This window comes from Tubulanus polymorphus, chromosome 8 (genome assembly GCF_964204645.1).
Source record: "Tubulanus polymorphus chromosome 8, tnTubPoly1.2, whole genome shotgun sequence".
NCBI classification, from domain to species: domain Eukaryota; kingdom Metazoa; phylum Nemertea; class Palaeonemertea; order Tubulaniformes; family Tubulanidae; genus Tubulanus; species Tubulanus polymorphus.
The window spans coordinates 10,387,745-10,497,342 of NC_134032.1; the positions used below are offsets into that span (position 1 = coordinate 10,387,745).

The following is a 109,598-nucleotide window of genomic DNA, read 5'->3' on the forward strand; positions in this document are numbered from 1 at the left end:
TGGGTATTTCTGAATTCTCAACATTGCTTTAATGTTCTTAAATAGTCTTAAGTTTTGAAATTCGAAGCTTGGTGAGGGCCGTCTTGTGGACCTTTTAACGCGAAATATTTACGAAATTTGTGGAAAAACTCAATTTGGAACTAAAGAATGCGGAACTTGGATTTAGAAAGGGGTGTCGAACCCGAACTCCGAAAAGATCTTAATTCACGACTGCAAAGATCGTGAAGTACAAAAAATTCTATCAATCTACAAGACTCGAAAACACCTAAAAATCATAATTGCATAGATTGGTTCCGAAATATATATGCATTTAAAACTAACAGCAAATATTTACTGTAAAAATGTTTTTTTTTCGCTTACCGTAAGAATATTTTGAGTATGCCACATCCAGGGTTAAAACTAGCAGACCAACGATAAATCCATAAAACATTTTGTCACCGCGACGCGTAATGGACGATTAATAAGGGACAGGGATGACTGGTGGGTCGGGTAGTAGAGTATCCGCGCCACTGTGGGACTTGAAGCTAAAACGCGCAGCAGCAGTGCGCTGAAGATTCCTCCTGCAGTATAAACCACGACCACGCGAGCGCCAACGAACGAAAACGACCGACGCACTGGCGATAGCGCGCACTGACGAGTCGAGCGCGGCGAGGCAACAGTGTTGCACCGACTCGGCGCGCTAGCGGCAGCTTTCTCGAACGAGAAGAGTGGGGACGGGGGGCAGGGCAGGCGCGTATTCAGACGTTAGCACCGTAGGCACGTGCTAACGTCGCAAAAGTTATGTGGCCACTTTTACATTCGATATCAACCCCGAACGTAGAAAAGGGCATATTTTTAGAAGACGAGGCAGATGATGATTTTAAAGAAAAAAGGCACATTCACTTGTCCATCAATTCCTAATAAAAACAAGAAAGGGCACTTTTAGTCGCCTCTATATCAATCCCAAAAGCAGAGAAGGGCACATCTTAACGAGACGAGGCAGTTTATTCTAAACATAAAGTTGCACCATTCTTCGGGATTTCATCTTTACCTCGAAACAACATCTTAACGTATGTCGAGCACTTCGCATCAGCGGACGAACTCCCTAAAATTTCCCTTTCAAAAAGTCAGTGTGAAGAAATTAAGGTCACGTATTTTTTTCGAAATTTGGATACAAATAACTGAATTTATTATAAATCACTGTGTGATTTGATGTATAGACCAATAATAACTTTTAAATTTTGGAAAATGGTCAAACCGTAAACTGTATAGTTAAATCATTCCGTAAAAGTGTTCAATTACTTGTTGAATATCGGAGATAAATATCAACGTAATAAAAATCATGAGACGTTTAAGTTTATATCTTCGAAAAAAATCATATATAAGATCCGTCCATTTTCAATAGGTGTCAGTTAGTGTCCCTTTTTTAACGGCGAGGAAGTACCCTTAAACTGCCTCTCTAAAAAGCCGGGCACGAATCTGGGACGAGAATCATCCTAATGAAGCAATGGTATTCGTAGAAATTTCTCATTCCGAAATTCCCTGACTTCAAAGGAAAAAGCCCAGATTCCCTGTTTAACCTAGCAGGGAAAATTAATTCTGAAATTCCCTGATTTCCCTGATAGGAGCTATCGTCCGACAGCCGTTTCTTCGATCAAACATCGCTGCGACCCAGGCAAAATATCGAAGAAATTGACGAACACCAGATTACTCAAAAAGCTGTACAGATGTTGTTTTATTTGTTCTAAATATTTATACACACAAAAACAGAAAAGTCCATGTACATTTTTACGCCATGTACAAAAAGCGTATATAATGACCTGTACAATGTAGTGACCAAGTTCCACAGTTACTTTCGGGTTTTAAGCTACGTAGAGTTAAATTACAATAATATTGATACATTTATTGTTTAGCATATACGTGTCATTGATAGCACCGGGACTGCGCCCACGGGCACGGACAGGACCGCGCCATTGCGGGCACTGGACCGGACCAGTTCGTGACCGCGCCGTTGCGGAGACAGTACCGAATACTCGCGTTTTTTCTTTTTTGATAATTCGTAAGTAGATAAAAATACACTTTATTTTCCAATAAATTAATACATCGGCTAAGTTATACTGATTCGCGTAGCGTCATAGTGTTCGGGAATTACCCCTCTCGGTCGAAACAAGTATCCCCGCGTCCCTAATCGCGAGAAGATTCGTAGAGGAGCCGTGTGTTAACCGAGTTTAGAATAAATAACGATACTAGTAGTACTATAAAGGTTAACTAGTTTCTTTGACGCACGAGTTTTGCATAATCGACAGTTTAGTTAGAATTTCTGTTTTAAATTCTCAAAAGCTCATTCTCAAGAGGGGAGGATAGGGAGTATAGGGAGTATAGGGAGTATAGGGAGAGGTAGAGGCATCTTCACCCTTCAAGGAATTCGAACCCGCTACGCTAAAGCTGTTCCCCTAAAGCTGGTGGAAGCGAGTTCGGGGAGCGATACCGGACCCCTGGCAAGCGAGGATGAGGTAGTGGGATGAGTAGCAGCTTCATCGGGCGAATGAGTGATGGTAGCGAAAGCTCGTGCGTCAAATAAAACAGTTAGTGACCTATACTCGTTTCGTCGAATTCATTCCCTAATCGTTTATTTCATTGTGCACTAACTACAAATGAAAACCTTTGAAGTTTACATTGGAAAAAAAAGAATAAACTCGGAAAAACATCCGAGAACAAAATATCAAAGATTTATTTGGCTTCAGCTGAGGTCGATGTGTTTTTCTAATACTTCTTTAGAAAGTGACTAAATTCTGAAAATGTTTTTAAAGCAAATATTTTTAAAGAAAGTATAAAGTCTTCATACTATGCTGGCTGATTCGGGCCATGTAAAAAATATCACAAATGGTGCAAATTTTTTTTTTACAGACACCTAAAAGTCGTTTTATCGCGCAATAAAACGAAAATTACCACGTTAAAACGAGAAATTACCTCGATAAAACAAGAAAAAGTCGTTTTATTGCGCAATAAAACGACTTTTTCTCGTTTTATCGCGGTAATTTTCGTTTTATCGCGCTATTTTTTGTTTTAACGTGGCAATAAAATGAAAAAGTTCGTTTTATCGCACGATAAAACGACTTTTTTTCGTTCTATTGCGCAATAAAACCACTTTTTCTCGTTTTATCGCGGTAATTTCTCGTTTTAACGCGGTAATTTTCGTTTTATTGCGCGATAAAACGACTTTCTAGCGTCTGCAAAAAAAATTTGCAACGTTTGTGATATTTTTATTACATGACCCGAATCAGCCACCATATCATACCGGTAGTTTGGTTGTTTTATTTGATCTATACAACTGTAGAGGCCGAGTCCACTTGAAATTCGGTGACGTCATTAAGAAATTCACAGGCGGCCATCTTAACGATGAAAATATTTGTTACTTAGCGTAAAAAAGATTCTGTAATTTCGTCGAGACGAAAATCAACTAAAAAATTTTCGAATCAAATTTGTGACGTCATAAGGAGAGACACAGAGGCGGCCATGTTTCTAAATTCAAGATTACGTTCTAACGGCTATTTATCGACGATTGTTCTCGAGACCCCTGAGAATTAAGATCGAAGATTTTTCTGATAAATGAAATTTCGCCGAGAGTTTTCGTTTTTTCTTCTATCTCTAACGAACACCGTTTTGTTCCGCCGCCGCCAGTTTCACTTGTTTTCGCGGTCGCAGATTTTTCGCCGAAACGGTCGTCTGCCGCGCGGCGTCGCGGCTCGCGTCGCCGACGTGATTTTTGTCGGTGGTTTTCGTCGCCGATTTCGCGGGTGATTTCGTTTTCGCGGGTGACGCATTCGATTCGTCGCCGTGTTGCTGTTGCTGGAGGTAACTAGGTCGCGCCCATTTTTTAAACCAGCCGAAGAAGCTGTTGTCCTTCTGTTGGAAAACAGATAAAAAGCGTTTTTTAATGGGTCCTCCACAGGGTTGATTCAGGGAGGGGTGCACCCTCAAAAGTAGGGCATATCATAAAGGGCACCGACCATCGGAAATCATTGACTCATTTTGGAAATACAGAGGGCAGGCTTATGAATTTAAACTCTTTAGGTACCAGTTTAATATTTTTCATTTTCCCGGTTTTCTTTAAACAAAATTCCCGACTTTTCCCTTTCCAGTAAGTTGGCCACCCTGACAACGCACACATGCACGCACGCACGCACGCACGCACGCACGCACGCACGCACGCACGCACGCACACACACACACACGCACAAGTTATTGCGGAAAATCCTTCCATGGGGCGTTGAACGATATCAGCAAGTCTAGTATATTGAAATGCAATAAACCCACCTCAAATATCTAGGGGGCGTTAAACAGCACCAACAACCTCCATATACTTATAAATTCTATAACAAATCCACTTCAAACACCCCACCAGGGGTAGTAAATCCCAAAGCACCCTTTACAATTCACTTCTTAAACAACACCTCTCCTGAAAATTGAATCTCAAACCGAATCACCAGAGACGTTATGGTTTTGAAAGTTATTAAAATAAACTATCTAGACCAAACACGACGACACCTCGGTTCATCTAGTAAAGCGCATGCATCGTAATACTTATAACCACGGCATAAAGTGATAAATGCTCATTTTTAATCATATATTCAGCCGAGTTATATGCATCGAGTTTAATTTGATGAAGTCACTGTCGGGTACTTACTGCGTTATTTCGGTTGAATACGTCAGAGCAGTTCTAATATATAGAACGAGAACAATCACGTTCAGAAGAATTTTTCAAACAGCCCTCCCCCAGGAAGATTCCCGGCAAGTTGCTCATAAGTCCGTTAAAGCCAACCAGAGCCCAGTTTCACAAAAAAGTTGAACTCAAATTTTTGGGGTTATGCCATTGGTTACTTCATGTTTTCAAATGAGGACAACAATTCAAACTTAACTAAATAAATGAAGAAATCCCGCACTTAGAATTAGCCCAGTTTCACAAAAAAGTTGAACTCAAATTTTTGGTGTTATTGCCATTGGTTACTCCATGTTTTCAAATGAGGACAACAATTCAAACTTACCTAAATAAATAATCATCAGGTGGATGGCTGTTAGTCAACAGCCGAAACGTTGTGGTTTCATAATAATAAATTTGATCGTATAATTTTAAATTCTAAGTGTGGGATTTCTTCATTTATCTACAGTATACACGGATTATTTTGTTACTTACCTGTTTTAGGGTTAAACTTTTTTTGCGAAACCGAGCCCCCCCCGGTACATAGTTGCCATAGTGGCAATTGTTACTACGGTATTAATCCAGAAAGTTACCACGAACATTTGTGGAAATATCTTTTAGAGAAAGTAACCCGAGAATATTGGGCAATACGGTTAAACTTGCTTCAGTGGTTGCAGTTGGAACGATCATTATGTCGAAAACTTATCCAAACAATGACTTTACAAAATTGGATATACAAATTGAGACTAAAATCAGGAATAATTAAAAGACTTCTGTAATGTGGCGACTTACACTGAGTAAATCGAACACGAAATACAAATTGGGACTCAAAAATAGAGACTTCAGAAATGTGACTTTAGTAAATCGAAATACTAATTGGGATTCTTCAGTAATCAGGGGCCAGTTGCTCAAAGGTTGGTTTGAGTTAACAAGTTGATAGTTGACATAGTGACAATTAAAAGTTCATTGTTACTATGGTATCTATCCACTGGTTATCTTCAATCAACTTTTGAACAACTGACCCCTGGTGACTTATCCAAATGATGACTTACACTTAGTGAAGCGACCGAGAAATACAAATTGGGACTCAAAAATAGAGAAGACTTCAGTAATGTGACGACTTACACTTTGTAAAATATTGAACTAGAAATTGGGACTTTAAAATAGAGATGTGTGACAGCTTATCGCTCCAAACAACAACTTATCCTTTGTAAATTGAAAAGGGAATACGAATTGGGACTTGAAAATACAGTCAACCCCCGATATACTGCCCACATCGGTGCAGAAAGATTTTGGCAGTATAAAAGATGGTAGTATATCGGGGGGTGTTTTACTATGTATTTGTAAAGAGATGTACATTGACATGGTTCCCACAGTTACATGAATTAAAAATTCCAAGTATTTCATGGGTGATTTTTCAATTTTCCCAAATGGAAATGAACACATATTGTCATGCCACAGTCAACATTTTAGCGGTGACTTGTTGATAAAGGTGATTTTCAAGGGAAATCGCTGAAGAAAGTTGCCCTTGGCAAATGCAATATGTGAAATGTAATGAATTTCCCAAGTATTTCCCTGATTTGAGGAAAATTTTTCAAATTGCCAAATATTTCCAAACCGGGAATTATTATTTCAAAATTCCCAAGTTTTTCCCAATTTCCCTGTTCCGCGGGAACCATGCATCGAGAAAACGCTGGCGAGAGATTTCAGAGAGGGCATATGAAGAGGGACACGATCGGTTCAAGAATTACCAATTTCCGAACTTACCTCGCTATGCGAAATCGACGCCAGGTGGGCGCAGCCGTAGACGAACACGAAACTGAGGAACAGTTGAAACACGATCCACGCGACTAGATTCATGATCTCCGTCTGCAAGAACAACTCCTGCCCGAACTTACAGCAAATGATCGCTTCGGTGAACGTTATCGCGCTGAAATACATAATAATAATAATTATGACAAATGTTATGAACTAGTTTAATCATACATTAACTTCAGGGGCCAGGTGCACAGTCTTGACTTAAGTCCAAAATTGGTCTTAAAACTTAAGACTGGTCTTAAGTTGTTAGATTGGCTATAGAACTAAGTTGGTCTTAGACTGGTCTTAAGTCTAAGCCATGACTATGCAACTGGCCCCAGAGGCTCATGTCATAAAATGACTGCACTGCTGACGACTTTTTTAACAGAGAGTCATGGGACTGGCTAATACATTGCCGCCATGTTGAATTACATCTATCATAAAGCATAACAACAAACATATAAAATACTAAACTTCAGACCGGGCAGGGTCCATACGGATCGGTCATTCCTGGATGTAAAGTGTTTTCAAGACGTTTCAAAGGAAAATATCGTAAATTTCAAGGCAGTGTCCGCATCACTTTCTTATCCTGATTACTGTAGACTCCTTCTAAATCGGGTTAGATACGGTTTATCTCGCTCGGTGGTTTTGTAAGCTTATTTCTATCTGTTACACACGTGGTGTAGTGACTACCTGAACTCGCTTTCTAATTTGGTAACAACCTAATCCGGGAAATAAAATCCCAGTACCCTTGTAGGCGTACTGTACAACTACAAGCTAGACAAAATGTCTAAAACAATCTCGAAATTGAAGGAGTTTAGGCATTTTGCTCAAATCAACGGAGTTTCAAGCACCTTTAAAAGCATTTTCTGCTTTGAAGGAGTTTTTAAGGATTCTAGGAGTCGTAGCAACCCTGCCCGGTTTACATTAATTAATGAACGGACTCTGACCCATCATAGATGTGGGCTTTGATCTGCAGCTTGAGCGGGGCTCGGGTCTTGAGTAGGTATATTACTTACCAGAAAAGCCAACATTGCGTTCCAACTCGATTGCATTGTGTATCGGTCACATAACTGTAATACTGCCTACAAGTCAGAGAAAACTAATTCTAGTTCCGGTTTCAATTTCAAAGTCTTTGTGACTGATTTTTAGAAGTCTGAAATATTAAGATCCAAGTCTTTGTCACTGGTGTTAACCTATATCAGTGTGTCTACACGCCAGTGCGGTGTATAAACCAGTGATGGACTTAGTACTGCTAGTACTGAGAGAACTGAGTATCGAAAACGTTAGTTATTAGTTCTTTGACTATTCAAATATTGTGAAACAATACACCGCACTGCAGTGTAGACGCACTAGTGGTACGCACTAATGTGATATTTTCCAAAATTAGCAAATTATTTTCTATGCTAGTTATTTCTTGTTAGTTATTAGTTCTTTATCTATTCAAATATTGTAAAACAATACACCGCACTGCAGTGTAGACGCACTAGTGGTATGCACTAACGTGATATTTTCCAAAATTTGCTAATTATTTTCCGGCACATTAGGATAGTATTTAGTCAGTAGTGAAAGGGTTCAATGTTAGCGCCAGTAGTCTCTCTTACCGTATACTGGGAGCAGATACAGCACCGATCAGTAGGATACGACAGAACAATATGATATGACCGGTCGGCAGGTAGAATATCGCTTTCAAGAAGAAGAAATTCAACTCGCAAAGCTGTAAATAGATAGACACGTTAAATCATAGGAAATCGCATAGATTCCGAATGAGGACCCCCGCTATCCCACCAGCCATCCCCAGTGGCAGATCCATAGGGAGGTTGGGGATTTGAACCCCTTTTCTCGCCAAGTGCCTTTTCAAAATTCCATGTGATATAGGCTTCTTGGTATCAGGAAAATTGTCCCCCGGACAATTGCCCCCCAAATCAAATCTTTTTAATCTTAAAGTACCACAGATATTTACTTCAAATTAATCAGACAAAGTGAACTAATTCTAGCTAATTACTCTAGGACTGCTTTAAAGTTTTTGATTGGCTAAAGTAACACTAAAACTAATTCCAATAAATCAGCCAAAGTTAACTAATGCACTAATAAGTGGATTTATTAAGTTTCCTTTAATTTAATAAAAGTGAATTATAATTACACAAGGACTGATTTAAAGTTATTGATCTGCACACAACATCAGTAATTCTATATCTATATTCAATAATATACAAATGAATTTCTAAGTAAAGTATTTAGGTGGTGCTAATCTAAACCAAAAAGGATTTTATTCAGGGGGCAATTGTCCGGGGGCAATTGTCCTAGAATCAGGCTTCTTATCTGTCCCGATTTGGTTTTATGTGATTCCACATAGGGTTTTCATTTTTTCCTCCAGATCCCCCTGCAAGCACTTTGCGTCTGTGGCGCCCACAAAGAAAGCCCTTTTTTGTGAGGGGAAGATCCCTTTCATCTCCGCTAGATGACCTACGTATCAATAGGACAACACAATCAAATTAATAGTCCATTTTTAATTAACTTTCATCTAGATTTTAAGCCTCCCACAATTCCTTAAATATAAGATAAATTGTGTCTCTCGATGAACTTAAATTGATCTAATGGGTTCGCAATTAAATCGCGAGATTTTCAGTTCTAGAATTTATAGAATCCGAGAAGAGGGAGGGATTACTAGATACCTGAAATACTATAATCAGTTTACAGACCGCGATGATTCTCATGTAACTACTGTTCGGGTCTAACCAGCGCATGTGAGTCCAACTAGAAAACGAAAACAACCGAGAATATTATTTACTCGTTTCCTCCCAGATTCCAAATCAGATTCATCGATCTGAGTGGTACGGCACATACCTGGCTGGCGTGAACTGCAAAACAGCACGTTTGATTTTACCGGGCGTCGAATGAATATCTCTGAAAAATAGACGGGAAAATGTTGCTTTTTCGAGAAACACCGGCGAAGCTATGGAGAGAGGTGAGCAAGACTGACAGAGAGAGAGAGGGAGGGGAGGGAGGGAGGGAGGGAGGGAGGGAGAGAGGCAGTGAAAGGGAAGGTAGACCGAGATAAGTGGAGATAAAGAGGATAGAAGATAATGGGCATGATTAAGAGAGATTGTGAACTGAAACGCATTGAAATGAAAGGAGAGAGGAAGAGATAGAGAAATGTATGGAGAGGGAGAAGGAAGACTGAGATAGAGGAAAAGATTAAGAGAGGTAGAAGTAGAAGAGAGGTTAAAGCGGCTAGGTTTATCTTAGTTACTTTTCAGGGCAACCGAGGAATTCTTTCTACTTTATGGCAAAAAGAGAATTTTAGGGGTGGGGGTGCACAGCCCTGTTGATCCGCCCCCGTTTAATTACTGCATAGCTAGGGGTCATACGTACTTGATACTCTCCCAGTGCAGATTACGCAGCTCCATCTTGTGGCAGATGTACATACCAAACCAGATGCCGAGCCCGTTAAATATGAGTACGTCCAGGATTAGTTGATCCCACCAACATTCGGCGAAATTCGGCAGTAGGTGCATAAACGCGAGCTACAATAAGAGAAACTGCTGGAAACTACAGGGAATATAAGGGTGATTAGGGCTGAATGGATATTTCTGCGGCAAGTTTCCGGAAATTTTAGGAATTGGGGGTTGGTTGAAAGGTTGACAATATCATAGGGCTTCGTATCACGACAGCTTTTCACGAATTACAGGGATCAAGATACACACAGTAGAACCAGCTTAATTCGGATCATTTGGGACGGACCAACAAAATTCATCCGGTTTACAGAAGAACAACTTCTTGCAAGGTGACATTTTCTTGTATATTCATGAACAAATGGACCGCAAATAATGTCTGGATTAGACCAAATTCCGGATCAAGCCGATCCAGATTAAAAGTGGGTTTGACTGAATTTGAGTCAATCTTTCTTTATACCTCAAGTACTGCCCAGGTTCACATACATGTATTTGTTTTATTTTACATCTCTTCCTAGTATTTCTAGGCGTTGAGTGCCAAAGAGTTTTTGCATGGGCAATGGCTAGTTGTTGTAGTAGGGATCGGGGGTGAGCACGTATAATTACATTACCTCGGTGACCTCCCACGTAATACTGATAGTCCAGCAGATGCCGTAGTGACGAATCAAAATCGCTTTCAACGCCCAGCCGAAAAAATGCGCGACGATGAAAATATCCAAACACGGCCAGACGTTTTCGAACGTCAACGCGCATTGACCCGCATGACCCTGGAAAATGGATAGAAAATGGATAGATAACAAGAAAAGAATATTTTCAACATTTCGATAAAAAGATGAATGAATTTTCATATGAAACCAGGTAGATGGTGGATTCTCACTTGCAACAAGGGAAATCCTCTATTGCAACGGTGTAGTTGATATCCTACTGCACACTAGCATACCTGGTGGATCCTCACTTGCCAAAACAGGAATCCTCAGGCCTATGACAACAGTAGTTGATAATCCTACTGCACACTAGCACACCTGGTGGATCCTCACTTGCCGCAAGTGAAAGCCAGCTTGCCTCGTGTCAACTGTCGGAGTCTACATTAGGTTGCTTAGTTTCAAGAACCTTCCAGCAAAAATGCCCAGGCATAAACCGGTTATAGTGATTCGATTTTTTTTTCCTGATTACCTCGAATTCTTTCGGCCCGTGAACGAGTTCAGGAAACAACCAGTGTAACATCGCGAATACATCACTTTTATGTTGAAACAAAATGAAAACCAGCAACAAGAAATACAACACGCTTAAACCTGAAATGAAAATATATCCAGACTATTCATACTATGTATCATATTCTTATCACATATCTTTGTATAAATCTATTCTGCAAAATAAACTATAACTTTAACCAAGTACCCCCCAGGACCTAGTAGGCTAATATAGAAACTTTATTGTAGATAATAGGCAGGGGCATAGCCAGGATTTTTAATGTCGCAGGTGCAAAATTGTAATATAGATTTAAACACAGCGAAAAATAATTCATCAATTTATATGCAATTAATTTAGACTCGAATTGAATTAAATTAAAAGACTGAGAATTGAATTAAAGGTGTTTTAAAATTGACAACTTGCCCAGAAAAGTGTAGGCCTAGAGGCTAGTCAAGCCTAAGATACTGGCCAAGCATTCCGGTACTATGTGACAGCCTAGGACCTTTTTTCATATCAGTAACTACATGGCTAACCTAAGATTTCATTCATAGAGCAACTAGGCAAACCTAGGGACGGGACCTGTGGCAGTAATTTCTAAAGAAACCGTAGGCCACCAACCCTAATAAAACCTGGATTTGATGCGTACCGAATACAACTAGCGTGTTTTTGAATGGCCATGAAAGTGGACTGAACCGAAACAAGAAATATACAAGGATTGTACCATTATCTGCGTTTATTGTTATCTAACTGACCAGCTGCCATTTGAGACATTGATTCAAAATGAGACATCGAGCTTGACTGTGGATCGGTACCTGAACGAGTTACTAATCAGCTTAAGTAGAGAGGATCGATTTTAAAAGAATTTTTTTTCAACCGATTTGATTCAATAATCGTCATGTCTCTAACAACAGCTGGCCATTTATCAATAAACTTACACATTAAAAAATTAATGCGTACGTTTGTTCCATTAACAATGGGACAATCATTATTTCTCGTTGTTTTTTGTTTGATTTCATTTTCACTGCCATTCAAATAAACGCTTAGCGCTCAGCCTTGCATGAATTATGATCGCATTTCAACATTCCATCCTCGAGCAAACATCCAGGTCTACCAACACTACCCCCGGAAAAAATTATTATAGAATTATAGGTGATAAATAATCCATCATAAAGTTTTGCTTAGGTAACCCATTTTCAGAAACTAGGATGGCCGAGGACCTTTTTCATACCAGTAGCTGTTTGGCTAACCTAAGACCTTGAACTTATATTTATTGTGCCGTTTATAACATTTATACATAGGATAAGACATGCAATAAATTTACAGGACAAAACATAAAAGAATGTCATTTAATATAGAGTACATATTACATGTAGCATAAAAACAAAAGCTGGACTGAAGACCGCATTCATACAAGCAAACCTAGGGTAGTAGGCCTAATTACTATATCGAGCCATATGCCATCAATCCTACTATTAAAACCTAAGGTGGCTGATTTAATACGTAGTACTAAAACCTTTCACCAAGAACCTTAGTGTCTGATGTACCACAGACACTAAGACACGAACGACATTTTCTCGATACTTTTAGATCACTGCAGCTTTAAACCACCAGAAATCCAGTTTCACCAAATCGATTGTGAAAAATAAACTATCATTACAAACCTCACATATTCAGTTTTCTTATTATTATGTTCAGTCGGAGGTTCCTTCATCATACTCCGTGCTTGATGCGATATAAATACAGAAATAGCAAAAATGACACCATTTTTTTCACTTTGAAACTAGGCATTGTAACACTGTAGTTCGTTAGCAACAAGACGCTTGAGCGATGCGTGTCTCATCGCTAAACAGTGCATCATTTTTGTATCTTAAATTTAATCGTACTAAAATCAGATTTATCGTCAAAATGATATAATGAACGAACACAAAACTTCATAAGGTTAGTGTAGATAGTTTATTTATCAAAATCGGTTGTTTATTTGCTGAGATATCGCAGTTTGAACACAGGCAAAAATGCTGACAGTAGTTGTGTCGGCAAAAGTCACGCGACTTTGAATGAACGTGTCTGGGTGGGTGGTTACACAGGATCGTAGAGCAACGTAGATACACTGTGGAGACCGGTCATCCTTATTACCGAGATGATGTATTTTACCGAGATGAACCGAGATCAACCGAGATGAAATTAAATATAACATATTTATTTATTCCATATCGATTTTAACCATTGAAATCATATCATATCAGTAATAAATGCCTGCTGGGTTCATATTTTACATATTTTGTCGGATATTTTTGGAAAAATAACTTTTAACTTTACCGAGATGAGATCGTTGATCAATCAAATTCAATGAAATTTTATTGCTAACCGAGTTTACGTTTTTGAAGTCAAAATTTTTTTAAATAAAAAAATATGTAAAATATGACTCTAGGAGGTATTTATTATTGATATAACATGATTTCAAGTGTTAAAATCGATAAGGAATAAATAAATATGTTATATTTAATTTCATCTCGGTTGATCTCGGTTCATCTTGGTAAAATACATCATCTCGGTAATAAGGATGACCCGTGGAGACAGCCACACTGCCAGGACTGGGTGAATAAAACCTAAGATGGATTTGATACGTACCGAATACGATTCTCCATAAAGCAGGATGAGGTCGCGTGAATGGTCCTGAAAAACGGAATAAAACATACAGTAAGCTCTTTCTTTCCAGTTTGTAATACAATTTGACGCGAATATAAAAGAAAAAATCACCGTTTGGAAATGCTAAGACGCTGATGATCAAGAAGAAGAACGTCAGACAACACAAACCGCTGAGATAGTTCGATTCCTTCGATGCGGCGTCATCTCTGAGGAGGGTAAAAAGTAGAATTATAAACACACCTCTGGGGTCGGGACCCACACAGACACATGGCGACTACTTATTAAATCCAGCCTAAAAAAATCCATCCCATTCCCTACTGTAGTGGTACTAACTACCGACCGGTCCTCCTTACCGAGTCCGAGATGACGCAATTTACCGAGATGAACCGAGATGAAATGAAAATAATATGTCAAAGTCGAAACTTGGTGAAGCGCACAGCCAGTCTTAAGTTTTAATGAATAAATAGAGGCGAGTGCCCTTTCGGCAACTTATATAGAATTCTACATTGTAAAAAAATAGGTTTTGCGGGGGCACCTGTGTTCGACGAGGTCCGTGGCCAAAGAAAATCACCCAAAATGTCGAAGATCTATTCGAGCGAAGATTCGCCGTGATCAAATACATGTATAGAAAAGGAATTCATTTTTGCGAAAAAAACATGCTTTGGGAGTGTTGATTACAAATTGAAAGCCTTGTTTGTTTTACGACAATAAATCTTCCTGTATCGTCAGATATGTTCTACGAACGGCTTTAACAGTTTTATATGTTTTACACAAGAAATTTGAAGATTAAAAAAGAAAAAAATCATTTTTTGCGAAAAACAACGTGGGAGTTTGGGAATGTTGATTACGTATTGAGAGCCTATGGTTTTATCGATTATACGAAAATAAATTTTTCTGTAGTTTAAAAATGTCAGATTTCTACATTAAATCTCATGGCTTCAATAGTTTTATATGTTTTACACTAAAGATTTGTTCCTAAGTATTACAACGGGTTGCATGGGTACGGAATTAATGGAACAACGGTATTTTGAATACGGTACGGATTATAGCGAATTTTACTTGAAACGGAAAAGGGGAATAACGTTTGAAAAACGGGAGTAAAAAACACATAAAGATACGATATGTTAAAAAACGCACGGCATTTTACTCCCAGGGATTGGCAAAATTCTGAGTTAATTATTCAGTACTTGTGTGGAGCGGGACGGTCAATTTGTAGCACGCGGACCGCGCGCGCGTTATTCTCCGGGACTCGACCCTTAGTGATGCTGTGAAACCGGCGCTCTTGTTATTCTAAAAAAATTCGACCCGTTGCTAAGGGACTGTGCTTTTTGTGGGATTTGAATCCAGTCTTCCAATCGGTTTCTACGGAGAAATACGAACTAAAAATGACATTTCTTTGACAATATTTCGTGAATATTCTTTGTAAATATTCTGAAAATTACACAAAATCGTTTTGTTATCCTTCATTCACGTATTTAAACTACCCGCACGACGCGGCCCGCAAGTTTCGACGAAAGTCCGTCCATGACCGTCATTTTCGTCGCCGCGATTTAGCCAATGCCCATGTGTCCCGGATGTAAACTACACTTTTTGAGAAGGACGGTATTAGCGGAGCTGGCATCAGACCACAATTAGGTTAGTAGCTCGAAGATGCGTAGGGCCGGACCCCAAAAATAGTACCTAGAGTGAAGAAGAGGTCCCCTATAAATGTTGCCATAATTTCTGCAAATGGGATAGGTAACGAATTTCGGTTATATGTATGAAATCCATTGATCCTGAGAGACAGCTTGATGATGAAATAAGGGATTCCCTGGACTTTTTTTGCTTGGAGTAAGGGTACCAAACACGGTGGGGGATTCCCTTAGATATTTGGCTCGGATGTACTGGCATACCTGTACTGGGATACCCCTCCTTTCTAAAGGTTTGATTATTTCAAAAGTTAGGTTGGGTATGTGGGGCGAAAACCACTTCAATGCGTAGCTAAGATGCTGGCCTATGAGCCATAAGCAGGATTTCCCCTGAATTTACGCGCTTATATATGAACTAAACTCTCGAATTTCTTGTTTTTACTATAGGATATAGAAGATTTTGGAATAGTGGTCTGAGCTGAGCTCAGATGGTTTTCACCCCACATACCCAACCTAACTTTTGAAATAATCAAACCTTTAGAAAGGAGGGGTATCCCAGTACAGGTATGCCAGTACATCCGAGCCAAATATCTAAGGGAATCCCCCACCGTGTTTGGTACCCTTACTCCAAGCAAAAAAAGTCCAGGGAATCCCTTATTTCATCATCAAGCTGTCTCTCAGGATCAATGGATTTCATACATATAACCGAAATTCGTTACCTATCCCATTTGCAGAAATTATGGCAACATTTATAGGGGACCTCTTCTTCACTCTAGGTACTATTTTTGGGGTCCGGCCCTACGCATCTTCGAGCTACTAACCTAATTGTGGTCTGGACGGTATGGAGAAATATAGAAAATTTTAATTTGCCTCATACGCGCGATTAACTTAAGGAGCTTCCAGCTCGCGCCTTCGGCGCTGGCTGTGCGCTTATAACTTATTTATTTACTCCTTATCGATGTAAACACTTGAAATCAAATTATATCAGTAATAGATACCTGCTGGAGTGGAGTCGGATATTTTTGGGCCAAAAAATGAGCGCAGTTTTCTCACCTGACAAACGCGGTATAAACTAATCCCAGCACAGATACAGTGAGTAGAGTTAAAGTGTGAGGTTTGTAGAAGAATTCCAGAGAGATGTCATCAACTGGCGACTCGTTAATCTCAGAGAAATGCAATTTATCCTCGGAAATACTGTTAGAATTGCGAACCCGGCGAGTGGACGCCATTTTGCATTAAAACTGCGAATTTGGACGTCAACGCTAAAATACGGAAAATGAATAAAATAGATAATATACGGAAATGGACTGATACTAGCTAATATATGGAACTGGATTGGATTATTACGGACTGAGGGATTTTAGCTTTTTTCCAGTATGTCTTAAATCGTTTTTAGGTCTTAATCTTTTTTGTGAAACTGGGCCAAGGGCAGAGACATTTAAGCTATCGTGGGTGGGCACCCTGGGGTCCGAGTCCGCCACGAGTACGGATACCGTACTAGGAATCCGCCCGACGCACAGGCACGCCGAGGTTAGGAAACAAAACAGGATACACTAGGAACAAAACGCAGCCCAGGAGACAGGAACATGTTTCCGGGCGTTACCCTGTGCCGTGTGGTCTTCGAGAAATATTTCCGGAAACAACGTTTCCGAGGTCGGCGTGCTGCTCAGCACGGTGCGCCATGTGTGCGTTGGGCTTCGGTCAATTCGAGCACCTGATCAAGGGGTCGCTCATTGACAGTAATGATCTCCAAGGCTTGCATGAAAGCAGATAAAAGTAGGACTATTAGAAAAAAACTACACGTTTTAAATCTACCATTGAATATATTAATCGTAAACATTTTTTTTATTCAGTAACATAACCTGAGTATAAAATAAGACAGCAGATTTTGAACTTAAGAATATGAAAATAGTATCGTTTTTTTTTACAGGGAACACGATTACAAAAATGCTTCTACTCTGTATTACACTAAAACTAATTTACATATAAATAAAGATTTATAGTTGAGAACATTTTTCATTAAATTGATGAATTTGGCCACGTCGATACAAGAGTTGTAGCGATGATATCGTAACAGATGTTGTATTCAAACAAGCCTATGCACGTATAAAGAATTGTGCAAGAATGACACTAAATGTAATGATAAAAAAGATGATAATCATAACAAATTGAAATTATACAAATGATAAAATATAACAACGGATATAACAAACTATTTCAGTGGCGTTGATACAATTAAAAGAGTTAATTACACTTTAACAAAATGGACCCAGTTCGATCCAGTTATGAGATATCACTTGACCTTAGGGTTAACCTAAATTAACCCCGCTAGTATTTAGTTGTACAAATATAATAAAATGGTTTCAATTTCAATTAATTTCGGCCAATTGGCCTTTTTGGAGGGTCTAGATTCTGGTGTAACCGCAACTTCACCCCGCGATTCGTTGCTTATGTGGAGACACCCGCATTCCCGGTTGACGATGTATCCAGGAAATGTAAATTCACCTGAAGTAACATTATAGCCTAACCTAACCCTAACCATATCGTATTCAAGTCATTGAGGTATTTTTCATCACTGGATATATCAAAATGCCCCATTACCGAAGGGCAATAATTCGAATAGAGTCAACGCCCAGGTTCGCTAAGTTGTAAGGAAAGTCATAAAGCGTAAAATGTAAAATTGATTAAGACACAGGAGCGTTTTAAGCACTTTTTTCATTATAAAAAATCATCATCCCTTTTTTGTTTGTTTTTTCAAAACCTGAGAATTTTTACCCCGCCATTAAAGTTAAGTCATTCGATTGAAAAACTCTGAAATTATGTCTACAACTTTACCGGCCCAGAATGTCTGGTGTTCTGTGCACCCATCATCCCCTAACCCTTGTGAATTTTTGTCTACGTCATTGTTCTGGGCCCAGTTGCACAGTCATTGCTTACAGCTAAGAAAAGTCTAAGACCAACTAAGTTCTTTTCATCTAACAACTTAAGACTTTTCTTAAGATTTTAAAACCACATCTGAACTTAAGTCAGAACTGTGAAACTGAGGCCTGTGATTTAGGGGCATTTAGCATTTCCGCCTGAGCATGTCAGCCCCTTTCCAACCACGATCAAAATCGAGCCCAAACAAATCTGTGCCAAACTGGCCACGACCCCGACCCCTAGAAGCGGGTCGACGACGTGATGGGTGGCTGCGCTAGACCTGTTGTTCTGTATGAAGAAGCCGGTACTTATGAGCACGTGTCCGAGTATCAGGCTAACGAGATAACATACGAACAAGATACAATTATAGACAGTAAGAGCAATTGCATAGCCATAAATGCTCCTCATATACTTGTTATTGTTTGATTTGACCGCGTAGGCGATCAAAGCTGCAAACGCGATAGTTCCACACGGGGCGTACGTCTGGTAGGCGAAGTTGAACGACTTGACGTAGAGGCCGATCTCGACTCCGAGATTGATCGTGGCCAGCACGACTATGATTATGGCGACCGAGCTGGCGATTTTGGCTGCTGTTTCGTCCAGTTTCGGGCCGCCGCCTTCGGCATCATCAACCTTAGATCCATTACAGTTACCCATCTTTCAACTAGAAATACAATTATGAATTCAATTTAAACATCATCATTATTATCAGTAATTATTCCTTAATTTGCGAATGATTATGAATCATAAACGATGAATTAAATGAAATGTTGAATATTGAAATTTATATGTATTACAGGGTGAACCTGTTTAAAAAGTATTCACCACTTTTGGCAGCAACCAGACACTTTACTCTTTCACCCACACATTCACACATCCGGTCTTGCTAAATTTCATGATCGTAAGGACAAAATCAGAGGCGGACCCAGTGGGCGAATTGTTAAAGAACTTGCCATTTCTGATATTAGGTCACTTCCACACTCAGGGACATTCAGCTGTTCTATTTTGTCATAACAGAACCTCTAATCGTGACAAAATTGTAGCAGGACGGAACTTGTCACTTCCCAAAAGCCACTTTCATGTCCATAAAGCAATATTAAGCGTACACTCGCGCTGAAATCCGCCAACTTTTTGTTCGTTGACAATGTAAAAAGAGCACTTAAAATTGGATGGATTTTTTCAGGTCACACAAGCCCCCCTGGATCCGCCCTTGGAAATAGGTATACATTGCATGGTTGAGGTATATTGATCCGCAATGTTTCTAATACTTAAAAAAATCAAATTTTCTTGGAAAAATCAGATATTTGAAATAATTAAAAGTTTCGAGGGTTGATGATTCAAAACCTCTGGTAAATTTGTCATAAACGTAATACGGTTTTAGTCAGTAACTGGACCGTGGACTAATTCATATTCATTGGCCAGTATTATCGCTATACAATTACCCGAATATAAAACAGTCCCGGCTATCATTTATCTAAACCGGTTATGGGTTTGAAAAGTGGACCGCCAATCCAGTTTTTGGTTGAAAAGTGGGCCAACGATTCAAAGTCGTTACAATTGCAGTACAGAGATTCGAAGTGGTGCTAAAATCATACGCGACCCTTTATTTCGAAACAAAGATCTATTCGCGTAATTCACCGAAATAGAATTGAAATATATCTATACATATGTGTGTATTCATACTATATACATATACATAGGCCATTACCATACAACTCAATATTCAATCACTCAATAATTAATACGTTACATCACAGCTGTGGTCAATGTTCCTTGAATCCTGGTTATAACCATAGAACTCAAATCAAATTTGATTCGAATTCTAAGTTATAACGTAACTCCCTGCTACATTTCTCTGCGATTGCAGGGAACGTGTCAGAATGTTCAATATTTTCTAACTTAGCGTGTTCCCCGAGTCAGTGTGGGCCAAGTCTTTAAAACTGTGACCCTTATTTTGAAACCGATAGTACTTACTTTTCTATTCCTTCGAATCCGGGTGTTCAAATATAGTGTCAACGCTGTTTCTACGCTATAATTACGTGTGGTTGTATAATTACGCTTTATAACGTTCTCGCCTCACGACAGAAGAGAGTCAATAACGTCCTGTACTACGTCGCGCTTGTGGCAAGTGCGCGAGGACGTGCTCTGTATAATAAGCTGGTGTTGCTAAGGAGTAACCAAAGCGTATGAATAACTTTTTTTTTACTCGAAGGCGGGGCCACCTTGACTGAGTTTCGAGCGTTAATATCAAAGGTATCAATCGAAAATGCCAGAAGTTATCGGTGGTGTTTTGTTATTACGTCTATATGGAGGCCTGCGTTTCTTTGAATAAAGCAAATGTTCGTGAGAATGCCCCCGGAAAATACCACAGGGGCCTCGCAAAAGTTTTTGTCCCCAGTATCCTAGGTATGGGATTCTGGGGTCAAAAACTTTGTGTCAGGTCCCGTGGAAAATATGTAAACATAAAAAGCAGAGTTTTTGTCATGGGTTTTTTGGGGATATTAAATATATTCTAGCCGCAAGGGGAGTTGAATTGAATTATATACAATTTGGCTATTAATATTGTTGGTCGGTACCTAAGGATATATATATACATATTTTGTAACGCAATTATACAATTGTTAAGTTGTAGCTTACGATATGTTCTATGATGATAGTGGTGAGTTTCAAGGTCATTAGGTTTTGAAGATGGTCACCAGGCAAGGCCGTTTTTGCAGGGGGCAATGTGGGCATTTGCCCCCTAGAAATTTTGGAAAGGAGCCCCTTTTTGCAAATATCATTGTTATATCCTATAGAACTGCCCGTTTTGGGTTTCTCTTCCCCCTAAGATTCAAATGCTAGGGCGCTGTCAGGGGCGTAGCATCCTTAGCCGCCGACCGCGATGTTCACCTCGGTCATTATTAAGTTAGTACAATGGGACCTTCTACAAACGACCTTTCCATGCTACGCGTGATTTTCGTGGTTTGTGAGAATTGAGATTTTTCATCGAAACAGTCTTTTGAGATTCTGTCTGAATTTTAAATTTATAGAAAGGTAGACGACGAAATTCAACGCCGAATCGAGAACCACCAGAAACAGACCGGCCTTTCTGGCGTACTGTTTGAAATCGTCTGATTTGAACGCGAAACCCGCCGCACTCGCGACTCGATCCACGCAAGCTGGCGTTTCGCATATTGTAAAAATCAGTAGTATTGCCATCACCATTTTATCGGCTTGTCGGTCGCTACGGCTGGACTTCGGCGAGGACACGGCCGCCAAAACTACCGAACGCCGCGAACGAGCGATATGGATAGAATTGAGCAGGCCTAGGTTCGTAGCGTAAAGAACGACCATCGGAAAACCGACCAAGAATCCGAAATAGACGATCATATCAAAGCGAGCGTAAGATGCTGGTTTAGGTTTTACAATATACGGCGCCACTAAATCGAAGGAGCAGCGGTGAACGCTTTTATATTCAAGACCGGACAGCCAGTATCGTGGAACGTGACAAACGATGGAAATTAAACACGTGGAAACGACGTTGATTTTGCAACATTTCCACGTCAGCACTCGCCTGGACCAGAGAGGGAATCTTATATTCAGGAAGCGATTCACGGAAATATAGGCGGTTATCCAGTTTCTGATTTGTTGCGTGATGAAATACAGAACGACAGTAGAGTAGGCCAGTTTGGCGTCGATATCGTTGTCTTTGTACCTGAAAACCAGATTCCCGAATCGTATCCTGTACCGGACGTGTCTGACGAAAAAGTACACAAGACAAACAGCCAGAAACGACATGTCGCAACACGCCAAAACCTTCAAGATTCTAATCGATACCACCGCTTGTCGTTCGAGGCCGAACGCGAATAAACTGAGCACGTTACCAACTATGCCGAAAACGCAAATGGCCCCAATTCCGTATACGTACAAGTTATGAACGAACACGTATTTCAATCTCACGGGTGGACAGTCCATATACCCAGATACGTTCACCATCGCTTTCTATAGCACAGGGAAGTCGCATAGATTTATGGTTACACTACACATGTATATACGTTCAGTCCCTTCGGGTCTTAAGACGTTACTGACATATCTTGGTGTCGTATTTAACGCCAAACATCAATTTAACGCATCGTTTGTATGAAGCAGCACCTTTTAAAATCTCTTAAAATGTATTGCATTTATTGCTCTGTCGGGCGTTTAATGTTTCCTAATGGAAAATTGTAGATCAATGCCGCAATTTGATTCAGCTAAACTTATCCGTCATGATGTGAAATACCGGTACCTGGTACTGTATATGTTATCGTGTCTACGCTGAGATTACCTGATAAAATATATCATTTAAAAGTAGATTCAGAACTTGCAACTGAAACTGGCCGATGGGGGATGAAAATACGGAGAGATGATAGGATTTGTCCTCATTGCAACACGGCTCTAGAGGACGAATTTCATTATTTCTCATGTTTTCCAGTCTAAGTTTTAAGGGCCAAATATATTGACAAAAGATTTTATGTGTATCCAAAACCAGTATAAATTCTCCTCGCTCTTGCATGCAGAAGAGAAACGTGTATTATTTTTTCTATTTTTGTCACTCATATTGTCAAAGACCTTCAGTTTTTCTTGTTGCTATGTACGGGTGGTGCGACATCCGGGGATATGAAAATTTGAATTTATTCAGAAAGTCTTTGTTCTTTATTCTGTAAAATTGTGATGAAAGTGACCAAAATATTCACATGATTTACAAGTATTGGCGGATTTAGGACGGTATCTCTTGGTGTGAAACGTAGGATGAATAACTGTTGGGGGAAAACGGAATCTTGCAAACTAACTAAGCTTAAGACTCTAGTAGTATAAATGATGCGTGTGTTTATGTACATCACTAAAATCTTTGTCGTTTTCTAAAAGTTTAATTTTCTACTAATATTTGTAAATACTTCATATAGTTTTTCTTCATGTACGATAGAAATGGTTGGAGTGTAAATAGATAATTCGTACTATTTCGCAAAGGAAAACTGACAGGATTATTAATAGTTTTATGTATTCTGATGCAAGTAGTCCATCATTTCGTTAACGACAGCCATCCACGACATTATGCCCTCATATATATCTATGGATTGAAGGCCTAATAGATGGGAGTAAAATGAACTCCACCGTGACGGATCGCGCGAACCGATTTGGCGGTTTAGCCTATGCTCGTCCGGCTCGCGAGTTTTTCTACACATATCTGTTTACGCCGATTCTTTTCGGCGGAACTTTCGGGAACTTTTTCGTAGTCGCGGTGTTCATTAAGCAAAACGAGTGGAACAAACCCGGTGTCATCTATATGTTCTGTTTAGCTATAACAGACGGCTTATATTTGATGGCGTCCGGTCTTCCAGTTTGGCTTATATACGGTCTTCTGTCGATGTCTGGAGGCAGATATAGTATCGATGTTACTATCCTCAGCCAAGCAAGTTGCAAAACATTAGGCATCGTACTTTTTTGGAGTTTAGGCGCGTCAGCGTTCATCACGATAACCATGACATTCGAACGCTTTTGCGCTATTCAATACCCGCTGCAAACATTGCGTGTAACGCAGAAGATGCGGGTCGTGTTTTTGTCGTGCGCCGGTTTGCTTTTCGCCTTACTCGAAGTCAGGCAAGCTTTCATATTTGAAGTAGCTCCCGCAACCAGCGGGAACCCTCATAAACTCCTCTGCACTGAAAACCGCTCGATTGATGATGAAATCTTGTTCTCAATTCGCTATCTCTTATTAATTATAGGTTACTACGTTTTACCGTCGGTCCTACTTTTAGTGATAAACGCTCTGATATGTTTAGCTTTATTCCGAGCGCGTTGGTCGTCGCCATCTGACAACCGCGCATCTCTGAGCACCGGCGGCAAGCGACACGAAATATCTATCAGTATAACGCTGATGACTGTGGCTACGATGTTTATCCTGTGCAATTTACCCATGATTTCTGGACTTTTCTACGGTTATTACGTGGTAAAAAACCCGCATTTGACAAGTCGTCGGGACAAAGCGAATCTTGGTGAATTGTATTGGCTTTGTTCTAGCATACCATTCGTAAACAACGCCACAAACTTCCCTCTTTACGTCATCAGATTGTCCTATTTTCGCAGGCATTTGTGTGAAATGTTCTGTTGTTTATGCCGCCGTTCAAAAAGAAAATGACAACTTGAATAAGAAAATCAAACTTTTCAAGATTTTCGTTAATTCATAAATTTCTGTTAAATGCAGTCATCAATTTGATGTATGTAACTGCCGACTTCTGCCGTCTAAACCGTTAGATATCTAGACGATCGTGATTATTTAGCGAAATCTTGATGCCCGTTTTCCACGCATGGTGCATGTCCGCGGGTCAGGTGAAATTTTGTTTGTTCATTATCAAACATACATTTTCTTAATCTTGCGAGGAGAATAGGTGAAGTGTAGGCGATCAGTTATTTTAAGGATAATCTATCGATTATCCGATGATGGCTCAGATAGAATATTGACAGCTGAATTAAACCTTGGAGTAAAATAGCTCCAAACCAATAGCTTTGTAAAATTGAAAAAGAAACTTGTAGAAAATAACGAATTCATTTGCCAGATCGTGGGTTTCGGCCAGCAGTGAGCGAGAAAATTTTATCAAAGTTTGCGGAAATTTGAGAAACTTGAGAAAGTTAAATTCTATAATCAACAGCCTTCCAGCAACACCATATCGTAATCATTTCGCTTTGCATTACGGTGATGCCCATGGCTCACAAGAAATAACGGGTCTTCTTTTCCAACACCGCGGTTACACCTCTGCGGTTAGAGTAATGCCCACATGCAATCTTGTACGAGCAAGAAACCGTAAAAACGATGTTACGAGAAACACGTTTGTTCCAGTGTTCCCTGCGTCTGGGTTGCGCATAATGGGTCGATTCAAGCACTGGATAAAAGCATCGCGCCTTGACTGTTGTAATCATCTCCAAACGTTGGATGAAAATCAGATAGAACGATTATGGATATAACTGTTTATAAATCTACATAAATTTTATATTATCGTTAGTGCATTTCTTCACAGTTAACAAGTAAAAATAAGACAGCAGATTGAACTTTGAGATATGAAAATAATACGTGGGTTTTTTTATGGAGAACACAATACAGAAATGCTTCTACTCTGTAGTACACTAATTTATGTATAGAAAAGATCATACTTGAGAAACTTGTTCATTTAAATTAATGAATCTAGTCAACGCAGATACAGGAATTGTAGTTGTAATACCATTAAAACAAGCATATATAGAAAATTAATATACGAAATGTAATGATACTAAATATAACAATAATACAGATAATGGTCCTAACAAATTGCAATCATATAAATAATAATACAATGATGGATATCACAAGCTATTACGGTGTTATTGATACAAGTAGCTTTCTTTATCGGGGTAAAATTTGTAAAAGTTGTAAAGTCCGAATCAGTTAGACAAAATCGATTCGGCCCAGTGATGAACTACGGTTTGAACTTAGGGTCTACATAAATTTACTGTGTGATCAGTTTCAGAAAACTCTCAAAATCAATTCAATTTTTTCATTAATTCAGTTACATCTATTTGAAATCAAGCCATTTTCTGGAAGTGAGTCCAGATACATATTTAGTTTTAACCGCAACTTCACAGCCGAGAATTCGCTGTTTGTGTGGAGACACCCATCCCCGGTGGGCAGTACTTCGAAATATGGCTTGGCTGCGAATATTGACAAGAGTCGTTTCATTGGAATATAAAACTCTGAAAAAGATCAATTTTGCCGGCCCAGGATAGCTAGTGATAACGGATTATCGATTCAGAGCACCCCGCGCATCATCCATGGCAAAACACAAGTTCTTGTTCATTTATGACCCTAAAACGGCGCATTTCGTATTTCCTCCCGAGCATCTCAACTTCTTTCCAACCACGATCAAAATTGAGCCCAAAAAAATCTGGGCCAAACAAGCCATGACCCCGACCCCTAGAAGCGGGTCGACGACGTGATGGGTAGCTGCGCTAGACCTGTCTTTCTGCGTGAGGAAGTCCGTATGAAGCACGTGTCCGAGAATCAGACTAAATAGATAGCATACGAAGAGCATACAGTTATAGACGGTAAGAGCAATTGCAGCGCCATAAATACTTCTCGTAGACTTGCAGCATTTGTTCGACTTGACCGCGCAGGCGATCATTAGTGCAAACCCGATAGTTCCACACGGGATGTACGTCTGGTAGGCGAAGTTATACGACTTGACGTAGAGACCGATCTCGACTCCGAGATTGATCATGGCCAGCGCGATTATGATCTTGGCGACCATGCCAGTGATCTTGGCTGCGGTTTCGTCCAGTTTCGGTCCGCCGCCCTCGGCATCATCAACCTTAAAGCTGCTACAGTTCATGTTACCCATCTTTCAACTAGAAATACAATCATAAATCCAACTTAAACATTATCATAATTAGTGATTGTTCCTTATTTTTCTAATAATTATAAATCATATACGATTAATTCAATTAAACTTTGAATAGAAGTGTCCAGGTGAACATGTTTTAAAGTTTTCTTCCCTTGTGGCAACAGGCATCCAAATAAAATTTCATTTTCACCCACACACACGGTTTTCTACTACAATGTTTCATGATAAATAATGTAAAATCAGGGGCAGAACCAGTGGGATAATTGTGAAGAAGTTGTCACATCCCAAAAGGGAACTTTAATGTCCGAAAAGGCGGTCACTTCCAAACCGAGGGGATAATCAAACCGTACACCTCTAGCTGTTCCTCGGAGACAAATTTTCTTACAGGTCCTGAACTTGTCACATCCCAAAAGACACGTTGATGTCCAAAAAGCAATATTAAGCGTACACTCGCACTGAAATGCACCAGCATTTTGCTTGTTGACAAATTGAAAAAGGACGCTAAAAACTTTGTTGGAATTTTACAAGTTTGAATATCCGTAGTCTAGCAAAAAAGTACAAATCTCATTTACTAATCATTGCGAACATTTTCGGGGGTTACATTTTCCCTCTTCGGGCATAGTGCATAGACTTTGACATCACACTGGTATTTTATGTGAAAATAAGACAAAAGCTAATTACAAAGAATTTTGAAATACATAGTAATGAGAAACAATGAGAATAAAAGGTATGATTGACGAAAGGTGTTACTTACTCAGCGACGAACCTTAACTTTATCGTTTTACAAGTCTCACAAGTCCCCTGGATTCGCTCCCGAAAATAGATATACAGTAGTTGAGGTTTATCGATAAACTAATTCATAGGGTTTCTTCACCAGCAATTTATAGAATATTCTAGGGAAGGTGATGATTCAATACCTCCGGTAAATTGGTCATAAACTAATGCTGTTAGGTCAGTAACCGGACCGTGGTTAATTTTTGTCAGTCATATTATTCATGTCGTCATCTACTCGTGTTAATTGGCTATATATCATAGGTACACAACAACGCAAAAATTAAACACTCCCGGCTTTTATTTGCCTAAACCGGTTATGGGTTTGAAAAGTAGACCGCCAATCTATTAATCAATTTCAGTGAGTCATCGATTTACGAACAAAGAATTGAAATTTAACTATAAATACACGCATGCCATACAATCCAACTCAATATTCAATCACTCAATAATCAATATGGTACACCCAACACCACTGCGGGGGTCTTGGTTCCATGAATCCTAGTTATTGGCTTAACCCAGGAGTAATTGGTCTGATTACACTCCAAGGCTTAACGTAACTCCCTGCTACAGTTCTCTGTGATTTTAAGCCTAGCTTTAGGGAACGAGACAGGTTTATTTTCTCACCACTACCTCAGAACGTTCGCGAATACGAGCCAAGTCTTAAAAACTGCGAGTCCCCCTATTCCAAACCGATAGTACATGTACTTACTTTTCAATCCCTCTGAATCCGGGTTTAAAAAAAAATGTCAACGCTGTATTCCACGGTGTTAAAGTACTATATAATAATAATGTGTGGTTCGGTTTTACAACGTTTTCGCGTGGTCGTATCGAACAGAGCTGTGTGTATGTGAGTACTTAGTCACGCAGGCCACAGGCGCGTACACGGAAGCTCCGTATACGATCCGTTGTTGCCAGAGTAACAACAGCTTATGGTGAAAACCTGTTTACTCGACAGCGGTCACCTTGAGTTTCATAGAAGTGGCGGCAAAATAAGCCATGGGAGCACTTTAGAAATTGTTAATTTTTAAAATAGTTTCTCACGGTGGCTGTTCTCTAGGTTGCCAATCCTTGGGATAACTTTGATACCCATGGAACCGGGCTATCAGCAAAATCAAAAATATTAAACAATGATTCCTATTTTGGTATCTGTTTATGTTCATGGAATGTCATATGGTAGTCTTAATAAAAGAAGAGAAATAATTGAAAACACGCCTATTCAATAAGAAATACAAATGATTTAACAAATGATTCGAACAACGTTACAAATTGAATTCTATTTCATTTGGTAATATTTCATATGTCTGTCTACTGTCTATGTTTTATGCCATCATCTTATTATGGGTCCAATGTTTTAATTTGTATAGATATTTTATGTAAAGGGCTGTAAATAAATGTTATCATAATTAACATCACTATAGTTTTTTGTTTTGAGAATAAGTATGCTAAAATTTATATAATATAGCTAATCATTTTTTAATTGCTAGAATATAACGCGAATTGAAAACATTGAAATCATTTAAGAAATCGCACTTTTTGGATACATTTTGCATCTTTTTTCGCAGAGTAAAATGCGGAATGTGGTGGGAATGTGGAAGCCACCAAAAATTAATTTCAAAGGTATCAAACGGAAAAATATGGTAGCATCGGTGGTGTTTTATTGTTACGAGTAGATACCTGAGTTTTTATGAATTTCTACGAAGTTCCGAGGAAACACAGATCAGTGTTATGTCATAAGGTGCATTTACTTTTCAGTTTGCATTGAAATGATTTGCTTGAGTAACTATACACTGTTTTTATTCCAAAGAGTCGACTTTATTGTGTCCGTGGCCGTTTAGGCGGCTTTGTTTTGTTGAGATCAGTCGTCCTGAATTTCTTCTCAATTTCTTCCCAACCACGACTACTATCGCGCCCAAGAAAATCTGCGCCAGGCTGGAAACAACACCAGCTCCGAGTAGCGGGTCGACTACCTGATGAACGGACGGGTTGCTCCGTTCCGGATCCATAAACCAGCCTTTAGTGTTGATCAAAGCGTGGCCCAGAATCACCATCACGAGATAAACGATAAACAGAATAACATTCTGAAAAATGATAATGATTCCATACGTGTATATCGATTTGAAAAAATCGTCGCGCATGTATTTCTTCAATCGATAGATGATCGCAAATCCGTAACCGATACATCCACAGGGGATGTAAGTCTGATAGCAAAGGTTATACGACATAACGTAGAGACCGATCTCGACTCCGAGATTGATTGTTGCCAGCACGACTATGATCACAGAAACCATGCAAGCTATCTGGGTAGCTGTTTCGTCTAATTTCACCCGTTCGGCATCAGCTTCATCGAATCTAGAAAAATTGCGGTTCATTTGGTTTCCCATCTTCCGTCTAGAATTAAACATGATAAGCCAAAGTTCCATCGAGAACTATCTGTAACACAGGGACCGCAGGTTTACACATAAGCACTTGCTACTCTATTCAAAAGGATGGCGTGGTGAGCGAGGTAAACCAGTAAGCATTCACATGAAAAAATATGACCCGTGCTAATAGTTGGCACGGTCCAAATCTAGCCCACATCAAACAGGTACGGGCCCATTTAGCGCCAGTGTGAAAATAGGTGCAGCCCTCAGCCACGGACCAATTATCGACTGTAGTTTCTTTTCACCCAACGTAAACTTTACTTACCCTATACTCGTTTCTCTGCACTCTCTAATTATGTTGGGCTTCCGAAATTATGATTAGGTATATATTCGAGAGGTATATATCAGTATCAAACGAATGTAAACTGCGTAGATATTGAAATCAATAATCCTTGTATGCCTGATGTAAAACGTATATATCTGAAATAGCTTGATAAGGTCACCTTGAAGTAACCTATGGTACACGGAAATAATGTCATGTTCGATATCTAATCAGTCGAGTCGTGTGGGGTAGTGTGATCCAAGTTCCCAACAAATATATCTTCCGCGTCTTGACCTGTGTCAGCATATGCGCATTTTACCCTGGCTAGCTTTAGGTCGATTTGCACATCTAGAAATAGGATTCCGTGAATTCCCAAAGATTCCACCATTCCGTTTTTAACAATACAGACAGTGTTGTGAGGCATCTCGGGATTTACATTCGGGCGATGACTAAGAACACAGTGATTTTATCGACGAGAAATCGTATTTCAAATGGTATTAGTTTATGAACTTTTAAGTTGAGAAGAATGTCAAAAATACTTTCAAATAGGCTAGATGCACGTGATTTGCTATGAACATATTTAGATTTACAATCCATTGGAAGTAGAATTAATGTACTATCGTCACAAGGGACGTTCATTGAGGAAGTAATTTAAGGGTTTCGACTGGGTATATTCAAACCCCCAGAAAACAACTGGCTTATTAAATGATTATATCTTAATCAAGCTGTTATCATAGTTTACTTTGATTGCATTTTGTGTGTTAAGGGTTGACTGTGAGCATATTATTTTCTTTATTGCATTTCTCTTTTTTTCTTTTCTCTTTTGAGGGGCCTGTTTTATACAAACTATTCCTTAGTTTCTACAGGCCCCTCCAGGTCTAATTTACTGTATTTTGTATTATGCTTTGTACACTATGCTGTAAATTATATTTGAAAAATAAAGTGTTCAAATCAAAATCAAATCAAAAAATCAAATAGTCTTTGGATTGCTTATAGATGACGCTGTTACCGACAGGATTTACAATAAATCTGTGTATTCTGATGTACGTAGTCCATCAGATCGGTAACGACATCCATCAACGACCCTACCCTCATATATCTTTGGATTGAAAGGAGGATGATGAACTCGACAGTGATTCGTGCGAACCGATTTGGCGGTTTAGCCTATGCTCGTCCGGCCCGCAAATTTGTCTTCACCTATTAGTTTACGCCGATTCTGTTAAGAGGAACTGTCGGTAAAATCTTTCCTAGTCGCGGTGTTCATTAGACGCAACGAGTGGAACAAATCCGGCGTCATCTTCATGTTCTGTCTAGCTATAACAGATGGATTGTAAATGATGACTATGGGTGTTCATACCCGGCTTATATACATCTGCCGGGGACAGAGATATAGTATCGACATAACTGTTCGAAGCCAAGCAGGATGCAAACTATAAGCCGTCATACTTTTTTTGAGTTAAGGCGCGTCAGCGTTCCTCGCGATAGCCATGGCAGCTTTGTCAGCTTTCACGGTCATGTGACGCGAACTTGAAAAATCGTTGGATCTTATAATCAACAGCCTTCCAGCAACACTATATCTTAATCATTTCGCTTTGCATTACGGTAATGCCCATGGCTACACAAGGAATCACGGGTATTCTTTTCCAACATTGTGGTAACCACCTCTTCGATTAGAGTGATGACCACATGCAATCACATACGAGCTGGACCGGGGCGTCTAACCTTGACCGTAAAAACCTCCTACCCTTTGTTGCAGAAGAAGATTGAATAACTTTTAGAATAACCTCTTTTAAAATTCTATATATGTTTAGAATAATTTATTTCGTTTATTAACCCATTTCTTCTCAATAACACGTAAAAACAACATAAGCAGATAACTTTTGAAATCCTAAATCAATACACATGTAATGGGATTCATTCACTGAACACGATTACAAAAATGCCTCGTTTTGTACACAAAATATATAAATGATTGTTTTAGAACATGTTATTTCTATGAATGAAATTTTAAAACAACGCAGATATCATAGTTATACTAACATGAATAAATGAACGTATGTACCTAAATGATAATGACAAAAATAAAATAATAGATATAGCAGGAAAGCAGCAATAGTTGATTTTCTGCATTAATAATGACCTTGCTCTGATTGCGAATTTTTTGTCCACAAGTGTGATTCCGCTATTTTGTTCGCACTGCGCATTCTTTTTGCAGTGATTTACAAAACTGGACGTACAGGAAAGTCAAAGCCACGTCAAAATGATGAATCGATGACATCTATAAATTTGCGAACCGTTTATCTAATACTTGAACCTGAGAATATTGGACCGGGAGTGAGTTTAGTCATTCGACTGAAAAACGTTAAAACCATTACCGGCCCAGAATACTTGATGAACAAATGCCATCATTATTTTCTACGCGTTACTTCATCATCACCATCATCAAACCAACGCTGCCGAAATATAAGTATTTTTAAAAAGGTTTCTTAATTTCGAGGCATTTCGTATTTCCTCCTGAGCATCTCAACTTCTTTCCAACCACGATCAAAATCGAGCCCAAACAAATCTGGGCCAAACAAGCCACGACCCCGACTCCTAGAAGCGGGTCGACGACGTGATGGGTAGCTGCGCTAGACCTATCTTTCTGCGTGAGGAAGTCCGTATGAAGCACGTGTCCGAGAATCAGACTAAAAAGATAGCATACGAAGAGCATACAGTTATAGACGGTAAGAGCAATTGCAGCGCCATAAATACTTCTCGTAGACTTGCAGCAATTGCTCGACTTGACAGCGCAGGCGATCGTTAGTGCAAACCCGATAGTTCCACACGGGATGTACGTCTGGTAGGCGAAGTTATACGACTTGACGTAGAGACCGATCTCGACTCCGAGATTGATCATGGCCAGCGCGATTATGACCTTGGCGACCATGCCAGTGATCTTGGCTGCGGTTTCGTCCAGTTTAGGCCCGCCATCTTCGACATCATCAACCTTACATCCATTACAGTTTCTGTTACCCATATTCCAGGCCTAAACAAATATGATTATCATCCAAGCATTAGTATCATAATCGTTATTATTACTATTACTGTGAGCCAATGATTTTTGTATGTTTTTGTTTTTTATTTGTAGTAACCAGATTACTAAATTTAGATAATGCTGCAATTTAAAGTTTGATTTTAGGTAGTTAGCCGATCTAGATATCAGATGATTCCTGCTTCTGGTCAGTGTATAATATATCAAAAATACCAGGCTACACTGTATAGTATTACCTGGATGAAACTGAAAAGAATATGTTCATTTTCCCGAAATGTTCCCCGATTGACCCGATCTAAGATTGCAACCCTACTTTCAAATCAAACGTTTATATTATCGCTACTCACTTTTTCCGTCCTCCTTTTGAATCTGTATTGTTTATTATGGAATTTCAACACAATATTCAGTGCTTAGTATTAATCTTTAGGTGTGGCTATATTTCTGTTTCTGAAACAACGTTCTCGCGTCACGACATAGAGGAATCAATATACGACAACGTACGTATATGGAACTACGCAGTAACGTACTTGAAAATAGCATAGCTTCGTCACGCGAACAGGCTTGGTTGTTGAACTGTAGATGCTAGAGTAACCAGACAGTTTACTCGATAGGGGTCACCTTGATAATAAATCCTCATTCGTCAGGTGTACGTCCGTTGGCAAGGTGAGAATGTTGTTCATTGTCAAACATAAATCTCCTGGCCCGGTTTCAAAGAGTATAAATCCTCCATTTGGGTGACAGCCATCAGTAATAATCAGCAACACCATGGTGACAAATTTCAAAACGTGTCCAGGGCCCAGTTTCACAAAAAGGTTTAACTCTTAAATCGATTTAATTTCTTCATTTATTCAATTTATCTTAAATCGATTTAGGCCTTAATCCTTTTTGTGAAACTGGGCCCTGGGATCATTTTGCATCTGCATTTATGAAACCCAGCCCTGAATCTAGAAAAGAGAAATGGTGAAATTTGGGCGATCTGAAGGATGGGCGGATTGTCCGAGGATGGATGACACAGAGAGCCGATTGAAAGCTGTATTAGACCAATGAGCTTTGTAAAATAAGAATAATAAACTTATATAGAAAGTTACGAATTTATTGGACCGTGACTTATTAAGAAGAGCAAAAAAACATTCATCCGCAACGTATTGTTATTGTCGACCGTGTGACACCAAGGTTCAATGTTATGATTCATAAGATAATTGTGTTCGGATTCTTAACACGGATATCGTCACAACAAATTCATGTCTCTGTGTATAAGATAGATATCTTTTTATTTTCATCTGAACACGTAATCGGAAATAACGAAGGCATATGAATAAATATACAATAAAAGTTATCGTGATCCCGATGATAAGGTTATAATAGGAATTGATATCATAAAACATAAGAAAAAGTCCCGCTTCCCAAGAATGGCTTTGTGTCATGATAAATGATCTAAAAAATGAATTTCTTTAAAAAACGCCATAGATTTAAAGGAAATATGCATCTTAGTCGGATTTATTTCGTTTATCAAACTCATAGTGGGTATTCGACAACAACTCTTGGTGGAATTTTACACACACGTTTCAGCTTAACCGAGTTCGGAGACAGAGTCTGAAACATTTTCTTTCTAAATGGGTTCGTTATTTGTAACGATAAGCTGTCCTCGATATCTGATCTTTTTCCCAATTACGATCAGTATCGCACCCAAACAAATTTGGGCCACGCTGGATACGACACCGACCCCGAGAATTGGATCGACTATGTGATGGACGGCCGGGGTGTTTCGTTTGATTTCCGTGAACCAGCCGGGAGTTTCCATCAAAACGTGGCTCAAAATCAAGGTCATAAGATAGCAGAAAAACAATATACAGTTATAGACGGTGATGACGATGCCGTAAATAAAGATCGATTTAATGATCCCCGATTTGTTTTTCTTGATTCCGCTAGAGGTCACTGCGGCGAAAGCGATAGTTCCACACGGGGCGTACGTCTGACAGCAAAGGTTAAATGTCATGACGTAAAGACCGATCTCGACTCCGAGACTGATTGTTGCTAGCAGTATCAGGAAACCAGTGACCATGGAAAGGACCTGTTTCGCAGTTTCGCCTATTTCAATCCTTTCTCCGTCGACATCGTCGTTATACGACATTCGCCTGGTAATTTGGTTTCCCATCTGTAAGAAAGGGATAAAGAGTGTACAAGGCTACATCGAATAACAGCTAGTCGTGCGGTCATGCGCTCTTATCACGTGCAATGCCATATCGACGGTCAAACACGATGGTCGATTTACATGACGAATCCCTGGAACCATATTTCATATCTTTTGTTTTATGTATGGCAAGTCTCCTACACTGAAGGATAAAATGATCTACACCACGGGACATTCATAGGGGTTTTCACCAAGAACACAGTTCTATATATATAGTCACTAAATGCGACCAGGACTCGTAAACGAAATCCACCATAGCTGGAACGTTGTAATTAAGTCCCCCGCACCACTTTAGGGACAAGGGTTTTCCAAAAATCCGTGTTATCTTCACGGCGTCTGCGCGTGAGAGATCTGTTCTATACAGTCACTCCATACACACAGCTGTGAGGGGAGAGTTCACCACGAACCCAGGCGAGAGGAGTCCATATATTTATTCATCATCCACACCAGTCCATACGGTTCTTGGTGTACTCTCGGTCACCTCACATAAATATCCGTGGGAGTTACTACAGTTAAAGCGGAGTATCTGTGTGTGAAGTAGGAGCGATCTGCAAATATTTACTAAACTGTCGGTACATGTACTTACGTTTAGTTTTTCGACTCCAAATAGAGCGAGAGCAGGAAAATCGATATTTCTGATGTAACAGTCACGTGACGAAAGTCATGCGCGGTTCTTTTCGATAGTAGCCATGAACTTACATAGACGATTAACCCGACAAATATCGCGATTGCAAATATCGGACAGATTTATTTTTAAGTCTTCGTAATAAATTTTCTTACGCGCTGATTTCATAAATCATATTAACCTTAATTGATAAAATTTCATACAAGCGTCGTGTAACATATACCGGTATTTATGCCCGGCGAGAAGAAAAGCATTTTACAAAAAAAGTTACATGCATCTTACAGTCGTCATGCAGCCATTATAGCGATCGATTGCCCTCTGAAAGGATTTAAACTTGTTTTAGACGTGTTGAAAAAAGGTGTAGGAACTTCTCCCAGAAAAAAACCTGAATCCTAACCATTTTACAATCGACTGACGATTTTTGAGATGTCTTTCTGATATGCTACTGGCGGTGGCGACTTGCAGTCGTATCCTTGGGCGTTACGGCAGCAATTCGTGCAGGTATCAATTTGCTGTCTGTACCTACCCTTAGGTAATCTACCGCCTGAACCGACGATCACCTTTTGCGAAGTCTTGATGCTCGTAGTCCGCGCATGGTGTAATTTAGAGGTGATGGGGGACGAATATCACTTTTTTCACGTCTGCCCGCATTTCCAGGAATTCAGAGCTAGATACATCCCGGAGCGCTATTGGAGATTCCCCAATAGCGTCAAGTTGTACAATTTATTCAATTAAAATTGCCAAACCCTTAAAAAACTGGCGTTGTATATTACGCAAATGTTTAATACATTTCTAATGACGATAAATGTTGTAATGTATATTATAAAATACTTTTGTGCTCTGTGCAGTTGTATAGTTGTGGAGTAAATTAATTAATTGTAATTGTAATTTTGCCTGGGTCAGGTGACAAATGTTGTTCAATTTCAAAAGGAATTCCTTGAGTCTTGAAAGGAGAATTAATGAAGATAGGACGGTACGTTTTTTCAAGGATGGCTTTTGTCCGAGGATGGTGATACAGACAGCGCATGGGCAGGCATTAGACCAAGCTAGAAAAAAATAGAATGATAAACTTGTAGCAATTTACGAAATTATTTGAACTGTAAATTTCTACGAGTAAAAAAGCTACATGCGTACCAATTATTGCCTGAATTCAGGGCAGTGACGCCAATCTTAGCAACGGTTGGATATTATCATTTACAGGCTTCTATCGACAAAAATTGTATTCATTTCAAATACCGACATTATCACATCAAATTCAGGTCTCTCAGAAATGTTTTTTCTTTATTTTCATTTAGCACAAAATCGGAAATAACAAGTACGTATGAATAATATGTACAACCAATTTAATTGTATTGTCAATAACATCATAATGATGGCTTTTAAGGATGAAATCAGATAAATCCATTTAAAAATAAACGCGATTGATAAAGGATAATATACAAAAGCTAGTTGGATTCATCGGGCTCCGAATCAATATTCGACACCAACTCGGAGTATGTACAGTTTTTCCAGGGTCCGTCGTATATTACTTGAATTCGTTGGACTGCAGTCCTCGGCGAACTATTATCGTTTCTAAATGGGTACATTATAAGTAACAATACGTTTCCCTAGGTATCTGAATTTTTTGCCAATTACGATGAGTATCACGCCGAAGAAGATCTGGGCCGCGCTGGACGCGACACCGACCGCGAGAAGTGGATCGACAACGTGATGGACGGCTTGGGAGTTTCGGTTCTTTTCCGTGAACCAGCCAGGAGTTTCCAACAATGCGTGACTCAAAATCAGGGTCATAAAATAGCAGAAAAACAATATACAGTTGAAGACGGTGATCAAGATGCCGTAGGTAAAGATCGATTTGATAGTTCTCAAATTGTTGTTCTTTATTCCGCTAGAGGTCACTGCAGCGAAAGCGATAGTTGCATACGGGGCGTACGTCTGATAGCAAAGGTTAAACATCATGACGTAGAGACCGACCTCGACTCCGGTGTTGATTGCAGCTAGCGGTACTATGGCAAGAGCGACCGCGGAAAGGATCTGGCTCGTAATTTCATCTATTTCGATCTCCTCCTCTCCTCCGTCGACATGATCGTTTTCAGAAGATCGATCGATTATCTGGTTTTCCATCTTAAAGACAAGAATAAATATGAAAACCAAGAACCCACAGCTTCTTCCGTGTCTGTTGTAAGTCTACTTTGGAGGCACGGGAATTTTTCCTAATCATATATAGTTCGTTCTAGCAATGAGCATGGACGTATAAACTAGTTCTCCTGTAATCTAGTCCATGCATCGAGCAGCATTGCTCATAGTCATTCCACATCTTAAGGCTGAGCGATTATGGTTGAACGTGCAAAGATACCTATATCAGATAAGAAGGTTTTTGCACAAACGCGTAGGCCTAGTGCCCTGGGTACTTACGTTTCGTTTTTCGACTTCGAGCGTGTCAATTCCCACCAGTAGATCGATGTTTCTAATGTATCAGTCACATGAAAGTCATGCTCAGTGTTTATAGACTTTTTCAAGTTATCGAAAACCTTGAAGATTTTTATCATGCGATTTTTGACATGTCCTAGAAAAATCGTTCCACAGACAATTTTTCATGCGCTTATTTAAAAAATCATATTCGTTGAAGTTGTGTGGATCGTTTGACCACGTTTTGGGTTTAAATCAACTTTGGACCCAGTTCCACAGTAAAAGTGGATTTAATCTAACTCTAATTTGACCAGTTACATAAATGAGGCCTTCATTTTGACGCTGACCCAGTTACTAAGTTGCCCGGTCTTTACCTATGAGACTATAACTACTATCAATAATACAAACTTTATTTTAAAACACTCAGTCATGTCTAATATCGTACCACTAGACATCTTTAACTATCATTTCGAAATAACAAGGTCGATAACACAGAAGTCACACTAAAATTAGGTCACCTCGTATCGCAAATACTGCTACGAAAAACATTATACGTAGTACTTCTAAATTCTCTATGTACTTATACCTATTTTTTCTATGGGCCAGTAGCGTGCAATTTTTAATAAACCCACGTTGTTAACCTTGTTGACTAAACCTCAAAACCTGGATCCAACCGCTGCAAAAATAGTATAGACTTTCCCATGAATTAATTGACTTCATTGTTTTTAATGGATCTGAAATGGTTCACGGCCATATATTTGCGCGTCCTTATGGGACGGACAGGGGTCGGGAAACGCCACGAAAAAAAATTACAAGACAGTTGATTACGAACAAACAGCTTGACGCATTGGAAGAAATGTAAAATGTTCAGGGTAAGGTGCTTAGATCGAGCAAAGCGTCCGCTGTTTAGAGAAATTTGCGAAAGTTTCAATTGCTGAAATTGTGGGATTCTGAAAAATAGAAATTCATAATTTCGGTTTATGCATTTACAACAATCTGTTCAGGGACTAGGTGGTACTTAAAAGAAAAAGGCTCGGTCCCAGAATCCAACGTCAAAAGATAAATCCTTCGAGGCCTACGTCGTCCTAAGCCTACGTCGAGGTAAAAGAACGCTATTATCTATGGGGGCTGTTCGTTAGATCTTGCCCTAGGGTTCGACACGGTGAAATTATGATCGGTGGTCTTCTAACATCACTATAACATTGGGGTAAGGCGAAGAGTACGCAAGAACAGATTGGGTATGGTACGCAGTTCATTCCAAGGGCTTTCTCAAAAACACTTTCCTGCCAGGCAAGGTCGCAGGCAACTGTCTAAGAGAGCACCTACCACGGCGATGGACCGATGATATCCGTTCGCGGACAGACTTCGTGATGAAGTAGAGGCTGCTGATATCGGATGTTTGTGCTGCCCCCGCGCAGCCGATATGATGGTCAAAAGAAAAAAACTATGACGACCTTCTTGTTCTCTATGATTTCAACGAATCAATGAAATACATTCGGCTACAGTGACGACAAGGCCTGTTCATTAGAACTAAGAATACTTCTATTTTCGATTGATAGAATTACGGGATGGTTTGCCAACTACAAAAAGGAGTGTCAGGGCGCAGGCGTAGTATCGGCAGTCAAAACCATCGTAAGCGAAAATTTCCAATCGATAATGACTCATAATGTATGGTTCACAAACCACTACCAACAATTATCGGAAGATACCGATATCTAATCTGATAAAACGTGAATCGCTAAATTCATTAATTCGCTGCCGTTGTCATCGATATAGATATGCAGTTTACTCAGATGTTCGATCAGCGTCATTGAAATTATTACTAATTGAGTTTTTCGAATAATTTTCGAACAACGTCTGTACAAACAGTCAGATCTTGCGGTTGTAGCGAAATAACGGCTTTTGAATTTTCAAATATAACGCTCGTCGTCTGGTGGTCAAAATGACAGTTAAATTTCGAATTTTCAAATACAACGCTCGTCGTCTGATGGTGCAGTGGTAAAACGACGGTTATTTTGTAATCTTTTAACAAATCGTTCATCATCTGGTTAATCTATCACCACGCCATGGTTAAATGGCGGTTTATTCAAATTTTCAAAATAACGTTCATTTCGGTTAAACGCCAGTATACGGAGCGTCGCGAACTTTCGGGACTGGCTGAAGTCGTCTGGTCGAAATTAGGAAATGGTCGTTATTTTTTCGAATTTTCAAATACAACGCTGGTCGTCAGGGCCTATTTCCATAGTCATGGCTTAGACTTAAGACCACAGCCTAAGACCATGTTAGTTATATAGCCAATCTAACAACTTAAGGCCAACCTTAAGACTTAAGCCAATATTTGAACTTAAGTCTCGACTGTGGAACTGGCCCCTGGCAGGGGTGGATTTTGGGGTTTGGTCGCAGGAGTCCGGGCCCCTACCTTCGCACTGAGGTTGCCCCTTTTCGTCAAGACTGAGATCATCTAAACGTACAAGTTTGACATTCATCCTCACTGCATTTGCATCTTTTAGGATGTATATCTTCAAATATATATACACCGATGGGTGTACCATAGTGGCCCTTGACCTGACTGCCTTATACCCAAAGGATGCTGTTTCTTTTCTTTTGGACACTGGCTTCCCCAGCTCCACCCCTAAACTCCGCCATTTCTTTTCAAAACAACGCAACTGAATTTCTGAATTTGCAAACCGAGTCATCCCACCATAACCCTAGCCTTCAACTCCGACGAAAATTCGCGTAGGCAATAGTTTTTCGTACCGTACAAATTCTCCTCACGGCAGAAATCAGAAAACAAACATTACATCGGTACCACGTGACTCGATACTTTGCCATAGGTTTGCTTTTTTTCTCTTAATTGTTTGCGCAGAATTTAATTAACGCGATCGCGAACAGCCGTAATGTAAATATTACCAATTATATGTGAACCCCCTATTTATAACAATATGTATAAATATCGCGTACAGTTTGAGTTTGAGGCAACTTCAACAGTCGCAGTTTGGAGTCTCTCCTCTCAACAGGTAAGAAATTTCATCTGTCACATTATTTTTTTCATTCAATATAGATATTAAAGAATTTAGAATCAAGTTTTTAAATTCGGTTACCGTAAGTAATGAAACCATTTTACAGTTGCTATAGCAACCGTTTTGTAGGGTACTTATGTCCTGCATTGTTGGGTCAGTTTTTCTCTTCTCTATAAACTTTTTGTGATGCGTGATTTCATCACCGATCCCGAGACAGATTTTGAAAACTTCGGCAACATTTAAACCGCTTGAATCTCTAGTTTTTAGTTGCGTAAAATTAATTTCTCAATTCCGCAACAATGCGACATGTGAGCGATACAAAAAAGTGGTCAAGTTTGCCACACGCGTTCATATTTGGGGTACTCAACTTTAAAGCTGGTCATTTTCACTGAAAGATTTTGAAAAAAACTCCCCCTTGAAAATGAAATTTAAGATTTTAAGATATTTAGCCAAGTTTCCATTTCAAGGCTATTTCATGGCAGGTTACTCAACTTAATAAATCTCGTTATTTTTTTTGGAAAGATATTCGAAAAATTCAAACATTTCTAGGCCCCTTTTTAATGGAATTCAAAATTTTAAGATATCTTGCTGACTTTTTATAGCGGCGTGTCTTTTGTCATTCCGAGATTCAGCGCTATTTTCGACGTGCCTGTTTCACCTCTCGGGTGTAGTTTGTTTTCATTTTCACTACGATGGTCTCTTCTGAAAAATGGTTTTTTATTCAAATGAAAGTACGTTGAACGGTAACTGCCACTCGTCTCTATATTCTACGCTGCGAGTTAGATAGGAAATCAAAATGGCTTAACCTCGTACATCAAATGATTCGAGGTCTTTACTTACCAATAAGTGAAATCCAACAAGTTCTACCGCCTAATATGTCACAAGAAGCAAATCCAAGTGATGACTACAATCTTCACATCCCTAATACGATGTATTTTTGAATTTCTTTAAAAAGTACTCAGTTAAATTGAGTCCACACTGCAACTGATATACTGGATAAAGAATTGAACCGAATAGTTGTCTTAGATTAATTAAACATTACAGAATGCTGCACGTTTCGGTTATTGTGGTGACGATTTTCGTTCAAGCGATTGATGTGGTATCGGGTCACGGTGGAGCTATTAACCTCTACCCAGGACAGCCCGCTCCAGGTAAGAACATTTTGAAATAGTTTTCACAGATTTTACAAACAATGTTGGTGATGTCATAGGGGGATTTACGAAGGAGGCAATCTTGGGGTCATTTTGATGTTTTCCTTGAGGGTTAGACTTCTTAGGAGGAGGTAAACTTCTTTCCAGGGGACGGAGCCTTAAGGGGATAATTTGAGACTAGAAAGGCATCCATCTTTTGACGAAAATGGGTTATGACGTCATGGAGGATTTTTCGAAGCGACAGTGAAGTGAAGTTTTTTCGAAGCCACATTTCAAAGGGATGAATAGTTCAATGATATTCTCACAGAGTTTTAATGAAACGAAAACGATTAATTTTTTAATCAAAAATTGAATAAATAGATTAGGTCACTGAATTAGCTGCTTTATTTCTTTATTTTCAGCTGCACCTAATTTGATTCGTGAGTAATGAAAAACGTGTTTTCGCATGGGTTATCGGTTGCATGTAGTAGTGCTAGGCAATGTGTTACACACTATGCATATTGTTGAATTAGTAGTTTATTTTACCTTATTTTTATAGCATTTTATTCTTAACACAGTCTAAATGCATATGTCTGATGTATTTCCAATCTAATAACATAATGTACATGATATAAAGATCTGAAATGTATCCAACTAGCACACCTAGCGGGTACTCAATTGCCAGAAGAGGAACCTCTACTGCGGCATCTGATATATTGCTAGAAAAGTGAACTAATTATGCGCACCACTCGGGGGTCCTCGACTGCCAAACGAGGAATCCTAGGCGTATTTACCTTGATATTTTCTTTTGAGTACATAATTTAGAATTAAAACTAGGATATCAGTGCCGCGCACATGTGGATCCTATAAACGCCACATTTGATCTCTAATAACAGATATCTTGTAAAATCTAAGATAATTACTTATCGGACTATCCGACTAGGGATCAGGCGGATCCCCGTTTGCTAGTGGCAATTATCTTTAAAAGTAACTTAAGTCTTTTGCTGTCACCACTCGGTAAAATATCATAATTGATATATTATGTAAACCTACTGCAAAGTATAAAACTCCTAAATGCTAACTTAATAGGCTTACTCGTAACCCAGGCCATGGTAAACTCGATCGCATATATAAAATAAATGAAATGAAAATAGATATGAATATAAATTGGTTGAAATGAAAATCTATCGTGACAGAGACCTATTCGGGGAAGCCGTGTGTTAGCCAGTACACGTATAATGGAGTTACATACAAAAACGAATGCACGAAAGCCAGTTACACGAAATACTGGTGCGCAACATCAACCGACTTCCCGGTTAACTCCAACGCCTGGAGCGTATGCGGTGAGTATAGTTGAAAATAGGAAACTTCAAGTCACATCGAATGAAATAGTAGATGAAAAAAAGAAATGTTCAATTTTTCTCTATATTCCCGTTTTTGTAGACCACGATGTCGGCGTTAAAAGTTACACTCGTAAGTTTTAATTTGTAAAATTATCCAAGAACAAGAAGGCAAAAATCGGAATTCTCCTCACAAAACTCTGAAGCCGAGTTCAGTTTATTTCATAATGTTTAATGGAATTGCGTTGTTGATTTATTTGCGGCGGTACAGTTACGAAAAAAGGCCGAAACTGTTATTTCCCGTTTCTCTACAACGGTAAACAGCACTACTCGTGCGTCGAATGGGAAAAGACCGGTAAAAAATGGTGCCCGACGTCGAGCATTTATTCCAGTTATGCGTTCACATGGAAAAATAAATGGGAATATTGCAGTAAGATTTAAATTTGAAGTTTAAACTGAGGATCTATCTGAAACGTCTTTCTAACCGTCTCGGGATATGGATTTATACTTCTGTAAAACAAAATCTTTAAGCAACTCTGGTACTAAATTGAGTAACGCCTAGCTTAAACTGAACTTATCTTTTGACCATCAAACTTAAACTATTCTAAATTTCACCTCGAAGTTACTCTATAGTCTTTAGCGTAACTGAACGTAACCTGTTAATCAACTTAACTAACCCAATTATTTAACTGCTCTTTAAGTTGATATGGCTTTAATCAATACAGAAATCCGGTCGTAAACTGATTAAAAGTATAAAAATAACTTAATGGAAAATTTGAAATGTTCAGTTGTTGGAGCATTTCAAAATTTCAGCAATGGCTTTAGTCATTTCAAGTGTTTCTACTTAAGTTAATGTTCGCAGACCATTCATCCTCAGTTATTCATAAAATACTTTTCAATTCCAGTTGCTGCTTTTTGGTGTCAGTACAGCTTATTTTCCGAATCTGCAAAGATTGTACAATTTTTATGTATGCATGCTTTTTTCTGAATGAAATCTTTTTCAAAAGTTATCGATAACGATACCATCGATCATAGATTGAGTTCCTTATACTGGAATTCATGAAAAGAACAGTTGCATGGTTGGCTTACTAATGAATCAACCCTTCTCGAAGATGGCTGCCTGTATAAATCATTTATGATGTCATCAAACCCAGTGTTTCTCGTGGTGTTTACGTGCTTATTCCTTCGATGATGTCATGAGGGGAATGTAGAGGCAGGCATCGTTCATTTCATGGTAGCAGCCATCTTTGATATTGACGTTTCAGAGAAAGATAAGAAAAAAGGCGGTTCGGATGAAAGCTCTGAGGAGGAAAAAGATGACTCTTATAGGATTCCAGGTAAGCTGGGCCCTTATAGGTTAGAAATGCGTGAAATACTATAAGACGGATCGAATTTGTAGTATGTTTGTAGAATTGCCTATTGCCACTAGTCGGTAATCTGGTGGGATAGGTAGTGCTCTAAAGCTGGTTAGAACATTTGACCTGCCCAGATTTGGGATTAAGGGATGGTATCTTAAATCGGGTAATGGCTATTCTTAGAAACCCTATAATCTCAGAATAGGTAGACCTACTGTTAGCGATGAGATCATATGGAACCTGCCTTTTTAAGTCAGGTTCCAGTCAGTCTCCAGAATACTGACTGAGGTTGTCCTAGATGAGCCAAGCCATAGACTGGAGGGAAGAAATAAACTTAGACCTGCCTTATCTTCAATTTTAGCGCCTGCTGTACCCTATGACCCACTTTATCCTCGTACCTGTAACCCAAACGATAAGGTTTGTGTGATCACGCTGGTTGTGGAAGAACATCTGACAATGGTTTACAATAAAGAGTTGATGACCGCTAAAAACGGAAAACTTCTTGATAAGGCAAACAATATTGTCGATTCAAACAAGGTAAGAAAAGTACCAGAAAAAAAAGATTTGATGAAGGGTCTTCTACTCCTCCCCATTTTCTCTCTCTCTCTCTCTCTGTTTACCCTCTCTTTCCAGGCCCCCTCGTCTTTCTTCTCGTCGTCCCATATCACTCTTTTCTCCTTCCACTATTTCTTCCCATTCTCTCTTATCACAAACCTCTATCGCCTTAAACCCCTCTGACCCAAGCTACATGTTACAAAGATTTACCTCGATAATTGAATCAAGTCTTATTCAATTTCTATTCCAGGTTATTGTCGGTGACAACTGGTATTTGCCACGTAGGGCTATAGTCGTCAATGGGACACTCCCGGGGCCGCGACTGGACGTTTACGAGGGGCAGAAACTTGTCATCAACGTCCATAACAAAATGTTCAGCGACTCCACGACTATCCATTGGCACGGGCTTCACTCCAAGTCTACCCCCTACTTCGACGGCGCTTCGTTCATCAATATGTGCCCGATTCCACCCAGTCTGATCGTCACAAGTCCGATTATGGCGGCCCCCTACGGCACACATTGGTACCACACGCATGTCGGGTTCCAGATGGGCGACGGGATGTTCGGACCGTTGATAGTGCATAAGAAAAACGCCCCTCAATACGCAGGGGATTTCGTGATGACGCTTGCTTTGTGGAATCACCATCACGGCACGAACGAATGGTTCCTTTACGAGGAGAATCACAAGATGTTCTCACAACTGAACAAAAAGTAAATTTGACTTGAATGTTTTATAAAAGATCTTTTGAACTATGATCAAGTCCAGACAACTCAATAGACCACAATCCACTGTCCAGGCCCAAGTTTCAGAGCTCTTTATTAAGATTTGGCTCTAATTTCAAATCATTGGAAATAAGGACTCTTCTATCTTCACGCACAACTTTGGAACTGTATCCAAATCTTAAGTTTTTTCCTCACTGTTGAAACGACAAGTTAAAATTCACTTCGTTCTTTCCTACAGATATCACAATGAAACTAAATTCCGTCGATTTTCGAGCGGTTTAATCAACGGTAAAGGCAGGTTCCAGGCAGTAGACGGTACCTTCATCACGGACGGACCTTTGGAGACGTACACCGTCGAACCGGGCAAGAAATACCTGTTCCGTATCATCGGCGCGCAGGCGCACAAGCAATTCGCCGTCAGCTTCCACGGTCATCAGTTCCAGGTTGTGGCGTCAGATGGCGCCGACATCAAACCGTTCATGGCCACGTCTGTCATAGTAAGCGGGGGCGAGCGATTTGACGTCATTTTGACGGCCGACCAACCCGTCGACAATTACTGGATCGAAGGTTACACGAAGGATAACTGGAAGGCCCACGCGATCTTACACTATAACGGCGCCCCCAACGCCGACCCGACTGGTCCATTGAGAAATCCGCTCGTTTGCTCGGCCGCGAAACCTTGCACCGAAGTCTGCGACTACCCGAAACCGAAATCTTCGAACATCAATTGCGAGACCTTCGGAACGATCAAGTCTCTACCGGCCGTGCCGCCGCCCGCGATGACGCACAATTCCCCGAAAGACATCTTCTTGAATTTCGGCCGCCCCGGTTACACGGGTAAAGGTCCACCTACGATCAACGGCATTCAATTCAAATTCCCAACGACGTCCGTCCTGAGCGACCCGAATACCGGTATCACGGAATGCGACCCGTCGAAGTGTGGTACGGACAAGCTTTGCGCCTGTACGCATCATTATCATATCCGTAAGGGTTCCACTATACAGATGGTGTTCATGAGTATGGGCAAGGGCCGCGGCACGCACCCTATACATCTTCACGGTCACTACTTCAGCGTGTTGAAAGTCGGTTACCCTCGAGTGGACGCGAACGGCAAATTCCTCGGTGATAACTCGGATATCGTCTGCGACGGGTCGTTCTGCAATCAGGGCAGTTGGAAGGATCCCGCCTGGAACAAACAAATACCGGGTCTCAATTTGGTCGATCCGCCGCTGAAAGATACTCTGAATATCAAACCAGGTGGCTACGCGGTCGTGCGCTTCAAGGTTTGTAAATAGATAAGATATTTTTGATTTCTTCAATGGGAATTAGGTTATGTAGGAATCGAGGATCTGGCAGATTGGACAGGGTGAAGTCAAGCTCCCGAAGTGATGTAGGGTCCATTAGGTAGCACTAGTGGTGTGAGGATGTTACTCTATAACGGGTAATTGGGGAACTGGCAATGCGACTGTGGCAATCGAGGATTCATCAGGGGCGCTAATGTGAAGTCAGAATTACAAAATATGAAACTATGTATACCGATTTATATAATACTATCAGAGTTTAAACGATATGAATAATTTTCATATGAAATTTTCACAAGATCACTGAAAAAAACAGCGTAAAGAGGCATTAAAACTATAATAATGCTACATTAAGGACTGCTTCGAAGCAACAGTAATACGTAGCTTGTACAAGAAGTCAGCCATCAGAAAATTAACAAAATGAAATAAAGAGACATACTAATAAGGCGAAAAGACATGATACAGATCAGGAAACTTATTACTTTCGTGGCTTTTGGAAATTAAGAAAGTGACGATAATCTTTTTTTTTCTTTGATATCTTCTTCAGGCGGATAATCCGGGAGTTTGGATATTGCATTGTCACATCGAAGAACATTTGGCTGGAGGTATGGCGCTGGTATTCCTGGAAGGTCAGGAAGAATGGAATGTACCGGACGAGTTTCCTCAGTGCGGTCACTACACACCTTTCTTTACTCGAAAAGCTGCCAAAATGAGTAAAAAACGTTCGCAGCTCAGGTAAGCCCGATTACTCGTTCATACCTTCACATATAATTCACATTTCGAATGCTTCCACTGATATCCCCATGACATCATCAAAAGTCCTATTCATATCCCCCCTGAAAAGATGGCTGTCTGCATGAACCCCTTCACGATTTATCCGTACATAGACCATTCTTGTAGACATGAATCATCAAATCATCCAAAAGACCCATTCTAGACAGATGTTAGTAAATCCCCCTAGACATGGTCAATTCTTCCCTGAAACTGGCCTAGCAGTGCCCTCGTCATTCAAAATTTCTTTTTCTTCGGTTATTTTCAGAAAACGGTCATAACCAGACGCGGAAACAAACGTTTGAACAATATACGCATTGATTTACACTTTTATCATATTAATCCTATAACTCTTGCTACTTGAATTTCAACATCAGAATATAAAGCTTGATGATAGAAATCACGAGAAACAACGATTCCAGACGTTTTTAACTCGTTACTGTGACAGTATTTGGAAATGCTGGTAGATTCGGAAAGCAGTGAATACTTTCACATTTTCTTTGAATCGAACCGACTTCCCTGTGGTTTTCTTTATCGAAGCCGTCCAACATTCGTCAGTGGTCATCACTAAAGTTTTTCCTTTCATAGGATAGAAAAGAACATTGATAAAGATAAAGCTAATTTTCTAAGATCAACAATTCCAATTTTATTTTTAAAATATATCTAACATGCAATTCATTGACTTAAAAAAAAAAATTCATTTCTATAACATAAATATCTTTTTCTCAATGAATAAATAGATAGACACAATAAAGAAGATGATTGAATTGGGCTAGGACTTTAAAAAAAGTGGTTTCAACTTTCGGATAATCTGGGTCCAGTTTGCTTGAAACCTCTGGGCCAGTTTTATAGGCTCATGTCAACTTAAATCCGGGACTAACTCAATTTATCGGCAATTAACAATTGAGTTCTCCTGAATTTAAGTTAATGCTAATCTATAAAACTGGGACCTGAACTTGCTTTTAATCGGAATGTAAAATGATCTTTCAATTTATTGAGACCACTCACAAAATTAGCTAGAACATCTAGCACCGTTTCAGAGATCCGAACAAAGTCTGTGTCTGGAGTTTACTAAATCATTTCACTAATATTTGACTTAAAGAGCAAAATCCAAACTCAGATCTGACTCCTTTTTCATAGTTGATGGTTAAATTTGATTCCATGTTAGTCAAAATTACGGTAATTCCTAATATAACTATCTCTAGAGTTTTAAGTATCGAATGCAGGCATATGTGCTGATAAGTTCTGTGACTCCAGTATCAGTTGGGAGTCATAAAGATCTTCGCTATCATCGATGAATTTTCTAGACGGCTTTTTCTCCGGAGTTTTTGAGGAAAATGGCGGCACCGATACAAATCAACTCCAGCAACACTAAACCAATCGCCACTCCTATCACCCACGTGCTGTATTTGCTGACGTATGACGTGATCAATGAGATGCAACTCTGCAATTAGTTAGATAATATTTATATAACTATTTATACAAAAATACATTACAATCATTAATCAAATTCATCTGTCGAATAGATCTTCATTGAATCGCTAGTTGGCAGTTTGATGATGTCATAGGAGGATTTATGGAGGTAGCCAGGTTTTTCGAACGGAGATTTGACGATGTCACCATACCGGGGGACTTCAATCTTTTAAGGAAGCCCTGAAAGGGTTTATATGGGTAATCTCGTGATTTCATAGCAATTTCATGGGGTATTTATGGAGGCTACTCATATTGGGGGATTTAAGGAGCAATTTAATGATATCACAGGAGGGGCGGTGGTGAAGCTTAGTCGGAGAGGTGGTTCAAGGAATTTTGACGATGTTATTAGAGACAAATGGCAGCGATCTTTGCTCAATGGGAATCAGAAAAACATCATATACTCACGGTTTGGTAGTACGAGTTAGAAGTGGTCGGGTATTCAGGACAGCTCGAGTTGACAGGGTTAGGGTAGCTAGGCGGCACGCTGGCTTTGTTTGAAAGGAAACAACACGATTCGGGAACTTGTTTCGATCCGCGGTTCCAGTTGGTGGCGTTCTGTAGATCGGTGTACGAGTCAACCCCGCAACATTCCAACTAGAAAAAACGATTACAATTTGCATAAATCATTGAGATCATTAAGCGTGTAAACATGTAATTCGATTGTCAATTTTAGTGCCTTTTCTCATTTTGTCAACGAACAAAAAGTTAGTGCATTTCATTGGGAGTGTACGGTCTGATTATCTCCTCAGTGCTGAGGTGACCTAATTGTTTGGACAACAAAGTGTCCTTTTAGGATGTGACAAGTTCTTCGAAACTAGCTTCTGGATCCGCCTTGCATTCATCTTTTTATAGACGTGTTTAAGGTACAATTTGATGACGTCATGGAGGCATTTTGTCAGAAAGGTCTATTGATGTATTGAGGTATTTGATGGAGGCAGCGATCCTTTCTGCCCCGGAAGGGATCATATGACAATATGGCTGTGATCTATAAACTTACTTGAATTTGGAGAGTTTCGACGAAAAGCGACGCGGCGTTTCCACTCCAGCTACCGGTGTAGTCGGTAACGATGACGGCCTTCAGTTTGGTTTTAATCGCCGGGATGGCGTCTTGCGAATAGATGCCAGCCAAGATACCAGCGGCTATTTGTAAAATGACAACCAGTGCAACGAGAATAGCGTACTGCAAGGGAAAGAGAATAATTCAGTAAAATTATGATTAGTTAGACGACCTCCTTCTCATTCGCAATGATTTCAATGGTTCGGTAATATCATGAATGAAATACTTTATCGGTAAAGATAAGTCAGAATTCCATTGCAAAATGAATGTCAATAAACACATTGTGACTAGTTGCTCAGTACCCAGTTCCACAGTTGTGAGTTAGATTTAACTCTGAGTTAAAGTTAGTTCATTTTCAATGAGTTAACTCAGAGTAAAATCTTAATTCGGAACTGTGAAACTGGACCCAGATCGTTTAGATTCAAGACCAGTTAAGGATCATCCATTCTCAGTTTTATAGCCTAATAGCTTGATTGAGGCCAGTTTTATGATTTAGGGCCAGTTTGACCTTATTCAAACACGATGCAACTGGGCCCAGTCAAGTCGAAAAACTTCATGGCTGCGAGACCTATTGAATGGCCCATAGAATTGGATCTAAACGTCAAGGGTGCTCATTTAGTTTTTTCTTTATAACGTAAATCTTTTACTTCAAATAGTAATAGACAGTCGTTTTTCTATGGAAAGCAAAATGGCTGCGAGATTATTGAAAATTCGAATATTACGATTGATATCTAAATTATTGAAATCTTGATTGAACTTACGATGGACAGGCAGAGTTTGTTTTCGCGGTAAGCGCCGCAGCATCCGAAGAATCCGAACACGAATATGAAAGCTCCGACTGCGATCAACACGTATATGGAACTAGCCAATAGACTGATAATACTGTCATTTCCGGTGACTGGTATCATGTTGATCACCGTGGATACTATAGTTGAGTCGAAATACATAGCTATTCCCAAACCCAGCAGAGCGCCACCTACCAGCTGAAATGGAAAACATAAGAAGTCGAAATTTATGCAAATGTATGCAACCACATGCAAATCGTGAAAATATCTTACATGGCGCAGTTTAATAGTAACGAGTATGATTTAAACGGGGCGAAACTTATTCAACTTCCAGATATCTTAATCTGACTACTATATAGTCAGATTTTTAGAACTGTGGGACTGGGTCCAGTCATTATATCTTAGACACAAAAATAGCTGCCTCATTAAATCCCGATTTGACGTCGTCTGTTGGTCTCTATAGAATTTGGCTCTAAATCGAACAATCTGTGATTATTAGGGTAGTGATGCAATTAGGAAAAGGAGTCTCGTGAATGGTTCGAATATCGTTTGACAATTCGATGACGTCACAGGGGGATTCGACGATAGCGACCATGTTTGTTGTAACGATAATCGATACTTACGAAGAACACGAGGTTAAACGCGCACAGGAAGTACTTCGCAAAAGTTGCCGTACACATTTTGATTCTGAAAAGAAAAACAAACCGTTGAAACCGTTACTTTTGAATTTAAACAGTGTGTATAAATCTGATTATTTGGAGAAAAAAAATATTAATTTTTCTTTTGTCAACTGATAAAGAAAATAAGATAATTGTTCGTATCATTGTCGTAAGTACCTAAAAAGCCAACTGAACTTCAATGCTTTAAACTAACTAAACTGCAGTGCCTAAAACCAACTAAACTAGATTCTCTAAAACTAATTTAACTTCACTACCATAAACCAACTTAAACTTTCGTCCCCAAAACCAACTAAACCTTAATACTTTAATTAAACTAACTGCCTAACTGATAACTTACTTGTTAAGTTGGTTCAGAAAATTAACAGGATTTGTCTCTAAACCCTTATAGTTTACTAATTGATTTCATAGAATGATTATAGTGCGTTGTGTGCGTATGCTTGTTGTGACCGCGCTTGTCGTTGATATGACAACCGTCACACCCTGACCAGGCTGGCGCAATGCCCCGTCGTCAAAACAGGTCGCAAATATATTTACTCAAATTATTGCCCGAAGATCCAAACACATTCTTGTTTTAACCCCTTAAACTAATATTCTCCCGTGCGTAAGTGCTTAGACCCTTACAAATCAATTCCTTAAATAAACTTTTACTAGCAATTTGAGACGATAAAACTGTTCGGTTCTATTATCTAAATGTATTATTATTATCATTGTTGTCGTTGATTTCTGTCTTTGTTTTGTTCCATTAACAAAACACCAAACCGTTAATTTTTAACGCATTCTTTAAGACGTTGCACTAAAGCACCTTGGCCCATTCAGTTAACTGTTAATTCGAACCGAATTTGTTCTAGATATAGAATATTTCTAGAAATAAAATCTATCAATTAATGAACGTCGAAGTAAAATGAATATTAGAAATAATCATGATTTTTCAATATCGAATATTTGATTATTCAAATACTTCATAACATAAATACTTCAAACTCACTATATCTGTGTTATGACGATAAATCTCTGAAAAATCCCACAATAACGAAAGAATATTAAGTCTGAAAATGTTTCTTTGGTTATTCTTTGACTATTAGAATATACCGTAGTCGAAACGTCGAATAAACTATTACTTTTTGGAAACATTTTCGGACTTGATATTTTGTTTCATTATCATTGCTGGATTCCCTAAAGATCATCAATTATTGTACTGAAATTGCTCAATCATTTTACTGAAAATGTTTACATTGTACGGAATGCTTGTACTAGATGATTTATAAAAGAATTCTAAGTGTAAGTTTTGACGACAAGGTCGAATTTATATCAAAGACAAAATGTATTATTTTTATATGGTTTTCATATTATTCTTTTAGTTCCTGGTATTTTAGAATATATAATTGATGAAAAATACTAAATTCCTACCTTAGTTTCTCCTTATAATTGCAATAAATTCCGGGTCAGTCCTGACACTACTATCCTGTTTGTTTCAGGATTTTGATCTGTCCACTGTCAGCACCGGCGTATTAAAGGTGTAATATACGCAGGCCTAAACGTAATTGAGCAGTTGTTTTGAGCAGTACCTGCCAACTCACTACTGCTAGAACCACTGGCCCGAAACTTTGTTTTGGAGACTCGCCATCAACAAACCGCTCGGACAATAGCAGTAGCCCGGTTTACTGTCACTAGTGACGTCAATAATTACGACCCCACCCGAGCAATTTATTAATTAATTTCGGCAGAGAGTCATCTATGCATGAGCACAACTCGTTCAACGCAAATTGGCACAACCATCAACAGACGAACTTATTTATATAATATTCGTTACAGTCTTTGATATCATGCCCAGGAAATCACCTAACCTTACTCATGCACTGGCCACTAACGCCATCGAGTACTTACACCTTATTACCAACTGTAAAATTCATCAAACTAATTGATTTTTATCTGCGTATTATGTACATCGCTTCATACGTGTTATGTTAACACTGAAGTCAAAATGAACAAATTCCAAATACTAGAAATTAAATGCCCTTTTATCCGAAACACCCGCACAAAATTCTTAAAACCGTTTTTCCGAACTAGAACAAGCGCGCACAAATTTACCCAACTAATAAAATAAAGAAAAACAGCTTGACACAACTTACCGAATTTATCGAAGCCGCTTCCAAACTTCTTTAAGTCCTTTTGTATACGTCGCTGTATAATGCGTTTGTATGTGTATGCGCATCTATGTATGCTAAATATTTGTTAATTTGTAAATCGCTTCATTTGTTTTAACTTCTATAATCTCCGTTTTCGTTTTTGCGCTCTAACTCTAAGCAACTGTATTTTCGTCGAGCAATAAAACATATTCTATTCTGTACACGGAAACCGCGTTTTTCGCGGCTTACGCGTGAATGCTACTACTTAACTTACAAATATCGTAAAGACTCTTGTACCGCGTTAGACGGTATATTTGAATGTATTGTTCGCGCAAGGGTTCTTCAAGAAAAATAATAGATCAAAACAATTTCACCAAAATAAAAGTTGTTGAAATGAAACGTTCTGAATTCAGTTCTGAGGAAAAACTCGAATTCAATGAAATTATTTGATTGACTGAAACATCCAACCAATTTCTGGCGCCCACTCTAAAACCAAGTTTCAGCGAACAGATTGACTTAATTTCTTTCCCTCAAGTGGAATCGATTTAGGAGTTAATTTCCTCTGATATTTCGAAATAGATCTCAATATTCTATTGTCATTGGCAAAGATTGAGATTAATGCAAAAAGTCATAATGAAAAAATCATTAGAATGCAACTAATTCGCAAATTACTTTGACGTCATATAAAGGTTTATGGATGTAGCTTTCTTTGCAGGTAGTAAAGGCTTTCTATAAGATATGGGGGCATCCTCTCTAGCAGCACCTTTCACGATTAATGTAATCAATTACAAGTCTAGTTTTAGTTTTGGGGTAAACGTACTCACTAAATTCGAACGAAAAATATATTACTGAGTACGACCCCAGGACCCTTCCGAGTCATCGAGATAAATAAAATTAATTTTCGGTGAGAAAAAAACTCGATTTAGGAAATAATCGTTTTCATTTCCGACCGATGCTTTCGTTCGCGGCGGCTCTTCGAAATTATCGCGCCGTTGTTTCCGCGGGTTGTTAATGTAAATTCGTTGTCGTTTGGCGCTAAATCGGCTTAAATATCTTCCCCAACCGTTCGGAATCGGCTCACCGGTCGGGTAGGCGATATTTACGCAGCCTGAAACCGAAGATCCCCGGCGACATCGCGCGGTGTGTGCTCTGCGCAGCTGGAGAAGCAGAATACCCGGATTATTCACGCCCGTTCACCGAGATTAGGCGAGATTAGACGAGAATTGCCGAGACTCGCTGTTTGTTCAACGGATTTCAACTATTACCGCGGTTGCTGTTGGTGGTAAGCGTCATTTGAATAGCGCGCACCTGCAGCAATATGGTAATTAGACCCGACGCGTTCTGATTGGTCGATCGGATCGTTACGGACCAAATATGGCAGAGGTAAACGGCCGCATCTTCATCTGAGTTGCAGACGAATATCTGGAATTTACGCCGGACGTTTTCAATCATGTTTTCGGGAACTGTAGGTAAAACCGGGGGAGGTAAGTGACATTCAACTTCGATTTAAAACCGCAAATTTATTCCGGATCATCAAACCATTAGACGTTTTGAAGAAAAAGTAATTTAATCAATGAAAGAATACTATAAATACTATATATCATTCACAGAATCTATTACAATTTCAGTATCGGCATAAAAAGTTAAAAAGGTATTGGAAGGTATCATCACGTAACTACTAATATACACTTTATGAGTGGTTATCTGGTATATTCTCAGTTTTAAGTAAATAAGTAAAAATCCGCACCGTTACCCACCATCCTTGGTAAAAGCTAGATTTTTGAACATACGGTATAGCTATCATTATTATTTTAATTTCGTTTCTCTAATGACGATGTTCGGTTAAAACCTTGAGACGTTAGAATACACTTATACCGCCTATCATCAACTATGGGTTTCCACTTGATATATACTTTATTTGTGAAGAAATGGAATATTCTTAATTTGTCAGCCTTAACACTTTAATTGCGGACGTTTAATTCGCCATTTTTCATAGATAATGACGCAATAACCTTTACAATAATAAGACAGTGATCTTTTGCCTATATAAGGAGTGGTTTGATGATGTCATAGGAAGATTCGAAGCACCAATCGGGACTGTTTCGATCTTAAAACAGGGATTGACCTCGTTATATATTTGATCGGCGGATCTTGTTTGACTTTTTTTTTATTAGGTTCCCTTCCAAACCCACAACACCTGCCGGGAGCGAAACAGGGGGTTCGATCTTGAAATCGGAAATTGAAGTACAGATATGGTTGTGTGACCAGCAGTCCAGTTTACAAAATATTTTTTTTTTAATCGAAGTAAATAATTGGGACTTTCGGTCTGGATTGTTTTAGATTAGGGGCTGTACCGAAATAATGTCATAGGGGGTTAAATGAGAGTAATGCTTCCTCGAATCGTCTATAAGTACCTACTTAACCTTTCTAAATCTAAGTATTTATTGCGTTTATCTTATATTTTCAGTATGGGGAATTTTCTCTGATGTAACTTGCGTTCACTCGACATTTCCGTACACTATACCATTCCCAGTATTCCCATCCAACTCCTTGGCCCAACCGTGTCGACCCCCAGCCCCAGACCACCCCCACTATCGCTTACCAGGGTACATTCCCGCTATTGCTAGACCCCCGCCGACCAACGTGCGACCTTCACCTTGGTTTGGTAATCTGCTTCCGCCACTCGGCGTCACCACCAGCGCCGAACGAAAGTTATCGATAACCCAATCATCAACGAAAAACGCAGACGCCATTTTGGGGCAAGGTAAGCAAAGGATTTCTTGCTTACAGTTTTAAGTTTTCGATCTAAACACTCATCTGAAATTCAAATATCGTTGAATTTTACAATCGGGATAAGTTCTGCCAACATTTACTGAATTATCCGAATTTCCAGAAAAACACCGATTTAACTTCGCCCGATTGGCCGAATCGTGCACCGCGTCACACACGGACAGCCAATCGGCGAGCCACCCGGCCGTGGTGACGAGTCACGTGATCAACTATATGACTTCCGTTTGTCACGAGCGATTGAAATTCATATTTCCAGGCGGCGCTATCCGCCCGAACGGTGACGTCACGACCAAACAGCGCAGCCGATCGAGGTGCAGGTCAGACGACTATCTTATTTGAGTAGGCCTTATGAGCAAATATTTATAATCCAATAAACATTTCTTAACGAAGTTTATGGTAGCAGCAACTTTTCAGGGCCTTCACTTCACCATCGAATTAAGATCCCATCCAGATTTACCGATACGTTTTTCGTGATTATTTTCAGCAGAACTAAAAAGGAGTTCATTTGTAAATATTGCGGTCGTCACTTTACCAAATCTTACAATTTGTTGATACACGAACGAACTCACACCGACGAGCGACCGTATACGTGTGATATCTGCGGGAAAGCGTTCAGACGACAGGATCACCTAAGAGATCACCGGTTAGTCGCTTTAGTTAATAGACTAAAATATCGCAAAAAAGTAAAAATGAACATTAGACATATTTCCGTCCATAGGCATATCATGTTACACATTATGATATCAATGGAAAGTATCGTATCGTTTTACAATTCACACCAAAAATGTTGCTCATATTCAGAGCAAATCTTCGTTCAACTATCTATAAATTCATTTTCAAGAAATAAAGATGGAATAATCTTAAATGATAGCTTAAACAATTAGCTATAAATGGTAGCATAAACAATAAACAATAAACGGTATAGCTATTAATTCTTTCATATTAGATTTCTATCACTTACTTTTAAGAGTTTGAAGATTGACCTATCTTAAGTTAGATTTTGCTGAATACCTCCTTTTCCACAGTGTGCCTAGTTTATATCTAATTAGACCTAACTAAAACAGACCCTTCAGTAAGTAATAGTAAGATTTGGTTCTGCGGTCAAAGTAATTAGGGTCAACTAATCTCAGTTATTCTAATTCAAGAAACATTTCAAAAGATTCAAAACTCGAGTAAAATCCTGATCGATTGTGTTACTTGATGGGTTCGGATTATTTCAGTATCCATCTCGTTACAGGTACATACACTCTAAGGAGAAGCCGTTTCGATGCGGCCACTGCGGGAAAGGTTTTTGTCAATCGAGAACTTTGGCCGTTCACAAAACTTTACACACGCAACAGACAGCTTTACCGCAGCAAAGGTAGAGTGGATTTTGCAACGAACATCGAGCCCTCAGATTCTAGAAATTTATCAAATGTTTTGTGTACAAATATATGAAATATTCGAAAATGTCGACTGTAAGACATTTACTGAAAATCGCTCTCAATCCGTAAAGCCTTTTTAGATCTTCAACTTATCAACGTTTCAATAAAACAGAAAAGAAAAGAAAAAACATTTTATGAAGCTAAATTTCTCCTGAAAACACACAGTAAAAGTAAATTGAATAACTGACTCAAGATGATGTCTGATTTTTTTTCATATATCCTTTTTTAAGGTTCGGTGGTTTCAGCAATCGTCAACACAACATCGCCGAGACTGGACAGAAAAGTGTAGAAACGATGTGCAACGGTTCAAGTAACCACGTTTTAGTGAAATCCTGATAGACCTACACGGCTTGGAGAAAAATTTCATCTATTCGAAACCGAAATATCCTAGTGTTGATTTTTCAAAAGAACAGCGCCAGTGATAAACTGGGTCTCTCTTGATTTGATTCTACAGCATGTATACCGATTCAAATTAGTTAATTTTCGTAATCGTAACTTGCAATTGTTGATGTAGGTCCTGAATTCAAGTTACCTCAAAGAGTTTAGATAAGTTCATTTTCATGTATTTCAACTGAAACGGACTCGAATCTTTCTCGTTTTATCAATGTGGGATTCTCTGTCGTCACAACACGGACAGAGTGTTTCATCAATGGTTAATATTGAAATCAATTTTTTTATTAGAAGCATTTATTTCCAAGTCATTGAGTACAAATAAAACCTAGAATATTTAAATTCATACTGTCTTGCCACAGTATTTTGACCCGTGAGGGATATTTTTAGAAAGGACGGTATAATGCTATTGGACGATAATGGATCGGTCACTGGCAGGCGAGTGTGCGCTGGACTGTTACACGTTCTAATATGATTGTGTTTCGTTCCGAATGTCGTCATGGCGATACTTAACGGACTTTGACGACGATATAAAATCAGGACTTCAATTAAACAGCAACGCGCGAACCGACGATCACGTTTCAATTCGACCAAAGACGCTGAAAAGATGGCTATCTACGTACTATCTAGAAAAGACGGCTGCCTTTTAAGAATCCCCTTTGACATAATCAAATCTACCCCTACGAACACTTCCAATCAAGATCTACATATATCTTACTATGGCTTTTAGAAATGATGGCTGCTCCATAATCCCCCTATGACATCACCAAATCACCTTTTAGACACTTTCAGACAAGATGGCTACCTCCATATACCCCATATGACGTCATCGATTCACCCCGACACGTTTCCAGAAAATATGAAAGCCTTCAGAAATCGCACCACATGACATCGTCAATATATTCACTTTTGGACATTATGTTAAAAAAGACGTCGGCCTCCATCATATCGCTCTGTGACATCATCAAATCACTAGATACGGCAATATTAGCCACCAGTTACGGAAAACAAAAGCCATTTCTGGTTGGTTTTTCATATCCCCCTATGACATCATCAAATCGCTAAATACGGCAATTTTAGCCGCCAGTTACGGAAAACAAAAGCTCTACTGGCATTACTGGTTGTAAATACTCATTAATGATACACAATAGGCATCGCACAGATAACGATACTCTGTATTCACTATTATAAACAATGGCAGATCTGCGTTGATACAGTTGATTGCTATAATGCGTTATATCAACGGTGAAGATATAATATATTAGTGCCGTGTCAAGGCAACCAGAAAATCTGCGCCACAACACGTGAGTCTCAACGAAACAGGTCACCGATGTCGTTTCAGCGGGTTTGTAATTACGAGTTAACACTTTACGTCAGCCGTCCCTTATCGCGATCGTAAACACGGAATTTGAGGATTTTTCCAGTCCGGGTTTTGTGGCATATTAGAAAAATCCGAACCAGAAAATAACTCGTGCAGCTGGATTTAACTCAGAGGGATTTTTTTTCCGGGAGAGGATTTTTTTTTCAACATTTGATTTAGTTATCGTCGAACGACCCAAGCCGAGGGAGTTTTTAGTGTAGAAATGTTGGAGGTAGACATAGACGTGGTAAGTCAGAAGAAAAAACTTCTTTGTAGTAATTAACAGAAATCTTGAGTTTAAGACGATGCTGTTTTGTTAAAGGCATTTCTAAAACTGGGACCCAGTTCCACAGTTGCTATTAGACTGAAATATATTCAAAATCAGTTAATTTATTGTTACTTAAGCTAGATTCAGCCCACGCAATTCTAGTACCATAGATAAATATTTTAGAAACAATTCAAAACTATTATTTCATTTTAAAGAAATCGCGTAATTATCAAAATTATCAATGTTATGACGACAAAGAAAGCGACAAAATTATCAGAGCATAATGAAACAAAATTTATCAACGTCATGAAGGTTACTGTTTAGTAGAAAAACATGTTTTCAAAATTTTCTTCAATTTCTTGACATTAATTCAGTAATTTTTCCACTGTATAGTATATCGTATAGAATACAAGGCCACGGTGTTTCGCTTATTTCCTTAAATGAATTAAGCTGCTAGACTGGATTAACTATAGGGGATTTAAGAAGAATTAACGCGTATGTCGATTTTATAACCGTGTCATTAAGATAGAGCGCTTGTCGAGACGCGCTTCACGGGTCCGGAGTTTATTCGGCAGTTGAAAAGTTCACAGTTTAAAATCATTGCCCATACCGTTACAAGTTCATTAAATGATTTAAAATCAACCAGGCATACCTTATCTTCAAAGTCCACTTAATTTTCTAAACCTCAATTTTCATTTATGGAATATACGTATGATTCAGCAACCTCTGTGGCGCCCCCAGCCGACGATTTCAAGAATTTCAATGAATACCTTCATTAGGGATTCACGCATTTTAAATAACTATATATTTCTTGAATGATCGTAATTACAGGAAATGTGATGATGTCATAGGGGGTTTGTGAGGAGGCCATAGTTTGTGGAAGGATCTAATAAGGTCTTATTTAATGACGTCATACGTAGAAGGCTTTATAGTGTCAGCCATTTTTCGGATGTTTTCTTACGCGAGAACGTCAATTGGAAAAATGAAGTATCTGTTTTCATAACGCCTCCTGTACAAAAGGTTCTGAAACGGGTTTTTTACGGTTCAGTGAACTAACAGTAGTATCTACACCGGGGCTAAACGAGTTTTGTTGGCAGTACTGTGAGCGGTATAATAGGTCTCAGCACACCAGGACTTGACTATTAAAACCTGATTAATCAACTCAGTATACTGGAAATTACGTGTGAGAACAAAAAACCATTAAATCCTAGCGGAATGCATTATTGTATTGAGCATTGCAGGAAATCAATTGAGCGAAACGTTATTTAACGGCAAAATTCTTCGACATAAAAAAACGAAATAAAACAACTTGAAGATAGGAGGCCGCTGTGGTTGAGAATGTTTTCAGCGCATTATTTTCTAAATGCTATTGTTTTAAGATTTCTAGATCTTCGCAGATATTAGCAGCAACTGTGGGATTTTTCCTCAGTTTTGGAAAACCTTGGTTCTTTGCTCCTAATTTCAATGAAAATATTTTCTCTAAGTATAGGGCCTATACTGCTATACATACGGTTGGGAGAGACTTTGGAAGGGACTCAAAGGGTTCAGTAAAGTGTAAGTTTAACGAAACCATAGGTATTTCAGACATTGGGTTCAAACCCTGTACATTACCGCGTAGTGTCCCCGGGCAACTTATCCTCAGGAGTAAATGGGTAGCTGGTTTGATTAGACGACTCCTGACTGAGCACCTAGCAGCTGCTCGGATGTTACTTCTCAACAGGGAGAGATGACTGATAAATGTTTAGAGCTGGGGGTAATAATACCAATATAATGGAATGCGCCGTTGAACATAGTATCACGGTGAAGAGGGCGCTTTAGAAATCAAACCACTATTACAATCTCATATTACATCTTTCTGGAAGTGTCTTTATGATATACTTGCCTACAAAGGTGTCATAGAGATATTTATGACGGTAGCCAGTCTTTTTCTCAAAGGGTCTACGCGCTACCTAATAATCTACTGATGTCATATACTAGGTAATCACGGAGGTAGCTATCATCATTCCAGGATGAATCTACTTATTGTCAAAGGACGCTCGACTAATAGAAAATGTTGGCGTGTCTCCTTAGAAACGACCGTACCTCCCGCGTAGTAAGATCCTTTGACGACCACGCACGGGGTATTGTCAACAAACTATCCGGCATTGTGATCTAAACAATACGTTTTCATCAGTAATTCATGTAACTGCGGAAACAGCCCCAGTTTGCGGCCCTTCAATAGAAACTGTATATTACAACATGGTTATTAGTATATTAGGTAGATATCAACAAGTAAACTGTGGATTTTACGCACAGCTAGGGATTTATTTAATGCAGTTGAGTCCGAGGCCAGGTAAACAATTTTCAGGTATATATATTCGGATAGAATACTGTAGGGACTCAGTTGGGGTAAGATTCTGAGTCAGTAGACTCAGTCTCTCACTCGGTAACGTTGAGTCCGGTAAAATCCAAACCCAAGTTAGCGTCAAATACTGAATAAGAGTTTGTGAAATAATATACAGTAGACTCTGTTTCTAACTGCGATAACGTTGAGACTGGCTTAATAATCCTTCCCCGAGCTCTGTCCCTTATATTGGAGACAATACCTGGTAAATTTGAGACCGTTTAATATTCGCGGCTGCCGATAAGAATGCCAAGTAAAAGGTTTGGGAGCCGAGCACAACTTTTACGATTCAAAATCTGTGTCGGGATAAGTGATAACTAACTTAGTCAGCACTGGTTGGGTTTAGGTAACTCATTCTAGTTCAGTTGGATTATTTGGAAGCCCTTTCTTTCTCTGTCTAAATCAGAATGCACAAGGAGCTAGTCTAGAGCTGTCGTTTGGACAAGACCACGATCAAAAACAAACGGATAATGGTAATTCGGCTGCGAATACAGAAAAAAGCCAAAAAGTTGTAGATGAAAATGCTGATGATTATGAAACTAGCGACGATAAACGAGAAAAGAAGAAACCCGTTACGCCAGTTGAGAACAAGAAGCGAGATACTGCACCTGTAGCGACAGGAGGCGAAGAGGGCCGTAAAAACCAGGAAAATAACCAAGAAGAGACGATTCATCACAGATCGAAGAAAACTAAGACTGCTAAAGCTACGGGAGGCAATCAGCATCAGAAAAATAACCAAGAAGAGACAAGTGATAGGCAGAAGAAAAAGAAGACCGTTAGCGTTACGATAGGAGGCAGTGGGAACCAGGAAAATAACCAAGAAGAGAGAAGTGATAGGCAGAAGAAAAAGAAGACCCTTAGCGTTACGATAGGAGGCAGTGGAAACCAGGAAAATAACCAAGAAGAGACAAGTGATAGGCAGAAGAAAAAGAAGACCGTTAGCGTTACGATAGGAGGCAGTGGAAACCAAGAAAATAACCAAGAAAAGACAAGTGATAGGCAAAAGAAAAAGAAGACCCTTAGCGTTACGATAGGAGGCAGTGGAAACCAGGAAAATAACCAAGAAGAGAAAACTGGTAGATCGAAGAAGAAGAAGAAGACTATTAACGTTACGACAGGAGGTAGCAAGGACCATGATACAGATAAGAAGAAGGACAAAAAGACGCTAGCCATTTCGATCGGGTTCGGGAACGACAAGGACGACGCCGCGAAAGAGGGTGACGACCGCGATCAGGACGATAGCGGAAGTGAAGGAGGTGAGTTACGCGTTATTTCTCCGCCTTATCATAGCTCGCTTGCCAGGGCTGGCTCACTAACATCGTAATCCCTGCGAATTAATCTCCTGCACGACACGTAACCGCTGTATAGCGAGCAAGTTTTTACTTTTTGAAATATCCTTTTAGAGGCTTTACTTTTGAGAATAGCAGGGCTTATCTTTTGAAATATCCTTTTACGAACAGGGTTTCATTATCAGAATATCCCCTTAGGCTCAATTTTGAATTTTATATCATTTTGGAAGCGGGGCTTTAATACTTCAATCATCCCCTTAAAACGTGTGACCTACGTTTACACTAAACTTCAATTTTCGTTTAAACATATCCATTTTACGAGCTCGCTTATTTTAAATCCGCGAATGAATATGTACATAAGCGCACGCTCTACGGGCCTGTTATTCAACTCCCCATTAAAAGCGAGACCACTTTTGATTCCTCGAATAAATAAAGAAGAATGTATATAGCATATCATACGTGTATGTGCATACGTTGGCCTGCAGAAAGCGTAACCAGTTGATTCTTATCAAAGCCGTGCGTGTTTGGATAGTTCTTTCTCAATTTCTCATGGATAATTCGGAAGAAACCGAGCCGGTTTCCTCTCGTAAGTCGTACTTTCACTAGGCCACCTTTAGAATCTAACTTCAACCTGGAATTTTATAGGGAAATACTTAGTTGTTGAATGAATAGGGAATGTTTGGACGATCCCTTAACTTCGATGACTAACAATATTGAGCCAGTTGCACAATCAGGATTTGGATTTGAGACCAATCTCGGAAATAGAATATCAGCCAATTTTACGATAGTCTTTGGATGAGTCCTAACATTCTAGACCATATTTGGACTTAAATCAGGGTCCGAATGTGCAACTATAGGCCCGAACGAAACCTTAGTAAATCATTCTATCGACTTATCAACTAACATCAATTATTTTTCTCTTTCTCGCTTACCTTTTCTTCATATAGCTGGCTTTCTGTAGATGCTTGTGGAGAATTTACATGGTAACCCCTTAGAACACTCCACATTTATGGTAACATGGTAACCCGTTAGAATACAACATACCCTAAAATCGCATCATGGCAGTCGAGGGCAATTTTTCTTATAACGTTAACTGACAAAGAACGTCGGAAAATACCGATTTGAATTTGAAATTTGAAAACAAGGCGTTTCGAAGAAAGGATTCGAATCGATAGAATTCGCCTCAAATATGAGTAGAATTAGCGAAAACCTTCCCTCCCGTAGCGGTGGACCAGGTTCCGGTTGGTTATTTGCGACGCTTAATGCTAATCGCCGCTTTCTCAAGGTCGTTAAAGAGAGTCGTCGTCTTGCCTCCGAACAGACGGCTGGCCATGGCTACCAGGTCGGCGTGTTCACGAAACCCGAAGTGCTCGCTGGTCCCGCCAGCTCGATGGAGACGCCGGAGTCCGGTGATATAACCAGCGATGAGGAAGGCTCCGAAAACCAAATAGCCGATGTCGAAGTTACTATAAAAAAGACCGATTACAACCTTAACGAAATGGAAGTATTTATTGAGCCTAGCCGGCAGCCAGCATGTTCTGCCGATGCGGATATCAGATCAAATGGAGGTGAAGGTCATATGGACAACGTCTCTTTGACATCCTCTCTTTCCACAATCGCGAACACGGAAACACGTGATGAGCCGACCGGAAGTGACGACGAAGAATGGGACCTCGATAAATTGACGGCTCCACCAGAACCCGAGACATACGACGCTCAGAAAATGAAAGATGGCTCCTGGCTATTCGTGACATTATTTTCAACGCGAAAATTCCTCAAGGCCAAAGACACTGACGGACACCGAAACGACGAGAATTTCATCCACAGTAGCGATACTGAAAGCGACATGATCGAGCTTGAAAACGATTCAGACAAACCGTCATCACTATCCGGGGAAGCTCTCGCTCGTCTCGGTAATTCGTCGACCGACATTACCGTCAAGGATCGGGAATTTCCGGCGCACCCGAGGCGAGTTTCCGCCGCGTCGACGGTTTTTAGCGAGAACGAGGCCGCGTGCGTCGAGCGCGTTATGGCGGAAGCATCGGAACGGACGAACTCCGACGTGTTCGAAAACGACGATTGGGACTACACGAATTGTCTACATACCAGCCATCTCGAACCGGGCGATACAGAGCCCGAGATGATGTCGGTACGTGGAGGTGCAGTTGACGATATGAGTCCCAATGAAAGCAGGCCTGATTCAGAGAATGATAAGAAACGGATACGAAATGAGGTTGAAACAACAGACGAAACTAAGGAGATCACATCAAATGTGATGGCTTATAATGTCGAATTAGACCAAAGCGAAATCGATGAAAGGTCGATTCCGAACGAATTGAAAACGAACAATACGGATGTATTCGAACGCGATTCGAACCTCATAGAGAATTCATTATTGATGTCTTCATCACCTGAACATACTAGCCGACACAGTCCTGTTGACAGTTCAAAGGGGGATATGTCAAGAGATGGATTTCTGGGTGGATCTGGGAGCTGTAAAGATGCTGTTCTAGATACGAATAACATGGACGATGTTGTAGATTGTGGCGACGATTTATCCAAAACTCAAGACGTGGATGGTGACGAAAGTGGAAAAACCGATGACGTAGTCGGCGTAGAGTTAACGAATACCGATGACGTAGATGATGATAAATCTACGAAAACTGATAATGTCGATGATAACACGACAAACACAGATTGCGTAAGCAATGAAGAAGAAGCCAAAACTAATGACGTAGTCGATAAGGGATCAGTGAATACCGATGATGAAGATAGGTATGAAATAACGAAAACTGACGACGTAAATTATGAAAAGGAATCTGGAATCGACGACGAAGATGGCAAAGAAAGCCCTAACCAGGGAGATCTTTCCGAAGCGCAAATTAATTACGTAAATTATGATACAAAAACTGCTGACGAAGATGAACATAACTCTAACACTAAAATTAATGCTGATGCGGTAGAAAGTAATGGTGAGAAAAGCGACGAAATGGCAAATGGATATATTTCAACAGGGAGTTACGGGAATGTAGATTCTGATGAAACTTCAGCTCACGATGAAATACAGCACTGTGTAGTGATCGAAGGTGTTGCTTCTAAGTCGTCACTCGGTGACGCACGTAACCAATTACAACAAATTAGCGAAAACAGAGACTCGCAGGAAATCACGTATTCACAAGTTTCAAAGCGCGAGCCGCCGGTTGATACTAGTCAGAATATATCAAATTCAGACAACGGAGTTTATAACTGTAGCGATATCGTGGAGGAACATTTAACTATGGCAACTTCTGAGAAATCGGATTCTGGATTCAATGCGATAGGGACCGCAAATACTGGTGACGTAGTTGGTGGTAACATCCTAAAAACGGGAGACGCGCGTGGCGACAATCCTGCTGAGACTGCTGACGAAAATTTCACGGAATTTGGGGAAAATGAGGTATTTCTGGCAAATGAACCGGGAAATGTTATAGTGGAGAATTCTGAGGCGTTAAATCCAACAGAAAGTCGATCAGATACTAACAATATCGATAAGGTGCCGCTAGACGGCGCACTAGGTTTGACTGCCACGGAGGAACACGATTTTCAAAAGTCCACGGTCGATTCCGAAAAGGATGAAGCAACTCTGTTGGATTTAGGGATGGAAAATGGAGAAATCAAAGATGTTTTTGTAAATGGTTCGAATAATAAGCCAGTCACAGTACAGGAACATAAAAGTGCCGAACCTGATTTAGCCAACGACGTGACTGACCTTGACGGTCAGGAAATAGGATGCAGAATATCGGTTTGTAAACAAGAAGAACAAATCCATAGCGAATTGTCGATCTGTGCCCAGGAAGAAGGAAAGTCATCGAGTGGGGAATACGGTGCAGACAATTCGCAACTCACACCTGATAAAAATGGAAGAAATGTAACAATGGAGGAGACAAGGATTGAAGATGGAAGAGCTGAACGTGACCTTATATCGAAAGAGAATTTGGAATTACAGCTGGACGAAAACAATAAAGGTACCATCGGAAATTTCGATTTGGACCTTAATTCGGAACAAGTGCAAGACAACGGTCATGGAATTGATGGTGATTTGAAATTGAAAACCGAACCCAATAAGTTCAATGGGGAAGACCGTGTAAATTCTGGCCTATCAGGCGATACGAATGGCAACAATACAAACACCGGCTTATACCAAAATAACATTCTTTCTGGTCACGTCGATGGAATCACGGTGGTAGATAATGCTTTCAAAGGGATGGATCTAGGTGAAAAAGATGCTAAAATCGGCCAAGTAGATTCAGCCTCCAACGGATTGGAGATGGATAGCGTAGTCCAGAGTGAAATATCTCAGGATATCGAGGGAATACGCTTCGGTCAGGATGTTACCAGGGACAAGAAAAGTGACATATCCGATGAATCGAATACAACAATTGCCGATAAGCAGTCCATTAGTGAAAAACACGGTGCTGAAAGTGTAAAGACTTATTCGAGCGTAAAAGAGATTTTTGACAATGACGCCACCAGACCGTCACCCCTCGGTGAATCGATCAGCTCCAGGGGGCGCCATGTGTCTCTGAACGCGTTAATCCCGACGAGATACAGCCGAACTCCGACTTACAACGATAGTAATCGCTTGAGCCCGGGATATGTGCATCCCAACCATCGATTGTCAACGATGACCGACTCATCCAGACAGTCCCCACTCACCGGAGTCTACTCGCCCCTGAGTTACACAACAGGCGTGTCTGACGGTTCGAATCCCGCTAGCGAGCTGCTTCTCACGTCAGACGGAGCTAACAGCGCGAGTTTATTGGGAATAGACCGCACTGAAATGAGCAACGAGCCAGGGTTCAACCAAGCCAACAATTACAATATCAATCTCGATAACAGTTTGTGCATGTCGGACGATATTGACACTGGTATAACCACGCTTTTCGGTGCGACCCGTGAGAATGCCGATAATGACGTCATCGCAGGACGTGATCAGTCGCGTGATAACATAAGCTTAGAACTGGGTGAGTTTCGCGGATCGGGCGTGCGACAAGAGTTGGAAAGAAGGCCACAATTCTACGACAATCCCAGCTACGAGGCGGATGAGGAAGAACAAAATGGCGTTGTCGATGAAAGCGAAAGTTTGCACACTAAAGGCGGCGGCCGTGACGGCAGGTCATTCGTACCCTCATCGAAGTTGAGCGCTAATTCGTTAGCCATCCCGACCATTAAAAAACATCGCTGGAGCGTCATGAAAATCGATCAAGACGGCCACGTGATCAGCGAGGAGGACTATCTAGTGCCGTATCGTGAGTCGCGATGTAATTCGGCCGTCGTAGTTGATGATATTCGTGAAAAGCCGGATGCGGACGAGGAATGTAAAGCGGCCGACGGCGTTTTAGCCGGTGAAAATGTGGACGTTTCCGCGAATGTCGTCGTCACGGAAATCGAGCCAGTGACGAAAGCTGATGATGGAACCGACTGCTTAATATTAAAAGAATCTGCTAGCGTGGATGAGCGCTATCGAAAATCTCAGCCGGAAGAGCTCACTAGATCAGCAGAAAATATTAGCACAGAAAATGGTACTGTGTGCAGGGGAAGCGAGTTATCGATAGACAGCGCTGATATTCCGAAATATGGCGCTGAACTACCACCGACTAGTGATACCGATGTCACTGAGCTACCACTAAGAGCTTGTGCTGAGTCATCGACTACAGATGGCGCTGATGTCGCTGAAATGCCACCAACGGTTGGCACCGATTTCACTGAAATATCACCGGCAGCAGACAGGAGTGCTGATATGAGTGAATTACTGCCTACAGACGGCGCTGATGTCATTGAACTACCACCGACAGACGGCAAAGTGAACGACTCTTTGGAACTCAGCAGTCAGCATTTTGGCGAAGATGCACATGATAACTGTACTGATATAAAGGCTCCCCGCGGTACAGATGAGTCCCAAATTGAACCGAATGAATTTGTTATGAATGAGAAGATAATCATGAATTCAGATAGTCGGCGGATGTCTAATACATGTAACAGTGAAGCCGGTTCCGAGTTGGAAAAACATAACGCTGTGTCGAATATGGTCAGCGATTCTGTATCAAATGTTGGTATCGATGAAAAGTGTAGCCACGATAAAGAAACGCCCACTCCGAATTTCAATGCGATCTTTTTAAACTCAAACATCGATACTGAGGTACAACCCGATTCACCGCGCCGAACTTCAGGGTCAGAAAAGGATTCGGACTCAACACCAAATACTGGGAATATTGAAGGTGATGACTTGACCTTAACTACTGTGGTTTTCTCGGCCGATCTTACTGAAGACCCTTTGTTGAAAGATGGCGTGGAATATCCCTTACTTGACGATAGAATCTCCGAATTAACTAGAGATGGGGAGGATCCTTGCTATCCGGTTTTAAAAACAACCGTCACAAAGGATGAATCCCAATCCGAGACACAAGACCATGCTCCTAGAAGTGAATGCTACCAACCTGGAGAGGAAAACGTCGATACAAGTAACAAAATGCGCAGTGATAAAGTCAAATTGGAAAGCGCAACTCTTAAAAAGACGTACAACGACGACAAAGGGATTCCTTCAGCCAAAAGTGAAACTGAAAGAAATGAAGATCAGATGTCCATCATAAGTTTGGAAAATAAAGGCTCAAATAAAGTTTCAATGGAACCAGCCAGTGAAGGTTTAGGAGCAATCGATACTGAGAAAGTAGGCGTGGAACCGACATCGCCGCAGAAACGAGTAATTGACAGTTTTGACCCAACAACAACAGATGCCACGTTCAATCGACACGTTAAATTCAAAAACAACGGCCGAGATTTGCGGAAAGTAGATGACACTGGTAGTTTCGGCAGTTCAGACCAAGGTCACCGGAAGACAACTGGCAAAGAAGCGAAAATTGCGGTTAAAAATTCGAGGACTAGTACTTTGAATAAGCTCGGGGATAGGGCGGAGAGGGATTTAAAACCCACGCCACCAAAATCGACTGCAAGGGCAAAATCATCCGTTCGTACCCCGATTACGCGAACACATCCGCCACCGGTGTCCGAATCCGCGAAACGGCGACCAAGAACTAGCAACGCTATAGCAACGAAACTGCATGGTTACGATTCCGTAGGTAACGGAACTGGGCGTAGCGCGGCAACGGTTGCGCGGGTGGCGGCGAGCGAGGAGGTGCCGCGATCAACATCAACAGCGAGAGGCGTGAAAAATACAAGCAGTAGGGATTTACGAGATAGAGTGAGCGAAACTTCAGCGGAACGAGCACCAACTGCGACCACGCGGCGCGTTTATAGGAATGCTACGCTAAAGACTCTGACTGTTACAGTGAAATCGTCTGCCGAACCGGGTCCGCTGAAACGAGCGAATACCGATTTATCCGCAGCGGCGACTAGAAATCGTAGCCATAAAACTAGTCCTTACTTACAGAGACTTTTAACGCGGAGATTAGTTTCTCAAAATCCGGATTTCGTTCGACCGCATTTACCGAAACCGAACAAGCCACCGGAGGTCGCCACTCGTGCCCGACCGGCGACGACTAGTGACGTCGTTGATAATAGTGACGTCAGAACAGCCGCCTGGTCCGATTCGGATTCCGGGCACGATAGTCCGCGGACTTTGTCGCGCTGGACGGAAAATACGGGCGAATCGCGAGTGACGTTAATCAGCTCGGCCTCGGAAATTGTCATGACGGGTGTCGCGAAAGGTAAAGAAATTCTCCCTGCTGTGTTTTTTGAGAAAAAAATCACAATTCTTTTTACGGCACCCTTGCGATAGAGTGCTAGAAAAACATGTTGCAATTTCACTTCACTTTCCCCTTGTTACTTTCATTCAAGCAATCACGGGTTCTGTGCGGTTATAATCGCGTATTTGAAACGAACAAAATAGGTCTCTTTGTGGTCATCCGTTGCACGCACGATTTTCCTGGACTAAGGTACGTAGTTCTTGGTTAGGTTCGACTCCGTAAAATCAGTTTATTTTCAAAGTCGGATATGAACCGAGAACTATGGAACTGGGTCCTAAGTTGATACACGCACAAAAATATAAATATATAAACTAACCGGTTTGCAGTGTGAAGAATATTTTCTACTTTTCAGAGAGGAGAATCTAGCTATTTTTGCTGGCGACCAAGTGACATATATTCAAACGTTTGAAAAAGATTTGATATTAATTTTACATGTGTTCTTAATCATAGTTGTTCGTATCAGTTGAAAGAACAGACAATTTCCTTTTCGCCTAATCGATCTTTCTCTCCGTTTTTTTTCTTCGCAGACGAGAGCCCGAAAAGCGGTCGAAAGAAGCAGAAAGAATATTTCAAAGAGGAACTGAGACGTCTGCAAGAGGGACTGAAAAGAGAATCGTCGAAGATTAAGCCGCCGCCCGTGTAAGTAGGCCCGCAATGTCGGAACTGAGTTTACATTCTGTTTTACATAGAATACAAAATAAGCATACGTCATAACACAAATATCGACGACGTCATCAGAAATTGTTTACATTTCTATTTATAGACGTGAACACTTCCCGAATGTTTACACAGATCTACAGCCGTATTACAATACATATACAGTGAAATATTTAATTGACGAGGTATGCACTAGAGGGCGTTCATGTTCGATGGATTTGCTGGCATTAAACTTCTTAAGTAATTAAAAATACACAGGCCTGTTTTGGATTATAACAGTAGTATCACATGATTGGTATTGTTCATGTTGTTTGTGCGATTCATGATTTAATTTCCATCATATATCCTGCTCAAAATAGAAAATTAGTCCTGTTTTTTTAATTGAACTGTTTCATTTTGTATCCCTTACAAACCAGACCCTGGTTAAAGCGATAAACTATCCCAATTTATCCTAATCTATCTTATATGTTATAAATAAACAGCATTTATCTTCTATCTTATCCTTTCAATACAAAATTGATGGAATGTCATTGTTCTTAATTTGTGTTATTTTTTTAGGAAGAAGAGCCGATGACGCAACGGGTAAGTCGGGATTAAGAGATTGAGAAAGCCGACCACGAAACGTGTGGCTAATGGACTATCTATAGGTTAATATTGAAACGATTCTGAATTTCAGGATGAATCGGCAGTAAGCGGCGGCTCGACCTACAGGACTAGACCGACCGCTACCGGGTTGGTTGACCCGTGGATGGATCTGGACATGGACCGTGGGCTCTTACCGAAAATCGAACACAAAGATTCGGCGACTCCCAGAGAAAAGAAAAAGTAAGAAATCACCAACTATTTTTCAATTCTCATCTCTTGCACTTATTATCACCATGGTACTCCATGACGACGAATTCTGTACACGCGATTTGCGGCAATATTACGTCATTGAATACTTCATCTGAAATCGAATGACGTCATAGTGGGTTTGCTAGTTTATGCTAAGCTATATTAAATTCACGTCACAGAGAAAAATGTTCCCAGATTTTGAAAGTTTCTATCTGTCGAGTTTACATCATCGATTTCGGCACCTCATTTTCCAGGAAACGCTCAAGCGAAAAACGGCCTCCGAAAGAGGGCAGCACACGTCTTCCAAAATTCCCATCGGTTAAAGTGGAAGGGCAAGATCTGGCGCGTGAGCTCACTTATAAAGATGTTCCGTCTTTAAGGTAGGATTACACTGGCGGCATTAGTGTATCCTCAACCATCCCCTTCTGGCAATCGACAGACTACCGCCATCCTTGAAATCCTGACCACCAAGACTTCACCAAGTCTCTTCTCTGAAACGAACCAAGCCTATTATATTTAAAAGTGAATGATGTTTTGTTTTACCAGATCCCATTGGTATTTACAGACGCAATCGGGAGGGGGGGGGGGTATTCCAGGTTGCCGATTGCCTAGGGTGGATCTAGGCTGTAGATTAAGGCATTTTTGAGGCTCTAGATTATCTGATGGGGTTGGGTGGTTCCAGACTTCGAATTATCTAAGAGTGGTAATAGGCTGGGGCCAGTTCCACAGTCGAGACTTAAGTTCAAAAGTGGGCTTAAGTCTTAAGATTGGTATTTAGTTGTTAGATTGGCTATAGAACTAACATGGTCTTAGACTGAGCTTAAGTATAAGCCATGACTATGGACCGGCCCCTGTAGATTTAGGGGTGTTTTAGGCTGTATATTGTCTGATGGGGATAGGATACTTTCGGGCTGCAGATTGTCATAAGAGATGGGTTTAGGCTACAATCATATATATAACAGCAACATTTTGAATCTATTTTCACTTCAACATCTTTATTTACAGGGAAGATTTGAAGCGGTCATATAGTTTGAACGCGCAGCGCAAAATCGACGAAGATTACACGAGAACGAAGCAGGATTTCTATCGCATGCAACTCGACCGAATGGAAGAGGTTCACCCGAGAAGTCGACCGCACATGCGCTCCGTATATTTCGCCTATTTGCAGAATACGCCCGGTTCTAAGAAAGCCCTGTACGAATGCGTCGGCCAACTGGAAAAACACCAAGATCAAGAAAACGAAAACAACAATCATAAAGAACAACCTCAAGAGCAGCAGGAGCAACAGCAACAAGAAAAACAATTTCAAATGGAAGTTCAAATACAAGCTTGAATTAACCGATCAAATCCTTACAAACCCACAACCCAATCACACACAGCGTATCATTCTTTGGTTTGCATTATGTAGATTTTCTCACATCGACCAACCAAATCCATCGATAGATGTAAGATCATTTTTGACTAGCCTATTTGAATATGCAAATGACGATTCGGGTATTATCACCCGATCAAATTCTAGATTACACTACGTTACACGTTTACTAGAAAATACTTGGTTTTGAATTTGCAATAAATTTGAATATGAAATAAATTTGAATATGCAAATGAGGTACTGGACCGCTGACGAATATATTTCAGATCATGTTCAAACGTAAATGCGTTATAAATGTGGTATAACTTGTCGTTACGTTTAATCTTTCTTCACTTTTAAGGAAATAATCTTCTTTTGTACAGTCTTCAGTCCATTTTCACGAATTCACGAATTTATGATTCATACCTATAGTTAATGGAAATAAACATTACCACGTACGTATTGTATTCTTCAATTTAACTTTGTTCCATTCTCGATGTTTCACAAACACTGGTAACTGATTAGCGCTTGATAATCTCAATTTTCTGCTGTTGTCGACTATACTTTTGTCTTAAATTTATTCGTTATTAACTGCATGTACTATATATTATTTGAAGCAAATAATCTTAGGTTTTTGAAAAAAATCTGATTCCAGCGTCGAAGAAGCAATTTCTGTGATCTGTAAAAGTCTTGTTGTAAGATGTAAATAATAAAACAGAGTGTCTATATTACTATACTTGAATCTATTTGTTTGTCTATCATTTATGGTAATCTGGCTGTGACACGGTTTATGAATTTATAGGATGTCTTGGGGTTAAATACATGCATTTACTTCCCCCCCCCCCCGGCCCAAGATGAATAGTTGATAGTCGTATTTTCGCGAATAAGATATTTCCAATTTTTAGGGTTCGAACACGATGCGATGATACGCCACGAAAGCTAACGTGCATATCGTGAAGTTTTGTTGTCACGAATTCCACTAATTCTTATCAAACGAACCAAAGTGTTTTTGAATTTTTCGTTCGCGATTGTAAAAACAATGAAATTCACGCATGAATTTAAAAGTGACGTAACCCCGTAAATTTCATTTAACACATCCTTGTAAAGTGTTAATCCGCCGATCTTACTGATGAATCCGGGCAGTTCAAGAACTGTGAATACGATACTCATTGTCAGCACCATTTTAGTGGCTTTCGTTTGATTTTCAGACGATGGAATCTTCGTTGCTGACAGAGTTTTGCGTTGCTTACTTTTGACGCGTAAGACAACAATGAGAGCTATGTTCGCTGCCAGAACTAAGATGTTTGAAATGAAAACACGGATGATTGGATCGACGTACCTATTCATGATAGTGTAAATCCGTTTATAAAAAAGCAAAGATGTGTAATGATCAGATCGAAACTCTTTATATTCCCTTAACAATTTCGCCCTCATCGTAATCGGGTAGTAAGCGCTTATAGATAATGAGAGTATACCCGTAATGATGATAAGTGGCTTCAAGCTACGTTTTACGCGGAGCGGAAAAATGATAGTTACCAATCTTTCACATTGAATTATGACGATCAAATAGTTTCGAAACATCAAAAATCCTTTAAAAAACATACTTCCCCATATGCTTATGTACACCGGGGAAATTCGGTAATTAGGAAATTTCTTGATAGATTCGCCATACCACGCGTAGTGAATGTAATAACGAACTGAGAACGTGATAAACGTTGCCAGCAAAAACATGATGTCGACGAGTGCGAGGCATTTCAGTAAATCGAAGCAGCGGTTTTTTGTTTTCTGTTTGTGAAATACGACGATAACCATCGCGTTGAATATAACGCCAACTATGACTAGCGGAGGTACGATGTACGCGTAGCTAATCCAAGCGTACACCCTAACTGAATCGTAAACATATACACGTTTTTTCATCTTTTCGAAAAACCTGATTCGTCTGCTTTACGTAAGCCTTGGACGCGCCTATACCTGCTGAAACACCTAAACCCATGCGTAAATTCTTAACGGACAATACACACAGCATGTAATGTACAGACTACGACTAATTCTGTCGCATCGGGAAGCAAATTACCTAATGTGTATGTCAAATGAACTAGATTTGAATACGCATCTGACGTACATTCAAAGCTTTTAGGACGAGAAAGAAAATGGACGTGAACACGGTTTTCACAAAATGTGAAAAGCCTATCGTTAGTTAAAATGTAAATCAGCAGTTCACCACTATAGTGATCCACGACGCTCTACGATCCTAGTATGACAACTATATATGCTGACAATTTCTAATGATTTCCCCCAAATTCTCCGATCCACAAATTCTTCGAGATTATTTCTTACAATTCAATCTTGCTATCGACGATTTTTAGTTATCATCCTACCTAAATTCATATATATTCAATCAATTAAATTTAAATCGGAGCAAAAGACTTTTTAAACCGGATTCCCGACGTCGAAAGAAAAATCATTTTTCTCTGATCTGAAAAACTTGTTTCATCAAAATATACTCGTTACATAACTATGAAAATAATTAGCTTATCATTTGTGGTAACTGTTTGGCTGTGACCCGGTTTATAAACATATTATATAGTATGTCTAGGGAGTCAATCGTTAGTCGAAAATATCTATTAGATAATCGATAACCAGTTAGCAATTAATCTTAGGCGAAAACGAATTTCCATCTTAATTTAGGATTCGAACAGCATACGATGATACGTCACAAACTACCGTTCATATCGTCTGATATATCAGGTCATTTTCAATAAATGAAACAGCGTATTTCTGTATTGTTTATTCACGATTACATAAAGAATGAAATTCACGCATGAGTTGAGGATCGATGTCCATCCGTAAATGTCGTTAGATACTCTATTGAAAGATGTACTTCCTCCGATCTTACCGAGGAAACCCGGAAGTTCTAATACGGCGAATACGATACTCATTGAAAGCGCCATTTTAGTGGCTTTCGTTTGATTTTGAGACGACGAAATCTTGGTCGCTGACAGAGTCTTACTTTTGACGCATAATACAATAATGAGAGCAATGTTTGCCGCGAAAACAACGATATTTGAAATAATAACACGGATAATCGGATCGATGAAATTGTTCATTAAATTATAAATTCGTTTATAAGGAGTGAAAGTAATGTAATGAACAAATCGAAACTCTTTGTATCTGCGCGACAACCTTGGTCTCATTGAAATCGGGTAATAGGCACCTATAGACACTGATAATAAACCCGTAATGATGACAAGTGGCTTCAAGCTACGTTTCAGATGAAGCGGATAAGTGATAGTAACCAATCTTTCACATTGAATTATGACGGTCAAATAATTACGAAACAACAGAAATCCTTTGTAAAACATGCTACCCCATATGTTCAAGTACACCGGTGAAATTCGGTAATTAGGAAATTTCATGATTGATTCGCCATACCACGCGTAGTGGATGTAATAACGGACGGGAAACGTGATAAACATTGTTAGCAAAAACATAATGTCGACGAGTGCGAGGCATTTCAGTAAATCGAAGCAGCGGTTTTTAGTTTTCAGTTTGTGAAATACAATGATAACCATCACATTGAATATAACACCGACTAGGACTATCGTAGGTACGATGTATGCTATGCCAATCCACACCAAAGAATACGTACTCAATCTCGGGTTGTTAGTTTTATTCATTTTTGTTTTCAAAGTATCCGATTCATCTGCAGCTATCTAAACCAGGGAGCACCTACCAACTGAAACCGAATTTCATAACTGAAACGGTTCGTAGATTCTCATATCCCACAAAACACAGAGCTTAATTCGTGCATAAAGTCACTATATTTGAGTCGGAGTCAGAGACACTTTATTCAATGTGAACGTCGAATATGATAAACAGTATGCAAACTACCTGATGAACATTCAAGGCTTTTATGACGAGAACGAAAATATGACACAGAGCAGTTAGATTGCTACAGAAAAACTTCGCGCATGCAGAAATTATAGCTTGCAATACAGAGCAGCTGATTATAGTGATACATTTACACATAGAAATATGTACAAGTTTTATTCAGGTCGAAAAAAGTGTGATTCAAACGCTTCATGTTAGTCAGTATATATACACTGCGGCAGAAACGTAGCTGCATTAATTAAATGCCTCCCTCTTCCAAAACTTCAATATCCGTCGTCTGCGAAACTGCGTTATCAATGCCGATGACGTCATCATTTTTTGTGCCGACTGGTCGGAAACAGCAAGGAGGCATGGTGAAGCATTCCCTCATTCCCGCACCCGGGCAACAGCAAATACTGCATCTATCCTCACACATATAATAGGCCTTGTCCCCGGAGTCGACCTTGGAAAAAATTGCTTGATAAAAATTTTTCAACATGAATGGCACAACGTATTGAATGATTCATAAACCACTGAAACATATTCAAAATGGACGGCGCGGTAACGTATTGAATAAATTAACCACTAAAACACGTACAAAATGGGTGATGAAATATTCAAATAGTACGTGAAAAACTACTGGTATATTCAAAAAAGCATGACAATACTACTAAACGTATCCATTTAAACTGATTGACGAATTGCAAATTCTGCCACGAGAAACTTCTTGAATTTAGAAATTACGGTGCGCAATGGCGAAAGGCTTATGATGTATTGCCATGTAAGTTATAAGAAGTTTGAAATAATATATAACATAAAATCCATTCCCTTCCACAACAATGCATTGAAAACATTTATATATCATTGAATATTTGATTTCATTACTTTTCGATAGTAGTCAAAAGCAGGTCTAACATAACTTTAATTAAGGTTTGCCTAATTGGGCCCCTTAAAAACGACGAAACAACCAATGGACGCGCAGGTAAGGTGCAGGGGATGTATTTTCAACTTTTAGCATTCGAACCCGATACGTCACTAGCTATTATTATTCAAATCCTTGGTAATCTTCAACAAATAAATAAATGAAACAGCGTATTTCTGAATTGTCTACTTACGATTACATAAAGTATACAAATCACGCATGAATTGAAGAAAGATGTCCAAGTGTAAATTTGATTGAATACAATATTAAAAGATGCACTTCCTCCGAATTTAGCGAGGAAACCTGGGAATTCTAAAACGGCGAATACAATACATATTGTAAGCACCATTTTAGTGGCTTTCGTTTGATTTTGAGACGGTGAAATCTTGGTCGATGAAAGAGTTTTGCGTTGCTTACTTTTGACACATAAGACAATAATGAGAGCAATGTTTGCCGCGAAAACAAAGGTATTTGAAATGATAACACGGATGATCGGGTCGATGTACTTGTTCATTAAATTGTAAATTCGTTTATAAGAAATTGAAGATATGTGATGAACAAACCGAAATTCTTTATATCCACGCAAATATGTTTCCCTCATTGTAATCGGGTAATAAGCACCTATAGACATCGATAAGAGACCCGTAATGATGACAAGCGGCTTCAAGCTACGTTTCACATGTAGTGGAAAGCTGATAGTAACCAATCTTTCACATTGAATTATGACGGTCAAATAGTTTCGAAACACCAGAAATCCTTTAGAAAACATACTTCCCCATATGTTTAAGTGTGCCGGGGAAATGTGGTAATTAGGAAATTTCATGACAGATTCGCCATACCACGCGTAGTGTATGTAATAACGAACAGAGAACGTGATGAACATAGCCAGCAAAAGCATCATGTCGACTAGTGCGAGGCATTTCAGTAAATCGAAGCAGCGGTTTTTAGTTTTCAGTTTATGAAATACGGTGATAACCATCGCGTTGAATACAACACCGACTGTGACTAGCGGAGGTACAACGAACGCGTAGATCATCCAAGCATACACCCTAACTGAATCGTAAACATATGAAGTCATATTCATTTTCAGATTAATCTAATTCGTCTGCGGGACGCGCCTACTTGCTGAAACTTATTATCCTATCATAACCCACCGCGTAAGTTTTTAACGGACAATACGCAGAGCTCGTATAACTTGTACAGGTTACATCTGATTTTGTCGCTTCGGAAAGCAAATTATTTTATGTCAATGTTGAATATTATAAACTTGACTATACAAACTAGCTGGTGTATATTCAAAGCTTTTAGAATGAAAAAGAAAAGATAGACGCGAACTTAGTTTGAGTTAAGCTGAGAATTCTGGAATTCAGAATATACGCTTCACCACAACAACATTGGACAACCCTCACATCGTTTTAGTTCTGAGGCAGAGCAGCAATTCACCACAGTGATCCATACAGCTCTACGATCCTAGTGTGACAACTACATGAGCAGACAATTTCTTATAATTTTACAAATTCTCCAATCCACTCAGATATTCCTTCTCTAACATTTCCAGTTTTAAGTGTTTTTCAGTAATCCTACCTAACTTCATTTTTCTAAGCTATCGCATATATATTGAATTTAAATCAGAGTGAAACTATGACTTTTGAAATATGAATTCGACGTAAAAAAATCCATTAAATCTTGTTTTGATGCGGAAATAATGAAATAGTGATAAATTACTGGTTTATTATGTACAGTAACTGGCTGTGACCACGTTGATGAACATGTATAGCATGTCTCATGAGTCAATGACTCGATGACAAATATTTCCAATTTCTATGATAGGACCCGCATACGATGATACGTCACAAGCTACCGTTCCTATCGTCTGGTATATCAATTGATTTTAAATAACTGAAACAACGTATTTCTGTATTGTTTACTTACGATTACATAAAGTAAGAAATTCACGCATGAATTGAGGAACGACGTCCATCCGTAAATGTCGTCAAATACTCGATTAAAGGATGTGCTTCCTCCGATCTTACCGAGGAAACCCGGAAGTTCTAATACGGCGAATACGATACTCATTGTTAGCGCCATTTTAGTAGCTTTCGTTTGATTTTGAGATGGTGAAATCTTGGTCGATGAAAGAGTTTTGCGTTGCTGACTTTTGACACACAAGACAATAATGAGAGCAATGTTTGCCGCGAAAACAAAGGTATTTGAAATGATAACACGGATGATCGGGTCGATGTATTTGTTCATTAAATTGTAAATTCGTTTATAAGGAGTGAAAGTAATGTAATGAACGAATCGAAACGCTTTATATCTGCCCGAAAACCTTTGTCTCATTAAAATCGGGTAATAGGCACCTAAAGCCATCGATAATAAACCCGTTATGATGACAAGTGGCTTCAAGCTACGTTTAACATGAAGCGGATAAGTGATAGTAACCAATCTTTCGCATTGAATGATGACGGTCAGATAATTCCGAAACACCAGAAATCCTTTAGAAAACATACTTCCCCATATGTTCAAGTACACCGGAGAAATTCGGTAATTAGGAAATTTCATGATAGATTCGCCATACCACGCATAGTGGATGTAATAACGGACGGGATACGTGATAAACATTGCTAGCAAAAACATAATGTCGACTAGTGCGAGGCATTTCAGTAAATCGAAGCAGCGGTTTTTAGTTTTCAGTATGTGAAACACGACGATAACCATCGCGTTGAATATAACACCGACTAGGACTATCGTAGGTACGATGTACGCAATGCCGATCCATACCATAGAATATGGGCTTCTCGGGTTGTTAGTTTTATTCATTTCTTATTCAAAGAATCCGATTCATCTGCAGCTATCTGAAACCAGGGAGCACCTACCAACTGAAACCGAATTTCATAAGTGAAACGGTCGCGTAAATTTATATATCACACAAAACATAATGTGTGCACGAAGAAAACATATTTGTGTTGGACTCAGATACACTTTATTCTATGTGAACGTCGAATATGATAAACAGTATGCACACTATCTGATTTGCATTCAAAGCTTTTACGATTTGAACGAAAATATGACACAGAGGAGTTAGATTGCGGCAAATAAACTCGCGCATTCAGAAGTGATAGCTTGCAATACTGAGCGGCTGATTATAGCGATACATTTACTCATGGAAATATATGTACACGTTTTACTCAATTCACAACAAGGCGTTGTTAGTCCGCACAGACAGTGCAGCAGAAACGTAGCTGCATTAATCAAATACCCGTCTCTTCCAATACTTCAATATTCGCCGTCTGCGAAACTGCTGACGAATCGAGCAGCCAAATCGTCTTCGTTGTCAATACCGATGACGTCATCAGTTCTATCGCGGCATGGTCGGAAACAACAAGGATGTATGGTGAAGCATTCCCTCATTCCCGCGCCCGGGCAACAGCAAACACTGCATCTATCCTTGCACATAGGCCTTGTCCTCCGGAGTCGACCTTGGAAAAAATTGCTTGATAAATGTTTTTCAACATGAATGGCACAACGTATTGAATGATTCATAAACCACTGAAACGTTTTCAAAATGGACGACGCGGTAACGTATTGAATAAATAAACCACTAAAACACGTACAAAATGAGAGATGGAATATTAAGATAGTACGTGAAAAACTACTGGTATATTCAAAAAAGCATGACAATACTACTAAACGTATCCATTTAAACTGATTGACGAAATGCAAATTCTGCCACGAGAAACTTCTTGAATTTAGAAATTACGGTGCGCAATGGCGAAAGGCTTATGATGTATTGCCACGTAGGCTAAAAGAAGTTTAATAATATATAACATAAAATTCATTCCCTTCCACAACAATGCATTGAAAACATTTATGTATTATTGTTCGAAGGCACAGCAGCATCAATAAATCCGATTTCTAATTTCAAACTCTTCTTTTTTTCACTTGATTTAAGTACTTTTCAATACTTGATTTCAGTACTTTTCGATAGTAGTCAAAAGCAGGTCTAACATGACTTTAATTAAGGTTTGCCTATATTGGGCCCCTTAAAAACGACGAAACAACCAATGGACGTGCAGGTAAGGTGCAGGGGACGTTTTTTCAACTTTTAGCATTCGAACCCGTTACGTCACTTGCTACTATCATTCAAATCCTAGATAATCTTCAACAAATAAATAACTGAAACAGCGTATTTCTGAATTGTCTACTTACGATTACATAAAGTATAAAATTCACGCATGAATTGAAGAAAGATGTCCAAGTGTAAATTTGATTGAATACAATATTAAAAGATGCGCTTCCTCCGATTTTAGCGAGGAAACCTGGGAATTCTAAAATGGCGAATACGATACTCATTGTAAGCACCATTTTAGTGGCTTTCGTTTGATTTTGAGACGGTGAAATCTTGGTCGATGAAAGAGTTTTGCGTTGCTCACTTTTAACACATAAGACAATAATGAGAGCAATGTTTGCCGCGAAAACAAAGGTATTTGAAATGATAACACGGATGATCGGGTCGATGTACTTGTTCATTAAATTGTAAATTCGTTTATAAGAAATGAAAGATATGTAATGAACAAACCGAAATTCTTTATATCCGCGCAAATATGTTTCCCTCATTGTAATCGGGTAATAGGCACCTATAGACATCGATAATAAACCCGTAAGGATGACAAGCGGCTTCAAGCTACGTTTCACGTGTAGTGGAAAGCTGATAGTAACCAATCTTTCGCATTGAATTATGACGGTCAAATAGTTTCGAACCACCAGAAATCCTTTAAAAAACATACTTCCCCATATGTTTAAGTGTGCCGGGGAAATGCGGTAATTAGGAAATTTCATGACAGATTCGCCATACCACGCGTAGTGTATGTAATAACGAACAGAGAACGTGATGAACATAGCCAGCAAAAGCATCATGTCGACTAGTGCGAGGTATTTCAGTAAATCGAAGCAGCGGTTTTTAGTTTTCAGTTTATGAAATACGGTGATAACCATCGCGTTGAATACAACACCGACTGTGACTAGCGGAGGTACAACGAACGCGTAGATCATCCAAGCATACACCCTAACTGAATCGTAAACATATGAAGTCATATTCATTTTTCAGATTAATCCAATTCGTCTGCGGTAAACCTTGGACGCGCCTACTCGCTGAAACTTATTATCCTATCTTAACCCACCGCCTAAGTTTTTAACGGACAATACGCAGAGCTCGTGACACGTGTACAGGTTACATCTGATTTTGTCGCATCGGAAAGCAAATTATCTTATGTGAATGTTGAATATTATGAACTTGACTATACAAACTAGTTGGTGTATATTCAAAGCTTTTAGAATGAAAAAGAAAAGATAGACGCGAACTTAGTTTGATTTAAGCAGAGAAAATTCTGGAATTCAGAATATACGCTTCACCACAACAACATTGGACAACCCTCACATCGTTTTAGTTCTGAGGCAGAGCAGCAATTCACCACAGTGATCCACAGCTCTACGATCCTAGTGTGACAATTACATGAGCAGACAATTTCTTATAATTTTACAAATTCTCCAATCCACTCAGATATTTCTTTTCTAACATTTCCAGTTTTAAGTATTTTTCAGTAATCCTACCTAACTTCATTTTTCTAAGCTATCGCATATATATTAAATCAGAGTGAAACTATGACTTTTGAAATATGAATTCTACGTAAAAAAAATCCATTAAATCTTGTTTTGATGCCAAAATAATGAAAATAGTAATAAATTACTGGTTTATTATGTACAGTAACTGGCTGTGACCACGTTGATGAACATGTATCGCATGTCTCATGAGTCAATGATTCGACGACAAAAATTTCCAATTTCTAGGATTCGACCAGCATACGATGATACGTCACAAGCTACCGTTCCTATCGTCTGGTAAATCAATTGATTTTAAATAACTGAAACAACGTATTTCTGTATCGTTTACTTACGATTACATAAAGTATGAAATTCACACATGAATTGAGGAACGACGTCCATCCGTAAATGTCGTTAAATACTCGATTAAAAGATGCGCTTCCTCCGATCTTACCGAGGAAACCTGGAAGTTCTAATACAGCGAATACGAAACTCATTGTAAGCGCCATTTTAGTAGCTTTCGTTTGATTTTGAGATGGTGAAATCTTGGTCGCTGACAGAGATATGCGTTTCTTACTTTTGATGCATAAGACAATAATGAGAGCAATGTTTGCCGCGAAAACTAAGATGTTTGAAATGATAACACGGATGATCGGGTCGATGTATTTGTTCATTAAATGATAAATTCGTTTATAAGGAATGGAAGATATGTAATGAACGAATCGAAATTCTTTGTACCCGCGCGACAATTTTACCCTCATTGTAATCGGGTAATAGGCACCTAAAGCCATCGATAATAAACCCGTAATGATAACAAGTGGCTTCAAGCTACGTTTCACATGAAGCGGAAAAATGATAGTAACCAATCTTTCGCATTGAATTATGACGGTCAAATAATTACGAAACACCAGAAATCCCTTCGAAAACATGCTACCCCATATGTTCAAGTACACCGGAGAAATTCGGTAATTAGGAAATTGCATGACAGATTCGCCATACCACGCGTAGTGAATGTAATAACGGACTGAGAACGTGATAAACATTGTTAGCAAAAACATAATGTCGACTAAAGCGAGGTATTTCAGTAAATCGAAACAGCGGTTTTTAGTTTTCAGTTTGTGAAATACAATGATAACCATCACATTGAATACAACGCCAACTAGGACTATCGTAGGTACGATGTATGCTATGCCAATCCATACCATAGAATACGTACTCATTATCGGTTTGTTAGTTTTGTTCATTTCTTTCTCAAAGTATCCGATTCATCTGCAGCTATCTAAGACCAGGGAGCACCTACCAACTTAAACCGAATTTCATAACTGAAACGCCGCGTAGATTCTCATATCCCACAAAATACAGAGCTTATAATTCGTGCATAAAGTCACTATATTTGAGTCGGAGTCAGAGACACTTTATTCAATGTGAACGTCGAATATGATAAACAGTAGGGAAACTACCTGATGAACATTCAAAGCTTTTATGACGAGAACGAAAATATGACACAGAGCAGTTAGATTGCTACGGAAGAACTTCGCACACTCAGAAATTATAGCTTGCGATACTGAGCAGCTGATTATAGTGATACATTTACACATAGAAATATGTACAAGTTTTATTCAAGTCGAAACAAAGTGTGATTCAAACGCTTCATGTTAGTCAGTATATATACACTGCGGCAGAAACGTAGCTGCATTAATTAAATGCCCTTCTCTTCCAAAACTTCAATATCCGTCGTCTGCGAAACTGCGTTATCAATACCGATGACGTCATCACTTCTTGTGCGGACTGGTCGGAAACAGCAAGGAGGCATGGTGAAGCATTCCCTCATTCCCGCGCCCGGGCAACAGCAAATACTGCATCTATCCTCACACATAGGCCTTGTCCACCGGGGTCGACCTTGGATTAATAGATAGCTTATATTATAAAAGACTGTATTGAACATGGATGGCATAACGTATTGAATGATCTTAAAGATATTCAAAATGGACGACATTGACGTATTGAATAGATTAGTTCTATATTGCGTATATAGAAAAAAAGGACGACTAATTCAGTGAATTCACTACATTTATATTGAAAAAGTGCGAAAATACTACCGATTCAAAATGGATGCACGAAACCCACTTATATGTGTATTCCATGTGGCTGAAGCATTGAATAGACCTATGTTCTGGATATCTTTCGTTCGTAACAGCAACCATTTTATGGTCACGATAGGCACTCGACGGTCTTTCATTTCTAAATTAACTTCTGAAAAAGCCGACGCGCTTTCACCAAAGATGACTATTTCAATTGAAATTATTTTAGGAACCGTCTAAAGATGTAAATTTCTATCATTTAAAACGAAATGCAAAAAGAATTGGTACTTTACCTTGAGTTGAGTGAAGCGTGGCCAATAACATTAACAGAGTGAGGGATACGCGTCTTACGGTTCGGTGCTGCTGCATAGTTACGCGAATTTGTCGATTGTTATTGCAAAAAAGCCTTTGACTCGATTATATTATTCTTGATATATGCGCAAAAGTAACAGCGACTACTGACTGTATGAACACATGAACTAAAATGATCTGGCTGATAATGAACTGAAGGAAGTAGTTATTGCTACCAGCAGAATTCTACCAGTAAAGGAGGCCCGTGTGATATAAACAGGGTGCGCGAGTGTAATCTGCCTACGAATTTGTATTAATTGCTGGACGAAATCATATGGTTTGTGATGCAACAATTAGTCAGGAAATGCCGCATCAAAATTATCTATAGCAATTCTGCGTTCCTTCGCAACCATTATCAATTCTGTGTACCGGTATTATTCCGGAACCGGTTTCACAGTGTGAGGAGTTAAGTCTTGCAAAGCATCGTAGAAAGATTTTTGAAGATTTTAACCTATTTAAACTTTGGAATCGAGCGGACGTGGTTTTTCATCATAGGGAATGGGTGTTAAATTCTAGTTTAACAACTTGTCCCATTATTTCTACAAATAGTATGAAAATGCCTAGCACTGTTTTTAACCATCTAGTGCCTCAGCCCTAAAAATGTGTGATATTTCTTATTGACCTATATTTTCTGCATCCTCTTGCTGCATACAACACAAATTCAATATCAGTTTCTAAAATCTGAAAAAAATTGTCTCCATATTTCAATTAACATTACGTGGACATCAGGTTATAAAGAATGGTTCAAAAGCTTCGATTTATGACCACACTTGGCACAAGTATGTACTAAGTGTCAACTTGCGTGGACAACAGGCTTTCCAGCCAGTTGTTTACGATACTTTGATACGTGCATGGCAGCTATTATGTCGAGTATCAGTTTGCTGCGAAAAAAGACGTAAGTTGGTGCTCAGGTAAAGTTACATAATCCGCGTCCGCAGTTCCTATATATAGTAATGATGAGAGATCATACCGCGGTACACCAGTCCCTGACTTGAATCGTTGGCGTTAATCTACATGCTAAGTTACAAACTAGGTCATAGCCAGAAAGCTTCAATGACTATTCTTAATTCGAAAAGTGGAACTTAATTCCACGTTTTCGACAGCAATTTAGTTTCGATTTTTGGCATTCGCATCTGATGCGAAGATACGTCACACGCATCCATTTTCTTCCGGATGAACTTTGCCAGCAAAGGTTGCGAGGTATTTCAGTAAATCGAAGCAGCGGTTTTTATCTTTTTAGACTTTTCGCATTTTAAATATATAAGCTATTCATTTTTCCAAGGTCGACCCGAGTAAAAGGCCTATGTGTGAGGATAGATGCGGTGTTTGCTGTTTTCTGGGTGCGGGAATAAGGGAATGATGACGTCATCGATATTGATCATTCGCATGTTTACGTCAGTAGTTTTGCAAACGACGGATATTGAAGTTCTGGAAGATATGTACATTTAACTAATGCAGCTACGTTTCTGCTGCACTGTCTGTGCGGACTAACAACGCCTTGTTGCGAATTGAGTAAAACGTGTCTATATATTTCCATGAGTAAATGTATCGCTATAATCAGCCGCTCAGTATTGCAAGCCATAACTTCTGAATGCGCGAAGTTTTTTTGGGGTAATCTAACTGCTGTGTGTCATATTTTCGTTCAAATCGTAAAAGCTTTGAATGTTCATCAGGTAGTATGCATACTGTTTATCATATTCGACGTTCACGCGGAATAAAGCTTCTCTGACTCCGACTCAAATATATTCACTTCGTGCACAAATTGTGTATGTGTGAGATAAGAATTTACGAGACCGTTATTACTGAAATTCGGTTCCAGTTGGTAGGTGCTCCCTGGTTTCAGATAGCTGCAGATGAATCGGATTCTCTGAAAACAAAAATGAATAAAACTAACAACCCGAGAAGCCCATATTCTATGGTATGGATTGGCATTGCGTACATCGTACCTACGATAGTCCTAGTCGGTGTTATATTCAACGCGATGGTTATCGTCGTATTTCACAAACTGAAAACTAAAAACCGCTGCTTCGATTTACTGAAATACCTCGCACAAGTCGACATTATGTTTTTGCTGGCAACGTTTATCACGTTCTCAGTTCGTTATTACATCCACTATGCGTGGTATGGCGAATCTATCATGAAATTTCCTAATTACCGAATTTCTCCGGTGTACTTAAATATATGGGGAAGTATGTTTTCTAAAGGATTTCTGGTGTTTCGCAATTATTTGACCGTCATAATTCAATGCGAAAGATTGGTAACTATCATTTTTCCGCTCCGCGTAAAACGTAGCTTGAAGCCACTTGTAATCTTAACGGGTTTATTATCGATGGCTTTAGGTGCTTACTACCCGATTTCAATGAGGGTAAAATTGTCGCGCGGATATAAACAATTTCGGTTTGTTCATTACGTTACTTTCATTCCGTATAAACAAATTCATAATACAATGAACAAATACATCGACCCGATCATCCGTGTTTTTATCTCAAACATTTTAGTTTTCGTTGCAAACATAGCTCTCATTATTGTTTTATGCGTCAGGAGTGAGCAACGCAAAACTCTGTCAGCGACCAAGATTTCATCGTCTCAAAATCAAACGAAAGCCACTAAAATGGCGCTTACAATGAGTTTCGTATTCGCCATTTTAGAATTTCCGGGATTCCTCGGTAAGTTCGGAAGAGGTACATCTTTTAGTAGATTATTTAATGACATTTACGGATGGACATCGATTCTCAATTCATGTGTGAATTTCATACTTTATGTAATCGTAAGTAAACAATACAGAAATACGTTGTTTCAGTTATTTAAAATCAATTGATTTACCAGACGATAGGAACGGTAGCTTGTGACGTATCATCGTATGCTGTTCGAATCCTAGAAATTGGAAATTTTTGTCATTGAGTCATTGACTCCCGAGACTATACATGCTATACATGTTCATCATCGTGGTCACAGCCAACTGTTACTTTACATAGTTAACCAGTAATTTATCACTTTTTCTATTATTTACACGTCAAAACAAGATACTTTCACTTAAAAGATTTGATAGATTTTGAAATTCATATTTCAAAAGCAATAGTTTCACTTAGATTCAATTTCAATATATATGCTTTAGCTAAGAAAAATGAAGTTAGGTATAGGAATACTGAAAATCGTCGATATCAAAATTGGAAATCTAAGAAAAGAAAAATCTGTGGATTGGAGAATTTGAGAAATTATTTGAAATTGTAAGCTCATGTAGTTGTCACACTAGGAGCTTCGTGGATCACAGTGGTGAACTGCTGATCTGCCTTCGAACTCAAACGATATGAGGATTTCTCAAGTTGTTGTGGTATAAATTGAAGTACTAATACATCACAGACATCTCTCTACATCCAATCAATGTATATCAATGTATACAAACTTTACGGAAACGGTTTATACGGCGTCAAAAACTATGATACTTTGCGTAACGTCTTAAACGGAACCTTGCAAAGTCTATTGTGGGATCAACTGGACAATGACATCGTCACGCAAAATTAATACATGTTACGAACCGACGGAAAATGTGCGCAATCTTGTCGAAAAATAACAGTGACGAATGTGGTTAGAAAATCACGAATGTATTCAACTACGTTATTGCTTACAAGGGCTCAGATGATCTTAATTGTTTCCTTCGGGATGTTCATTTTCGGTGTCATGGCGGTCAGGTTTCGGTTCCTTTGTAGCAGACAAAATGTATATTTTCGTCACAGCTGACGTCGGAGATGCGGTTGATCGCTGATTCGTCACCTCCGACGAGTAAAGCCACGCATGCGCCGTCATCAGGTTTTCCAAAGGCCCAGTTCAGGTATTCCACCTGAAATTTGAAGAAAATGAAAAATGATCAATTATTGGTTATTGAAACCGAAAGATCGGATTTCAGGTTGAACTCACGTCCCAGGTGTAACCTCCGTTAGGTTTCGACTCGTGGGAACCAATCCAAACATCGCACGACGACAGCGCTGAAATTTTGAAATGATGTTTGATTGTGAGCAGGTTAAAAATGAATGAAATAAATTCAGTCCCGTAGCAATATATAATGATTTACTTTTCATGCATTCATTTTACAAAATTAATCGAAAAAATGCTGCAAAACAGCGACGGGTTTCTGCTTTGCTGCATCATTCATATATAAACCTTAAAAGTTATTGCAAAACCCTACTATTACTTTCGATATGAAAAGGGAACTATGAGACTATTGAATAAAAGTGAACTTCAATGTCGGATTCAAACCAAGAACTTATACGAATGAAGACAGCTCTCAAATAATATAGAAAACAAAGTAAATTGAGTACGGAGAGATTTTAATTCTGCAAAGAGTAATCCTATGCTATGTTCATTGTATAAAAAGCCTACCTTTAACGGCGGTGTTTTCTGCCGGTGTAGTAATATGCACGAGACCGGTTCCTCCTAAGTGACGACATTTCTTAGAGGCAGACGACCACGACAGCAAATCGTGAATCACTAGATGTCCTTTATTACCGAATCGACTCCACGAACTGTCAGAACAAAGCGAACCTATGGATTCAAATATTTACGACTTAAAAACCTCGTGTATATCATAGACGATATTGTGCTTTTATATGGGAAAAAGAAGTGAATTTATTTGATTTAGGTAGATGGCGCTATTAGGTTGATTGTACCCTGGCATTGGCAGACGGCTTTGAGTTTAACGATGCAGTCCTCAGTGTTCCATAAACCGTCGCTGTGTTGGAGAAATGCGCATTCGGCATTATTCGGATCAGCTCCGGGTTTATTCGGCATCCAGTTTGTGTATTGCAGCTATAATAGAATGCCATACGAGATATTGGGCGAATGTAATGTTTCCAGATGAAGCTAGTATCGATATATTACGTGACACGGTGGCACACATTTCGATCATTGAAGCCTGAACGAAATTAGGATAAGTTACTACAACCTTATGATGCCCTCTTAATGCCTGGGAATTTCCATGGGTAAGTGAAATTGTGATATGGTTTTTAATGACAGCCTTTTCGATTTCAACTTCAATGGCTATGTAAAACCCCATGACTATTTTTTCGATAAACTATAAAAGTGAGCCGATACTTCGCTATGTCAACAGATGGTGCATTGGTATTACATTGGACGAACCCTACTTTCGGTATGTATCATCGTAGTTCCATCTATTGACGATAGATGGCGATTACCCCTATATTTTACCTTTGATGTGTAGCTACCGTCGTCATTCCGTTTCACTCCAATTAGTGCCTTATAAATAGACCCACGTTTAAGTTCATCTAGAATTAAGATTTAACTTTTGATTTTTTTTTTTCGAAAGCCAACTTCGATATGGTTCATTCATTATAGGATGACTGGAGTTTTCCAAAATTTCTACTCTTTACTTCAGCTCATTCAAACACCTGCTGTGATTGGCGTGAAAACAAAAATACGTCATCAGTAGAGTTATGGAAGCCTCCATCTTTTTTTCGTGTAAACTCACTAGCAACAATAAGAGATTCCGCCTTGTCAGTCAATACAGCGGGCCACGCCCCCAAACGCGCGCAAACATTGCCGACCAAACTCCCTAAAGTGGCTACCGTCGAAATGATGTAACAATGATTTCCGCCGCCATGTATCCATCCGCTACTGCACGGACCTACAAGTAAACGCACTATTTTGTTAAAAACTAACCCCAAAACTATAACAAAAAAGAAGATGGCGCATACACACGCAAAAATACCGATGCACTGAAAAATTGTTACCAGTTTGACAACGATTTCCCGTATATCCCTCAGGACATACGCAGTATACATTATAACCGGAAATAGCCGTACACGAGCCACCGTTTAGACAAGGATTCACGCTGCATGGGCCACCTGTCGGCAAAATAGAGAACGAATTTAGTCTAGTTCAAGAGTTTCAATTAACGAACGATCTAAGACGAAATTTTCTATTTGCAACCTGACATTGTATCTTAATCTCACAGGAAACGAAAATCATTAGTAAAATGATTAGGCAGTAATAACTGACGGATATACAAAAAGCCTACCGCGTTCACAGTTCTGTCCATGGTAGTTGTTCTCACAAACACATGTATGGCCACCACCAAAATCAATCAATTTACACGTGCCCCGGCTGGAGCACGTGATTCCCGAACAAAGACCTATCCGTGTGGTAGAGAAAAACGAGTCACACAATCAGGGGTTTCTTGGAAAGAAAAAGTGAACCGTTTAAAAAGATAAGCGTCGTACTTACTGTTTTCGCAATACGTGCCGGATGTTCCTGTCATGCACATACACGAGGGAACGTACGTGCCCGTCGATGTCTCCATAACCGTACATGATCCGAAATTCTTACACGGGCTGCATACGCACTGAGCTGTATAGAATCATCAGAAAGATTTGGGTGAAATCGATTGGTTCGTCACGGTAAACGCATTTTGCAAAAGGATATACCTCGATTCATCCCTATTTTCGTATTTAGGCGGCCACTTGGATCACGAACGATTATGATCTGTATGCGAGACTTAAACAGAATCGATGTTGCGCAAGTCTCTCGTCGATTGTTCAAGATCCAAGATGGCTGTTAAAAAAGACTTACGTACTAGCACATAGGACCCAGTTCCACAGTCTGAGTTTTCTGAGATTGTACTCAAGAGTTAAACTCAATGAAAATGAACTGACTTTACCCACTGACAGTTAACTCTAATTCACAGTTTTGGTGCTGGATTCTGGTCACTTACATTTTACTTGAACTGCTATTCCGTTATTGCCGTTAACACGTGCCGTTGCAACAGCAATGGCGTCGAACATCCGGCAGGTGGTGCTGTCTGCCACATACTCGTATCCCAAACACGAATGGTCGGCAAAACAACTATTTTCACATAGCATCGATTCAAGAAACTGTTCAGAGGCGAAAACCCTAGCATCATACTTCAAATATACAGTACCAAATTTAGCCGCTAGGAAAGGAAACAAATATAAAACAGAGGAGACAAATATCAAAATCGAAGATATATTTCAATCTAGGCCCAAATTGTAACCTCCATGGCTGCATCCTAAATCCCATACACAAACATGCCCTGAAAAGCCACTAGAATAGTTCTAGATTATCGGAATTTTCTGGGGAGGGGCCCTGTATAGTTGCCGGTCTGCACCCCTCCTTGAAGAAACCCTAGATCCGCCTGTTTGGGCATACGTCTTTTTGGAAGACGGAAGGTAATTTGATGATGCCGTTACGCTCGCGTATACGGCATAAATGGCATTAGACTCACGAGTATCGAGATGTACATTGATTGTTAACACCGAAACAATGATAAACGTCACGCCGAACGCTAACAGGCTTGTCCTCAACATTATCTTAAAAACCAAAAAAGTACATTGCAAATTTTAGAAAGATTTACAAAGGGAATTTAGTTTGAAGGACAATATAAATACGTACCTTTATCAGCAATATTTTGAATGGATAAACTTGTTCCGTCTATCAAACCAACATTTCCAACTACTCCAAATTCCACGCGTAAATTCTTCTTCGTTTTTAATGATGAACACCAGCTGGACCGGAAGTCATACATCCAACCTGGTGCATACTTAATGTCTGTATATATATATTCACATCACATATATATTACATCACATATATATCTAACTGAAAGATGGTGTCTCCCACTTGAGAAATTACCGCTAAGGCCCACATTGTTTTGAACCAGGTCCTAGAAAATTGGCACTGGATCCAATTCAATCTACTGTTCAAAGCGTTTAATTGAACTGACCCAGTTTACATTTGCCTTAATCTTATTCAACGCTGAGTCTCAGTTCCACAATTATTGTAGATCTTATTTTTCTATGGGTCCAGTTCCACAGTTGTCTGGCTTTCATTTGACACCGGACCCATTTCTACAGTTAAGTGGATTTGAGTTTTTCTGAACCCAGTTCTGCAGTTGTGTGGCTTTAATTTGACTCTGGGTCCAGATCCATAGTTGTGTGGGTTTCATTCGACTCTGGAGCGCTAGTTCCACGGTTGTGTGGGTTTGATGTGACTCTGAACCCAGTTCTACATTTGCGTTGGTTGAATGAGTCTCTGAAACCCGTTGCACAATTGTGTGGGTTCAATTTGACTCATTCATCCAGCCAGCTCCACCATTGTTTGGTATTTTGGATTACGTTGTCGTAAGACCAGAACATTACAATTGACACATTAAATTCATCTGTTGTACTTTTTAATCGCAATTGATTGTGTACAGAATATCGTGTAGTTGTTTATGTCGCTTATGTGCCAGGGTATCCTACGAAACCCATTAAATCAAAGTCCACAGTTTGACTTGCATAAGAATGCGGATGATAAACAATGATTTGACCACCTAAAGCAAAAAACCATTTCATTATCATTTGACCTGATGAAATTGAAATTACTTTTTAGTCAAAGATCAATCAATTGCGTTGGTAGGTACCGAGGGACTGAGTAGTATAATCTATTTCTAAAACAAGTTCCATTATTCCCATCGAGAAGAATCCGTTGTCGACAATAAATAATACAGAAAATCATATAATATCAACGATCAATAAAGTTATTTTAGGTTTGAACATTTATTAATGAATTGAATTGACCGGCAACCAGTCTAGTCCCGATATATTGATGATGTAGCGCGCATCTTACCAAAATGATTATCAAAATCTTATCAAAATGAATAAAGGGTTCTGATATATATTTAATAACAAAATTAACCTCAAAATTCAAAATTGGGATTGTTATTTCGAAACGCCAATATTGATTACTTTGTGCACATCGACTCACACAGAACCATACCAGAATAAGAATGCATACCAGATAAAAATGTACACAATCATTATTTTTACGGTTTTTACGGCGTCAAAATACTCCGATTCTTTACGTAACGTTTCAATAGGAACCTCGCAAATAATTTCAAAGCCTATTGTGGGATCAAGTGGACAATGACACGGTCACGCAAAACTAATACATGTATACGAACCAACGAGAAATGTGCGCAATTGTTTCGAAAAATTAACAGTTACGACTATGGCTAGGAAACAATAAGGAAGTGACGAATGTATTCAACTATTTTATTGCTTATATGTGCTCTAAGTATCAAAATTGCTTATGACAGTCCTTCGGTTCCTTTATAGCAGACAAATTGTATATTTTCGTCACAGGTGACGTCAGAGATGCGGTTTATCGCTGATTGGCCACTTCCAACGAGTAAAGCCACGCATGCGTCGTCACCAGGTTTCCCAGTGGCCCAATTCAGGAATTCGACCTGAAATTTGTAGAAAATAAAGAATTATCAAGAAGTATGATAAATGAAACCGACGGATCGGATTTCAGGTTGAACTCACGTCCCAGGTGTAACCTCCGTTAGGTTTCGACTCGTGGAAACCAATCCAAACATCGGACGACGACAACGCTGAAATATTTTTTGAAATAATTTTTTTTCTGAACCAAGGCAGATGCGCAACTGTATAGGTTTAATATGAATGAAAAAAATCAGTCCCGTAGCTATGTGATCATTTTCTTCTCATGTATAAATTTTACACACTTGGAAAAAGGCATTGATTAAAAGATGGCCGCAAGGCAGCGATAACGGGTTTTCTGCTTTACAGCATCATTGATATGCAAAGCTTTGGAAGTTATTAGGAATAGAATAGAAATTAAACAAAGTTTTTTGTCGAGGTTTCAAAGAACCTGATAGAACTGGTACATTTACTTCAATGACTCATATCAAAATAAAACCGTACAAATTACTTTTGATATGAACAGGCACTATGAGACCATTGAATAAAAGGTAACTTGAATTGACGTGTACCGGATTCACAAACCCAAAGCTTATAAAGATGAATTCAGCCCTCGAATCAGAAGAAATATGAAGTAAAATCTGAATAAGGATAATGTTGATTCTGCCAAGAGAAATCCTATTACATTGTATAAAAAGCCTACCTTTAACGGCGGTGTTTTCTGCCGGTGTAGTTATATGCACGAGTCCGGTTCCTCCTAACTGACGACATCTCTTAGAGGCAGACGACCACGACAGCAAATCGTGAATCACTCGATGTCCTTTATTACCGAATCGACTCCACGAACCGTCAGAACAAAGCGAACCTATTGATTTAAAAATTAACAACTTAAATACCTCGTGTATATCATAGACGATATTGTGCTTTTTAGGATTTCAATTGAATTGGGTAGATGGCGCTGAATTGATTGTGTACCCTGGCATTGGCAGACGGCTTTGTGTATAAGGTTGCAGTCCTTAGTGTTCCATAAACCGTCGCTGTGTTTAAGTAATGCGCATTCGTTTTTATTGGCATCAGTTCCGGGTTTATTCGGCATCCAGTTTGTGTATTGCAGCTATAAAAGAAACACCAGAAAATACCAGACGAGAGATATGGCGAATGCAATGTTTCCAGGTGGAGCCAGTATCGACATACGAAAGACGGCGGCACAAATTTCTCTCTGAAGTTAGGATTAGTTACTATAACGATGGCCTATTGATACCTTCATGATGTTTGAGGATTTTAATGGTTCAGGGTGTTTAAGGTTGTGATATGACGGCCTTCTCATTTTCGATAAACATATGAGCTAATATACATTTCGCTTTGTCAACAGATGGTGCATTAACATTAGATTAGATGAGCCTTACTGCCGGTATGCGTCATCGTACGTAGTTCCACCTATTGACGATAAATGGCGATTACTCGTATAGTTTACCTTTGATGTGTAGCTGCCGTCGCCATTCCGTTTCACCCCAATTAGTGCCTTGTCAATAGACTCACGTTTAAGTTCATCTAAAATTAAGAGGTAATATTTTATTTTTTCGGAAGCCTACTAACATGGTTCCTTCATCGAGATGACTGGAATTTTCCAACATTTCTTCTCTTCGTTTCAACTTATTCAAACACGAGAACAAAATACGTCGGTAGAGTTATGGAGGTCTCCATCTTTTTTTTCGGGTAAACTCACTAGCAATAACAAGAGATTCTGCCTTGTCAGTAAATACAGCGGGCCACGCTTCGAAATGCGCGCAAACATTGCCGACCAAACTCGGTAAAGTGGCTACCGTCGAAATGATGTAACAATGATTTCCGCCGCCATGTATCCATCCATTACTGCACGGACCTACAAATGAACGCACTTATTTTGTTAATCTGAAAATGGACTCCGAAAGTGTGGCGCATACACATGCAAAACTAACGAAGCACAGACAAATATTTTACCAGTTTGACAACGACTTCCCGTGTGTCCCGCAGCGCATGCGCAATGTATATTATTACCGGAAGTAACCGTACACGAGCCACCGTTTTGACAAGGATTCACGCTACACGGGCCACCTGTCGGCAAAATAGAGAACGAATTAGTCCGGTTCATAAGTTGAATTAACGAACGATGTAACGTCTTCACATTTTCTAATTACAACAACTATCTTAATTTAGTAGGAAAGTTGGTCTTAATTATCCTTTTTTCCGTCATTTAGGGATTAATGAAGGAAATATAAAAAGCCTACCATGTTCACAGCTCGGTCCATAGTAGTTGTTCTCACAAACACAAGTATGGCCACCACCAAAATCAGTCAGTTTACACGTGCCGTGATTAGAGCACGTGATTCCCGAACAAAGACCTATCAGTGTGGTAGAGAAAAACACGTGATTCAGGAGTTTCTCGGAAAACAGAGTACATAAAACAGAGTTTACAAAGATGAGCGGCGTACTTACTGTTTTCGCAATACGTGCCGGAGGTTCCTGTCATGCACATACACGAGGGAATATGCGCTCCCATTAACGTCACTATGACCGTACACGATCCAAAATTCTTACACGGGCTGTTTACGCACTGAGCTGTATAGAATTATCACGGAGATTGTACGTTAATTCAGAAAAATGGGTCAATTTGGTCGGTTCGTTGCGGTTAAAGATTTTCAGGTGCATTTACGTAAGGATTTTTTATCTGTTTGTTTTCGTATATAGGCGGCTATCTTGGATCTCGAACGAATTTGATCATCACGCGAGACTTAGAAAAAATCTATGTTGCGCAAGTCTCGCATCCATTGCTCAGAATCCATAAAGGCTTTAAAAAAAAATCTTACCAGCACAAAGAACCCAGTTCCACGGTTCAGAGTTGAGATTTGACTCAAGAATTAAAAAAAACTCAATGAAAATGAACTGACTTTACTCACAGTTAACTCTAACTCTCCGTTTTGGTGCTGGATTCTGGTCACTTACATTTTACTTGCACTGCTATTCCATTATTGCCGGAAGCACGTGCTGTTGCAATAGAAACGGCGTCAAACATCCGGCAGGTGGTGCTGGCTGGAACATATTGGTATCCCATACACGACTGGTCGGTATAACAACTACTTTCACATAGCATTGAGTCGAAAAACTGTTCAGACGCGAAAACCCTAGCATCAGACTTCAAATATACAGTACCGAATCTGACCGCTAGGAAGAAAACAAAAAGAAGACATATCTAAACTAAATCTGTCGATTGCTCAGAATCTAGGACACATGATGGATTGTGGCCAAATTTCAACCTCTTCTTCCTAAGATCCTCTACACCATGTATAAAAAGTGGTCTGAGTGTCATTGGTGATTTAGGGAACGAAATGCATGAGATTGGCAAAGAAAATATATAGGCAGGAAATCGATGTAGCTAAACGATATCATAGGAACATTTTTTGGAGCAGCCGTATCTTCTCTTGAAGACGGACGAGGCAACTTGATGGTGTCATATGGACTCAGAGGCATGCATTTTTGGAAGGTGGAAGAAAATTTCATAATGCCGTGAGGATATTCATTTAGGCAATTAATTCGGTGATGCCGTAAGATTTAGGGGATCTATCGATTGAAGTAGTGATCGTCGGGGAAGTGTACACGTAAATGGCATTGGACTCACGCGTAGATAGATGTGCAGAAACGTTGATTGTCAACATCGCAACAATGATAATGGTCACGCCGAACGCTAACATGGTCGTCCTCAACATTATCTAAAAAACCGAACCACAAATAGTATTGCAAAATTCATTTCTGTAGACGAGACTGGTTTCCTAAGACTCAAAACGAATAATACTTAAAGCTTTAAGCTTCATTTACAGATTTAACAAGACAAATTTACTGCGAGGGTCAAACGTACCTGCATTAGCAATATTGTGAATAGATAAACTTGTTTCGTCTATCAAACCAACAACTCCAAATTCCACGAGTAGATTCTTCTTCGTTTTTAATGATGAACACCAGCTGGACCGGAAGTCATACATCCCACCTGGTGCATACTTAATGTCTGTATATATATATCACATATCTAACTGAAAGATGGTGTCTCCCAATTGAGAAATGACCGCTATCGCCTACGTTGTTTTGATCCAGTTCCTAGAAAATTGGCACTGGACCCAATTCAACCATACAGTTCCGAGCGTTTAAATGAATTGACCCAGTTTACATTTGCCTTAGTTCAGTTCAACGCTTAGTTTAATTCGTCTCTGAATCTAGTTCCACAATTATTGTAGATTGTATTTTACTATGGGCCCAGTTCCACCTCTGTATGGCTTTCATTTGACACTGGGCCTACTTCTACAGTTAAGTGGAACTTCTACAGTTAAGTGGATTTGAGTTTTTTGAACCCATTTTTACAGTTGTGTGGCTTTGATTCAAATCTGGGTTAAGTTCCACAGTCATATGGCTTTCATTTGACTCTGGGGCCAGTTCCACGGTTGCTGATGTGGCTCTGGACCAAGTTCTACATTTGCGTTGGTTATATGAGTCTCTGAAACCCGTTGCACAATTGCTTGGGTTCGTTGACCCCAGTTCTAGTAGTGTAGGTTTAATTTGACTCGTTTATCAAACTCCACCATTGTTTTGTATTTTGACTAGCGTTGTTGTAAGACCAGAACGCTACAATTTACACATTAGATTCATCTGTTGTACTTTTTAATCGCAATTTATTTTGTACGGAATATCATAGTGTTGTTTATGTCGCTTATGTGCCGGAGTATCCTACGAACCCATTAAATCAAAGTGCACAGTTTGACATGTATAATGTGTACGGATGATAAACGATGACTTGACCACCTGAAGCAATAAACCTTATTATTATCATTTCACCTGTGTATGCAGACCATAATGTTTTAATATCAACTTTGTTTAGTTTATCAGCTGGGAATGACGGGGTGATCGCCTGGGCCCAGTAGAGCTGTCCAATCTAGTGTCCAATCTGCCCCACCATCTAAGATTTTTGTTCAAGTAACTGTTATTTGTTCGGAAACCTGGCAGTGTCAAGGTCATATTTATTCAAAACAGTTATAAATCACAGTTGAATGAATGAATGAATATATTTTCTCAAATGTATAATACATAATAACATAGACATTACAATTAGCATACATGATTACTGAATATGTACATTCAAGCAGGACACCCCCGAGCCCTAAGGGCTGCACCTAATTGGGGGGGGGGGGGTGCTCTCGTATGATTTGATAATTGATAGTTGAAATCTTCAGAATAAGAAATCTTCAGAGTGTGTTTACTTTTAAATAATTAGGAATTATGTTCGAAATATACACTGCCACGCAACAGCTTACGTCCTTGTTCAGTGCTACACACTCACAGGTGCAGTTATGGGAACTTGCCACCCAGGTATGAAACCCGAAACCTATCATATAATAGAAATACATCTTTTAGCATAATGCGATGTAGCTAGAATTAGTTTTTTAGTCGTTTCAATGCTTTTTTCAAAGATACTTTGCATTTTTACTTAAGAAATTGGTAATCAGCGATTTGCCTCGTTTCGTCTTGACGACTTTCGGCAAAATGTGAGGTGGTCGTGAATCTGGTGACTCAAGATCGTCCAAGATCTGGCTCTTGATAATAGTAGGATGTACGGGAGGAGCGCCTACTTTATAATAACAAAATCAAATTAAATAGAGATAATTATCATAGCAATGATAACAAAGAAAATAATGATAATGGTAAATATAGCTGCATAGCAGCGATAACGGGTTTTCTGCACAGTCTTGAATCCTGTTCAACGGTGGATTTCGACAAAGCATTTGATAAGGTTCAACATCAGCCATTACTAAACAGGCTATTAGAAAACGGTATCAATGATAGGTCGCTCAAATGGCTCAGCAGTTATCTCTAAACGAAAACTTGTAGCCGAAATCAACGGAATCTTGGAATAAGTCGGTCTAACTAGTGGAGTCACGCAAAGTAGTATCCTAAGTCGACAAGAAAATCTTGTTCGAATGAAAACAATTCTGTTTGATCGAACAATACGCTTTTTGTTTGAACCAAAATTTTCTTCATTATGACAAAAATATGTTCGAATAAAAAGCTATGTTATTGTTGAAATGAAGAACTTTTTGTCCCGGCAAATAAATTTGGTTGAGCGAAAACAACTTCTTTGGAACAAATGTTTGAATGAAAGCAATTCTGTTCGATTGAACGAAATACTTTTGGTTCGGAGAAAAAACTTTTTATAATATACTTGTTCGAACGAAAAACCTTTCGTTTGGACAAAAAAAAGTTTGTTCAACTTTGTTCTAACGATTTTCAAATTGGTTCAATCGAACAGAATATTATTGATTCGAACAAAATAAATTTTGTTCCGACGAAAGGATTTTCAAGCGAAAGGTCTTATGAACGAAAAAAAGATATTTCTGGGGCTCCGCAGTAACTTAAAGCCGGACGTAGGTCGGCCTTGCGACGCGATGCGATCCTCGCGTTGCATCGCAAGTTTCACTGCAAGTCGGTTGCGATACGATTGTCAGCGACTGTGTGCGACTAGTTTCTGCCAGTCGCAAGAGCGCGTAGGTCGGTTGTGACAGCCGTGTCGCGTCGCAGAAAGTAGAACACGTGCGACTTCTTGTGACTGGCGTTGCTGACAGTCGCAACCCGTCGCAAGGGAGCGTAGGTCGATAAGTCGCTGCGACACAATCGTCGCTGGCGGTCGCAGTGAATGGCGTCGCAGTGAGTCACAAGCCTTCGCAAAGCCGACCTACGTCTGGCTTAAGTCATAAGCAATTAATGAAATACCTGTTTCATTTATGATGAAAAAACTCAAATGAAGAGTCTGGCTTATAAAGCTGTCTGCTCAGACAAAATTTTCAAAAAAAAAAACTCTTCATTTCTGCCAATGAATCTAATAATTGTGATTGATCGTTGCAAGTCAGAACCAGTTAATCACTAATTAACATGCATTTTAATAAATCTGATTCCTCCTTTACAGTGAACTTAGCTTTAACCTAGTAGAGGCTACTAGCCTATGCGTAGACCTAACATCCGGACAGATTGGTCGTAGGCCTATTGAATAAGAACCCTCCTAAATATCGTAAATTTTGTTTTGAAGTTCAATCATCCAATGAGTCCGTTAATAAACGCAACAATTATACTGTGTTTGTTTGAGACAGTAAAGGTCAGTTCCGGTAGGCCTAAGCCTTAAGGTCGCGTAATCTTCAAGCGACACAGCGAACGATCTCCTTTCCTCCACAGCGAATGCTTACTCCGAATGTCAAGTGTGAGTCCAGCATACGGATAGGAGTGTGTTATATACTTATATTTTGTAAATACCTTGTGCATTTGACAATGATCGGTATGTACTGTAGGAAATATAGAGTATTGATGGTATTGATATAGAGGTTGAAGCCCGCGGCCGAATAAAGTAATATATTCTTTTATTTTGATACCTCGTCGACATAACAGCTTTACTCCGCTATATATCTTCGGCGTGTTTAGTTTAGGCCTACGACTCCCCGGTACACTTATGATTTATCTTAGTAAATACACGGTTAATTTGATAAAGAAAAATAGGTATTGCTAAACTAACGGCTTGACACCAGCAGCCAATTCACTGGTAGTAATAAATTAATTTGTACTCGATTTGATTCTCATGATGAGGTGAAACTCGCAGCTGATCCCGGAACGACGATGTAGTGACACTCGTCGATTCGTCGATGTTTACGGCTCGACAGTGCTTTTAAAATCTAAAGCAGTAAATTTCCTGTATATCGGTAATACGATTTGATGGGGAAAATGGGCTATTGTTAAAATTAGTTTTTAAAAACCGCGACAGAATGTGCAATCTTTGGGTAATAAATTTGTTAATTTATGCTTGAATTGATAATTGATGTGACAAGAAACGTGCGGTAGCTAGATTTCGGAAAGAGGACTTAGAAAAACATGTCGGCTCTTTGAATGGGGTTTCGACAGGGCTTTTGTAACGATGATTCTTCAAAATACGCACGGGGTATTTGTAGATCGAAGTGAGCTGAATGATATCAGACGGATTGTATCGACAACAGCGGCAAGGTAACAAAGCCTTTGTTCTTTTAGTAAAAATAGTGTGGAAGAAAATAATAATAATAATAATCACGCGGATATCAATAGGGTTTTCTGTGAAATAACAGAAAACCCTAATAATAAAAACAACATATTTTGTGCATCAATTTCCTCTCGACTTCGGCTTCAGACGGATCACTTTTCGAAAAATGATGCAGCCTATTCTATGAAACAATTCCTGGCAGCTTCGTGATAACAACTGAAAACAAGAAATGAAAGTGTACGTATAAAGATATCTCTCTCAGTCGTAGGGACACGAACCTGATGGACACTCTGTCATCACATCCGCTCAGTATACGGAGACGTAAGAAATATAACGAAAGGGGTCACTACAATCTTTTAGAGCGAAAAATATGTTACGTTACCCTTTCAATTTCTCGTGGTTTCATCGTTCTGTCGGTAAACAGCCGTCTGGGTATGCACACGCGGTCGAGGTCATGTGGATCGATATTGATCACGCCGACTAAGGTCATCTGAACTTCTTCCAAATCTGAAGAGCAAAAGAAGCATAAATTCATTCCATTCAGTCAACTATTTGGGCGTTTAGAAAAACCAGTAAAAATTATTGCATTTCGATGCACATTTCATTTTGACAGGTGTTTTTTAAGAGTTACCAGAATTTCCCACAATCGCGTTTACATCAGTGACATAGGATAAAGTGGAAATCGTGTCGTTCTGGAAAATACGCACGTATACAAATAAATGAAAAGCTTTATGCGATGAATTAAAATGATGCCACAACGTTTCAATTCTTAACTAACAGCCATCATTTTTTATTTGTCTACAGTTTTGATACGAACTAGGGTGTTTTATTCATAAATTAAATCCGAAAGATAAGAACTCATACAGACCACAGTAAAAAGTTGAAATTTTTGAACCGAAAAACTTATTTTCTCTTAGAATAAGTATTTAGATTAATAAGGTAGGCTTATTGGCACAGTCTAATTAATCAAGGACCACCCTTTTGTTTACCATGTTAACTTTATTGATATTCAACGCTTGATCTACATCCTCGTAAAGTATATCTCCATAGTCTAACAGAACGTTACTGACTGCAGCTGCAAGAACCACCGGACCAGGAGTGAGAACATCTTCTTCATTGAACTGTGTAATGAAAACAAGGAATGGAATTAATATTGACTCTTACGGAAAAGTTTCCGCCAAAACTGACCTTTGTCATTTAATTGAATGTCCCTTGTACGTGTGGACTAGATTACTGTATTCAGCAAATGTCCCTATGATATCATTTGATTATTCCTAAAGACCCTTATAGAAAAGATAGCTGCCTCCATAAAATCCCCGAATGACAACATCATATTACCCCTATAGACTATTCAAGAAAAATTGAAATCCCCTATGACATCATCCAAATTACTCTTGATGAAATTCTTACGCGGGTGATATTAAAATGATGGCTGTTTATTGCCCGGATGTTGGTGCTCAGCTTCCAAATCTCTGTTGGACTAAATGGTTTGACAGATCTATGGACAAAAACCTGAAAAGTAACGAAAAGATTACGTTGGGAGCTCTTAAGTCAACAGAATTACCATGCAAGGTTGTTTTGTCCCATTTATATTCAAAGTCCAAAAATCGACGAAATCACGATTCAATATTCCTCACCTTGCCAATGCGTTTTGCAATGTCTGGATTTTCACTGACGCAGACGGTTCCGTGTTTTGCTGACTGCACTATGAAATCTCGCAGACATTTTACATGCTAAAAACAGTCAAAATCAACTAGAAAATATCGTAACTGATCCCTTTCAAGACTGCTTTTCATTTGAAAAATGAGATTAACCTAAAGGACTTAGCAGAAATGTGCCGAACATGATGCCCATCTATTGGTTCCCGATGAGCATATAATGTGATCGATACATGAATGCAAGAGCGCATTTCTGATTGACTAAAAACGATAAAGCCATCTCTAGCCACAATACACAGAAGTTGAAAGAGATGGAAACGTTTCCCACTGTAAAAGGACGCTGCACAGAATTCATACCTCAGGGTTTCCGACAATCTCTTCGTCACCGCCCGCCTCAAATAAGGGACAGTCTTTCGAGGCAAACGCTGTGCGTTTCTCTGCGCTGAATACCACATCTCCTGTTTGGTCTACAATCACGTGATGGGTTGTGACAACCTTATGACCACCTGCAGATACCGTCGTTGATTTAGTCGCCGTCACTGCTGTAACGGCGCATCTTGCCCTCAGTGTGTCACCGATGTAAACCGGCTTGCGTTGCGTAATTTTGTAGAAACCCAAATGGTAACTTGCCATTTCGGAAAATCTGCAAAAAATAAAAAGTCGTTTGTCACGAACAAACAAAGGAAATGCTTCCCATTTCAGCTTTGGTATTTATAACTTGTTCTTGTCCCCAAATACATCTTGGCACTTTTAATGCAGCTTCGCACTCCGGTATCTTTTAACCTGCTCACCTATTTCATCTATATATGGCTCCCTTCCCGGCGTAAAAACCCGGTTCCCGATGAAACCATCCCTTCCTCATTTATATACGGCTATCCCCTTGGCGGTGCACCTCTTCTTGCTTTGGTATTTGTACCTCTTTCTCCGTGTAGCCTATCTTTGCAACATTTTTATGGGTCATTAGTCCTCACAATTTCCCCGAATAGCCCCAACCCTTCTGAGACACCAATTGTTCTTACCTAATAACCATTAAACCAGCGCACAATCCAGCCAAATGATAAAAATTCACCAGTCGCGATTTCAGACCTAATTTCCGACTGAACGCATCACTAGAATTCACTTTAAAACCATTGATAAACGACTCTTCCCAAGTTGACGCGCACGATGCGTCAAGTGTCACCTCAAACGGAGAGTGCGTCATCTTGGTTAGTACCCCAGCCATTCCCGGGAGTAATTCTGTCTGAACAAGTTCATCGCTGTCGTTTTCATCCTCGACTGTCGTAGTTCTTTGCTGCGCTGCCATATCAAGAAGTTTCTGTGCGTGCTTGACATGCGGTGGTCCAATACCCTGCGCGCTATCGTAGGCCGAGCGTTTGTAGATGTGCATTCTACCATCATCGTTAGGGTTCCAACTTGTGATCGTTTGGGCTGATTTCAGATCGTGACCTTTGATCGTCAGTATATCGTTAGCCAGTATCGTCTGCGCCGGCGTTAAAGTACACCTCGTGTAGAACCCAAGTTCTTTGGCGCGTTTGGTCTGACGTATGAAATGCGAATGGCTCTCAATGTTACAGTCAGCCCCGAATATCGGCGTGATGTTTGCTCGGCGACATGCTCTTACGATTTCTATCTGAGCCGATTGGGCCACCTGCTCATCCACGTGCGCCATAGTTTCCGATGCATAGTCATAGTTACCGTGAATCAGAGACACCACACGGTCCGAACTGCGCACTATTTGCGCGCAGTTTTCCAAACCTTCAATCGATTCGATCATTCCAACTATTGTCGTCTGGCCGACCTCCATGCCCATCCGCGATTCAATTCGGTCAATCAGCTCCGCACATCTCCGAACATCGTCACCATTGGTCAATTTAGGAACGACAAAACCGCTCAAGCGTGGATTGACGAGCTCGGTGACGTCATGGATCCATGTGGAGTCATCTGCTACCACTTCGTTGATGCGGATGAATATCGGAACCGGACAAACGATACTGTTAACTAGTTCTTTGAAATTTCGCCTGGTCGTGCTCTTATGGTCTGGGTGGACGCTGTCCTCCAAATCGAGAACGACACAATCCGCTTGCAAAAGCCACAACTTCTCATCGGTTAGACGTTCTTTTTTGACGAATTGAAACGTTCTCGGTAGATTATTACTGAAGGCGGTGGTTGAGCGACACCTGGCGATGACCGATGCATTTGCCGCGGATTTAAAACCGAAAGTCACCGAATATCGCAGCAACATCTGAAATTGGACAATGAAAGATTTATGGGTTAATTCCTAGACCTGACATGGCGTGGCATTTGGCATTGGCACCACATGAACTGCTGCAGTGTTAATCAGGAACAACCTTAAAAATCACACTCAATTTATCAAGGGCACTGATGTATGGTTTGTGGATCAAGCTCTCACGCCTCCTATCCTCTAGCAATATTTTGCTTGTGTATATTTTCCGCCTGCTAACTCTCCGATTCATGAGAGTTCCCAGATAGGTATGTTTGATCCAGTTTATAACGATGTTGTAATGTACTGTCACAACAATTACATCCTGGAGTTCGGCGATTTTAATTCTCGTATTTTCACTCTAAAGGAT

At 39.5% G+C, this 109,598-nt stretch overlaps 10 protein-coding genes and 1 long non-coding RNA gene across 23 annotated transcripts; 2 read left to right on the forward strand and 9 right to left on the reverse strand.

The window, feature by feature from the left end:
• Positions 1–1,686: 1,686 nt before the first annotated feature.
• On the reverse strand, positions 1,687–16,624 carry LOC141909741 (phosphatidylserine synthase 1-like). 2 transcript variants are annotated; one of them, XM_074800338.1, is made up of 13 exons: positions 16,449–16,624; positions 13,879–13,973; positions 13,750–13,794; positions 11,104–11,222; positions 10,542–10,697; positions 9,851–10,002; positions 9,323–9,382; positions 9,151–9,232; positions 8,080–8,192; positions 7,495–7,560; positions 6,446–6,608; positions 4,667–4,699; positions 1,687–3,885 (listed from the first exon to the last, which is right to left on the reverse strand). In XM_074800338.1, exons 1-13 carry the CDS (start codon positions 16,622–16,624, stop codon positions 3,628–3,630), a joined length of 1,518 nt encoding a protein of 505 aa, XP_074656439.1. In that variant the 3' UTR covers positions 1,687–3,627. The 2 variants fall into 2 exon arrangements, with proteins under 2 accessions (XP_074656439.1, XP_074656440.1); XM_074800339.1 differs by lacking the exon at positions 4,667–4,699.
• A 638-nt stretch (positions 16,625–17,262) lies between these two features.
• LOC141909818 (uncharacterized) lies at positions 17,263–20,619 on the reverse strand. The gene is made up of 2 exons (XM_074800457.1): positions 20,289–20,619; positions 17,263–18,978 (listed from the first exon to the last, which is right to left on the reverse strand). The coding sequence occupies exon 2, from the start codon at positions 18,969–18,971 to the stop codon at positions 18,450–18,452; it is 522 nt and encodes a 173-aa protein (XP_074656558.1). The 5' UTR covers positions 18,972–18,978; positions 20,289–20,619; the 3' UTR covers positions 17,263–18,449.
• A 677-nt stretch (positions 20,620–21,296) lies between these two features.
• On the reverse strand, positions 21,297–22,289 carry LOC141910346 (uncharacterized). Its single transcript, XM_074801081.1, has one exon. The coding sequence runs from the start codon at positions 22,287–22,289 to the stop codon at positions 21,297–21,299; it is 993 nt and encodes a 330-aa protein (XP_074657182.1).
• A 3,038-nt stretch (positions 22,290–25,327) lies between these two features.
• Positions 25,328–30,297, reverse strand: LOC141909867 (uncharacterized). 6 transcript variants are annotated; one of them, XM_074800530.1, is made up of 3 exons: positions 30,161–30,282; positions 29,150–29,553; positions 25,328–26,705 (listed from the first exon to the last, which is right to left on the reverse strand). In XM_074800530.1, exon 3 carries the CDS (start codon positions 26,696–26,698, stop codon positions 26,159–26,161), a length of 540 nt encoding a protein of 179 aa, XP_074656631.1. In that variant the 5' UTR covers positions 26,699–26,705; positions 29,150–29,553; positions 30,161–30,282; the 3' UTR covers positions 25,328–26,158. The 6 variants fall into 6 exon arrangements, with proteins under 6 accessions (XP_074656631.1, XP_074656629.1, XP_074656628.1 ...); XM_074800528.1 differs by having other exon boundaries at positions 29,150–29,863; positions 30,161–30,272; XM_074800527.1 differs by lacking the exon at positions 29,150–29,553 and having other exon boundaries at positions 30,161–30,297.
• A 1,687-nt stretch (positions 30,298–31,984) lies between these two features.
• Positions 31,985–33,951, reverse strand: LOC141909845 (uncharacterized). The gene is made up of 2 exons (XM_074800493.1): positions 33,539–33,951; positions 31,985–33,185 (listed from the first exon to the last, which is right to left on the reverse strand). The coding sequence occupies exon 2, from the start codon at positions 33,174–33,176 to the stop codon at positions 32,631–32,633; it is 546 nt and encodes a 181-aa protein (XP_074656594.1). The 5' UTR covers positions 33,177–33,185; positions 33,539–33,951; the 3' UTR covers positions 31,985–32,630.
• A 324-nt stretch (positions 33,952–34,275) lies between these two features.
• On the reverse strand, positions 34,276–36,040 carry LOC141909912 (uncharacterized). Its single transcript, XM_074800596.1, has 2 exons — positions 35,969–36,040; positions 34,276–35,346 (listed from the first exon to the last, which is right to left on the reverse strand). Exon 2 carries the CDS (start codon positions 35,344–35,346, stop codon positions 34,801–34,803), a length of 546 nt encoding a protein of 181 aa, XP_074656697.1. The 5' UTR covers positions 35,969–36,040; the 3' UTR covers positions 34,276–34,800.
• Positions 36,041–43,880: 7,840 nt separating this feature from the next.
• LOC141910264 (uncharacterized) lies at positions 43,881–45,641 on the forward strand. Its single transcript, XR_012619891.1, has 4 exons — positions 43,881–43,909; positions 44,010–44,039; positions 45,172–45,243; positions 45,623–45,641. It is a non-coding gene; the product is annotated as an uncharacterized LOC141910264 (long non-coding RNA).
• Positions 45,642–45,732: 91 nt separating this feature from the next.
• On the forward strand, positions 45,733–48,960 carry LOC141910001 (uncharacterized). Its single transcript, XM_074800691.1, has 5 exons — positions 45,733–45,798; positions 46,067–46,527; positions 46,778–47,822; positions 48,388–48,575; positions 48,880–48,960. Exons 1-5 carry the CDS (start codon positions 45,739–45,741, stop codon positions 48,890–48,892), a joined length of 1,767 nt encoding a protein of 588 aa, XP_074656792.1. The 5' UTR covers positions 45,733–45,738; the 3' UTR covers positions 48,893–48,960.
• A 954-nt stretch (positions 48,961–49,914) lies between these two features.
• LOC141910347 (tetraspanin-1-like) lies at positions 49,915–57,485 on the reverse strand. Its single transcript, XM_074801082.1, has 7 exons — positions 57,335–57,485; positions 55,814–55,889; positions 52,550–52,613; positions 51,903–52,124; positions 51,082–51,264; positions 50,490–50,678; positions 49,915–50,055 (listed from the first exon to the last, which is right to left on the reverse strand). Exons 1-7 carry the CDS (start codon positions 57,483–57,485, stop codon positions 49,915–49,917), a joined length of 1,026 nt encoding a protein of 341 aa, XP_074657183.1.
• On the reverse strand, positions 52,076–94,788 carry LOC141910059 (uncharacterized). Of its 7 annotated transcripts, none has more exons than XM_074800767.1 (12): positions 94,483–94,745; positions 94,283–94,405; positions 94,077–94,190; positions 93,790–93,903; positions 93,528–93,683; positions 93,248–93,324; positions 92,710–92,848; positions 92,423–92,584; positions 91,961–92,028; positions 91,672–91,883; positions 52,550–52,613; positions 52,076–52,124 (listed from the first exon to the last, which is right to left on the reverse strand). In XM_074800767.1, the coding sequence occupies exons 1-10, from the start codon at positions 94,490–94,492 to the stop codon at positions 91,731–91,733; spliced, it is 1,116 nt and encodes a 371-aa protein (XP_074656868.1). In that variant the 5' UTR covers positions 94,493–94,745; the 3' UTR covers positions 52,076–52,124; positions 52,550–52,613; positions 91,672–91,730. The 7 variants fall into 7 exon arrangements, with proteins under 7 accessions (XP_074656868.1, XP_074656867.1, XP_074656866.1 ...); XM_074800766.1 differs by lacking the exons at positions 52,076–52,124; positions 52,550–52,613 and adding exons at positions 73,818–74,360; positions 94,770–94,788 and having other exon boundaries at positions 94,483–94,609; XM_074800765.1 differs by lacking the exons at positions 52,076–52,124; positions 52,550–52,613 and adding an exon at positions 73,818–74,360 and having other exon boundaries at positions 94,483–94,744.
• A 2,101-nt stretch (positions 94,789–96,889) lies between these two features.
• Positions 96,890–100,411, reverse strand: LOC141910111 (sperm receptor for egg jelly-like). The gene is made up of 10 exons (XM_074800826.1): positions 100,258–100,411; positions 99,751–99,873; positions 99,543–99,656; positions 99,256–99,369; positions 99,002–99,157; positions 98,750–98,826; positions 98,251–98,389; positions 97,979–98,140; positions 97,381–97,448; positions 96,890–97,301 (listed from the first exon to the last, which is right to left on the reverse strand). The coding sequence occupies exons 1-10, from the start codon at positions 100,403–100,405 to the stop codon at positions 97,143–97,145; spliced, it is 1,260 nt and encodes a 419-aa protein (XP_074656927.1). The 5' UTR covers positions 100,406–100,411; the 3' UTR covers positions 96,890–97,142.
• Between the last annotated feature and the right edge of the window lie 9,187 nt (positions 100,412–109,598).

Coding starts and splice junctions, on each gene's coding strand:
- LOC141910111 (XM_074800826.1), bottom strand. CDS start 100,405: ATGCTATGTGAAAGTAGTTGTTATACCGACCAGTCGTGTATGGGATAC. Junction 99,370..99,542: donor TGGACCGAGCTGTGAACATG/GTAGGCTTTTTA, acceptor TTTTGCCGACAG/GTGGCCCGTGTAGCGTGAAT. Junction 98,390..98,749: donor ACGGCAGCTACACATCAAAG/GTAAACTATACG, acceptor TTTCTTTTATAG/CTGCAATACACAAACTGGAT.
- LOC141909912 (XM_074800596.1), bottom strand. CDS start 35,346: ATGGGAAACCAAATTACCAGGCGAATGTCGTATAACGACGATGTCGAC.
- LOC141910347 (XM_074801082.1), bottom strand. CDS start 57,485: ATGGCGTCTGCGTTTTTCGTTGATGATTGGGTTATCGATAACTTTCGT. Junction 51,265..51,902: donor ACAAACTCTGCCTGTCCATC/GTAAGTTCAATC, acceptor TTTCCCTTGCAG/TACGCTATTCTCGTTGCACT. Junction 50,679..51,081: donor TCGAAACTCTCCAAATTCAA/GTAAGTTTATAG, acceptor CGTTTTTTCTAG/TTGGAATGTTGCGGGGTTGA.
- LOC141909867 (XM_074800527.1), bottom strand. CDS start 26,698: ATGGGTAACATGAACTGTAGCAGCTTTAAGGTTGATGATGCCGAGGGC.
- LOC141910346 (XM_074801081.1), bottom strand. CDS start 22,289: ATGGTGAACGTATCTGGGTATATGGACTGTCCACCCGTGAGATTGAAA.
- LOC141909818 (XM_074800457.1), bottom strand. CDS start 18,971: ATGGGTAACTGTAATGGATCTAAGGTTGATGATGCCGAAGGCGGCGGC.
- LOC141910059 (XM_074800767.1), bottom strand. Junction 93,325..93,527: donor GGAATCTCTTATTGTTGCTA/GTGAGTTTACAC, acceptor TCTTAATTCTAG/ATGAACTTAAACGTGGGTCT. Junction 92,029..92,422: donor AGAAAACACCGCCGTTAAAG/GTAGGCTTTTTA, acceptor TCAAAATTTCAG/CGCTGTCGTCGTGCGATGTT.
- LOC141909741 (XM_074800338.1), bottom strand. CDS start 16,624: ATGGCGTCCACTCGCCGGGTTCGCAATTCTAACAGTATTTCCGAGGAT. Junction 11,223..13,749: donor TTTATGGAGAATCGTATTCG/GTACGTATCAAA, acceptor TTTTCATTTCAG/GTTTAAGCGTGTTGTATTTC. Junction 9,233..9,322: donor TTGCAGTTCACGCCAGCCAG/GTATGTGCCGTA, acceptor TTCGTTTTCTAG/TTGGACTCACATGCGCTGGT.
- LOC141909845 (XM_074800493.1), bottom strand. CDS start 33,176: ATGGGTAACAGAAACTGTAATGGATGTAAGGTTGATGATGTCGAAGAT.
- LOC141910001 (XM_074800691.1), top strand. CDS start 45,739: ATGACCGCTAAAAACGGAAAACTTCTTGATAAGGCAAACAATATTGTC. Junction 45,799..46,066: donor ATATTGTCGATTCAAACAAG/GTAAGAAAAGTA, acceptor TTTCTATTCCAG/GTTATTGTCGGTGACAACTG. Junction 46,528..46,777: donor TTCTCACAACTGAACAAAAA/GTAAATTTGACT, acceptor TCTTTCCTACAG/ATATCACAATGAAACTAAAT.